The 110,031-nt window shown below is 34.5% G+C and overlaps 4 protein-coding genes and 1 long non-coding RNA gene across 6 annotated transcripts; 3 read left to right on the forward strand and 2 right to left on the reverse strand.

The window, feature by feature from the left end:
- The first annotated feature begins 29,281 nt into the window (after window positions 1-29,281).
- Window positions 29,282-51,222, forward strand: LOC133322257 (uncharacterized). 2 transcript variants are annotated; one of them, XM_061531271.1, is made up of 3 exons: window positions 29,282-29,533; window positions 29,592-29,804; window positions 51,107-51,222. In XM_061531271.1, the coding sequence occupies exons 1-3, from the start codon at window positions 29,291-29,293 to the stop codon at window positions 51,200-51,202; spliced, it is 552 nt and encodes a 183-aa protein (XP_061387255.1). In that variant the 5' UTR covers window positions 29,282-29,290; the 3' UTR covers window positions 51,203-51,222. The 2 variants fall into 2 exon arrangements, with proteins under 2 accessions (XP_061387255.1, XP_061387256.1); XM_061531272.1 differs by having other exon boundaries at window positions 29,592-29,795.
- On the forward strand, window positions 34,173-35,130 carry LOC133322255 (pleckstrin homology domain-containing family F member 1 homolog). Its single transcript, XM_061531270.1, has one exon. The coding sequence runs from the start codon at window positions 34,186-34,188 to the stop codon at window positions 35,080-35,082; it is 897 nt and encodes a 298-aa protein (XP_061387254.1). The 5' UTR covers window positions 34,173-34,185; the 3' UTR covers window positions 35,083-35,130.
- A 4,900-nt stretch (window positions 51,223-56,122) lies between the features above and the next one.
- On the reverse strand, window positions 56,123-57,254 carry LOC133322259 (small ribosomal subunit protein uS2). The gene is made up of 2 exons (XM_061531275.1): window positions 57,036-57,254; window positions 56,123-56,818 (listed from the first exon to the last, which is right to left on the reverse strand). The coding sequence occupies exons 1-2, from the start codon at window positions 57,252-57,254 to the stop codon at window positions 56,210-56,212; spliced, it is 828 nt and encodes a 275-aa protein (XP_061387259.1). The 3' UTR covers window positions 56,123-56,209.
- On the forward strand, window positions 57,138-57,628 carry LOC133322260 (uncharacterized). The gene is made up of 2 exons (XR_009754048.1): window positions 57,138-57,269; window positions 57,586-57,628. It is a non-coding gene; the product is annotated as an uncharacterized LOC133322260 (long non-coding RNA).
- A 16,053-nt stretch (window positions 57,629-73,681) lies between these two features.
- LOC133322253 (glutamate receptor ionotropic, NMDA 2B) lies at window positions 73,682-101,637 on the reverse strand. The gene is made up of 8 exons (XM_061531268.1): window positions 100,910-101,637; window positions 97,500-97,650; window positions 96,532-97,412; window positions 96,250-96,402; window positions 94,781-94,932; window positions 94,187-94,694; window positions 94,009-94,113; window positions 73,682-73,747 (listed from the first exon to the last, which is right to left on the reverse strand). The coding sequence occupies exons 1-8, from the start codon at window positions 101,620-101,622 to the stop codon at window positions 73,705-73,707; spliced, it is 2,706 nt and encodes a 901-aa protein (XP_061387252.1). The 5' UTR covers window positions 101,623-101,637; the 3' UTR covers window positions 73,682-73,704.
- Between the last annotated feature and the right edge of the window lie 8,394 nt (window positions 101,638-110,031).

Below are 110,031 nucleotides of genomic sequence, written 5' to 3' on the forward strand. Positions count from 1 at the left end.
TGAAGATGGAAACCTGGGGACAGATACAGACCGTGTGTTGAGGATCTGGAAGGACGATTTTGAAAAGCTTCAGTTATCAAATAGTGGCGGTGAAGAAGATACCCCAGAAACAATAAGAGATGGCGGTATAGAGTGTATACCACCTAGCCAAGATGAGGTCAGAATAACAATCAATCGGCTGAAGAACAATAAAGCAGCAGGTGTCGATGTATTACCAGCCGAACTATTCAAGACCGGTGGTCAGATGCTGTTAAGGAGCATGTACCGGCTGATGAGTACAATTTGGCTAGAGGAATGCATGCCCAATGATTGGAACCTCAGCAACCTGTGTCCCATGTACAAAAAAGGAGGCAAGACAGATATGTGCCAATTGAGGAATAAGTCTCCTTCCCATCGCATATAAGTGCTATCCAGTGTACTGTGTGAATGACTGAAGCCAATGGTCAATGACATTATTGGTCAATACCAATTCGGCTTCAGACCTGGCAAATCCACCATTGACCAGATTCTCACTGTATACCAGATCCTGGAAAAGACACACGAAAAACACATTGACACATTCCACCTATTCGTCGGCTATAAAGACGCATTCGATAGTCCTATCCGTTCAGAGGTTTAAAAGCATGTGTTCGGCATTCCTGTAAAATTAATACGGCTATGCTGGATATCCTTAACTGGCACATGACAGCATTTAAAGTCGGAAAGGACCTATCGGAGCCCTTCATTACCGAACGAGGATTCAGACAAGGTGACAGTTTGCTGTGTGGTCTTTTTAACATCTTGCTCGTAAAGGTCATACGAGAGGCAAAGGTAAAGAGAAGTGCCACTTTGTACACCAAACAACACATATTACTCGTATACGCCGATGACATCGATATAATAGGTCGAACATTGCGAACGGTAAAGGCCACCTTTGAACAATTTGAGAAAGAGTCAGTCAAAGTGGGTTTGCCAGTAAATGACGAGAAGACCAAGCTGATCTATGCGCAAGACGTCCAAATGTGTAACTTGAAAACTACAGCATATATGTAGTCATAGATTTAATATACCTTGGTACCGCCATAAATAAAACTAATGACATCAGTTTTTTTAATTCGGAGAAAGATAGTGTTGGCCAACAGATGCTACTATGGTCAGAGTAAGCAATTCAAAAACAAGGCCAGTTCTCGCCGGACCAAACTCACACTCTACAAGAAGCTGATATTACTCGTGCTGTTGTACGGATCTGAAGCATGGATTTGCGCAAACAGATGATGCAGCTCTTGGAGTGTTTGAGAGAAAAATTCTCCGAAATATTTATTGGCCGATCTGCGTTGACGGTGAATATCGCCGTCGAATGAACCATAAGTTGTACCATCTATTCTCGGACATCGGCATTGTCAGTGGTATCAAGCTGCAACGACTACGGTGGCTAGGACATGTTGTTCGAATGGGTGAGAATGCCCCACCTCATAAGGCATATAAAAGCGAGCAGAAGGGGAAGGCCACGAATTCGATGGAATGATCATTTAGAGGATGACATATCTTTCAAATTGGACAAATTGCGCACAAGATCGGCTTATGGAACAAATGTTCTGTCTCGAGCCAACTAAGTAAAGTAAGTAAGTGCTTCAGATTGTTTCGATCCGCCTCTTCTTGTGACACCAGTCATTTCAATAAATGGGAATCCAAAATATAAAATTACCACCAAAATTACTGAAAAATGTGCCCAATTTACCCTTGGGGACCTCTTTAAGGAGTTAGTTTTTGGTAGGAAGATTTGCTACCCAATTAGAACCATTTTTTCCCAAATGCATTTTGTCTGAAAATATTTTATGCCGATAAATCACAATGGGGTGGTACCTTTTATATGGGAGCTATATCTCATCTCATTTGCAAAGTCAAAGATCCTTTCAATGGATGTGTAAAAATTATCAATCGTAAATATTGAAAATCCTATGATTTCAACAGACGGACAGGACATGACAAAATGGGGTGGTACCTTTTATATGGGAACTATATCTAATCTCATTTGCAATGTCAAAGATCCTTTCAATGGATGTGTAAAAATTCTCAATCTTAAATATTAAAAATCCTATGATTTCAACAGACGGACATGATGAAATCGAAATTGTATTTTATTCTGATGGATAATATATATGTATATACCTTATGGTCTCTAACGAAATTTCATGTACTCTTGTAATAATCTTCGCTGATACACGATGGGTTTTTTTAAGCTCATTGCTAAGAAACCAAATTGCCAGCATTTGTTCACACTCTTCATTTTTCAAAACGAACCTATTTAGACAGATGACCAGCTCTTGAGTAGAGGTATTTCTTTAATTTAAGTAAAGTATCCTTGCACTCTTAATTGTCACGTACTTTGACTATAGTCGTATCCTATTTAAATATTCATATTGAATACCACTCAAATGTTGCCAGAACATAATATTATTTGTATTCATAATAGACTCCCGTTGTCAAGGATACAAAAAGATATTAATCTCACTTGAAGCATTTTTAATTTCTGCTAAATACTCTCTTTACAAACAAAACCAGGTTTACCCCAAAGGCAATTATTTGTAATTTTGGTTAAAAGGATTCCTAATTATATTTGAATATTTAAAAATTAACTCGTAAGTCACAAAAAACTAGCAAAATTGTAAATTGAAAAAAAAGAATAAAATTTAATTTAATCCCCGTCTAGCGGATTTAAGTTTTACGTCCCACGTTTGTGTGGACCAAAAAGAAATACAACTTTAAATTAGCCTGTTGAATAAGAAATCTGTAAGCAATTTTATATTCCAAATAAGTTTCTCAAGTTTAAAGGCACCTCCATTAAGGCTATTATCACAAACGCCTTACAACAATGTGCCATGAATAAAAACTTTTATTGATTTGTCTCCTTCAAGGATTTGGAATTTAAATTGAAACTTTATGGAAGATATTCCACATAAAAATACATTTCTTCAAACACAAATGTATTTAAAGTGTCTGGAAATCCGTTAAGGAAACGGGTCCACACACACACACACTTTTAAATACAAACAAGCTTATTTGAATACCCTTGTCAAATATGTACATTCCTTTAAGGGTTCAAAGTGGCTGCAAGAATGTTCTTGCTTAAATAACTTTGAGAAAAAAGGGTGAAATACTTTTGTGGTCATCTCACCATCGCCATCATCATCTTTGTTATGTTTGTTTTCTTGTTCCCTGTTAGATTTATGACATTCTTGGAGATTTTTATTGACATTTTTGTGAAAAGCTATTTTTTTCTGGGTGGTAGGAGAAAGGCGTTGAACCATAAAAATGTTAATTTGTAAACAAAAATGCCATTTTAAAAAAGAAGAGAGAATATTTAAAAGAATATTTTTCCATATAAGACGTGGATTTTTTAAAGAATATTTTTTCCATGACTACATAAGGCATAGATTTTTTAAACCATATTTTATCGATGACTATCCTAGGGATTGTGTCCACTCTCGGAAAACCAACCTACTATGAAAAAGCAAAGAAAAAGAAAACCAAACCCCCCTAATGTTGACGACTCCGCAAACGCATAAAGGACCGCGATCTGCGAATCTGCACTTGGAATGTGCGCACGTTGTACAGAACAGGCGCAGTGTTCGCTTTGGCGGATGTACTCAAGAAGTACAAAGGGAAAAGGGACTGGCGTAAGTAAATCAGATGATTACGCCCTGTATTATAGCTGCCATGAAACGAGACATGAATTTGGCTGCGGATTTATGGTTAATAGGAGGATAAAATATCTCGTCTCCAGATTCACTCCAGTAGATGAGCGAATTGCTATAATCCGTATAAAGGCGAAGTTCTTCTACATCAGTCGTATTTGCGCCATGTTCCGACCTAAGACAAAAATGAACAGGCCAAAGACATATTTTACGAGCGCCTAGAAATAGCATATGATCGTTGCCCTGGCCATGACATAACATTTCTGCTAGGAGACTTTAATGCAAAAATCGGAAGGGAAATATCTTTGGCCCCTCCGTCGGAAAATTCAGCCTTCATGAAGAAACATCAGACAACGACATGAGGTTGATTGACTTCGCGGCAGCAAAAAACATGGTAGTGAGCAGCGCCAGATTAAAGCATCTCGATATACACAAGGCCACTTGGATTTCTCCCCATCAACCAACGAGAAATCAATTCGATCATGTTGTGATAGACGGAAGGCATTCATCCAGTGTTCAAGACGTCCGATCGATCCGGGGATCGAATATCGATTCGGACCATTACCTTGTGGCAGCCAAGGTACGCACCTGCTTTTCAACGTCAAACGGAAATTTGACGTCGAAAAGCTGCAAACACAACAGATAGCAGAAGTCTACTCCGCTTAACTTACCCAACTGCTTGACGAAAGCACCGCTTATAGAAGCACAATGGCAGAGAATTGCCGACTCCCCACAAACTGCAGCAAAAGCAACACTTGGGTACCAAAGATCACCATCAAGAAATCCGTGGTACGATCAGGAGTGTCGTAATGCTACTGATATGAAAAACGCAGCATATAGGTCAACCCTGCGGACAGTAGCAACACGTAATGCGATGGAGAACTATTGAGAGAAAAGGAGAGAGGAGAAAGGTATTTTCAGAAAAAAAAGAAAGAGCAAGAAAAAACGTGAGCAAATCGAGATGTACAGGAGTCAGAATGAAAACACCAAACCGAAGGTTTTGGTGCAGGTACGTCTTCCTGTAGAGATAAAAAAGGAAACCTGGTGGCAGGTACAGACAGCGTGCTGAGGATCTGGACGGCTCGTTTTAAAAAACTTCTGATATTAAATAGTAGCGGTGAAGAGCTTAAGTCAGAATAGCAATCAATCGGCTAAAGAATAATAAAGCAGCAGGTGTCGATGGGTTACAAGCCGAACTATTCAAGACTGGTGGTCAGATGCTGGTAAGGAGCATGCACCAGCTGATTTGTAGAATTTGGCTAGAGGAATGCATGCCCAATGTTTGGAACCTCAGCATCCTGTGTCCCGTGCACAAAAAAGGAGACAAGGCGTATTCCTCTATAGTTGGCACATCTATAGAAGAATACGTCTCCTTCCCATCGCATATAAAGTGCTATCCAGCGTGCTGTGTGAACGACTGAAGCCAATGGTCAATAACATTATTGGACCATACCAATGTGGCTTCAGACCTGGCAAATCCACAATTGACCAGATTTTCACTCTGCGCCAAATCCTGGAAAAAACCCACGACTATAAAGCCGCATTCGACAGCCCTATCCGTTCAGAGGCGTATAAAGCCATGTCTACGTTTTGCATTCCTGCAATATTAATACGGCTATACAGGATAACTTTAACTGGCAAAAGATCACCAGTTAAAGTCGGAAAGGACCTCTCGGAGCCCTTTAATACCGAACGAGGATTCAGACTATCACTTTGATAGTTTGTCGTGTGACCTTTTTAACATCCTGCTGGAAAAGGTCATACGAGAGGCAAAAGTGAACAGAAATGACACTCTGTACACCAAACAACACATGTTACTCGCCTACGCCGATGACAGCGACATAATGGGTCGAACATTGAGAGCGGTAACAGCCACCTTCGAACAAATTGAGGAGTCTGCCAAAGTGGGTCTGGCAGTAAACGGCAAGAAGACCAAGCTGATGGTATCAACGCGCAAGACGTCCAGTAAACTCGGACCAACTGTGGAACTTGAGAACTACAGCTTCGAGGTAGTTAAAAATTTTAAATGACATCAGTTTTGAAATTCGGAGAAGGATAGTGATGGTCAACCGATGCTACTATGGTCTGAGCAAACAACTCAAAAGAAAGGCCAACTCCCGCCAGGTCAAACTCACACTCTACTCTGATGCTACCCGTGCTGTTATACGGATCCGAAGCTCGGCTTATGGAACGAAAGTTCTGTCACAAGCCAGCTAAGTAAGTAAGTATCCTAGGGATTTTTTAAAAATATTTTTTGAATGACTATCCTAGGGATTTTTTAAAGAATATTTTTTTCAATGGCTAAAAAAGGCGTGGATTTTCTAAAGAATATTTTTTTTGTAATGTTTATGGAATGGTTCATATAATTCCTATTTAAAGTTATTCAATTGTTGCCTTACATAACAGAGTTAGCTGAAAGAGGAAATTATATTTCATTACTCTTAACGGTAACCTATGTAAAACACTTTCCATTGTCCTTGTAAGATAAGTAGATTAAAAGATTATCCTTTGGAATGGATGAACAAAAAGACAAGTACAAAAATATAAACCTTTTGCACATGCCAACATATTCGATAAGGAAAAAGGAAATGTTTACTGTAGCAACATCAGCTTGGACATATACTGACAGATATGTATTGTTCAAATATGTGTATGTAAATATTATGACAATCATATATAGTGTTCATATGAACATAATAATTTTGTAACAAATCTACACTAGTATCCTTACAATTTGTTAACTACAGTGAACTCCAGATAAATTAATTTTATAAAAGTTTCTAGTGAGGATATTTTTAATGTTGGTGCGTTACAATTATCGATAGTGAACTGTAACTTTAAACCCAAACTTCTTAAGCCTCAGTATTTATGAATTCCTTTCAACATTCACCTGTTAATGAAAGTTTCATGGAATGTTTCCACAAATAACACATGCAGTGAATATTTTTGATCTTCAGAACTAAGTTAATTAGTGTTGTAGGACTTCATTCAGTATTTCATATTCACAATGACAATCAAACAATAACTTCTATTGTTTAGCACTCACACACACACCATGAACATTAATTTGACATACACATATGTATTCGCGTGAGTTTGGGTGCAAAAATCATCAAATATCATATCTAAGAAATTGATTATATCCATTTGAAGCTCTAGAACGTGACACACAAAGACTTCATTGTGTGTTAGTTGGGAACAATAGCTAATGGAATTGGTTGATGAAAATATGAAAGAAAAATTTTGTGTTATACAAAGTGTATTCAACTTTCAAACGTATGTTTCGAAATAGATATTGTATTTCAATTCAAAGAAATATATATTCTATAATAAAATGAAAAAAGTTTTTCTATAAATATGGATTATGAAATGAAAGGGAAGAAATTGAAAGGGAATTTCATTTTTATTGAAAGGCTTGTAAAAACAATCCTTTTGAATATGAATATAGTAAGGATTGCGTCCAAGGACAATTTAAGGACGACTATTTACAGGTGAGGATTTTCTAAAAAAAATATTTTTACATGGCCTATATATAAGCGTGGATTTTTTTAAGAATATTTTTTAAGGCCTATATAGGCGTGGATTTTTTAAAGAATATTTCTTCATGGCATATACCTAGCCGTGGATTTTTAAAAGTATATTTTTTCATGACCTATATAGGCGTGTATTTTTTAAAGTATACTTTTTCATGGCCTATGCATAGGCGGAAGGGAAAATATCTTTGGCCCCACCGTCGGAAAATTCAGCTTCGATGAAGAAACATCAGACAAAGGCATGAGGTTGATTGACTTCGCAGCAGCAAAAAACATGGTAGTTAGCAGCACCAGATTCAAGCATCTCGACATATACACAAGGCCACTTAAACTTCTCCCAATCGAACAACGAGAAATCAAATCGATCATGTTGTGATAGAAGGAAGGCATTCATCCTGTGTTTTAGACGTCCGATCGATCCGAGGAGCGAATATCGATTCGGACCATTATCTTGTGGCAGCCAAGGTAGCACTCGTGTTAATGTTACAGCAAAGGTGCGATCTAATACAACACAGAAATTTGACGGCGAAAAGCTGCAAACACAACAGATAGCAGAAGCCTACTCCGCTCAACTTACCCAACTGCTTGACGAAAGCACCGCTTATAGAAGCACAGTGGCAGAGAATTGCCCACTCCCCACAAACTGCAGCAAAAGCAACACTTGGGTACCAAAGACCACCATCAAGAAATCCGTGGTACGATCAAGAGTGTCGTAATGCTACTGATATGAAAAACGCAGCGTATAGGGTAATCCTGAGGACAGTAGCAACACGTAATGCGATGGAGAACTATCGGGAGAAAAGGAGAAAGAACAAGAAAAACTTGAGCGTGAGTAAATCGTGATGTACAGGAGTCAGAATGAAGTCCGAAAATTCTACCAACGGGTAAAACACCAAACGGAAGGCTTTGGTGCAGGTACATCCTCCTTTAGAGATGAAGAAAGAAACCTGGTGACAGATACAGACAGCGTGCTGAGAATCTGGAAGGAGCATTTTTAAAAACTTCTGGTATCAAATAGTAGCAGTGAAGTGGATATCTCAGAACCAATAATATATGATGGTATAGAGTATATACCACCTAGCCAAGATGAATAGAAATCAATCGGCTGAAGAATAATAAAGCACCAGGTGTCTATGGGTTACAAGCCGAACTATTTAAGACTGATGGTCAGATGCTGGTAAGGAGCATGCACCAGCTGATTAGTATAATTTGGCTAGAAGAATGCATGCCCAATGATTGGAACCTCAGCATCCTGTGTCCCGTGCACAAAAAAGGAGACAAGACGATATGTGATATTGAGAGGAATAAGTCTCCTTCCCATCGCATATAAAGTGATATCCAGCGTACTGTGTGAACGACTGAAGCCAATGGTCAATGACATTATTGGCAATCAACCATTGACCAGATTTTCAATCTGCGCCAAATCTTGGGAAAAAATCCACGAAAAACACATCGACACATTCCACCTATTCGTCAACTATAAAGCCGCATTCGACAGCCCTATCCGTTCAGAGGTGTATAAAGCCATGTCTGCGTTTGGCATTCCTGCAATATTAATACGGCATTAACTGGCACAAGATCAGCAGTTAGAGTCGGAAACGACCTCTCGGAGCCCTTTAATACCGGACGAGGATTCAGACAAGGTGACAGTTTGTCGTGTGATCGTTTTAACATCCTGGTGGAAAAAGTCATACGAGACGCAAAGGTGAACAGAAACGGCAATCTGTACACCATACAACACTTGTTACTCGCCTACGCCGATGACATCGACATAATGGGTCGCGGTAACAGCCACCTTTGAACAAATCGAGGAGTCTGCTAAAGTGGGTCTGGCAGTAAACGGCGAGAAGACCAAGCTGATGGTATCAACGCGTAAGACGTCCAGTAAAATCGGACCAACTGTGGAACTTAAGAACTACAGCTTCGAGGCAGTCAAAGATTTTATATACCTTGGTACCGCCACAAACAAAACGAATGACATCTGTTTTGAAATTCGGAGAAGGATAATGATGGCCAACAGATGCGACTATGGTCTGAGCAAACAACTCAAAAGCAAGCCCACCTCCCGCCAGACCAAACTCACACTCTACAAGACGCCGTGCCGTTATATGATCTGAAGCATGGGTACTTGCTCAAGAAAATGAGGCAGCTCATGGAGTGTTTGAGAGAAAAATTCTCCGAAAGATCTATGGGCCGATCTGCGTTGATGGTGAATATCGCCGTCGAATGAACCATGAGCTGTGTCAGCTATTTTCGGACATTGGCATTGTTAGACGTATTGAGCTGCAACGTAGTCGCTGGCTAGGTGATGTTGTGATAATGGGCCCAGCCCAGAAGGCATATAAAAGCGAACCAGCTGATGGTTCATGCAGAAGGGGAAGGCCACGAATCAGATGGAAAGACCAAGTGGAAGACAACATTGTCGATAATGGTCTTTCAAATTGGAAAAACTGCGCAAAAGACCGACGCGCCTGGAATTTTTTTAAGCTCGACTTATGGAACGAAAGTTCTGTCACAAACCAGCTAAGTAAGTAATATATAGGCGTAGATTTTTTTTAAAGAATATTTTTCATGGGCTATATATTTTTTCAATGACTATGGCGTGGATTTTTTAAAGAATACTTTTTCCAATGGCAATATAAGGTGCGGATTTTTTAAATAATATTTTTTCAATGGCTATAAAAGTTTTGGAGTTTTTATATTTTTCAATGACTATGTAAGGCGTGGATTTTTTTAAAGAATATTTTTTGCAATGACTATATAAGACGTGGATTTTTTCATGATGGTATTTACCAAACCTTTTTACAGCATTGTACAAATTTTCCTTCCAAACTTATGAAACTTGTTTATGTCTTCTCATTTTATTTACCAAGTTGTAATTTTATTTATTAAGAGACGGACTTAATTCGACATGCTCCAGCTGGTGGCAAATGAAGTACCAAAGTTTCAACGCAAAAATAATGTCCCTATTTTCCACCTAGAATATTATTAGAATTTATTTGTTCCAAAGTGGAGAAAACATAACCTTGCCCGCCATTTTTCTGTTTAACTTTCAAAGTCCACCAATGTAAATAGACATTTTGCAAAAAAATATTTCACAGAAGTAATCAACGTTTTCAACAATTTTTGAAATGTTGTTGATGTATAGATGCGTGTGTGTATGTGTTTTAGGTTCTTTCTACTTCAATCCTGCCTTACAATGAAATGCCTCAATGTCAGTTTTGTGTCCGATGTCTATTTTTAGTTTTAACCAAGAGAACTTTGACGTTAAATAACTATTGATTGTTGGCTAAAGTTGTCAAAGGAAGATGGAAAGAATGGAAGAGCGAAATAGTTAGAATTCACCCGGTTGAATGATTCAAAGTGTGTAACGATGGGGTTTATGTGGTTCACCAAGAAGTACGAATGTAAGTGAGTTGGATTCGAAAAGGGTGGGTAGGTGTTAAGTTTTAACTTTTTGCAAGATTATTTTTATTACTCTGAATCAAATCACAACAATCTTTCGTCTTTTTTTTCTTTACTTTTGTTTTGTTGCATGAGAAATCTGAAGAATTGCGGCTTAGGAAAATGTTAACATGCAAACAGTAGATTGTGAACGTCTGCGACATAATGTCGTATACGTTATGCATTAAATGGATGTCGTTTTACATTAATCATACTGACAGGTATACCAGTGTAACAGTCGGTGGAAAATGGCCTACTACTACTTCGAAGACAAAGTTGGAAGACATATTGGTTACATTAAGATTATTGAATTTTTAAAGTATGGACATAAATATTTAATATAGGTAGCGTGGCTATCTTATAGAATATTTTTTCAAGGAATAATTTGAAACGTGGATTTTTTAAAGAATATTTTTTAAGGACTATCCTGGATTTTATAAGGACTACCCTGGATTTAATAAAGGATACTTTTTCAAAGACTATCCTAAGGAGTAGATTTTTTAAAGAATATTTCATTCAAGGACTAGCCTAAGGCGTGGATTTTTTAAAAAATACTTTTCAAGGACTAGCCTAAGGCATGGATTTTTTAAATAATACTTTTCAAGGACTAGCATAAGGCGTGGATTTTTTAAAGAACACTTTCCAAGGATTAGCCTAAGGCGTGGATTTTTTAAAGAATACTTTTCAAGGACTAGCCTAAGGCCTGGATTTTTTAAATAACACTTTCCAAGGACTAGCCTAAGGCCTGGATTTTTTAAATAACACTTTCCAAGGACTAGCCTAAGGCCTGGATTTTTTAAATAACACATTCCAAGGACTAGCCTAAGGCCTGGATTTTTTAAATAACACTTTCCAAAGACTAGCCTAAGGCCTGGATTTTTTAAATAACACTTTCCAAGGACTAGCCTAAGGCCTGGATTTTTTAAATAACACTTTCCAAGGACTAGCCTAAAGAGTGGATTTTTTAAAGAATACTTTTCAAGGACTTTATATATTCCTACATTTGATTCGATACTCAATTAATATTTTTCGAACCCTTAAAGGATCTCCTTCATACTTTTATAAAATAAGTCCCAATTACTAATATAGTTTAATATGCAATATTGCTGATCTAACAAAATATTTGCTCATGAGCCATATATGTAAATAGTGCTAAAAATTAATTCTTGGAAGCCATCATCAGATTTTTGTAAAATAAAACTGGCAATGTCGTGGAAAAACCACACCACACACATACATACATTTCAACAACACAATTTTTCCCATATATGGCAAAATTTATTCATGTGTAACGAGTATAACAACAACAAAAAACCATGTCGAAAATTTTGTTGCAATGACATTGAAACAAATTCCATAAAAATTTATATTTGCATATTTTTTTTTGCAAGGTCATTAACATGGTTTTTGTTGTTGTTCTGGTCGTTCTTTAAACGACGTCATAGTCTTTTGTAAAATATGCATCAAGCTATAAATTTGTTTAGCATTTCAAATCTATTTTTGGATAATTTTATATTAGGAAAAATAACATGGCTTGGATAAATTTAAACACATATTGATTGGCTGGCGGGCAGGACGGCTGGCTTGCGTTGTTAGTACATTTTGGCGTATTAGTGCGTATCACAATCATACGCCATCGTGGCATTTTAGAGGAGGTGCGATGAAGATGAGAGAGATTTTCTACACACTCAGCTAACCACGGCAGATAAATTCAAGGACGCAAAGAATTAATGCTTATTTAATTAAATTTTAATTTGAGGCATTGAATTATACTAGCTTGCCATATTGTCGGGCAAATAGTGAAGTACTGAATCTACAAAAGCAAGCAATTTAATAAATTTATTCCTTTTCTTGGTTGGAATTGTTTCGGCTTAAGGTTAAATAAAATTCAGTATTTTGTTTTCTGCTTTTTTATTTTTTATTCTCCAATATTTCGACTGTCTTCGACAGTCATCTTCAGGGAAATACTAAAAGATACAATTATTTAATAAGGTTTTCACAGAATAATATAACACAAATATTACGTTATGAGAGAAGCTACAGGTTTGTTACACCGTCTATGCTAAACTAAACTTTAATTCGTCTGTGCTTATGAACTAAATTTCTATACATATGTGCACAGTGGTCCGTGTCAGTCTTGTAATTCATTCTCTTCTCTTGCGGTACATTTATTATATTAAGCATTTCTAAAGTAAATCGTCGTTTATAATTGTTTTCCTGTGTCAAAATATCAACGTCTTTGAAATTTGGCGTATGCCCCGTCATTGTGCAATGTGCTGCAAGAGCCGTCTTTTGTTCTAATGGCTTGTCTGCATTTTGATCCGACTTATGTCCAGAAAGTCTTGTCTTTAGTTTGGTTTTTGTTGTACCAACATACACCTTTTGGCATAAGTTGGTTTTGTCCCCGTTACATTTTATCTTATATACTACATTGCACTTGTCTTCTTTTTTTATTTTCGATTTTGTCTTGCTGAATAGGCTATTGATACTATTTTTAGATTTTAGGGCTAGTTGATAATTGTGTTTGTCATAGATATTTGAATTGCTCAATCTCTCGGAAAGTCCTGGTATATATGTCATTGGCTTGTACGATTTTTCTTCTTTTTCAATTTTGGTTTTATTTTTCGATTTACAGGATTTTAGTAGTTCGTCAATTGTTTTTAATGGGAAATCATTTTTTATTAATATGTATCGTATCTTTTCTTCATTTGCTTGGTGAAATTGTTCGTCGCTTATGTTTAATACTCTGTTTATAAAGTTTGTGGCCGTATTTATTTTTATGCGTCTGGGGTGTTTTGAATAGAAATTTATTAATCGTCCAGATGCGGTGGGTTTTTGGTACCAATCTATTGTTAATTTTTGGCCTTGTCGAATTATCATTGCGTCAAGATATGGTAATTTTTGGTTTTCTTCTATTTCGTGTGTAAATTGTACATGTTTATCAAATGAGTTGAGGATGTTTAAAGTGTTGTCTATTTCCGTTCTTTTTACAATGCAGAATATATCGTCCACATATTTGGTAAGCACTTTTGGTTTGTGTGTCAATTTCTCCATTGTAGCGTCCAATAACTCCTCCATTACTATGTCTGCAATAATCGGTGACGCTGGAGATCCCATCGGTAGTCCTTTTCTCTGTTCATACACCTTGTCATCATAAATGAAATATCTTGAATCTTTTATACAAAGAGTTAGTATTTCTATGAAAAGGTCCTTTTGTATATTTGTATATTCTTTTATTATGTCCCATTTTTCGGTAATAGTCTTCAATGCTAAATTTATAGGTATGCTGGGGAATAGTGAGATAACGTCAAATGATAGTAAAATCTCGTCTTCTTCTATTGATAAATCATTAATTCTTCTTCTCATCTCCATGGCGTCTTTAATGTTGTAACATGAATTCTTGGTCAAGTTCTTTAAAATGTGTACAATGTATTTTGAAAGTTCATACGTTGGGGAATTAATAGATGAACATATGGGCCTGAGGGGTATTCCTTCTTTGTGTATTTTTGGCAAGCCGTATATTCTTGGCGCAATTGATGTGTAAGTCGTCATTTTATACTTTTCCTGCAAATTTATGATATTCATGTTGTACAATTTCTCCGTCAATTTGTTGTTTTTGTTTTGTAGGTTAGATGTTGGGTCCCGTTTTAATCTTCTATATATGCACATATCCCGTAAAATATTTTTCATTTTTGTTTCGTAGTCATTTTTGTACATAGCAACCGTCTTTCCCCCTTTATCCGCGTTTAATATCAAAATGTCTTTATGTTGATTCAAAAATTGTTTTGTTTTACCCACTGTGTCAATAATAATCTTATCTCTTATACTTAGTTTCGTATGTTGTAAGTGGTCGTCAATGAGAGAGACTAGTTTTATTCTCGCGTTTTCTTGTTCTTCTTTGTTGTTCAATGTTTGCACGCACTCCTCGCTCTCTGCTATTACATTCAGTAAAGGGAATGTTGCTTTTATTGTTGGGAGTGCATATTTTGTTACAACATTATGTTACAACATTAACACTAGAACGCCGAAGGCGGTCATTTTGACCGCTTTCCAATTTCAAGTACAAAAGCAACTGTGCATTTAATGACACTTTTTTTTAAAATTTGGTGAATTTTTTATAATAAACGTAATTCTATGAGGTACCAAAAGTCACCATATTTTAAAAAAAATGTGTCATTAAATGCACAGTTGCTTTTGTACTTGAAATTGGAAAGCGGTCAAAATGACCGCCTTCGGCGTTCTAGTGTTAAAGACGCCATGGAGATGAGAAGAAGAATTAATGATTTATCAATAGAAGAAGACGATATTTTACTATCATTTGACGTTATCTCACTATTCCCAAGCATACCTATAAATTTAGCATTGAAGACTATTACCGAAAAATGGGACATAATAAAAGAATATACAAATATACAAAAGGACCTTTTCATAGAAATACTAACTCTTTGTATAAAAGATTCAAGATATTTCATTTATGATGACAAGGTGTATGAACAGAGAAAAGGACTACCGATGGGATCTCCAGCGTCACCGATTATTGCAGACATAGTAATGGAGGAGTTATTGGACGCTACAATGGAGAAATTTACACACAAACCAAAAGTGCTTACCAAATATGTGGACGATATATTCTGCATTGTAAAAAGAACGGAAATAGACAACACTTTAAACATCCTCAACTCATTTGATAAACATGTACAATTTACACACGAAATAGAAGAAAACCAAAAATTACCATATCTTGACGCAATGATAATTCGACAAGGCCAAAAATTAACAATAGATTGGTACCAAAAACCCACCGCATCTGGACGATTAATAAATTTCTATTCAAAACACCCCAGACGCATAAAAATAAATACGGCCACAAACTTTATAAACAGAGTATTAAACATAAGCGACGAACAATTTCACCAAGCAAATGAAGAAAAGATACGATACATATTAATAAAAAATGATTTCCCATTAAAAACAATTGACGAACTACTAAAATCCTGTAAATCGAAAAATAAAACCAAAATTGAAAAAGAAGAAAAATCGTACAAGCCAATGACATATATACCAGGACTTTCCGAGAGATTGAGCAATTCAAATATCTATGACAAACACAATTATCAACTAGCCCTAAAATCTAAAAATAGTATCAATAGCCTATTCAGCAAGACAAAATCGAAAATAAAAAAGAAGACAAGTGCAATGTAGTATATAAGATAAAATGTAACGGGGACAAAACCAACTTATGCCAAAAGGTGTATGTTGGTACAACAAAAACCAAACTAAAGACAAGACTTTCTGGACATAAGTCGGATCAAAATGCAGACAAGCCATTAGAACAAAAGACGGCTCTTGCAGCACATTGCACAATGACGGGGCATACGCCAAATTTCAAAGACGTTGATATTTTGACACAGGAAAACAATTATAAACGACGATTTACTTTAGAAATGCTTAATATAATAAATGTACCGCAAGAGAAGAGAATGAATTACAAGACTGACACGGACCACTGTGCACATATGTATAGAAATTTAGTTCATAAGCACAGACGAATTAAAGTTTAGTTTAGCATAGACGGTGTAACAAACCTGTAGCTTCTCTCATAACGTAATATTTGTGTTATATTATTCTGTGAAAACCTTATTAAATAATTGTATCTTTTAGTATTTCCCTGAAGATGACTGTCGAAGACAGTCGAAATATTGGAGAATAAAAAATAAAAAAGCAGAAAACAAAATACTGAATTTTATTTAACCTTAAGCCGAAACAATTCCAACCAAGAAAAATAATACATCACAGGTTAACAAAAACAACAAAAACAATAAATTTATTCCTTTAAAAAATATTATTTTAAAAGTCCACGCCTTGTAGTAGTCCTTGAAAAAATATTATTTTAAAAGTCCACGTCTTGTAGTAGTCCTTGAAAAAATATTATTTTAAAAGTCCACGTCTTGTAGTAGTCCTTGAAAAAGTATTATTTTAAAAATCCAAGCCTTGTAGTAGTCCTTGAAAAAGTATTCTTTTAAAAACCCACGCCTTGCCTAGTAGCCCTTGAAAAAGTATTCTTTTAAAAATCCACGCCTTGTAGTAGTCCTTGAAAAAATATTCTTTTAAAAGTCCACGCCTTGTAGTAGTCCTTGAAAAAGTATTCTTTTAAAAATACACGCCTTGCCTAGTAGTCCTTGAAAAAATATTCTTTTAAAAGTCCACGCCTTGTAGTAGTCCTTGAAAAATATTCTTTTAAAAGTCCACGCCTTGTAGTAGTCCTTGAAAAAATATTTTTTTTAAAAATTCACGCTTGTGATGATCTTGGAAAAAACTATTCTTTACAAAATCCGCCCAATGATTTAGCCATCCTATTCAATGTCAGTGACTGGGTAATTGAACTCCAAACAACCGTAGATTGTCCATGTGTGTGTATATGTTCGTCCTGCAGTTTCACTATATTAAATGATTAAACAAACATAGAAAGTAAACATGCCTGCCTGCCAGTGTCAGTACCTGCCACACTGGAGATAGGCATCGAACGGAAATTGCACACCATAGACCAGAAAATGAATGTCCTATTGCCTGGAATGCAAGCATGTGATTTGTGGCTTTTATGATCATTGAGAGAAATACTATTCCAATTACATGTCACACATACACACAAATACACATATTACATCTGCTACTCGTATGGCTGATTGCATGTTTACTATTTCAAACAGAAACGCACACACACATACGCACATGATTGCTTGGCCAATAGACAACTCCCTTTGGAAACACGCACTAAAAGCAAACACTTTAATATACCAGCAGACAATGAATGGTCAACATGGACGGGTACGTTTTCATTTGGACAAGAAATTCTATTACGCCACGGTTCCATTTGGTTGGTGGTGAAAAAAAACTTGCCTAAGTGATTTGTTTGTTGCTGCATCAACACCCCGCCAGTGAGTGGTCAACCAACCATCAGTTGTAATTTTTATATTTTTAATGGAAATTAATTTTCAATTTAATTGAAAAACAAATAACATAAAGATGTTTAGAAAGCATTTTCCAACTCTTTGTTTATTGAATTCATTAATTTTTTCTAAAGAATATGGATTTTTTAAAGAAAAATTTTTTAAGGCGTGGATTTCTTAAATAATATTTTTCCAGGACTACTACAAGGCGTGTATTTCTTAAAGAATATTTTTTAAGGACTATCACAAGGCGTGGATTTCTTAAGGAATATTTTTTTAAGGACTATCGCAAGGCGTGGATTTCTTAAAAAATATTTTTTAAGGACTATCACAAGGCGTGGATTTCTTAAAGAATATTTTTTTAAGGACTATCGTGGATTTCTTAAAGAATATTTTTTTAAGGACTATCACAAGGCGTGGATATTTTTTTAAGGACTATCACAAGGCGTGGATTTCTTAAAGAATATTTTTTTAAGGACTATTACAAGGTGTGGATTTCTTAAAGAATATTTTTTAAGGACTATCACAAGGCGTGGATTTCTTAAAGAATATTTTTTTAAGGACTATCACAAGGCGTGGATTTCTTAAAGGATATTTTTTAAGGACTATCACAAGGCGTGGATTTCTTAAAGAATATTTTTTAAGGACTATCACAAGGCGTGGATTTCTTAAAGAATATTTTTTTAAGGACTATCAAAAGGCGTGGATTTCTTAAAGAATATTTTTTAAGGACTATCACAAGGCGTGGATTTCTTAAAGAATATTTTTTTAAGGACTATCACAAGGCGTGGATTTCTTAAAGGATATTTTTTAAGGACTATCAAAAGGCGTGGATTTCTTAAAGGATATTTTTTTAAGGACTAACACAAGTCGTGGATTTCTTAAAGGATATTTTTTAAGGACTATCACAAGGCGTGGATTTCTTAAAGGATATTTTTTAAGGACTATCACAAGGCGTGGATTTCTTAAAGGATATTTTTTTAAGGACTATCACAAGGCGTGGATTTCTTAAAGGATATTTTTTAAGGACTATCACAAGGCGTGGATTTCTTACAGGATATTTTTTTAAGTACTATCACAAGGCGTGGATTTCTTAAAGGATATTTTTTTAAGGACTATCACAAGGCGTGGATTTCTTAAAGAATATTTTTTTAAGGACTATCACAAGGCGTGGATTGCTTAAAGAATATTTTTTTAAGGACTATCACAAGGCGTGGATTTCTTAAAGAATATTTTTTTAAGGACTATCACAAGGCGTGGATTTCTTAAAGAATATTTTTTTAAGGACTATCACAAGGCGTGGATTTCTTAAAGAATATTTTTTAAGGACTATCACAAGGCGTGGATTTCTTAAAGAATATTTTTTTAAGGACTATCACAAGGCGTGGATTTCTTAAAGAATATTTTTTTAAGGACTATCACAAGGCGTGGATTTCTTAAAGAATATTTTTTTAAGGACTATCACAAGGCGTGGATTTCTTAAAGAATATTTTTTAAGGACTATCACAAGGCGTGGATTTCTTAAAGAATATTTTTTTAAGGACTATCACAAGGCGTGGATTTCTTATAGAATATTTTTTTAAGGACTATCACAAGGCGTGGATTTCTTAAAGAATATTTTTTTAAGGACTATCACAAGGCGTGGATTTCTTAAAGAATATTTTTTTAAGGACTATCACAAGGCGTGGATTTCTTAAAGAATATTTTTTTAAGGACTATCACAAGGCGTGGATTTCTTAAAGAATATTTTTTTAAGGACTATCACAAGGCGTGGATTTCTTAAAGAATATTTTTTTAAGGACTATCACAAGGCGTGGATTTCTTAAAGAATATTTTTTAAGGACTATCACAAGGCGTGGATTTCTTAAAGAATATTTTTTAAGGACTATCACAAGGCGTGGATTTCTTAAATAATATTTTTTTAAGGACTATCACAAGGCGTGGATTTCTTAAAGAATATTTTTTAAGGACTACCACAAGGCATGGATTTCTTAAAGGTTATTTTTTAAGGACTATCACAAGGCATGGATTTCTTAAAGGATATTTTTTTAAGGACTATCACAAGGCGTGGATTTCTTAAAGGATATCTTTTTAAGGACTATCACAAGGCGTGGATTTCTTAAAGGATATTTTTTAAGGACTATCACAAGGCGTGGATTTCTTAAAGGATATTTTTTAAGGACTATCACAAGGCGTGGATTTCTTAAAGAATATTTTGAAACTTTAAAATGCGTTAAAATGCCATTGTGTGTGTTTGTGTTTAGTTCGCATCCTGAAAAAGTAGAAGAAGACTAATGCTTCAAACATTTGTCAATTACACATTTAACACCAGCCAGTCAGTCATTCAGTCATCAAAGTCAAACATCATCCCATATCATGAATGGATGGGGCACACACATTGCCGCTGTTCATCCTGTTCTGTTTCTGTTGTCTGGTAACAAAGATTGGAATGAACATTCTCCATGCCCCCGTCCCCTCAATCCTGAACCGCCATCAATCAAAGAGGCAAAGAAAAAAAAGGAATGTTATTAGAATTATTGGGTACGTTGTTAAGTTACAAATCATAATGCCAATGGCAAAGGAAGTTTTTCAGTTTTTTTCCAGTGCAGATGATTCCATTGTAAAATGTTCCTACAACTATAAGTTACATGCAGTACGCACTGGATATATAATATTTGAGTTTTATTTATGAGCAAAAAAAAGGATGTTCTAAATTTTGTTATACAATGTTCTCAATTGACAACTTCTTGAATATGTTGTCCTTTTTTATGATGCCATGTTATTTTTTCACTGGTTACATTTATCCAACATTGACTGTACGAGAGATTCTGTTTTTTTTTTTTTTTGTTGTATATTAGTTCATTATTGTAAATTCATACAAAAGAATCCCATTACATGGTATAGCTATAGTTCGATATGGCTTTTTAGAATTGGATAGGGTTTTCTATTTCTTCGATGTGGAAAATAAGAACTACAACCATTTATAAGAAATGAAATTACCGTTGATAAGGGTATGGCTGAGGAAAGGACATCATCCTTTGACAGCAACACGTTTAGAAATTGTTCAACTTCAAAGTGAGCGATAACACAAGATTTATGGGTTTCATTGGAAACAGCTAAATTATTGGAATCTATAGAAAATTGTTTCGAGCTCCGTATAGGATGTGGATTTTTTAACGAATATTTTTTCCATCTCGTGGCGTGGATTTTTAAAGAATATTTTTTCGATGACTATAGAAGGCGTAGATGAGCGAATTGCTATAATCCGTATAAAAGCGAAGTTCTTCTACATCAGTCTCATTTGCGCCCATGCTCCGACCGAAGATAAAGATGAACAGATGAGGTTGATTGACTCCGCGGCCGCCAAAAAACATGGTAGTTAGCAGCGCCAGATTAAAGTATCTCGATATACAAAAGGCCACTTGGATTTCTCCCGATCAATCAATGAGAAATCAAATCGATCATGTTGTGATAGACGGAAAGCATTCATCCAGTGTTTTAGATGTCCGATCGATCCGGGGAGCGAATATCGATTCGGACCATTACCTGGTGGCAGCCAAGGTTCGCCCTCGTCTTAATGTTACAGCAAAGGTGCGATCTAATGTAACACGGAAATCTGACGTCGAAAAGCTGCAAACACAACAGATAGCTGAAGCCTACTCCGCTCAACTTACCCAACTGCTTGACGAAAGCACCCATTGTCCCGATAATAATATAGAAGCACAGTGGCAGTGCCCACTCCCTACAAACTGCAGCAAAAGCAACACCTGTACCGTGGTACGATCCTGAGTGTCGTAATGCTACTGCTATGAAAAACGCAGTGTATAGGGCAACCCTGCCGACTGTAGTAACAAGTAATGCGATGGAGAACTATCGGGAAAAGGGTTGAGGAAAAACGTATTTTTAGAAAAAAAAGAACAAGAATCGAGATGTACAGGAGTCAGAATGAAGTCCGAAAATTCTACCAACGGGTAAAACACCAAACCGATGGCTTTGGTGCAGGCACATCCTGTAGAGATAAAGAAGGAAACCTGGTGACAGGTACAGACAGCGTGCTGAGGATCTGGACGGAGCATTTTAAAAAAACTGTTGTTATTAAATAGTAGCGGTGAAGAGGATACCCCAGAACCAATAATAGATGACGGTGTAGAGTGCATACCATCTAGCCAATATGAAGTCAGAATAACAATCAATCGGCTGAAGAATAATAAAGCAGCAGGTGCCGATGGGTTACAAGCCGAACTATTCAAGAATGGTGTTCAGATGCTGGTAAGGAGCATGCAACAGCTGATTAGTACAATTTAGCTAGACGAATGCATGCCCAATAATTGGAACCTCTCAACGTACTGTGTGAACGACTGAAGCCAATGGTCAATGATATTATTGGACCATACCAATGCGGCTTCAGACCTGGCCACCATTGACCAGATTCACTCTGCGCCAAATTCTGGAAAAAAAACACGACAAACACATCGACACATTCCACCTATTCGTCGACTATAAAGCCTCATTCGACAGCCTTATCCGTTCAGAGGTGTATAAAGCCATGTCTGTGTTTGGCATTCCTGCAAAATTAATTCGGCTATGCAGGATAACTTTAATTGCGACTACGTTGGCTAGGTCATTTTGTGAGAATGGATGAAGATGCCCCAGTCCAGAATGCATATAAAAGCGAACCAGCAGATGGTTCACGCAGAAGGGGAAGGCCACGAATACGATGGAAAGATCAAGTCGAAGACAACATTGCCGAAAAGGCGTGGATTTTTTAAACAATTTTTTCTGAAACTTTAAAAAAACATTTAGACAAATATGTCACCCTTTAACGTCACTTATCTATGAGAACTCAAAAAACATTTGTTATATAAAACGCTTTAAAAGTCAACATACTTGAGTGAAAACAGTTTAAGTGACGGGCCTTGCAATGACACCTTCCGACACGCATGGAAGGCAAGCTAATGATAATAATTTAAATTTTGGTTAATAGGGGGAATTGGAGTACATACATAACATACTAGAATTGGATTAAATTAATACGATTAATACAAACACATTGTAAATTGTTGTAAATATCGTTATACAATTTCCATCAATTACTGCCATGTTAAATGGTTTTTACAAATTCAGAGTATGAGACGTTTAAAATATATAATAGATATGTATGTATGAACGTACACAAACACACGCTTTTTGAAAAAGAAAAAATATTAAAATCCATGGCAACAATTTTTTCGTTTTTTTTTCTTACGTTATCTGCTGCTGTTGCCTTTTGTCATTGCTTTGCAGGAATACATTTTCAAGGACAATGAACGGATGATACTAATTAGAAGAATGAATGTTCATTGAATGTAATAACTGTGCATCCTTTTCATATTTAGATTTGCGTTGGAGTTTGTTGTGTTATAGCAGAAGCGGCAGCACAAACAGCAGTGTCGAAGGTAATCATGGTAACGCAGCTAAATAAGGAAGAGGTTTATATGAATGGAACTAAGTCGATTATAGTAGCTATAGTTCTTTTCAAATAACATTACAAAAACAAAACAAAGGCATATAATGAGTGATATTTATGTAATAATAATACATAATTAGGAAAATGGGATATAACCGTCATAATTATAAATACATTTAACCAAGAATATATATATAAATAATTAAACACACGACGCATTAATGGTAATTTAAGAAAAACATAAAATATATATATTTAAAACATATGTATATATAAAAAACATTTAACACTGTTTATTTAAAAAATATTCACATTTAAAAAATCCACGCCACGCCTTGAATTTAGATTTTAGAAAAAATTGTTATGACGTTTTTACGGTGACTATCTTAAACGCCGCGGATTGAATTGAACAATGAACGTGTATTATTTTGAAGTAATATTTGTATTTGAAGCCTTAAGGGATCAGAAAATGTATTCCCTAAGTCAAACCATCTCGAGCTCATCATTGCTTATTTAAAATTTTACATAGTGTCTTCACAGTGAAGAAATCAATATTCGGTCCCGATCAATTTTAGTCGAGTTATTTGTTCTAGCTCCGACTCCGGACAAACAACTATTTTCAAAATTTTTCGCCAAGAAGTTTTACTGCAAATAAACAAAAGAGAAAATGTTTAAGGTTGGGGAAAAAGAAATCCATTACTTTGTTGTTGTATGATTTGTCGGCATTTTAAAGGTAACTTCATAATGCCCCCTTCTCTCATAAAAGACATGATCTCTATATATATATATATATATATATATTTAAAAAAGATTTCCAGGCGCATCGGTCTTTTGCGCAGTTTTCCCAGTTTGAAAGATCATATTCGGCAATGTTGTCTTCCACTTGATCTTTCCATCCTATTCGTGGCCTTCCCCTTCGCTTTTATATGCCTTTTGAGCTGGTGCATCTTTATCCGTTTTCACAGCATGGAGTCGCTGCAAATCAATACGTCTAACAATGCTTATGTCCGAGAATAGATGGTACAGCTCATGATTCATTCGACGGCGATATTCACCGTCAACGCAGATCGGCCCATAGATCTTTCACAGAAATTTTCTCTCAAACACTCCAAGAGCTGCCTCATCTGCTTGTGTAAGTACCAATGCTTCAGATCCATATAGTAGCATGGGTAGTATCAGCATCTTGTATAATGTGAGATTGGTCTGGCGGGAGGTGGCCTTGCTTTTGAGTCCCTTACTCAGACCATAGTAGCATCGGTTGACCAACACTATCCTTCTCCGAATTTCAAAACGGATGTCATTAGTTTTATTTATGGCGGTACCAAGGTATATAAAATCCTTAACAACGTAAAAACTGTAGTTCTCAACATCCTCAGTTGGTCGGAGTCTACTGGACGTCTTGCGCGTTGATACCACCAGATTGGTCTTCTCGCCGTTTACTGCCAGACCCACTTTGGCAGACTCCTTCTCAATTTGTTCAAAGGTGGCTGTTACTGCTCGCAATGTTCGACCCATTATATCGATGTCGTCGGCGTAGGCGAGTAACATGTGCTGTTTGGAGTACAGAGTTCCATTTCTATTCACCTTTGCCTTTCGTATGACCTTTTCCAGCAGGATGTAAAAAGTCACACGTCAAATTGGCACCTTGTCTGAATCCTCGTTCGGTACTAAATGGCTCCGAGAGGAACTTTCCATGGCTTTAAACGGAATCTACGAAACCTAAATTGCACATAATTAGCTGTTACAGTATCGGAACCATAAATAGCATTCACAATTTTAGCCGCTTGGATTGCATTTTCGCCTTTGTCAAAGAAAAGCTATAACATGTAACGAATTTTCTTTTTGTTCACTTCCATTTTTAACACACTGTAACTCACAACTGAATGCACCAAAAAAAAAAACAGCAAAACCAACGAGCATAAATCTGAAATTGTTTGATCGATACTATACAGAAATCTATCAGTATAGCCATCTGCTGAAAAAATAATGGATTTATTTTTCACCAACTTAATATTTGGGACCAATATTAACAAGTGACATTACATAAAAAACTCCACCATTGATATTTAAAACATTTTTTAAGTTCACGCTTTGTTAGTGTTTTAGAAAATCTCCCTCTGGAAATTCTTGAAATTCGGATTGAACATTTTAATACTGTCTAATAATCAGAAATAACTACACTGTGCGACACGAAAATTTTTCAATGGTTCTAATGTACCAAATATGTTTAGTTGGAGTCCCTGGACCACGAAAATACCTTTGGTTTTTCTGGGTCACTTCGAAAATTTATTTTATAACGGTAAATATAGAGAAAAACGTGGTTTCATGGATTTTCAATTTAAAACTCGAATAACTTATTTACTTTTTAACAGATTTATATTATTATTTTTTTCTTTCGAAAAGCGGTTGAAATGTGAAAAAATACGTATAAAATGACAAAATTTACTTTTCTTCGGGCTGTACGATGAAATTATGGCATCAAGCCATATAAGTTTTATTGTATTACGGGGAAGAAAATTAAATTAGCTTTCGAAGATGATAAAAATCAGAAAAATCGGTTAAAAAATGTATGACTTATACAAATTTTTGTATTGATTGTATGCATATTCTCTAAAGGAACTATGGGTCTATCTCGTTTCCTTTTGCCTGTTGCAAACATAACGGTTTATAACAGGAAAAGATACAGACCCATATTTCCTTTAGAGAATATGCATAGAATCAATACAAAAATGTGTATGTCATCCATTTTTTAACCGATTTTTCTGATTTTTATCATCTTCGAAAGCTAATTTAATTTTCTTCCCCGTAATACAATAAAACTTATATGGCTTGATGCCATAATTTCATCGTACAGCCCGAAGAAAAGTAAATTTTGTCATTTTATACGTATTTTTTCACATTTCAACCGCTGTAACTCAGCCAATCCTCAACCGATTTACCAAGTATATATCTTGTTTGAAAGGAAAAATTGTACTCTTCGAAAGAAAAAAAAGAATAATATAAATCTGTTAAAAAGTAAATAAGTTATTCGAGTTTTAAATTGAAAATCCATGAAACCACGTTTTTCTCTATATTTACCGTTATAAAATAAATTTTCGAAGTGACCCAGAAAAAACAAAGGTATTTTCGTGGTCCAGAGACTCCAAATAAACAGAATTGGTACATTAGAACCCCTGAAAAAAAAATTTTGTTATTTTGTAGCACAGTGCTATCAGGGTCACGTTCAAGGAGAGCCTTTATTATATCCTAAATTTTGAAATATAAGGCCGTTTCGAAAGTTGCCTTGAAAAATCTACGATTATTCTGCAAATTCATTGGCATAAACGCAATTATACCTCAAATCTAAAGTAAACATAAAACAATAATTACTGTTCAAAAATCATAATTGTTTCAACTTACCTTAAATTAATCCACCAGAAGCATGTGTCTCCAGGATAATGCACATATATTACACATCAGATATGTATTACAGCTTTTCCTTAATTAATTTACCAGCAAACGTAGTAGTAGCAGTAGTTGAATACAAATTGTAAACAATTCTCGAAATGATATTCAAACAATATCTGTTTCTGTTCTGGCAAACGACAACAACAATAGCAGTCCATGAAGATGAAATCTTTTTTGGAATACAAATTTGCTTTAAAGCCCACTAATGTAATATTTCAACACTTCTTTCACTCCACCCATCTATCACACCATTGTAAGTCCACAAAAAATGGGGTAGGTTTTTTACTTTTGTTAACATCTAGCACGGGAATCCAGGAAAAACAACAAACCGTCTTTCACTTAATGTAGCTTTAAATGATTCCATTTAACGTTCAATGGACAACAAATTTGGAAGTTTGCATTTCCAAAATCTCAGGCACACACACGTACGTACGTAGACATTGACGAATCAACTTTTTGATTAACCGAACTGTTGGGCGAAAGACCTGTTGCGATTGACTTCCAAACCCAAGGTAGATATACAAGGTAGCCGCATCGGCGAATTTCTACAACAAACATCGGTTGTTGTATTTTGATATGTCAAAAATATTTTGCCAAAACAAACAGATTGACAAGATTTTTTTACACAAATTCTTGTAGAAAATGTTAATAAAAGTATTGCCAAAAAAGCTATTAGAAATTCGGAGATTTTCATTTATAATTTTGTTTTTTAATTTTTTGGTTCAACATTACAACAACATTTTTGACATTTATTTGTCCAACAGCTGGCCCGATGCGGCTACCTTATTAAATATACCTTGTCCAAACCGTTACTGATTTTAAATACAGCTGATTGAAATGTTGTAACAGCATACCAAGGTAGATATACAAGGTAGCCGCATCGGCGAATTTCTGCAACAAACATCGGTTGTTGTATTTTGATATGTCAAAAATATTTTGCCAAAACAAACAGATTGGCAAGATTTTTTTACACAAATTCTTGTAGAAACTGTTAATAAAAGTATTGCCAAAAAAGCTATTAGAAATTCGGAGATTTTCATTTATAATTTTGTTTTTTAATTTTTTGGTTCAACATTACAACAACATTTTTGACATTTATTTGTCCAACAGCTGGCCCGATGCGGCTACCTTATTAAATATACCTTGCAGCATACCATACCATGCCACACCACCTCACACTTTGGTTGGGTATGTTGACAATGCAACACGTTGTTGAAGGACTCGTTCATTGTCAGGAAAAGCTTTTTTCATTTTGTGCAGGATATACCAGGACCTTTTTACACGAAGAGGTAAGGAGTGTTGTATGTTGGTAAACAAAACTGACTGAAAAGCTTATCTGGCGCCATTATATAAATATGAAATCAGCTGTGACTAGGGTTGCCATGATTGTTACATTGAAATCAATTTTGTTTATCTTTAAAAAAATATTCTTCAAAAAATCCACGTGTTAGGAAGTCGTTGAAAAATATTCTTTAAAAAATCCACGTGTTAGGAAGTCGTTGAAAAATATTCTTTAAAAAATCCACGTGTTAGGAAGTCGTTGAAAAATATTCTTTAAAAATCCACGTGTTAGGAAGTCGTTGAAAAATATTCTTTAAAAAATCCACTTCTTAGGATAGTCGTTGAAAAATATTCTTTAAAAAATGCACGCCTTAGGATAGTCGTTGAAAAATATTCTATAAAAAATCCACGCCTTAGGATAGTCGTTGAAAAATATTCTTTAAAAAAATCCACGCCTTAGGATATTCCCTGAAAAATATTCTTTAAAAAATCCACGCCTTATTTAAAAAAATCCACCCCTTTCCAATCCAAAAATCCAATGCTTGTGATGAGTTTAAAGTATCAAACGACGACACTACGTTACGTTAACCACTAATTGCATCCAGTATTATCGATAATCAACACCAACTACTCAACCAAGTACCCCACTATCGATTACCATCTTCATCAATACCTTTATTTGTATGTGTGTTTAGAAATTTGTAAATCGCCATCGCATTTTAAACTGATATTTCGTGTTCGCGGCATCTTGTCATTGTTTGCTCGTATTTGTTTTACTTTGTCATTGCAAGTATAATAAATCATTGGAATTATTTTTTTATATAAACAAAAAATATCACAATCAATAATTATGGCCTATTTCAATGTAAAAATGCCTGAGGTGAAATATGATTGGGACGCCATTGAGGTAGGAAACGAGGAATTGGATCATTCGGAAAACTTTTTTGGTATGTAACAAAAAAAAGGAAAATTAATTTGCGCCAAAACAACCGTTAATTTTTCAATATTTCCCTTGTTTCTAGCTTATAAACATTATGAACACGAGAGACTGGAGGACATGGCACTATTGCAGGAAGAAATGGGTAAGAAAATTTTGGGTAAAGAATAAGTTTAGAATACATTTTTTATGGAAATTCGCCTTTCCCCACAGCCAAAACAGAATTGACAGACATTGAGGAACAGTGTGTCATTTACAAAATTGAAAAACATGACAATACCATCACAGGTGAGGAGGAACAGCTGGAGGACAAAGAAAACATCAACTGCTCCCTGAACTCCAGCCATAATGAAGAGACGGAGAGAGAGGAGTTGGTAACATCGCCGGAAGATGAAGCAACTCAAAACCACAACCACGACTATACTGACAATGAACAGCCGGAGTCTCATTTAGATAAGACTGTGCAACAAACACATTTGGCACCCAAATTGAATTTGGTATGCCAGTGGTCGACACAAAAACCAGCCACCAAAAAATGCCATACAACAGCTGGCTCTTCCAAGGGTGCAGTTTCCAAAAATATGCCACCCCCACCGCAGGCGTATTTGGTGAAAGATCTCTACCAGAAGAAACGTGAAGAAGCTGAACGCCGACGAGAGGAAGAGGAACGCAAACGACGTGAATTCCATTCAAGACCCGTGCCAAATTTCAATGCCCATCATCAACTAATGGAAAAACGGAAACCAGCACATGCCTTTACAGTGGCGGTGACTCCAAAAGTTCTGAAAAAATCCAAAGAGGCCGAAGAGAAACGAAGACAAAGGGTAAGATCACACACATTCCAAAATAAAATCTGTTTTCATTTCGTTTCCTCCTTTACAGCTGGAAGAATGGAAACAAAAAAATCAACCTCCCAAATTTGAATCACGACCACCAACTGTCCTCAAAGAGAAACCTTTTGTCCCGGAAAAGAAACCATTGGTCATCCAGCAGTGTCCATTTAAATTGCACACCGAAAAACGTTTAGCCGAACGTAAACATTACGATGAGGCAAAACATAAAGCGCTCGAGGAAAAACGAAAACAGGTAGAAATTGTAAGCACCACGTTCACATTTAACACAGCATACTTTATTCGTTTCAATATCCATGTCCATATATGTGGGAGTGTGTGCGTGTTGTAAATGTGTGTGTGCTTATCAACATTTTTTGTAGTTTTTATCCCTGTTTTCCTAATACCTACTCCTTGAACATTACTAACATGTGCATGTCAAATACTAACAAAATATGATCCTGTTGTGAATCGTGGGTTATTTATGTGGACATGTGTTTTTAAGATTTTTTTAATAACCGTCAGGGAATTTTTGGTGATTAGATGAGAATATACCATTACTATCTTTAAAGAAAATATTCTGCGATTAACAAAAAATATCAATTTTGAAACGTACAAATAACAGATTCCTGTTGAAATGCTACTTTGTGTCTATGTGTATATAAAATTTGTTATTTTGTTTGCATCACATCGAAATATTCAGTGGAGGGGACTGCATATAATAATAATGCTTATATGTTGATCGGAATATAAATCTATGTTCATATAAAATCGGTTCCACATTAATGAAGGGCAAAAAAGAAATGCAGAAAATGTAAATCCACATTTCTTCGTATTTACATAGCTGGAAATATTCCCGTCCCATTTTCGTTTTTGAAATGTGATGTTTTTTTCATAACGAAAATGCTGTAAATTGATTTCGTATAATTGTAGGGTGAAAAACATTTTCTTTTGACCAGAGGAAGGGTTTGTTTTCTCTTGAATAAAAAAGCCATGCCTTTATTGGTCCTTTAGTAAATCCATGCCTTTATGGGTCCTTGAAAAAAATATTCATTAATAAAACCATGCCTGCAATGGTCCTGGAAAAAGTATTCTTTAAAAAAACGACTGTCCACGCCGTGTTCGTCCTTGAAAAAATATTCTTTAAAAAATCCACGGCTTGAAAATATTCTTTAAAAAAATCCACGGCTTGAAAATATTCTTTAAAAAATCCACGGCTTGAAAACACTCTTTAAAAAATCCACGGCTTGAAAAAAATATTCTTTAAAAAATCCACGCCTTGTGTTGGTCCCCTTGAAAAAAATATTCTTTAAAAAATCCACGCCATGTGTTGGTCCCCTTGAAAAAAATATTCTTCAAAAAAAATCACGCCTTGTGTTGGTCCCCTTGAAAAAAATATTCTTTAAAAAATCCACGCCATGTGTTAATCCCCTTGAAAAAAATATTCTTCAAAAAAATTCACGATTGTGTTGGTCCCCTTGAAAAAAATATTCTTTAAAAAATCCACGCCTTGTGTGCGTCTTTAAAAAAATATTTTTTAAAAAACTTTGATATCCTCAAAGGTGTTGGAAATAGTTAATAAATTTTTGTTTATTTTTTTCCATTTTAAATATTTTTGCAAACTGCTGCTTTCTTTTTTCCCCCACTGTGTTTTTATTTTGACAGCTGTGTGCTGCTATTCGCAACCTGACATTTGCTACCTTGCTTTCTTGCCTCCCTCAATATATTTCTTCTTGCTCTGTGTTCCTCTTTTTCGTATATAATTTTTTAGTTTTGTGTTGCTTTTCTGTCCGTTGGTGTCTTGAATATTTCGATACTCTCCGATATATTTTTTGTTTGTTGTTTATTTGTGTTTTTTGGTTTTATCTTGTCTTCGACTTTCTTTTCTATCCACTGTCGTCGATTCTACTCCAGTGTAATATGCATAAAAATATAGTTAATAACTGTTTTGTACTATAAATCAATCAGTCAAATTATAAAAAGTACTGCTGTTTGCTGCATATTTATTGTGATTCACTCACTAGTTGCTGTTGTTATTGCTGCTTTTGCACACACAAGACGTTGATGATTTTCTAGAAGAACAATAGACCGTTCATTCAATTTTCCTGTGTTTGTGTGTGTATTTTTTGTTGTTGTTGCTTTTGTTTGACAAATATCGCGTACGTTGGTGTGTGAGAGCAAAGGAGAGTAGATTGATGGTGCAATGTTTACTCTTCCATTTTGAAAATGTAGTGTTGTAAAGCGTATTAACACGTATAACTAAATGAGAGCGTAAGAGAACATTGACGTTAGGACAAGTATGTTTCATTTTTTTATTTAATTTATTTTTTTTCATTATTTTCTTTTTAATTGAACCAAATTATATAAAATTCATATACAATTACAAATAATTCCCCTTACGACTTGGATATTCTAAAACGAATTCCTATAAATATATTTTATTGGATATTTTAAAAATAAATTTGATCCAAACGAAATTCTCCACAACCTTCAAATAATATTAAAAAAAATTGAATGTTAAATGATGCGCGACTTGCAGAACAGTTCAGCAGTCATTCCACCAGTAAAACTTAGTTCCATTATGAATACCTGTGAAATTTAAAAATGGAGTGGGGAAAACGAATTTGCAGTTAAGGGTCTTATTCAGAAAATAAACAAAATGAGGTTAAAATCATGGCAAATAATACAAGGTAGTCTCATGCAGTCATAACTTTCCATTTTTTTCATAAATTTGCCTTTGACAGCATTCAGCTTTCAAAATTACAATGAAAAATATCAAAATCATTTATAAATAATTTAAAGTTCCTTGCCTCTAAAATTTATACAGCCTTATTCTGGATATACGCAAGAGAGAGATCTCGCATGTGAAAAATTATCGCTTTCACATTCTCGCCTTATTCTGAATGAATAGGAAGAAACAAATATGCGAGATGCGTATTCGAATTTTCGAAATTTGTGGTTGAAAAAAGATTCGTGTTGTCATTTTGTAATTTAAGTTGTTGTTGTAGCAGCCCTATTGCTTTTATACAATGGGCTCAGGTGACAGACGTTGACCGAGTAAGACTCGGGTCGTTCGGATCGTAGACCCCTCGTATGGGCACACCCAATTTACGGTATTTTGGAGGGTCCTTAAGCGCGTTTAAAACCGAATTCGCTGAAATTTGGTACATTGGGTTATTTTTGTCTCCACTACAAATTATAAATATAGGTCCACTTTTTCTGGTAGCCACCTTATAACGGTATCCCTTATTTACGGTATTTTGGGGGGTTTTTAGTGCGTTTTTTAACCAAATTCGCTGAAATTTTGTACAATGGGTTCTTATTGGGTACAACATTTCTCCACTAAAAACTTGGCTTAAAAATCCTTATTGCGAAAAATTTCGCACAAAATGCCATCACATTCTCCCACTCCCTGCAAATCCAGAATAACTAATTTTCCCACAAAGCGTATTTTGTCGCTTTCGAACTTGATTCAGAAAAAGGCGAAAACGGAAATGCTAATGTTGTTCAGAATAAGTTGAAGGGGATAAATTCACGTGCAATTGACATCCAGAATAAGGCTAAATATTTTTTCTGGAGAGACAGATCCTCACACAAAATGTCTTTATTTCGACACCAAATTGCATCAAACTCGGCAACATCGTTATCAATAGGATTTCCAATTCCATTTTATTTGTTGTTTCTGATTTAAAAATATGCATACAACCATTTATAATATTCAAATAAGTATACTTATTTGTAGATATTTTTCATAAAAAACATTTAATATTTTTATTTTTGTAGTCAGCTCCCTTTAAGTTTATTAGCGAAAATTTTCGCACAAAATTTCCCCATCAATTTACGCCGATAACACACTGTTATTTGTTTACGCTTTACGACGATTTTTGTGGTTATTTTTACGTTTACCAACACTTGATGCATTTAAAACACAAAAAATGTACGAATCACACACACACCCAGAAAACAAACAATAACAACAAGAAGAAATACACAATAGCAGCAATTTGACAATCAACAGAGACTCGGCTCGTCGACCGACTCTCCCCGTTTTATTTGTGCCTTTCTGTCTGTCTGTCCTCTGTGTGCTTCTTATGGTTGAGTTAGCGAGCAAACGAATGATTGAGTGACTGGCCGACTGTATGGCTATTTTGTTGTGTTGCACAAAACGTCTTACGAAGTCCGTCGAATTTTTAAAAACTCTCGAGTGAGGATTGTAACGCAAAACAATCTATACGTGAATGTGTAGTTTAATATTTTTTTATAGAATAATTAATTTTTATTATTGAAAAAAGTAACGGAACAAAAGAAACCAAGGAGGAGAGAAGTAAAGACAACACAAAAATGCAAACGTCAAATGCAAAGAAAATCAACTGAACAACAAAGTAAAAAGAAGAAATACGTGTGAAAATACTCTCGAACAAAACTAATAATCACTTCCGTTCGTCGCGTAGTTGTGTCGGTCGTCGTCGCTGTTCCAAACGACAAAAGAAAGACAAATAACAAAAGAAACGTAAAAAATACTCTTGGAATTTTTTCAAATAGCAAATTTAATTAAATAAATTTTTGATATTTTAAAATAGAGTATAAAATAATAATTAACTTGCCGTAACATCACAGTTAAACAAACACTCACACACACACCCAAAATGGTTGATCGTTTAGTAAATTCCGAAGCCAACACCAGGCGTATTGCCACTGTGGAAAATTGTTTTGGCGGTGCAGGTGTGCCACTGGCCGTCCCCGGTCGTGTCTTGGTGGGGGAGGGTGTCTTAACCAAAATGTGCCGCAAACGACCAAAATCTCGCCAGTTTTTCCTGTTCAACGATATTCTGGTCTATGGCAACATTGTTATTGGCAAAAAGAAATACAACAAACAACACATAATGCCTTTGGAAGAGGTTTCATTGGAGAACATTGACGATTGCATACAATATCGTAATGCCTGGCTGATACGTACCACCACCAAATCGTTTATTGTGTGTGCGGCCACCGAAACCGAAAAGAAGGAATGGATGGCGCATATCAACAAGTGTGTGGAGGATTTGCTTAAGAAATCGGGCAAGAAGCCAGTGGAAAAGCATGCTGCCGTATGGGTACCCGATGCGGAGGCCGTCATCTGCATGCACTGTAAGAAGACGCAATTCACCATGATTGTGAGACGCCATCATTGTCGTAATTGTGGTGCCGTCGTCTGTGGACCATGTTCATCCAAGAAATTCCTACTGCCCCAGCAAAGTTCCAAACCCCAAAGGGTATGCACCAGTTGTTATGAACGTTTGAGCAATGCCGTTAAGCAGGAATCGGCCAAGATATCATCGTCGAATTCGTTGAACTCATCGTCGGCAACAACGGGAACGGCCAATAACAAAGATGCAGCAGCTGCACACAACAATGCCAATAATGAATCATCTGGTGATGATGATTCGGAAGATGAGACAAATGGTAGCGGTAATGAACAACATGATGAGCCTAAATTCTATGGAGATAGCAGTATTTTGTCGGCAACAGAGACCAATAACCATTTAAACTCTAGTCATAATTGATATTTAAAGAAAACAAGGGAAAGAGCTGGCGGTGGAGGAGGAGGAGGTGGAGTGGGAAGAGGATTGGGCAGTGGAACAGTAAACAGATCAGCAGCAGCGAGAGGAGGAGAAGCGGCAACGGCACCACAACCATTATCATCTGGAGGAAATGGTGATGATAGCAGTTGGGTGTGGGTGGTGAGAAAAACAAAATGATGAGCATAGCATATTTGGAGCAGCAAACCCCAGCAGGATTATTATAAAGAGGATACGAATTTCAAAGGAAATCACCCCAAGTCGAACACAGAATATTAAATACAAACGTTTAACGTTGCCGTTGTTAATATTACTATTTCTAAAAATCAACAAAATGTTTTTTACATTTTGTATCTTCAATTTTTAACGATGATATACCTATACCTATATAAATATGTATAAAAAACTCAACCCAAAAACTTCGTTCTGTAACAACGAAATTTAAATTTTTGGATATAACACTCCAATACTACCTACAACTATATACAATTTGGAAATTATTGTTATTTTCTTCTTTATAAAGAAAAATAATGGTGAGTCTCACAAAAATTCTAACATTTGTATTTTTTTTTTTACTAATTGTTGTTTGAATATTTTTTAAGATTTTCAAAATTCATATCTTTTGGTTGGTGGTGGTGGCTGACATTGAATGGTACCAATTTGCCTATATAATGTCGCTTAATCTTATCTAAAGCGTTTCGCATACATGTGGTTTAAAACGAATTGGCCTGCTCTTACGCAGTTTTTTTCTTCTCATGTTTTTACCCTCCTTTCATCCTCATATCTTTGTTGTATTTAGCAATAAACAAGTTTATTTTAATTTTTTTTGTTATCGCGCTTGAAATATATTTTTTTATTATTATTTTTCTGTTTCCTCTCTCTTTCTCTCGTTTTAAATAAATTTTCTCCAGCAGCTAATCTTCTTACGGTTAAATTAAAAAGACCTACAATAAGATGATATGAGCTGTCGCCGTCGTCATACAGCTTGTCGTCGTACTTCGCTTAAACAAAATCCACGATATGTTTGTGTTTTTTTATTTAATTTTTTTTCTCAAAACTCATACAATGATATAAGTACTACAACTACAGTTCGTTGGTTGGTTCATTAAAAAGGGTATATAATTATTATTGTTATATTACTCTGAATCATACAAATAAGTAGAATCTACATATGTATATATTTACATTTTATTTACACGAAAAAAATGGCGTTCTGTTCTGAATTTGCTTAATTATTTTTAGACCTCGGATTTTGCATATTTGCATATTTTTTAATAATGAAGATATCGAAATTCTGATTGGACACAAATTCGTTTCAAAGGATTTAGAATTATTTGAAGGGTTCATATTTTTTAATTTTTTGCATATTTGCATATTTTGCATATGCACGAGATATGCAAAAAATATGCAAAATATGCAAAATATGCAAAAAATATGCAAAATATGCAAAATATATGCAAAATATGCAAAATATGCAAAATATATGCAAAATATGCAAAAAATATGCAAAATATGCTAGGTCGATATGCAATAAATATGCAAAATATATGCATAAAATATGCAAAATATATGCTAAAATATGCAAAAAATGCAAAAAATATGCAAAATATGCAAAAATATGCAAAATATGCAAACATATGCAAAATATGCAAAAATATGCAAACATATGCAAAATATGCTAGGTCGATATGCAATAAATATGCAAAATATATGCATAAAATATGCAAAATATATGCTAAATATGCAAAAATATGCAAAATATGCAAAAAATATGCACGGTATGCTAGGTCGATATGCGATAAATATGCAAAATATATGCAAAAAAATATGCACGGTATGCTAGGTCGATATGCTATAAATATGCAAACATATGCAAAATATGCAAAAATATGCAAAATATGCGAACATATGCAAAATATGCAAAATATATGCAAAATATGCAAACATATGCAAAATATGCAAAAATATGCAAAATATATGCAAAATATGCAAAATATGCAAAAATATGCAAACATATGCAAAATATGCTAGGTCGATATGCAATAAATATGCAAAATATATGCAAAATATGCAAAATATGCAAAATATATGCAAAATATGCTAACATATGCAAAATATATGCAAAATATGCAAACATATGCAAAATATGCAAAATATATGCAAAATATGCAAAATATATGCAAAATATGCAAACATATGCAAAATATGCAAAAATATGCAAAAATATGCAAAATATGCAAAATATATGCAAACATATGCAAAATATATGCAAAATATGCTAACATATGCATAATATGCAAAATATGCAAACATATGCAAAATATGCAAAATATATGCAAAATATGCAAAATATATGCAAAATATGCAAACATATGCAAAATATGCAAAAATATGCAAAATATGCAAAATATATGCAAAATATGCAAACATATGCAAAATATGCAAAATATATGCAAACATATGCAAAATATATGCAAAATATGCAAACATATGCAAAATATGCAAAAATATGCAAAATATATGCAAAATATGCAAAAAATATGCACGGTATGCTAGGTCGATATGCGAGAAATATGCAAAAAATATGAAAAATATAGGCAAAAATATGTGCAACTATAAGCAACATATTTCACATATACAATCATTTTAATCAACAAAAAAAATGTTCATGGTAGTTTTCGAATTTGTGTGCTTTCTTTATTTTTAACCTATAGAAATCTAATTGTGTATGTATGCGTTTCATGGTTCAACTGTTAGATTTTTGGGGCATTATGAAAAATTTGCTAAATATATGTATAAAACATGCAAACATATATAACCGTTATATGGCGATATACTAAAACGTGGACCGATATATCCCATTTCCAATACCAAACATCCTAGGAGTAATAATAATATATGTGCAAAATTTCAAAGTTCTATCTTTAATATTGCGACCTAGCATACCGTGCATATTTTTTGCATAATTTGCATATTTTTGCATACTTTGCATATTTTTGCATATTTTAGCATATTTTGCATATCGGCAATGCATATTTGGTATATTTTTTGCATATATTTATCGCATATCGACCTAGCATACCGTGCATATTTTTTGCATATTTTGCATATTTTTGCATATTTTGCATATTTTTGCATATTTTGCATATTTTGCATATTTTTGCATATTTTGCATATGTTTGCATATTTTGCATATATTTTGCATATTTTTGCATATTTTGCATATTTTTGCATATTTTGCATATATTTTGCATATTTTTGCATATTTTGCATATTTTTGCATATTTTGCATATATTTTGCATATATTTTGCATATATTTTGCATATCTTTTGCATATTTTGCAGATGTTTGCATATTTTGCATATATTTTGCATATTTTGCATATGTTTGCATATTTTGCATATATTTTGCATATTTTGCATATTTTTGCATACTTTGCATATTTTGCATATCGGCAATGCATATTTGGTATATTTTTTGCATATATATATCGCATATCGACCTAGCATACCGTGCATATTTTTTGCATATTTTGCATATTTTTGCATATTTTGCATATTTTTGCATATTTTGCATATGTTTGCATATTTTGCATATATTTTGCATATTTTGCATATTTTTGCATATTTTGCATATATTTTGCATATTTTTGCATATTTTGCATATTTTTGCATATTTTGCATATATTTTGCATATCTTTTGCATATTTTGCATATGTTTGCATATTTTTGCATATTTTGCATATGTTTGCATATTTTGCATATATTTTGCATATTTTGCATATTTTTGCATACTTTGCATATTTTAGCATATTTTGCATATCGACAATGCATATTTTGTATATTTTTTGCATATATTTATCGCATATCGACCTAGCATACCGTGCATATTTTTTGCATATTTTGCATATTTTTTGCATATTTTGCATATTTTTTGCATATTTTGCATATTTTTTGCATAGTTTGCATATTTTTTGCATATATTTTGCATATTTTTTGCATATATTTTGCATATTTTTTGCATATTTTTTGCATATTTTTGACATGACCCCAAATATCGATCAAATAAAGCATGAAACGCCTAAATACAAAATTTGAGTCCAATCGGATAAAGCATAAAAAATATGCAAAAATCCGAGGTCTAATTATTTTATATATACCAAATATTTGTCTTAATTTAATTTTGCAAATAAGTCAAGGGTTTTCTATATTTTGGAGAATTTATAAAAAAGGAAACGATTAATTTAAAACAAGTAGGAAAGGCATTAAGTTTGGACGGGCCGAACTTGGGATACCCTCCATCATAGGTGTACCGGTGGTTACTTGAAAATAAAATATAGGGAACATAGCTATACCAACAATTGTACCAAACGGATATATTTCCAAGAATCAAAATTTCCATAAGCGTGGATTTTTGAAGAATATTTTTCCAAGGACCAACATCTCCATAAGCGTGGATTTTTAAAGAATACCAAATTTCAGCGAATTCGGTTGAAAAATGCGCTCAAGAACCCTAAAATACCGAAAATTGAGGGTAACCTTATATAGAGGCTATCCGAATTTTTTGTGCAGAGATTTGCTATCCAATAAGAATTCTATCAAAGCCCCCAAAATACTAAAATTGGTATATACTACGCCTAAAACCAATATTTCGATAAGGCACAAAGAGCCGCCTCGATAACAGGAGCCACGGGGAGCACGCCACAGCATTAAATGTCAGCCCGCGCGTAGTGCCTTAAGGCTGCATGAACAAAATCTTTGGGGAAGTTGTATCTTTGTGCATGGTTGTACGTTGACGGTGTAGATGCCGTTATTCCTAGTACAGACGACTGGAACCGGAGTAACCCTCCTCTGGACGGCCTGGCTTTCTATACAGATCCAAGGTGGAAGAAGGTACAGGGGCTGGCGTTTACTGTGAAAGCCTAGGACCTGAGTTTACCTACAAGCTGGATAGCAACTGTAGTGTTTTCCAAGCTGAAATATTCGCGATTTGGAATGCAGTGGAATTGATAAAAAGTCTGGATGCAGAGATCGTAGAACCGCCAAAGCCATCAAATCTGAGGCCGTCCTCAAGTGTAGAACAGTTTTGAAAGAACTTACTTACAGCTATCGGCTGTGTTGGGTACCAGGACACCGTGACATCATGGATAATGAAAAAGCAGACGAATTAGCTAGACGAGGATCTCAATCTACAGATCTTTATCGGAACTTTGAGGCGTTCTTCGACGAAAGAGCCTATGTAATTTGGCACAATGTGTCAAGATCTATTTGGCCGTCTACCAAAAGGACACACTCATAGATCCCTCCATATCTTTTTCGTGGATGGTCACAATGGACCTGACGGTCTCAGAGTGCTGCCGTGTCCAAATGTATATATCCTCATTAGCCATAAGGCCTGAGGGTATAAAAATACCGAAACCAAAGAATATATTTCAGTAGGCAAAGAATACTTCAGGTGACCAGAGCTACAGTAATCATTGAAATAAACCTTGTCCAAAAAATAACAAAAAAATTAATTTTTTATTGAAAATTAAATTTTTTTCATTTTTACGACATTCATAATAATTTCAACATCATTAACGATTATATTATATATATCTAGATTCTCTTATATATCATACTTTTACAAATTGTAATACATGAAAGGGAAATTATATATTTTTTTGCATTGTTTTATTTTTTTTTTCTCTTTTTTGTTTTTATTTGTGTTACTTGAAGTACTATCTATAAATATCAATTCCGTTTATCTTTAATTTCATTGCTAAACGATGGCTGGGTTGGCTGACTGGCGGTTTGTCTGGAAGCTCCAATGCCACTATATCCACCTACTGCTAAAAAGTCAAAGACATTATTGTCGTCGTCATTGTCGACGATGATGGGACAACAACAACACCGCAATAATGATGGCAATTTTAAACATCATCATTATGATGAAGCATCATCATCATATAATTTACCGTATATAATTTGTTGTTATTTTTATCTTATATTGTATAGATATAGGTCTTGTTTTCATTCGCTTTTTTTCTTCTTTTCAACATTTCATATTATTAGTTTTGTGCACAAGACAACAACAGCAGCAGTTTTGTTGTTATTCACCTATGGGCGATGATCATGTAACACACTCACTCGCTGGTGAATGTGCGCGCCGGTTACACACAGTCATCATATTTTTTTATTTTTTTGTTATTTTATATAAATATGTTATGGTTAGGCGCCTAAAAATAATACACTTTCATTTACTATATACCTTTTTAAGCAATAACATAAATGATGACGTTTTTCTTTTTGTGTCCTTCATTTGTTTACGTTTTGATTTCGAATATTTTTGGTAGTTTATGTTTTTTTCTTAACACTAATATAAAAGAAGATAATGTACAATTTCGAAATAATTCAACTTAAATTTACCATTTTTGAAATATCAATCATAGCAGTTTAGCTTAAAGAGAGATTATACGCCCATTTTTAATACTTGTCTCTGACCTGTATCATTATTACAATACGACACAAGTAGTGATATAGAATTATGTCAGGGAAACCTGAATTGTTCGCCCATCTCGAAAACCAACCAACCCCTCATAATTCTAGATTGCAAACTCATGGAACACTGATCATAAGGCATCAAAGAATGTGAACAAGTCTATATATTTTATAATCTTCAAGAAAATGTACAGACTTATTCTGGATATTCGCTAGGGAGAGATCTTGCTTGTGAAAAATTTTTCGCTTTCACAATCTCGGCTTATTCTAAATGAATAGGGAGAAGGAAAAAATGCGAAATGCGGTTTCGAAAATGGTGGTTGAAAAAAGATTCCTATTGTCATATTGTAATTTAAGTTGTAATGTGTGTTGCTCCAATATTGTAATTTATGCATCGTTATCAATAGGATTTCCAATGGCTCTTTTTTAGTTAGAAATATGCATACAATCATTTATAATATTCAAAATCGTCATAGAATAAGTATTGTGTAGATATTTTCCATAAAAATATGTATTACCTATATTTTATTTTTATTTTTTCGCTTTCGAACATGATTCAGAATAAGAGGAAAGCGAAAATGCGAAAAAAATCGCTGCGAATTTTGGTTCAGAATAACCTTAAAGGGAAAGAGCTAACAAATTCACGGTGAATTGATGTCCAGAATAAGGCTGTGCCAAATATTACCCTTTGTAATCTTCCCCTATATTAGGAGGCAGGAAAGAAATTTAAAAGATAGGTTCAGCCAAATCCCAATTTCCATTACTACCTACATCATAAAATCCAATGGAAATCTGATTACTCAATTTCAGGATTCCCGCTCTGTTGGTTCGCTCTAAATCCAAATTGTATCAAATTTAGTACACATTAGTAGACATTTCCAAAACTTCCTACACCCCAACAGTGATCCTAACTCCAAAATGTCAAGATTTCAGCTCCATCGGTTCACCTAAATCCGACGGTAATGTTAATTTCAAATTTCAGGATCACAGGTCCATTTGTACCTTCAAATTAAAATTGTACCAAATATAATACTTTTCGTATACATGAGTACACGCTTTCAAAAGCACCTCCTTATATCGACCATATTTCTCAACCTTAATTCGCATTTCAGATTTCAAGTTTTTAGCTCTATACATTCACTTGCTACGAAATTGTACAACATTTAGTACATTTTAGTACTATTCAGATACTTATAGTTCGAATGTCCAAAAGGAAACACCCCTTTCTTATATCTATTCTACACTTCATCAGTGACCCTCATTTCAAATTTAAGTTCTTGTTCTACCGGTTCGCAAAATATAAATGGTACCACATTTAGTATTTTTTTAGTACTTTTCGTACCATTCTATTCCAAAACCATTCTAGTACGAATTTCCACAATCCAATTCTTACTCACAACCTGCAAGAATTTTTGTATCGGTCATATCGGTCGTTGAACTAAATATTGTAATTACAATTCAAATATGATTTTTTAAGGACATACCAATATATATACTGTTTAAAAGACGTACCCGTAAAAATCACCATAGTTCGTGGAAAACATTTTAAAAAAAGTTTATTTATTATCAAAAGAATAATCAGTAAGTTTTTAAATTTCAAATTCAGCACAAAATCTAATCTCATTTAGTAAACCTTATAGAAAAAAGTTTACCTACCCCTCCTAATATACCAACAACATTCAAATTATCTACATCTGATATTACTTAATTTCTGGACAGCAGCAAAAAAGTAGATCAATGTCTATGAACGAAAATAAAAACAAAATCAGGGTCTCTCCACAACATAATACCATTTTGATGATAATACACGTCGTGTGACGATGACAAAGAAATCTTAAAAATGCGTCAAACCAGGGCGAACCAAACCAAATCAGGTGAAGCAAAAAATACGAAACTATGCACTGATAAGAAGGCAAATATTTACTGGACACAAAATACATACAAAAATTTCTGTGTATGGACAATGGTGTTTACACGTGTTTTCCTTTATATACACATATAGCCAGTCAGACAGCCAGCAAGCCATTATCGCAATGCTAATGTCATCGAGAAGTCAGTCAGTCGATCAATACAAATTAGAATAAATCCAACAAAAATGCGATTTATCGCTGCTCAAGCTAATTGTATAGCTTGATTATGATAAACACACAGTTGTAATTTTTGTAGTGTCGGATTTGCTGTGCATTTTGTCCTAATCCACCATACCACCATGACCATAAATTTATTAGGAACGCCGCGGTTTTTTATCTAGTCATTGTGTTGTGCTTGAAAATGTGGTGTTTACGATGACGATTGTCATTGTCAAAGTAAATAGTGTTTGTTGTCGCGGAAAACAACAACAACACATCTGCAATTCTTTCTAAGCTCCTTAGTATAATCCATATGTGCAAAAAAATTAAAGCGGATTTTACTTTTGTCAAGTAATATTTTAATATGTATGTAAATTTAAACACACAATGTGTTTGTATGTACAAATAAATTAATAAATCCACTCAAGATATGCTCAAACATATAGTTTGGATAAGAATACTAATTTTTGCAAATGAAATTTATTTTTGTGGGAAATAAATAGGCTTGTAGTTTTATATATATGGTTTATGGTTTGTGACTAAAAGCCAATTATAGTTTAAGTTTGTATTCTAAAATAGCGTTTTGGAAAATAGCGATTTATAATTAAGCTAATGTGATGAGAAATTTTACAACTATCTATTGTCTCGGTAGGGTGGAGTATTAACAAATGACTGTTTTTGCAAAAGTAAAGTTTGTATGAGCCCGAAACAAAACAGCAATCGAGCGAGTGGGTCGGTCGGTCATCGAACTTGTTTCAAAAAAAAAAAAAAAAAAAAAAAAAACAACAAAATTATACAGCCTTATTCTGGACATCAATTCACCGTGAATTTTTTCGCTCTATAAATTTATTCTAAATCGCAGTGAATTTTTCGAAAGCGAAAAAATCCGCTTTGGGGAAAAATTATTTAGAGTGGAAGAATGTGCAATTTTTTTCGCTAATAAATTTAAAGGGAGCTGACTACAAAAAATATATATATATATAATATTTTCATGGAAAATATCAACACAGTTATTCTATGACGATTTTGAATATTATAAATGGTTGTATGCATATATTTTAACATAAAAACAACACATAAAATGCCATTGGAAATTCTATTGATAACGATTCACGCTCAATCATCTATTGCCACGGAATGTATAAATGCAATAAAGAATATTTAAGCGGAGTTTGTTGCAATTTGGAGGCGAAATAAAGACATTTTGTGTGAGGATCTGTCTGTCCAGAAAAAATATTCAAAATTATGGAAAAAACACATAGTCAAATTTGCCAGATAAGCCGCTTAACAGTGAAGAACTCAAATAAAAATTATGAAAGAACAATAAATTTTACTGCTGATCTTGTGTCAGTTTAATTTATCCTGTAAAGCCGAATGAATTTTACAGGAATGCCAAACGCAGACATGGCTCTAAACACCTCTGAAGAATAGGGCTGTCGAGTGCGGCTTTATTGTCGACGAATAGGTGGAATGTGTCGATGCGTTTTTCGTGGATTTTTTCCATGATTTGGACTTGCCAGGTCTTAAGCCGCATTCGTATGGTCCAATAATGTCCTTGATCATTGGCTTCAGTCGTTCATACAGCACGCTGGATAGCACTTTATTTATCCTCCCTTTTTTGCGCGGTACACAGGATTCTGAGGTTCCAATCATTGGGCATACATTACTCTAATCAAATTGTGCAGCTAGTGCATGCTCCTTACCAGCAACTGACCAACAGTCTTGAATAGTTCGGCTTGTAACCCATCGGCACCTGCTGCTTTATTATTCTTCAACCGATTGATTTCTATTATGAACTCATCTTGGCTAGGTGGTATACACTCTATATCGCCATTTCTTACTGGTTCTGGGGTATCCTCTTCGCCGCTACTATTTGTTACCAAAAGTTTTTCAAAATGCTCCTTCCAGATCTTCAGCACACTGTCTGTACCTGTCACCAGGTTTCCTTCTTCATGACTACAGGAGGATGTGCCTGCACCAAAGCCTTCGGTTTGGTGTTTTACTCGTTGGTAACATTCCCGGACTTCATTCGGACTCCTGTACATCTCGATTTGCTCACGCTCACATTTTTCTTGTTATTTCTTCTTTTTTCTGAAAATATGTTTCTCCTCTCTCCTTTTCTCCCAATAATTCTCCATCGTTCTACGTGTTGCTACCGTCTGCAGCGCCATTTTCGAAAATTCGAATATGCGTCTTGCATTTTTGTTTCTCCCTATTTATTCAGAACAAGGCGAGAATGTGAAAGCGAATAATTTGTCACAAGCGATTTCTCTCTTTAGAGAATATCCAGAATAAGGCTGCTTATGTGCTTATTTCAGATGTTGAGTTTTGACAACGTTTCATTTTCGTCAAGCCTTCATCAATTTTAGAAAAAATAAACAGTCGATCGAACACCTTCATGTGACAATATTCAATTTTATTGTCGAAAAGTATGTAACTATAGAAGAATGGTGTAGTACTCCGTTCCATTTCTTGTTTTCCTTTTTTCCAATTTCATTATTGTCTCTATATTTGGTATTTGTTCCAAAAATTCTAGAGATTTCTGTTAAGGTCATTGTGTGCCTCTATCTTTGTAATTCCATAATTCTACTCGTCTCAAAAGAACGTTCCTCCTACATGAATCAATAAACCCTTTATGTTGTTTTTACTCATTTTACTCTTCCGCATAATTACAACAACGCTTACATATATTTACAACACGTGAATGAATCACCTAAAATTATCTTGAAGAGCCGGCTGGCTGGGTTCGTTCATACACCCACAATAAAAGCAATCAAAGGCATTCATATTATTATGATGTTACTAAGCTCACATATGCTCGCTCTGGCTTATTTTTGTGATTGATATGATGACGACGATGATGTTGTTGGGCTTTTTTAGAACCAAGCTTTTCATCAGACGACATAAGAATTCAAGATTTAATTTTTTGTAAAATATATTCATGACAACAACAACTAAAATCGAAATGATTTATAATAATAACAATAATAATATTGCCTTATCAACAAAAAAACAACTAAAAAATATTACTCAGTAATTCATTCAGGGTGTGAGTCATATTATAATGTGCCCAGAGACCGCCCAAAGGTTGTTGTTGATGTTTATGCTGCTGCTGCCTGCTATAGAGTAGTCGATCGTCTGTTGCTCGTGTGCAAATTTTGTTGGCTTTGTTTTATTTTTAAGCTGTATCGGAAATATTTGCGGCAAATACTCTAAACCTTGAATGCAGTTTGGTTGGTTGGTGTTGGGGGAGACATGTTGTGCTGCTGCTGTTGCATACAAGTCCGTATTACTTGATACTGACTGCCTGCCTTTTGGCATGTATTAATTTTCTGTGTGTATGTGATTAAGATTTTGTTGCTGTTGCTAGCACATTTCTTTTCACTATTTATAAATTCACAGGTTTTCTCCATATTTCTTTCTTTCATTACTTCTCTTTTCATTTCTATTAAATTCACATCGTCATCATTTCACCTAACGTTTTTTTAACTTGGATTTGCAATATATTGCAGTGACTATGTTCACTTGCTGCCTGCCATATGGCTGTCTACTTTTGTGTTTGCCTATCACACATCAGCAACATGCATAAGGATACACTGAAGAAAAAATAATAGAAGAAGAATTTGAATCTCCATTTATAAGGATTGGAAATTCAGAAAAAATTATATTCTTGCAAGTTTTGGGTCAGATCAAAAATACAGCAGAACACTGAATTTATGACATTTATACCCTCATGCGACAAAAATGTTCCTCGTCGAAATATTATTTCATATTTCTTTGGTACAAATAAGTTTCACACAATTAGGAGTCGATTTTCAAACGTCTGTCTGTCTTTCTGGCCGGTTGGTGCAGACGATAACGCTCTAAGGGAGTAACCGATTTCATCCAAACTTTGTTTACCCTCAGCCGGTTTGATGTTATAATAACATGCAAACGGACTATCCGATTTTAACGAATCTTTGTACAACCTATTATTTTTTCCAATCCTAGGCCAAGTTTGAAGATGGTACCCTATGGTCCACTCCATCTGGTACCTCCCCCACAAATGATCGAAATTTTCAATATTTATAAATCCAATATCAGGCGATAGGAATGTCCGATATGAACCAAACTTTGCACAACCTATTGTCTTTACCAACCCTAGATCAAGTCCGAAGATGGGATCCATTGCTCCACTCCTTCTGGTGCCTCCCACACAAATGGTCTACATTTTTGAGATTTATGAATCCAATATATTGCAAATGGAATGTCCGATTTGAACCCAACTTTGCACAACCTTTTACCTTTACCAAGCCTATAGCAAGTCCTAAGGTGGGACCCGTCTGCCCTCTCCTCTGATACATCCTACAAAAAGGGTCAATATTATATATTTGATCAACATAAAATCCGATAAAACGTCTAGAACAACTTTAAAGTGAAGAGCGAACAAATCCACTGTGAATTGTGATATCAATTCAATACGACTGAATCCAGGGTGAGATAAAAAAAACTGCAACAAAGTCAAACGCCATAATGTTTACATTTTTTAATTTTATTGAATGAAAGCATAAAATGTCGGAAAATTGCATAAAAGTTTAGAATAAGTTTAGATTTGTTCGAATTGGTCTGCGGTATTTTGGCCCATTCCCGGCGAAGCAAGAAAGGTAGTGCCTACCTTGCTTTCCAAAATACTCCAGACACAATTGTCCAACGGATTGGTATCCGGACATTTTGGTGGCCATTGTGCGCTGACAATTTTAACATGGGTGGCGCTTGCTGAATGCGATGGTGTTGAGTCCTGTTGGGATGTCCAAGGTCTGCGGCCATAATGTTTGCGTGCCCTAGGCTTTAATATACACGTCAGAATATTTTCGCGATAATATTCGGCATTTATTCTGATGCCACGGTCGATTAATACGAGCGGAGAGCGACCATCGGCTGTTATGGAGGCCCACACCATCACTATGACCGGCGCTTGAGTTCTGGTGGCCAACCGAAGGTGTACATTTTCAGCCGGCCCTTTTTGCCAAGTAAACACGATAATTTTATTTGTTTACAAACTGCTGGACAACGAACGTTTTTCAAGCGAAGCATCTCTCTAGCTCTTTTGAGTCCATTTTCTTTCTGTTGCGGTGTAAGTTCTTGCACTTCAATTGCTTTACTCCGAGCTCATTTTTCAATATTTCCCCAATGGAATATTTCGATATGTTCAGCTCACGGGCCATTTTTCGGACACTGCGATGAGGGAGTTGATGTTGCTGTTTTCTTCCGTCCACTTCCTTGGCGTCGGGCTACGCTACCAGTAACACGGTAACGAGCGATGCGATTTAAATGCTACAGTGCTCTAACGAAATCACACTATCTCGCTTGAATTTCATCACGAATAACTTTTTTTGTGGAAAATTCCCTCCAAAATGTTTTTGTACGCTTGTAAACAATATAATAAGCTGTCACTGTAATAATTTTAACAGCTGTCGGACGAGTGGCTTAGAAATGACAGCAGTCTGAAGTTGGTTGCAGTTTTTTCATCTCACCCTGTATATAGGAGGAGAGGAGGATTTAAAAATTTTGGGCTAGGCCGTTTTCAGTTGTTTTTTGAAGAAAACATTATTCTCCAGTCATATATCATACAGTCTTCTTCTGACCTTCGCGAAGATCTTTTTCCTTCGACAAATTAGACACACCCCTAGTTTCAGAATAAGTTGTTTATAACATTCCACTTCGTTTTTTTCGGCGTGTACCACCTATATAATGTATCTCTCTTTGGCATATTGCATATAATACTTTATAATTATTTTTATTTGTTTCCAGTATCTGTGTCTCTCTGTTTGTGTGACACCAAAAGCTTCTTGTGTGCACCTCTTCGTGTTTGACCAATTGCTTTTACTTCTTTGCCACCTTGTGCTGGTGTCTTGCATTTTTTGTTTTGTTCATATTTGTGTTGGAATTTTTTCACGTTTATAGATTGAGAGAAAAAAATGTTTGAAAAGTGTGTCCCTTTTCAGTTTACGTTGTTGTTCTCATTAGCTTATATTGAATACCTTACCAACCTACCTACCCATATGTTTGTCTTTGAATGGAAATTAGTTATGTGTTGTATTTAATTAATATCTTTGTTGTATTTTTTCTATGTGGGAGTATATAAGAATAGAAATATGTGTGTGCGACACACATTTCTTATGTTGTTGACATTTTAAATTGTCTGTCTGTCTAAAATTTTATATGTTGTAGAATTTGCTGCTTGCGGAAATACAACATGGAAAATATTATTTATGTATAATTTTTCAGATTTTTATAACTTTAAAAGAAAAACAAACATTAAAACTATTTTTGAATAGGCTTCCGAATGGAAGTCGAGATATTTGGAAATATTAATTGTAGACATCGTATTCACGAGTTTATATTCGATACGAGTCAGTGACCCATATTGAAATTTGATGGAGAATAATTTTTCTTTTGATTCCAAATCTCAAAAATTAGGTTTTGATGGAAATATTGTTCAAAAATTAACCTAAAAAGAACAGTTTCTTATTTTTTATATCCAAATGTAAATATATTTTTATATGTTATATAATAGAACTAGAGACTTTTCTTGGTAGGTGACTCATATTGAAATTTGACGGAGAATAATTTTTCCTTTGACTACAAACCTCAAAAATTAGGTTTTAGTGGAAATATTGTTAAAATTCAAATTAACCTAAAAATATTTTTATATTTAAATATATTTTCAAATTTTAACTGATTTGTATATGTTATGTAGTAGAACTAGAGAAATCTCTTGGTCGGTCGGTGACCCATAGTGAAATTTGACGGAGAATAATTTTTCCTTTGAATCTTACACTCTAATATTATGTTTTGGGGGAAAATATTGCTAAATATTTAAATTAACCTTAAACAACAATTTATTTTTTTAATATATCCCAATTTAAACAGATTTTTATATGTTACATAGTAGAACTAGAGAAATCTCTTGGTATTGAAATTTGACGCACAATAATTTTTCCTTTGACTCCAACTCTCTTATATTACGTTTTGGGGGAAATATTATTAGAAATAAAAATTAACCTAAAAAACAATCTCTTATTTTAATATCCAAATTTAAACTGATTTTTATATGTTATATAGTAGAGCTAGAGAAATCTCTTGGTCGGTGACTTATAATGAAATTTGACGGAGAATATTTTTTCTCTTGACACCAACATCCTAAAATTAAGTTTTGAGAGTCATATCAACGCTTTAATGACAATTTTATTTTCCCAACTATGACTAATGGTGTCACCTTGTGTAAAATTCTTAAAATACATTTATAATCTCCATAAGTCATTATTGTTATCTATCTTAAATTTGCATCCTCCGCAACACAACAAAAATAAAAAACTAATCTTTATCTCATATATTTTTTATTATTAACCAGCAACAATGTAAATCAATTGTGAAATGTAACTAATTTGTATGTCCTTTCTATTTTTTTATATTTTCAGGAGGAAGAAGAACGCAAAAGGCGTGAAGAGGAGCGCATACGTGAACTAAGAAAAGCTGCTACATTTAAAGCACGACCAAATCCCTTTAGACACTAAGATATTATTCGTTTATTATTATTTTATTTTTATTAATTTTGATACATTTGAAATGCAACACACACACACTCTAAAAATGTTAAAATCTTAAACTAGATATTATTATATAAAAAAAGAAAGTTGAATTCTTTCGTCGTCATTAACCGTGTAAAAAGCATTAGCAAGAAACGACCACACACACAAAATGATAAAGTATTTTGCAATTAATATTATTATAATTTCCCCCGAACACCCTCCCCTCCTTAACTTTTAAACAAATCACAAATTAACTACTTTTCTCTATCTCCTAATTACAAATAATGTGTATTTGTCCTTTTTTAGATAACCTTTACTATTACGATAATTCTTAACAATACAAAACAAATATGCGCTCTTGTTTTTCTTTTTTTATACCCCCACCCTACCCACACACAACATACATACACACTCTCCTCTTCTTTTTACTAAAAAAACTGAAACATCTTATTATTATTATTTTATATATTATTAATTTATGTGTATAACAGTTAATTATTTAATGTTTTTATAACAATATTACTATTATAATAAACATTTTTTTGCAAACACAAATACAACTATTATACATATTGAATAATAATTGTGTATATAGTTTTTGTTCGATTTTATTTTGAATCTGTGTAATATACTTGATGTTTGTCCCTGTTAAGAACATTTTGAAATTGTCTATTTTTCTTTCACTTTCGTTTTTTGTTTACACCCGATAAAAAACACTAGAGTTTGTCTGTAGAAAGATTTGTTGACAATATAAACTGTAACATAAAAGGAGATACATATTTTTATGTTAGATCTTAATTTTTATGTAGAGATAGGCAAGAGTAATTCTAAATTCTCAGAAATGTTTAATTGTAATGGCTTGGACTTCTAATTTTCTGGAATAGGGTCTGATTTGTAACTGGGACCAACTTTAAAAATTTCTACCTCTAGATTTCTGTTTATCCTTGGAGAAACCAAATTACAGTCACTTCGATGGAATAACCTGAAAGCCAAATACTGCAAATGGAAATATGGCCTTAAAAATATCTTGGGGGCTACATAAGATATTAATTTATATGGAGAAATTTGTATTTACTGAGAACCTGATAACCAAATTACAGCAACATAGTTTGAAAAATATGACTATGACCTTCAATGAACATGTATGTGCCAGAGCCACACTTTTAACATCTCCTGCCTGGAGATTTTGTGTCCTCATAGAAACAAAAATTCAGTTGATACCATAAAAATACCGCAGATTGCGCAGTATCCTTATATGGGGTGTACTCGAAAATGTGGAAAATTTTTGCTAATACTTTGACGGACTTCAACTCTCAAAAATTAGATTTTGGGTGGAAATATTGTTAAAAATTTAAATTAACATAAAAAAGAACAATTTCTTTTTGTTATATTTTCTAATTTAAACTTATTTTCATATATTATATAGTAGAGCTAGAGAAATTTCTTGGACGGAGACCTATATTGAAATTTGATGTACAATATTTTTTCTATTGACATCAACACCTTAAAATTAAACGTTGTTGGAAATATTGTTAAATATTCAAATTAACGTAAAAAGAACAATTTCTTATTTTTATATCCAAATTCAAACTGATTTTTATATGTTATATAATTTTTGGGCAGTTTGAAGAGGAATTTCAAATTCCCAAATTTTGTATAATCGACAGAAATTATATGAAATGAACATCCTCAAAAAAATCACTTTTGCTCCAAAACAATCTTTATTTTCAGTTTTTAATAACATTCTTAACTGTGTTACAATATAATAATTTTTGTAATTTTTAAAGACAATTTTCCTGATCTAGAACCTTTTACATTCGACTCTTAAAAAAGTGGCACTAATTTCAGATTTGTGTAGTTTTGATGAAGCCCACACTCTTTTTTCGTGATATACTTGCCGATGCATTTGTATTTTTGAGATCAATTTATTTCATTATTCAACATTTTAATTCTTCTGTTTTTTTTTATTTTCTTGGAATTTATATATAGACCTTGCAGGTAAGACTGTTGCACATTATACATACAATCAGCATTATTTTATAAAATAAAAACAAAAAACATTTTAAAAATATGGACAAGGAAACCCAAAATTCTAAAATTTTAAATGATTTACAAAAAAATTATATTAATCGAATTTATATACAATTATATTATATGGAAATTATATTATTGAATTAATATATTGTAAATAAAAAATATTTGAAATAACCACCAATTTTTCTTAAATTGGCATTTTGAATCTACTACTAATAAAAAATTCGGTCAAAAATCGGATACCAAAAGCGGAACCGCGCCGCGGACCACTTAAGCTAACTACAGTGAACTCTCGATAATGTGAACTGACATTAAAGTATTGAAAAAATCGGGGAATTCGCGGTAATTAGGTGGTCGAATCGAAAATTTGAACAAATTCGAAAATCTGAACTACCCAGACATTAATTAGTTCACATTATCGAGATTTCACTGTATATGAAATTAGACTCCCAACTACCCTTCTTTTTTAATGAAACGTAAAAATAACATTTTCATGTTAAACTATTGGAGAAGACTTGCTATTTTGAAAATGATTCTATAATCTCCCTTAAATCCCGAACGATTTTCCACTTTTTAGAAATTAATTTTTTATTTAATTTTACATTTTTTTTACATGCAAGAACATGATTTTTTTGAGTTAATTATCGAGAACTTTTTGACACATATTGGGCGGTATCTTAGTCATAACTTGACGAATGTTTTTTTATGTGGTCAATATTTGAAGGTTTATCTGCATAAACACGGTCTTTCGCTTAGCCACATAAAAAGGTTTAATAGCGTCATAGAAATTACGCGGCCAGGAAATGTCTCTTGCAATAAGCCATATTCGCTTGAGTAGTGTGAGGTGTGGCACCGTCTTATTGAAATCACATTTTGTCGCATTCTTCAATTTCAGACAAAACCAGTAGAAAGTAGTGAAGTCGGACGGGAACATGTGTATTTAAAATCGGACGAAAATATATATGGGAGTTATATCGAAAACTGAACCTATTTCAAAAAAGACACATTTGGTTATACTAACTTTAGTATGTATTGCAACATCTTGGGCCTATCGGCCTAACCTCAGGTCTTCAGAGAAAAGTTTACTTAAAATGTTTACGTTTAACACGTTAAGTTATGCTAAAATTATTACTTTTCACTAAATTATGTGGCAGTCGGGTCTTTGGTGCACCATTTACTTAAAATCGGACGAAAATATATATGGGAGTTATATCGGAATCTATTTAAAAAAGTTGACACACGTTTTATTATACTAATTTTAGTACGTTTTACAACATTTTGGGCCAATCGGCATATCATCGGGTCTTTGGAGAACCATTTACATAAAATCGCACGAAAATATATACGGGAGCTATATCTAAATCACAACCAATTTTTCTCAATTTCAATAGAGTTCGTTCTTAGCCCAAAAAAATGAGCTATGCCAAATTTCATCCAATTTAGATAATAAATGCGACCTCCACTTTGTTCATAATTTACCATAGACAGACGGACGGTCATGCATAAATCGACTCAGAAAGTGATTCTAGGCATATTCTCAAAAGGTACAATGTGTCTATCTCGTTTCTTTTTGCCTGTCCCGAACATATGCACAATGATATAATACCCAGTACCAAGGTGTGTTCAATCAAGCCTGCGGACCAAAGATTGGCACTTTCTGGATGTAAATGGCCTCTCCTCAATTACTTGAAAGTCCCCAGAACCCACAAATACAACAATTTTGTTGAATAACATATCCAATGAGTGAGAAAAGTGATTCATGGCTAAAGAACATTTTGATCGAAATTGCAGTTCCACCGCCTATAATCTGTCTGAAACATACTTTAACTTCACAATGTCAATCTAATATAACTTTCCTTTCTTTGAATAAATTAATTTCCATTAAATTAAATCCAATACAAGAATTTGTCGAATTTCCTCAATTTTCCACGTTCGCATTTCTAAAACGTCTACTTTATTGATGCACACACAAACTGCAAAATTTCCCCCAACCCATAGTGAAAATTCCATGCTAATATATCCATTCATTACTGAGTTATAACCATTTGAAGTTGGCCTTGTGTCAAAATATAGCGGCTACACGATTCTGTTTGCCTATTACCACAAATGGGAAAAGTGAAGAAATTGCATTTGTCAAAATACAGATGATTGTATCTGTGGTGCCACATCGTTTGCTTTGTGTGATTGATGTTAATTTACAAATTATGAGCATACTTTTAGGCGTTACATTTAAAACTCGCTGCTTTAATATTTTAAATGTATATCTATTGAAATGGTGCGCCTGAAAGTATGCAAAATATTATCCTGACGACCAATTAACACAAAGCGAACGATGTGGCAACATAAATGCATTCGATCTTTTGTCAAATGCAATTCCTTAATTTTGTCCATTTGAGGTAATAGGCAAACAGAATCGTGTAGCTGCTATATTTTGATACAAGGATTACTTTAAATGGCTATGACTCTGTAATTAATTGTGGGACTTGCTTGAAATTTTCAGTACTGTTTCATTTATTTATTCTAATTTAATACGATGTTTAAAAAACCCTACTATTCCTAATCCCTGAAAAAACTATTTCCCTAATTTATAATACAATACTATAAAAAGGCCTATTCTCCTTTGAAATTATATTCGAAGAGAGTTATTGCAGACGTACTGTGGCTAATGATTTTCGTATTTTTTCTAGTGATACATATTTCAATGTCCGTTCTAGTTGTTATATTTAATATTCCTCTTCCTATTTGAAAAACCTTTACTGCAGTCAAAATCCATTTTAAACGCATTAACAAAAACACGTGTTAGGAACCTTACTGCCGCCATCTTTAAATCTTCCCCATTCCATCCCCCCAACCAAAAATAAAATTCACGTGTTGTATTTAGTTTTGTAGAAATAAAAAAATGTCACATCTTTTATTTCGGTCAAATCATCATATTCAATCCTTCTAAAATGCTTTCATTTAGAAGTTGGCATCATTTCCCCAGGAGGACTTGACGGTATCGTCATTCCAGTCTTCAGCGCCGGCAACAACGGCGGGTGCTACAGCATCGGTAACAACCTCTTCAGCCCAGTTGGAAGCTTCTTCGACAGGGTGGTCAAGAACTTCATCAACCTTGGCGGCGGGCAACAATTCCTTGCTGGCGATTTCTTCCTTTTCGGCTTCCTCGGGATCACGGTAGAAGAACAAATCGACAACGACGGGCCATTCAACGCTGCGGGAGATGGTACCGCGGAGACGGAGAACTTCACGTGACAAGAACCACAACATCAAACCGATGGAGTGGGCAGACTTGTTATTGCATGGAATGGCAATATCGATATAACGGAGAGGAGAATCGGTATTGACGAAGGCAATAACGGGGATGTTGGCATAAGAAGCTTCCATGATGGGTTGGTGATCGGTGTTGGGGTCGGTGACGACCAACAAACGGGGTTCACGGAAAGCTGGTTGGATTTGATTGGTGAAGGCACCAGGAGTGAAACGGCCAGCAATTGGGGTGGTGTCGGTGTATTTGGCGAACTTCAATACAGCACGTTGACCAATGGGGCGAGAAGAGATGACGAAAACCTGCAATGCAACAAAGAAATGCATTAGAAGATGTTACTTCAAAAGAAAAATATATCTATATAATAAGGTGTTGTTAACAAATTTTAATCAGTTGTGAAGTTGGCATCATTGAATTTCAGCCCCGAAAGATTGTGAATTAAACATCATGTAAAATTTGTGTTTCAATATTTTGGATGTTTGCTTTTGACATCTTTTTGGATAGTGGTGGTATACTTACATCAGCGGGATGCTCAATAGCGGCGATGGCACGAGCAGCCAAGACCAATTTTTCCCAGGTCTTGCCCAAGTTGATGATGTGAACACCATCGGAGCGGCGCTTGTAAACATATTGTTCCATTTGGAAGTTGACGTTTTCCGAGCCCAAATGGGTGGTGGCTACCAACATTTTGGTAACATCTTCCTCTTTGAGGGACAAAATATCTAAGCCTCCCGACATTTTAACGTATTAAGAGTTACGGGAACCTGGAAAAGAAATAAAAAAAATATATTAGAAAATTTTACTCCAAAAAAACATAACCTCAAATTAGCAGCAGCAATTTAACACGTGTCGCACCATTTTGTGTGAGTTGTGTTAAGGTCTCTATTGAGGGTGTTGGCATTATTGGGGAAGCACGTGAACACATATTACTTTATGTTTGTAATATATAAGGAACTTATTGGGATATTTACATTTTCCACTTCTTTTCGTTTTCATTGTTGTTTCTTTCAACAATTTCATGTTATGGAGAAAACCGCTGCCGCCATTTTATGTATAACTTTACTAAGAGACAACTACTTACGTTGTGGATGCCACTGGGAGCGATAATTAAATGGACGAGTCTGCATTTCGTTTTTCGTCATCAAGCCAAAAGGGCGTTGTTACACCGTTAAACACATGGTTGTATTGGTAGCGCAGTGTTGTGTTTACATGAACATTGCCTTTCTCATACTGGCAGCGTATGACGTAAAATCGTTAGAAAAACTAAGGCGTAAATTAATAATTTGAAAAATAATATATAAAAATATATAATTATATATAAATAATAATATATAAAAATATAAAAAAAGGAAAAATAAAAGTAAAAGAGAGCATTATATATGTTTCTATTATATAAAAACGATGCCTTTATTGTGTGTGCTTTATTTTCCCATTGCTAAAAGAACCGCAATGTGTGAAATATGGTTTCAAAATATTCAGAAAAAAATTCTAAAATTATTTATTTATTTCAGTTTGATTATCGTGAATTTTTGTTATACTACAACAATACAAGTATTTAATGAAATATAAACTTAATTATATCACACAAATCTTACGGTTATAAGAAAAGCAGCCGATTTGTATCAACGTCTATGCTAAACTAAGTTTCTCTTCGTCTGTGCTTATGAACTATGTTTCTGTAAATATGTGCACAGTGAACCGTGTCAGTCTTATAATTTACTCTCTTATTGTTAGGTACATTTATTATTTTTTTGTTATTTGAATTTTGCCTTGTAAGGGCAGTGATTTTTAAGTGACAGTTTATACTCTTTCGAGTTGAGCTTAATGATCTAAGTTTTGCAATGAAAAGGAAAGCCAAGAGAAGAACCTACGTACCCACCATTATGCTACGCGTTTCGCCGTTGGTTAAGCGGGTCATCAGGCAAAGGTCGTATGTTGATAACTTATGTTTATTTAGTCCTGATGCGAACCTTGCATATGCGTATTAAAGTCAAATTTCGACAATTGTCTTCATTCTAGAAACAGTCCTTTTCAAAGCAGATCTTTTTGTTGTTGCGATGGATAATTAATCCAAACACCTACAATTGTTCCTCCAGGCTTTCCTTTTCATTGCGAAACTTAGATCATTTATTATGTTTAACATTTCTAGGGTGAATCGTCGTATATAATTATTTTCTTGTGTCAATATGTCTACGTTTTTAAAATTCGGCGTATGTCCAGTTTATTGCTCTAAAGGTTTGTCTGAGTTTTGATCTGACTTATGTGCAGAAAGTCTCGTCTTAAGTTTAGTTTTTTTTTTGTACCAATATATACCTTTTGGCATACGTTGGATTTGTCTCCATTACATTTTATATTAGTTCCGTTCCAGAACCTAAAAGAATCTACTAATTTTACAAGTTTTTACTCCAAAACCAAATTTAAGAGAGCACAAAACAAAATGGCGTCCTCTTTGTTAACTTTTTACTCGAGAAATTTGTCCGAGTAAAAATGAATGCCTACTTCTGATTCTGATTGGCTGTTATGTTGATTTTAAGGTATTGTCATCTAATTTTGGCATATTTACTAGATGTGCGTTCCCGAACTTTTCAAATTATTTTGTACTCTGAGAGCGATTTTGAAATGTTCCCCTTTACTAGATTTGCTATTAAAAAATTACTGAAGCAGACGACTTGTCTTCCTTTTTAATTTTTGATTTGGTTTTGCTGAACAGGCAATTGACGTATTCTAAGATTTTAAGGCTAATTGATAATTATTCTTGTCATAAATATTCAAATTACGCAATCTCTCAGACAGTCCACGTATATAATTCAATGTTTTGTATGATTTTCCCACTGTTTTCTTCGTTTCATTCTTGTGCTTGGATGTTTTTAGTAGTTCGTCAATAGTTCTCTGTGTGAAATCATTTTTCCTCAGTATATTGCGTATCCTTTGTTCTTTTGGTGGAATTGTTCGTCGCTTATATTAAGTACTCTGTTGATGAAGTTTCCGGCAGTATTTATTTTTATTCGTCTAGGATGGTTAAGGTAAACGTTTATCAATCGTCCAGATGCGGTGGGCTTCTAGTGTCAATCTATTGCTAGTTTTTTTCTTGTCGGATTATTATGGCGTCAAGATAAGGCAATTTTTGGGTTTCATGCGTATATTGCACATGTTTGTCAAAGGAGTATTATCAATCTCTGTTCTGTATGTATTGTCCATCTCTGTTCTTTTCACTATGCAAAGTATATCGTCCACATATTCTGTAACTAATTTTAGTTTATTTGTCAAATAACTCCTCCATTAATATATCTGCAATAATCGGTGACGCTGCAGAGCCCATTGGAAGACTTTTTCGCTGATCGTACACCTTGTCCTCATATATGAAATATTTTGAGTCTTTATACAAAGAGTAAATATTTCGATGTGCATTCCTTAATTATGTTCCATTTTACCGTGATTGTTCGCAATGCTAAATTCATAGGTATATTAGGAAATAGTGAAATGACGCCAAAGGATAGTAGAACTTCGTCTTTGTCAATCTTTATATCTTTATAATTTTTCTTTTGATTTCCATGGTTCCAACCATGATGCAATAATAAGGTGACGTATCAAAACAAAAACATTTGTCTGTCAAATTTTTCCATATAATATTTCACATGATTGGCAACATTGCACGTCAAATTCAAGTAGAAATTACGCACTTTGGCAGTTAATCAAGTCATCAGCTGCGCTAAATGGACTACCTCTTATAAGCATATGTAGTCCTTCCTCCTTTCAAAATAAAACACAGTTCACGACAATACATATTTTTTTAAATTTTTTGTATACATTTATTGCATTGTTTTTTCTTAAATTTTTGCTCAGTATCTACCACAACAATTCATTATTTGTTTTTGTTTTAAATTAGTTTTTTTTTTTAATTTTATTAAATTTAGTTACCATCAATTATAATTTATTTTATTTTCTTTAGTTTAGTTTGCTTTTAATTTGGTTGGGTTCTTTTGGTTTTGTTTTTAATAAAAGAGACATTTTGTTTATCAATTCTTTTGGATTTGAATTTCTTAGTTTGTCAATTGGAACAATGATTTACATTAATTGTTTAATGATGGTTGTTTGTCAATTATTAGTTGTTTTTTTATTTTAATATTTTTTATATTATTAAATTGTATAGCTATAATTTAAATTTGGGGTTTTTGTTTGCATGATTTTTTTGTTGGGTTGTTTTACTCAATTAGTCGTTTAATTTAATATTTTGTTTAATTTAATGTTTATGAGGTTTTATTGTTAAACTTAAGGTTTTTTAATTGTTTTGTTTCTTTTTTAGTTAATATATGAAAAACTTATTTTCTTTTTTTGTTTAAAAAAATGTCATGTTGTGGATCATGAGATTTGTATTTTGTTTTGTGTATTTGGTTTCTTTTTTCACTTTTTGTTGTTGTTGCTTTGTACAGAACACATATACATTATATATATCCGAATATAATAATAAAAATAAATTTGTTTTTTTATGTCATGTTTTGTATGTATGTACGAGACAATATTGCCTATTAGGTGTCCGACATGATCTTAAATTTTAAATTAACTTAACATTTTTATATATTTCACATTTATTTATTATTTCTGCGGGAAATTTTTCTTGTTGTTATTTTTTTGTTTTCTATATTTATTAAAATTTTATGTTTTCTTGTTGTTTTTTGGTTTCTTTAAATTACTAACTACTTATATCATGTAATGTTAACTTGTTTTGCTTTTTTAAATGTTTTTTTTTGTGGTTTTGTTGGTTTCATTCTTTCTTTCATTACGAAAAAATAACAAATTTTGTAAGAGAAGAAGAAGAAATTAATTTAATAGTTTAATATTAAACATCAAATAAATTAATTTAATATTTTAATATTACATTTAGTATTTTAATATTAAAAATAAATTAACACTAGAACGCCGAAGGCGGTCATTTTGACCGCTTTCCAATTTCAAGTAAAAAAGCAACTGTGCATTTAATGACACTTTTTTAAAATATGGTGACTTTTTGTACCTCATAGAATTACGTTTATTATAAAAAATTCACCAAATTTTGAAAAAAAGTGTCATAAAGTTGCTTGAAATTGCACTGTCATAAAGTTGCGATGCACTGTTGGCGACGGCGTATGACATTATTTGGCGTAACAATAGCTTTACGCCTACGCTGAATTTGTATCAAAGTGGGTTTGTTTTTGCTTTGTTTTTTTTTTAATTTTTTATTAAACTTAACTAGAATTTTAAATAATGTATAAAAGGCATTCTTATTTGTATATTTAATAAAAATTACACTAGTTTACAAAACATTTTGGAAATATAAATTTTCGGTCAAGTGCGTTCAAATTAACGAAATCCACTCGATGTCAAATTTATATTCCATAGCGTATAGGTGAAAATAAAATAATCCACTGGATTTGTGAACAGGGTTAACGTATACGCTAGTTAATTAACATCGAGTAGATTTAGTAGTCTGAGCACGCTTTTCAGATTTTGTGGTATTTGTAGAGAAAAAATCGATCCTCAATTTCTGAGTTTCTTTGTTTTACTATAGGAAAAAACCCAAAGCTTTGTTTTTAAAGGTTCATGAAAATTAATTTTTAAATTGTTTGTAAACTAGTGTAATTTTTCTTTAAAATTTCTTTGTATGTGGTTTTGCTAACTAAGAAAAATTTTATGCAAATTAAATAAATTTTAAATCATTTAATTTGTTAATTTTTCATTTATCAAAATAAAATGTTTTTTTAACTAAACATCTCTAAATAAATATAAAAATATTTAATTTTTCTTTATCTCTCCATTTTTTCATTAATAAATTTGTTCAATATTGTTTTACTTTGTTACAAAATAAGGTAATGTAAAAATGTTAACCTCTGTGTATGTGTTTTTTTGTAAATTTTCATTTACAAATTTTGTTCAAAATACTATTTGTATTTTCGCTTTTTATAAATTTGGAATAATTTTCTTTCATAGTGAGCTTTTATTATTTATATCTCAACAAATACATTAAATAATAAATCTACATACATTAAAAAATACATTTTCTTACATTTCTTATTTTTACATTCCACTTTACTTATGAAAAATCATTTTCTTTTTACAAACATGAAGGAATTTTATTTAACATTGTTTTTTTTTTTTTGCAAATTATCTAAATCGAACTGAAAAACTTATTACCACAAAAATTGTTTAAAACGTTTCATGGCTGTTTCAAATTTTTTATATCATTTTAAATTTATTTACACAATAATTTAACAAAAATATTTTAACTTTATTTAAATTAGCTAACTTAAATCTCTCTGTTTTATTTTCCAATTTTTTACTTGAAAAAATTAAGCGTTTTGCTTTACAAAATATTGTGTTTTTTGTTGTTGTTGTTTTTAGTTTGTAATCCTTGTTTTGCGTTTTTGTTTTCCCCTTTTTTCATGTTTTTTCTTATAATTTCCCCCATATACTTAAAAAATACAACCCTGCTTAATGTAAACAATTTATACTATTTAATGGAAAAGAAAATAAACGATAGTAAGGATAGAAAACTCACTTTCACATTAATTTATATAGAATTAAGAACGAATTTTAAAAATTTAGGAGTTGCCTTTCAACTTGTAGAATTGTAGGGTCACATAACCTCAAATATGGTTAGTTACGAGTCTCTTTTGAAATCACTTCCCACTTCTATTCTTCTTACTTCCCTCTCCTAAGAACTCACAAGAGTTGCTTAAAAATTAACGAGTATAACGGATGTCCAGCGCAGCTGATGGCTCGATTAACTGTCAAAGTGCGTAATTTTACATGGATTCAATGTGCAATGTTGCCAACCATGTGAAATATTATAAGGAAAAAATTGACAGATGGTCGAGATAAAAACGAAGGTTTGTACAATAATGCTGTCAAAACAAAAACAGAGCTGTCAAATTTTTCTCTATAATAAAATCAGCACATCGAATTCAAGTGAAATTAATTTCAGTTTACATCAGCTGCGCTAAATGGACTTAATTGTGCCATGATTTAAAATAAATCGATATATGAGTTGATGCATTTTTTTTTATTATAAATCATTTTAAAATTTATCATGATTTAGCAAATAAATCTAAATAACTATTTAGATTTATTTGCTTTTAAATCCAATCAGCTGATGGATTGCTGACATATGAATACACTGTTGTATACATTAATGTTCATTTAAACAACAAAACTTATGTACATATCAGAAAAGTTGGTACTCAATATCGAATGTTTTTTCGTACAAAACTAGTGTTAAAGTACATTTACATATACGATTTTAAACCGACTCGATAAACGAAATCCAGAAATACAGGATAATTGTTTACACATGCCGATCAGCTGATGTTTGTTAGTATACATACACAATTATTAATTTGCGCCAAAATATTAGTTTGTAATTTGAAAACACAGCATTGCAAATCCTTCAGAAAGTAAAAAACCACCTAAAACACAATAATTTTGTAAATAATTAAATTTGTATGATAAATCATGGTAAATTCGGCTGATTATTATGTTATATTTAAATTTAGACTACTAAATTAACTACATTTCAAATGACAATTCCATAGCGTACATGTCACCTTAATCATGTTCACAAATCCAGTGGATTATATTTGACGTATACACTATGGAATTGACATTTGAGAACGGGTGCATTTCGAAACTCTAAACTCACTTTTAAATGCCATTAGTACTTAGATCAGAACAGAAACATTTGATCATGATCATGACAATCAGCTGATGTTTGTTTGTATACATACTAAACTATTAATATTTATTTGAAATTTGAAAATGAAAAGTTAGAGCGCGTTTAGACTACTAAAACCACTAGATTACATACATCAATTCTATTACGCAAACGTCACGTTAATCCTGTTCCCAAATTCAATGGATTATATTTGAGCTATGCGCTGTGGAATTGACACTTGAGATCAAGTGGATGTCATAAATCTAAACGTACTATTAATAAAAAAGCAGAATAACAAGTGTCATCAAGGTGCGTCTTAAATGGACTCGATCTATCAATCTAGATATTAAATCCAGCTTTTTAAGGTGTGTTTAGACTATATCTTTTATCTTGATAATGTGCATTATCTCAATTTAATAGTTAAATTGAGGTAACAATTTAAAAAAAATAAATTAAAATAAATATTACTATAATTTAAAAAAATTGCCCCAGAAATTACGAAATGTGCATGTATTCGTAAACAAATAACAGCTGACTGTCAAAATTATATCATTGTAATACTAGTATACACATTGATTAACTAATAGAGAATATTTAGAAGGGTAGATTTAGTAATATTTCACATGGTTGGCAACATTTCATATCGAATTCAAATAGAAACTTCGCAATGTGACAGTAAATCGAATCGCCAGCTGCTCTATTTATTGTACCATGAATGTTACCATGCCACAATAAGTAGGTACTCCATTTAGCGCAGCTGATGTCTCGATTAACTGTCAAAGTGCATAATTTGATGTTGCCATTTACGTAAAGCAACTGGCAACTCCTGTAAAACAACAAATAAAGGCGAAGAAATAAAATAAAATCGAACAAAATCTCAGCTTAATTTGTTTAGTTGTTTATACTTAATTTTAAGTTTCTTCTTCTTGCCATTAAAACAAAGTTCCTTTGTCTTTTAACAATTACAACAAATCCAAATATTTAATATAGTATATAATACATAGTACATAACTTCACACATACACAAATATATAGACACAAACACGCATACACACACTCACAATACAATTGGGAAATATAAGTATGTATTGCTATAGGAAAAAACATAAATGACAAGCTAGAAAAGCGGGATAGCAGGAGTTAGAGAGAGAGAGAGAGAGCGGGAGCGAGAGACATAGCTAATTCAGCACATCACTAAAACCGCACATCAAAATCTAATGAAACCATTTGCACAGCGATTAATTTTGGATTTAATCACTTTTACTATGGAAACGGGTGGGTTGTACGAGTATTAAATAGGATTAAGAAAGTTCTGGTTTCTTCTTGTGTTTTGAGTTTTTTTAGTATGCACAACAAGTTTTGGAAAATAAAACATTTGTTTTTTGGGCAGTATTTGTTTTACACGCTTGGGTTTTCCGTGTGTGATAGTGTTATAGAACAGTGAGAGTAATCTAAGGATGGCTTATAGGAGATTTTGTTTTAAATACATAGTTTAATTTTTTGTTAATTTGTTTTTAGCCAATTAAGTAGAGAGATTTATAGCGTGAGATTTTTAGAGATAGAGACGGATAGCTATAAATTTGTTTTGCTTATTGTAAAAAGCTGTAAAGCATATTAGTTAATGTTTTGAAAATAGTAAAATACATTTGTATGTATGTACTTCAGAGGTGTTATAGTTTAGAATGTGGAATTTGAAGGGGAATTGTAATAATGAATTAAAAATATATAAACATATTAAATTTATTGAATTTCTTTAAAAAAAAATTAATTCCAGAGGTCTTCTGAATTTCTCAGTCCACAGGGTCACAAAAATGCATATAATTATGGCTATTATATATATTTCCGGCCTAGGGGATACTATAATAGGAAAAGGTATTTTATAGACAGTAGACCTTGTAGGTCTTCCAATTAAGAAAATAACTTTATGAATAAAAGACCTCATGAAAGTCTTATAAAGTCGTCTCTTGGGGGTCTTCAATGAATATAACACCTAATAAGGGTAGATAGAAGACATGGTGACGGTATTCTATAGGCAGAAACGCTTTTATGGACAGAGGACATCCCGAAGGGCTGGTATATATAGAAGATCCCTGAGGGCCTTCTGTGACTAGTACGATCTTCAATGAATAGAACACCTTCAGTAGTCGTCTCTTTAGGGTCTTCAATGAATGTAACACCTAATGAGGGTAAACAGATGGTCTGGTGAAGGTCTTCTATAGGCAGAAGACCTCATGAAGGTCTTCTATAGGAAAAATATCTCATTAAAGGCGTCTATAGGTAGAAGATCTCATTAACGTCTTCTGTATGCAGATCTTCTGAAGATTCGAATATCCCTGAGGGCCTTCTGTGATTTGTACGGTCTACATATATGGACATCGTTGGATAGAATACCTCCTAATGATCTATTGTGAATAGAAAATCTCTCGAAAATATAAAACTTCTAGGGTTCTTCTTCTATAGATAAAATATCTCCTGACGATCTACCCTGATACACAAAGAATAATTAAGTTATTATAAAACACTGTTAAACATTGGCCTTTCGAGCCGGATCACTGACCGATCGTCGAGGAATAGATGTTGAATAATTTACTTAAAAGGTCATGTCAAAAATATTAAATAAATAAAATGCTGAGTCAGAAGGGTACTGCGGCAAGAAAGAAGGAGGTGACGGCGAGCCATTTTGTCGATGAAGCTTCGATTCTGAGCATAGCGCCTGCAGATAAAAGGGAGGAGCCTATGGAGTCCCTTACCCTAGAAGATGAGCCAGACAGAGCCTTGGCACCGACCGAACTTCAGTTCAGGATACCACTGAGAATATGCGGGAGTTACAGTGCCCATATGACTATATAGAGAATCTAGTAAGGGACGCACCCGATGATGTGAAAGACGATCTGTTGGTTCGTGATCGGTGGATGGAGATATTGGAGAAGAAATCCAATATGGCAGGAGGGTTTAGGCCAGCCTAAGAACAAATTGGCAGCATTCAATCGGCGTTGGTGGGGGCGCGACGAAATCTTAGGTCAGCGAAGTTTATGTCCGATATTGTTTACGAGAAAAGTCGTGACGTGGCGAAGTTACGGACAAGAAATAAGGATTTAGAAATTGCTCTAAAAATATCGGAAGACGATAATGGTTGTCTTAAAGAAAAGAGGGTGAAAATAAATTAGAAAAACAATTTCACGATCTTTAAAGTTAATTGGTTGCGACTGACGAAAAAGCCCAGGCATCAGAAAAATCATGGAAAGAAGAGAAAATGAAACCTTTGAAAGAACTGACTCTTTCGGGGAAGACCCGTCGATAACCAGAGGCCGAACAAATTGGGGACAAATTGGCCAGACTAATGATCACCAATGGCTGTATGGAGCGGTAAGTAATTCCCATTTGCTCCCATTTTATACGATACAGACATTAGCTGCAGTCGAGTTGGCTTTTCAATGGCAACTATAGTGTGGTTGATGCAAAGATACCTGTTATGGAACAGTGTACGGCTGTGAAGTTGAATCCGGTGAACAAGAAGCATGTCCATAATATCTGTTATGGAACAGGGTCCGGCTGTGAAGTTGAATCCTGAGAACAAGAACCATGTCCATAAGAACCATGCCCATAAGCAGGTATTAACCTGCTGGGAAGTGTGAGCAGTCCGTGGGTAGCTGTTTTGCGGGTAGGAAGAATATGTCGGTGGACAATGGCGGCGAATCAGCTACCAAAGATTTTTGGATCACATGCCTGTATTTATGGATTTTCCGGCCATGATGATTAAATCTGTTGATATAAATCGTGGAAATGCGACCGGGACGTTGGATCCAACAGCCACGTTTAATAAGCAGCCAACGTTAGGACCGGAAACAAAAATTACGTTAAGTCTAAGAGGGAAAAATTTGGTGCCAAGAATGATGGCGAAGCAGAAGGGGAAGGTTTACCCAATAAAATGAAGAAGGAACAAGCTGAAGATTGAATTCACTGCTATGATCAGGCTTGCAAATGGCACAGCCTGGATGATTTTGCTGCTGGCTAAAGATGAGGACAATCCACTTGGAAATCGCATTACCGAGAAGATGTTTATGTCAATGGTTGAGGCACTGATGATAAAGTAGAGGTGCCGATAAAAGAACCTGGTCGAAGAGATGGTGGTTGTACCTAGATGCAATCACCAAGCTGTGTTTATTGTTTTATGATAAAATTGCTTATATTTTATAATTTCTATATTTTGGAATAGATAATATTTTTATATTAATTTTCTGGCCAGCAAGAAGTTCATAAAGCGAACATGATCTTCAAATAATAAATATAGTGAATGTCTTGCTGTGGGTCGCATGTGCGAAAGGCACAAAGACAAAATGGAGTTGCTGAAATAAAAGAACCTAGGGTCCTATGCAGAGATGGTGGTTGGAGAGCACCTTCTATAGGAGAGCTGCAATCACCAAGCTGTTTTTTATTGTTTTATGATTAAATTGCTTATATTTTATAATTTCTATATTTTGGAATAGATAATATTTTTATATTAATTTTCTGGCCCACAAGAAGTTCACATAGCGAACACGGTGGTCTTATATGAAAGGAATGATCTCCTATAGATTGAACAAAAATTCTGAAGGTCTTTAGATTTGAATCCATGTAATACAATGAATTAATTATTTTGTTCAAAATTTTAAAATTTTAAACTCCACATTCTATCCCACAACACCTCGCTACAAGTCCAATACTTATTAGTTTAGGTTTGGTAGCACCGTAAAATCTATGTGAAAAGATAACAATTGTTTGTCCTTTCGTTGCGATTCGGATTTTTTGTTGTTGTGTATTCTATTTTTTTTATAGTTAGAATTTTGTTTACTTAATTTGTTTTTGTTATTATTTTATGTTTTGTTTTTGTATTTTTATCAAAAATGATCACAATATTTATAATTTAAAAATTTAATAACAACAGTTTTTGTTTATGACTTTTTTTTCTAGTGTTTAGATGTTTAACAATTTAAAAAAAAATAATTTCAAAATTAACAAGTTTTGGATTAGTTGATGATTTCGGATGTGGATGCTTGCCTAGTTTTTAGATTTGAGCATTGTTTTTGTTTTCTGTGGGTTTGAGCTTGGAATTTTTGTAAATTTCCAGTTTTTTTATTTTAGAATCTGTACAAGTTGTAATTTATGAGTTTAATTTTTTTTTTGGTTTTTAAATTAAGGACAGTTTTTGGTATTAATTTTTGTTTTCTAGTAGTAGATTTTCAGCAAGCTTCCATTTCCTTTTTTGGTTTCGGGTTTATTCTGTTTGGCTTTAAAGTTTTTTATAACTCTTTTTTTGTTGTTGTTAAATTTGTTGTTTGTTTGTTTCTTAATACGAAAAAAGGTGGTTTGCTTTGCTTCATTTGGTTTGTTTTTGTTCTTCATAATAATAAAAAAATTGTATTTGAAATTTTATATCATGTTTTTTTGTTGGTTTGCTATCAAAAAACTTTAAAGCTCGGTTTTTTACTGATCTCTTTCTTTCATTTTGTGTTTAGTTAAATATTTCGTTTCCTCCGTTCTTTCTTCTTTTTTTGTTCCATTAGACCTATTTTGATTTTTCGGTGTTTTATAGTTTTTTTTTGGCATTCAAAATTCACCACCTGGTAATTCTTAGAATTTGGGTTTCAAAAGTGTTTTGTTGTTGTTGTTTTTTCTTGGTTAGTTACTTATCTATTCTCACAATTATTTATTCATTTATTTATTTTTTGTTTAATAACTATATACACATTTATTATTTATATTATTTATATTCTTAATATGCTATTAAATATTTACTTCGTTTGCTTTGAATATTTCAAAGTGGTTTGTTCACATTTGGCAAGGTGGGTGAATGGTGTTGGAAAAAGGGAGAGGGGTTATAGAAATGTATTTAAAAGAATTTTTTTTAGAACCTGTGACTTTTTGTTGCCACAAATTTCAAAATCTTCAAAATAATTTACTAGAAGGCAAATCCGTCTAAAATATACTCTCAGCCTATGTCATATTTAGTATAAATTTATCCGGAATTTTGTACGCTATTTTGGATTTAAAAAAATATATAGAAAATTGTCTAAATTATATTGGCGACTCATTTCACATTTTGTGAGACTTTAGATTTTTCAGAATTCAACCAAAAGTTTCATAGAATACCCTCTGAAGTTCTTCTCTTCATAGACAACTCTCAGAATATCCTCAGGAGGTAGGTCTTGTACCCATAGAAGATCCTCTGAAGGTATTTTACACAACGACTTGGGTTTTATAAATGTAACACAAGAACTCGAGCCGGACGACGTCAAGTTTCTGTTGAGAACTCTCTCCTTCCTTAATTGTTGGGTGTGGTTTATGGTCCGCAAGTTTCATAGTACAACACTTTTTTCGACATAAATTAGGTCTAGACTGATGTGTGTCAAGTTTCCTGAAAATCGGTCCAGATTTAGATATAGCTACCATATATATTTTCGTCCGATTTAATGTAAATGGTGCACCAAAGTCAATATATATCTTTCGATTTGCACGGCATAGCGTAATGAATTAGGTCTAGAATGATGTGTGTTAAGTGTCGTGAAAATCGGTTCAGATTTAGATATAGCTCCTATATGTCTTTTCTTCCGATTTTTTGTAAATTGTGCACTAAAGACCCAAAGTTTGTCCGATTGTCACACAATTTTGTACAATGAACTGTAGTTAAAAATAAGTTAGTCTCTGGCAAGTCTTATTGAAATCGGTTCACATTATATATATATATATATATACTATATCTATAGCAACTATACAAATATAACAACAGGTAGCGTAGATTCAAGACCTCATTGAGGGTTTCCAAAAGGTGTGAACCTGACGTTATATTTTGATTTATGTTTGATAGCAATATTACGATTTGCAATCAATCACATTATAAGACATTTTATGGATTTCCAAAATGTTGACCATTATGAAAAATTTCTCAGACAGACAGAGAGAGAGAGAGAGAGAGAGATAGAGAGAGGTTATATCTACGGATTTAATCCAGATTTGATAAAGATTAATAATATGATGTACAAAGTTTCTACCAATTCGACTACTTAGTATGCATTTCATGACGCACCACAAGTGAAGTGAACCTATAAGCTCCATTATGGGATTATAATATAGGTTCAGTACAAATATTTCCATGAGAAATCCGAACTTCATACACTTTATAAAAATTTTTGATTTCAAATTGTAGACCCTTTGTGGGATAGATACCAGAAGGAGTGAACCGATGGATTCCATCTTCGGACTTGATTCTGGTTTGATAACCATATTGTGGTGTCAAAGTTTGGATAAATTCGAAAACTTAGTAAATGTTTACAAGTTTCATTATATTGATCTATTGTGGATGATGTACCTGAAGGAGAGACCCAATAGACCTCATCTTCGGATGTAGGTTTGACATTAATTCAATTGCTTCATAAGAAATTTACTAAAAGAAAAAGTCAACCCTTTGAAGGTATCAGAAGTGGTGGGCCGATGGGCCACAGTCAGGGTCAGGATCGATCTAGTTTTAACAAATATATTACAATGCAAAAAATTTGTATCGATTCGATTTCTCAATTTACTTCATGTGAAATATTTCACATTTTTTAAGTTGGTCCTAAGTTGGTGAGGAGAGAAGGGTGTAAAAATATGGCACTGTGTATCAAGATTTGCGGTGGAATATACGATTAAAACTGGTAGACAAACGTGTCATCAAGACAGGCGGACTCGACATAGTCTAATTTTGTACTTTGTTTTAATTCGAATCTATACTTAGTCAAAAATGTCACAATGAAATTTCAAGTGAACATCCCAACACCTCTTAAAGATATAGCCGATTTATTGTGCTAGCATCAAGTGACAGCAAGAGGGCTTTTCAAACTTTAAACGCATTTTTCTCCAGTTTTTTTGCAAATGGCGGGCACGATAACAGAAAAACTAATAATCCGATCGATTCAAAATTTTGGGACGTTTCTCTGTGAGTGTATAGCTATCGTATGAACTAGGATAAATCCAATAGGTCAAGATCTTCCTTCTTTTTTAACTTGGTTTGTGGTAAAAAATAGGCGATATTCCTTCAAAGGATTTGATTCAATTACACTTGGGATCGAAAACCGATTTGCGATAAATCACATTTTTCATAGTATTAAAGTGTATGCACTCTCAATAGTCTTAAGGCTAAAAAAACTACTCCATACTTTTCGACTGCCTTAAATTTTCGATTAGGCTCTGTTTCCAGGAGCTCCGACTGTCGTGTGCAAATCCAACAATTTCGAGTCACCTAATCATCACTGAAAACAGTGATGATTAGGAACGAAAAGCAGAATTAAGATATTAATGAGATGCCACTTCATGTGGAAACAAGTAAAAACGTCGTTAAGATCGACTGAACCGAACTTTACATGATCCCACCGATAATCCCAAATTCCAGAAGCTGAGAAAGGAACTTCAACATACCGAAAATTAGAGATTAGAAATTAGGAGCCTATGTCGAATTATGGACCTCTGCTGAACCTTTTCTTGGAACATATTTTTTATTCACCCGGTAGTGTGAAATGAGGCTAAAGGCTTCAAAATATCGAAAATGCTCTGCAAAGACGTTTTTCACCCTCGGAAATTGTCTGAAGAGATGTCTTCACTCTCCAGAGAACCGGAATGATAACAAAATAAGGTTTAAAGTTCCAAAATACCGAAAATTAGGCTATGAAAAATATGGCCCTATATTAATAATTTTCTGCATAGATGTGAGTCACTCTCCATGAACTCGAAGTATTTATTTACAGTCACATAGGCTGAAAAGTGTAGTTCGTATCTCCAACATACCGCAAATTGGGCGATACAGTATGTATGTTTTTATATTTATATCTAAAAAGCATAAAATAATTTAATTTTTTCGGAAGGGGTTTGAATATCTAGTCGCAAATCCCAGGCACCACATCCCCGAAGGAAAGAGAAAACTATTTAACAATATATTACGTACAAAGTAACACATTTCCCCTTTTTGCCATCCATCTTCCAAATCATCATGCCACTGTGAATTCTTTTTAGTTTCCATCTTTTTATCAATTTGTTTTTGTTGTTTGTGTTTTGTTATTACTTAAATTTAGTACATTCATTGTTAACTTAGAAATATGGCACACAAAATGTTGCTTGATTTATGATGTGAAGGTTGTTTGTTGTTGTTGCTGTTGTTTTACACGATGTCGTTCATATATAGGGCATCCTTAGGAAGGAATTTCGTTTGTTTTTTTTTTCATCTTCTTCTCCTCTCTCAATTCAGTAGTTCAGCATTCAATAAAGAATTTTATGATTTCTTAATAAAAAATGTTGAGTTTTTTCCACATATATATTTTTTTAGTTGGTTGTTGTTGTTGCTACTGGAAAAATACCTTGTTGTAGTTGGGGTGTTGTTGTATACAACATGTCTTGTGCATAAGATGATGGAGGAGTGGAGAGTATGGAGAGAGAGAGCGTGATTGCGATTCTGGGTTTTTGGTATTTCTGTTTTTGGTCTTTTGAGTTGTTGACTCCTTAGAGAACTGTTTCCATTTCCGCTATTTCCGTTTTATATGACCTAAAGTAAGCAGGAAGGATATTTCCAAAAAAATATAAAAAAAAAATAAAATGGAAAACAAAAAATTAAATTATTAATAATTTCATTTATTTTATGTTGTCATCTAATTGTTTTCTACAATACATTACAAAATATTCAATAAAAATTACTTTAAGACAATTATGGGTTAGTTTTGGTTGTGTGTGTATATTATATATATGTATGTGTATCGTTGTGTGTGTAATTGAATTGAATTTTATCTTGATATTATTATTTGCTATTTTCTGTATGGTTGGCCACATATCCTTTGGAAGACACACAGACACAATACATTGTTAAGTCATCCATGTGATTGATGATGATATCTGAGATGTTCGTTGGCTATTTTGAATGTTTTTCTTCTAGATTCCAATTTTGCTGTTTTTTTTGGTGGGTTTGAGTATAAAGCTGGAATGTGTGGTTAGTAATGGTGGTGGTGATGTTCATCATGGTTGTGCTGAGGTATGGGTAATTGAGTATGTGGGTGTGTGTGCTACATTTATGCCATGTATTCATTAAAGCCTAAAATTGTCCATTTGCCACAATCAAACATTTTTATTGTAATCATGATGTATTTTTATTGGAAAAACTTTTCCTATTAATTACAAAAGCAATAACAACTAACAACATAAAAATCCTGCAAATCAATCAAGCCTTTTTTCCCCATTCGTTCAACTCATCAAATGAAATACCATCACAGCTAAATTATTTTTCTTGTATTTTCTTTATTTCCATCACACATACATAAAAAGAGAGAGTAATTTGTTGCTGGGGGGTTTTTTGTAGTTCTTAATTTTCATTTCATCTCTCCCCCATGGACCCGAATGATTTATGTCAATGTCCTCTTTAAAACAAAAACCGTTCTGTACTTATGTGTCACAATAGAAACAAATTATTTTTCGAAAAGTTTTTGACAAATGTCGACACAAAGTGTTTCTTTCTTTATTGTCCTTTTTGGATAGCGCCTTAAGCTTTACACATTTTCTTTAATGAAATGACCATTTTGGGAACAATTTTGTTGTATTAATGACATGAAAAGTTGGAAAAATCGTAGGTGGTCTAATTTGCAAAGCAGAATTGATTATATATACTTGAATTAGAAATAAAAACTCTGAAGGTGAAAATATATTATCGTAATTAGGAAAAAAGTAAAAGTAACAGAACATAATTTAAAAAAAGTGTCATAATTGTTTCTGAGGGAAATATGAAGGATATTTTTGGCCAATTTTTGTAAATAAGACAAAGAGAGTCTTTATAGAGGAGCTGCAAGGATTTATAAGCGAGGTGAGGTTAGAATTTATAAATGAATTGAAGGTAGACTTTATAGATGAGGTGATTTTCTTTATAAGCTGAGGGGTTTCCGAACCGCACCAGTAATTCATAAAAAAATCTGAAGCTATACTCGTCGGCGTGTATGAACTGAGGAGGTTTTTGTAGGACAGCTGAATAGAAACGAGCTGATGGGTGAATTTATATATGAGTCTTTATAGTAGAGTTTTTATAGTAGAGTAGTAGGGATGGGGGTCTTTATAGACGAGCAAAAGCACAAGACCGAAAGCGGGGCCAAGGGTAGTTTTTATTGAAGAGCCCCCATTGAAAGGGATTATTTAAGAACGAGTTAAAATCTGGAAGATTAGAGTGAAAGGAGATTCATCATAGCAAACTGAAATTGAAGAGCGGGACGCATATATATATATATATATACATATATATATATGGAAATTTTTATATATGGAATTTTTGACGGAATCCTCGAAAAATGTCCCGCGTGAAAGGAAGCATTTCAGGACGATTTAAGACTGGACAAGGCTTTTATAGAAGAGCTGAAGGGCAGAACAAAAACTTACGATCAGGAATATATATGTATATATATTGGTGGGACTCTCGAAGTAATCATTGATTGGAATTAGTAAGGAAGTATTTGAGGACGAGTTAAAGCTAGACAAAGAAGAGAGTTTTCATATCGGACCGAAGCTGAAGATCAGGGTATTTGCGAAGGTACAATTTTAGAGGTAAAACGCCACAAAACACTGCATGATTTCCGCAATCGTAAAGCCAGATTTTTCAATCGAATTGGCTTTAATTTGGCATTTTTGTGTTTTCAGAATACGAGGGCATAGTAGTAGAAAAATATCATAAATATGTTCCCTACAGAAAGGTGCAGCTCCAATTTAGGTGTTTTGAATATAACAGTGGCATTTTCCAACCCGAAATGGAAGTAATATGGCTTTTCAGGTTATCAACGAATAAACGTCCCTTTACAGAAATATTTCGGTATAGGTTAATATTATTTTTAAATTATATAGCCTTAAAAAAAGACTTCTTAGTTGAGAAACGTCAGACACCCACAAAAACCACGAACGATTTTCGGTTTTAGTCGTATTTTTTATATCCTCAACCTTATGACTAATGAGGGTATATACATTTTGTTTCGGTGAAAATGTGCTTCTTGGAAATATTGGTTTTAGACCCCATGTTTCTTTGGACCAAATCCGTTTCAGAAAATTTGGAGACGATTTACACATTTCCGTCCGTCCGTTGTACGTCTGTCTGTCTGTTTGGCTGGTGCGTACGATAATTCTCGTAGGGAATAATCGATTTCATCCAAACTTTGCACATTTTTATATTTCTTCCAAACTTAGTTGAAGTTCGAAGATGGGGAATATCGGTCCACTCCTTCTGGTACCTCCCCCACAAAACGGTCAAAATTGTGCTAAAAATTAATTTCATAATAACATGCAAATGTACTAATTGATTTTAATAAATCATTGTACAACTTATTATCTTTACCAAGCCTAGATCATGTAGGAAGATAGGACCCATTGGTCCACTAATTCTGGTACCTTCCCCACAAAGGGTAAAAATATTTTTAAAACCAATATCAGAAGATTGGAATGTCCAATTTGAACCATACTTTGCACAACCCATTACCATTACCAAGCCTAAGTCAAGTTTGAAGATGGGACCCATTGGTCCACTTCTTCTGGTACCTCCCCCACAAATTGTCAAAATTTTCAATATTTGTATGTTCAATATCAGGCGATTGGAATGCCGGATTTGAACCCATTTTTGCACAACCTATTCTATTAACCAAACCTAGATCAACTTTGAAGATGGGACCACTTCCGATTTGGACCAAACTTTGCACAACGTAGTATCATTACCAAGCCTAGATCAAGTCCGAAAATGGGATCCATTGGTGCACTCCTTCTGGTACTTCGCACAAGAATAGTTTAAATTGTTTATGAATCCAGTATTAGGCGAACGAAATGGCCGATCTGAACCAAGCTTTGCATAACCTGTTACCTTTACCGAGTCTAGATCAAGTCCGAAGATGGGACCCATTAGTCCTCCCATGCGACCCATTAGTATCTCCCACACAAATGGTCAACATCCTAGGCAAACCATAGGGTGAGGGTATATATCTGTCGGCAACGCCGACTGACACTTTTTTACTTGTTTTAATCGAAATGGCTACAATTTTCCATTTTTGTGTTCTCCGAATATGGGTGACCTCTATTATAGCTTTGTGTGGGCCCAAGAGTTTTGTAACGCTGTGAAATATTGGACTTAGACCTATTGGACCTTTTAGTATACCAGTCGTGTGTGTTCGTCCGTCTGTCCATTACAATTTCTAAATACGATACATGTCATAGTTATGGACCAATCGTTACGAAATTCGCATTTGGACTCGTTCTGGTCAAAGAAGACCACATCGGATTATATTTAGGGCATACAATCGACCAAACTTTTTTTGTCTGGTTTTCAGGTCGCTCGGGTCAAATAAACCAAGTCTGTTGTGTCCAAAGTGACAAAATGACACAACAAAAAACATGATCTGGAAAGGTTACCAGTGTAAGAATGTGAAGAATGAAGAATGCGAACCTGCAAAAAAATACCTCAGCTCAAAACTAACGTCTCTAGATAAAACTGGACTGACGATTTTTTTCTATATAAATATCTTGGAAAGAATACCGAATTGTTTTTATTAATAAAAATTATCTCAGCAAGGCTATCGATTTTTGTTCTCATTAGACACAAAAATACTATGTTAACAAATTTTCTAAATTTTCTAAATCTAAAGAAAAAACCATAGAAAGTCTGGCCAAATTTTTTTAAGGGAAAACATCAGAGGTCTGATAACATTTTTGGCACCTTCGTTTTACCTTCTTAGGGAAAAAAACTTTAGCTGGGCTGACGATTTTTTTCTTTTGAGAGAAAAATCTAATTCTTATGTTTTACAGGAAAAAACACCAGCACAATGCTAACGATTTTTTTTCAATAGGAAAAAATATCTCAGCAGGGCTTCTAATTTTTGTATTTTTTTAATCACCATAAAATCCGAGGATTCCCATAATCCCAGTTTGTAGTGATAGGGTAGGGATATATGACTACATTAGCCACGTATTTCTTGTCTAAGTTTTTATCATTTTCTACCAACTAATTTTTCGCGTGAGTCGTTAATGTTGCAACTGCGTTATCAGATTTCCTTTTATAGTTAATATAAAAACAAAAACAAATTTCGACGAACGGATTTGACTCTTTCTTATCTAAGTCCTGTTAGTGCTATACACGCAGGAAACCAGTATTATATTTTAATTAAGACTGGATGCTAAAATTCACCAACAAACGCACACGCACACTCACATACACTCTCGCACAATAAAAGTCATTTTAATTAACTCTGAGGTATTATCCGAAATAAAAATCTGTGAAAACAAAACCATAGGCGGCAGAGTAAGGCATTTTGATAAGCTCCGGAGAAAAAAAACACAAAACGCCACTATGAAATTTGTATGCACGTACGGATGAAGAAATATGGTAGTGTTGAGAAGACTGGCACACACACAAACACACTGACAATAGACTTAATTTGCCAGAGGGATATTCGAAAAAACCAAGTTTCCAAAAGCAAAACAATAAAAATGAATGTTTAATGTAGACAATCATACAACATACACACACATATGTAAGATGTACGTGTGTGAGTACGTCGTCGTGTGAGTATTCCTTAAGTGAAAAAATTTGCATTCATTTTTCATAAGAACACACAAATTGACAATTGTTTTCTTGTTGTTGCTGCTGTTGTTTTAATTATTCCCCCATCCTAGTGTGTGTTTTTTTTGTTTTACTTCATTTTGTTCAAATCAAAAAACAATTAAAAACAATTTCCACGAATGAGGAAAAATAAATGGCATTCAAGTGCAAGATATGAGTGTATGTGTGAGAAGAAAAACAAAAACAATCAGAACACCACCCCCTATTCGTCTTCTTCTTCATTTCTTTTGTCCAAAGCCAAACAAGTTTTTATTTTCATTGTTTGTTCTATTCGGAGGGATATAAAACAAAAGCCTTTAATTCTAATGTTGGAATACTTCTTCTCTCCCCCCACAATAACAATAAATACAATGAAGCTCACGCTGGCAGTGACGAGAGGAGAAGAGGCAGTGGAAAAAAAAACATGTAATAACAGGAAGCATTGAAATAAAGAAAGCTTACTGAACTTAAATACAACACCAGCAGCAGCATCAGTAACTAACATACTTAACATCCTTCCGTGCAGCATTAGAATGTTGGTGAATGAACATCATAATACACACACATATATAAACTCACACACACACATGTACATTTATAAAATTCTAACACTCGGCTTTCCGTTTTACTTTCGTTAGATATTCATGTGTGCAGGCAAACACGAATCTTTTCCTATGGAAATACAAATCAAGAAAATAACCTCAGGCTGACGTTTTTTTTTCTATGGAAAAAACTTCAGCCAGGCTGACGTTTTTTTTTTCTATGGAAAAAACCTCAGCCAGGCTGACGTTTTTTTTTTCTATGGAAAAAACCTCAGCCAGGCTGATGAATTTTTTCTATGGAAAAAACACCTCAGCCTGGGGCTGACGAATTTTTTTCTATGGAAAAAACACCTCAGCCTGGGGCTGACGAATTTTTTTCTATGGAAAAAACACCTCAGCCTGGGGCTGACGAATTTTTTTCTATGGAAAAAAATTCGTCAGCCTGGGGCTGACGTGTTTTTTTCTAGAAAAAAATTCGTCAGCACCTGGGGCTGACGAATTTTTTTCTATGGAAAAGACACCTCCGCCTGGGGCTGACGAATTTTTTTCTATGGAAAAAACACCTCATCCTGGGGCTGATGAATTATTTTCTATGGAAAAACCGCTCAGCCTGGGCCTGATGAATTTTTTTCTATGGAAAAAACACCTCAGCCTAGGCCTGACGAATTTTTTTCTATGGAAAAAAACACCTCAGCCTGGGGCTGATGAATTTTTTTCTATGGAAAAAAACACCTCAGTCTCGGGCTGATGAATTTTTTTTCTATGGAAAACACACCTCAGCCAGAGGCTGACGAATTTTTTTCTATGAAAAAACACCTCAGCCAGAGGCGGACGAATTTTTTTCTACGGAAAAAAACATCTCAGCCAGAGGCTGACGAATTTTTTTCTATGGAAAAAAACACCTCAGGCAGAGGTTGACGATTTTTTTTCTATGGAAAAAAACACCTCAGCCTAGGGCTGACGAATTTTTTCTATGGAAAAAACATCTCAGCCTAGGGCTGACGAATTTTATTCTATAGAAAAAGAATACCTCAGCCTGTGGCTGAGGTATTTTTCTTCTATAGTAAAGGAATGCCTCAACCTTTGGCTGATGAATTTTTTTCCATAGAAAAAAATTCGTCAGCCCAGCTGAGGTGTTTTTTCCATAGAAAAAAATTCGTCAGCCCAGCTGAGGTGTTTTTTTCCATAGAAAAAAATTCGTCAGCCCAGCTGAGGTGTTTTTTTCCATAGAAAATAATTCGTCAACCCCGCTGAGGTATTTTTTCACAAAAAAAAATCTTCAGCATCGCTGAGGTATTTTATCCATAGAAAAAATTCGTCTGCCTCAGTTGAAGTTTTTTTCCATACAAAAAATTCGTCAGCCCCAGCTGAAGTGTTTTTGCCATAGAAAAAAATTTTCCATAGAAAAAATTCGTCAGCCCAGCTGAGTTGTTTTTTTCCATAGAAAAATTTGTCGGATCCGCTGAGTTGGTTTTTCCATAGAAAAAATTCGTCAGCTCAGCTGAGGTGTTTTTTTCCATAGAAAAAAAATCGCCGACGAACCGCTGGGTTCTATTAATTTTTTTATCTATAGAAACCACTGTAATATTAAATTATATACTGTAGTTGTAATTTAATTGCAGTATTATGTATATGTGTTGGTATGTAACATCACGACAAATGTGCAATAACGACAGAAATTCCCACACTTTCATACATGTTCACATACTCACACACACATGCACAAATGTACCCATAATAACCCCATTTACATATTGTTTGCACATAAGCAATTAATGTTTATATTCACACAGTGGCTCTACACATACATACACACACTCATATATGAACATATGAGTATGTGTGTATATATGTATTTATCTGTGGTATGAGAAATCACTTGTTCTAAAAGAAAAATAATGAAAAAAAAAATTACACATACACACAGTAATTGTGATGGAAGAATCAAAATTGACAATGTTAGAGTGGCGAGAGTAACAGACTACCAGGCATCTCTGCCTGCTCAGGATCTGGCTCTGGCTGCTGGTATGTGAACCGGAAGGAAGAAACATATTTTAAAACATTACAACAGACATTCTTCCCATTTGGGCCTTTGTAGTAGCAGCAGCACTAGTTCGAGTCTTGCATAGGCATTTAATAACAACAGCAACAACAAAAGAAAGGAGAAAGAATAAAATAGACAAGAATTAGAAACACTGCAAAACAATCCGAAACAAACACACACACACATGCACTCTCACATATGTTGTTTCTATAGAAAAATATACACCATGTTGTTGTACATTTGTATAACAAAAAAACTTGTAGTATTTAGTCTAGTAAATTGTTTGTAGTATGATGACGTTATGTTGTTGTATTTGTATGTGTGCATGTGTTGTTATTGTTCTCAAGAAACCACTGCTGCCTCCCTACTGGATACAAAAATTAATTTTAGATTCATAGATATGCAAAGAAAAAGAACAAGATGAACACAATACACTGCGAGCTGAATATGTTCATATGTCTGTCTGTATGGATGTAAGTTTGTATGCTTGTTCAACTTGTAGTTGTTTGTGTGTGTGTGTGTGTGCGCATAAATATTTGTCCAATCCCGAAAGTAATGGGTGTACTTTAGGCTATATATTTTTTGTTGCATTAAATTTGCTTTAAAATTTGTTGAATAAATTCAAAAGTTTAGATATTTATTCAAACTACATATTTTTTGTAAAAAACATGAAAGTGGTGTCTTTCTTTTATTCAGTGACTGCAAATCTTGTCGTTTAAGGGATTATGAGAAATATATTAAAATATAATTCCGTTGGAAAATTCAGCCTCCATGAAGAAACATCAGACAACGGCATGAGGTAGGATTGTTTTTTTATAGAAAAAGAAAACCTCAGCCTGGGGGCTGTTGAAGTTTTTTCTATAGAAAAAGAATGGTAGTTAGCAGCACCAGCTTCAAGCATCTCGATATACACAAAAGGTCACCTGGATTTCTCCCGATCAAAGAATGAGAAATCAAATCGGTAATGTTGTGATAGACGGGGGGCATTCATCCAGTGTTTTAGACATTCGATAGATACGAGGGGCGAATATCGATTCGGATAATTATCTTGTGGCAGCCAAGGTTCGCACCCGTCTTAATGAAGCAGAAAAGATGTGATCTCACACAACACGGACACTTGACGTCGAAAAAACGGCAAACACAACATACAGAAAAAACCTACTCCGCTCAACTCACCCACCTGTTTTACGAAAGCACTGATTGTCCCACTCTCTACAAACAGCAGCAAAAGCAACACTGGGGTAGCAAAGACCATAATCAAGAAACCCGTGGTACGATCAGGAGTGTCGTAATGCTAATGAAATGAAAAACGCAATGTATAGGGCAACCCTGCAGACAGTAGCAACACGTAGTGCGAGAGAAAATTATCGGGAGAAAAGGACAGAGGAGAAACGTATTTTTAAGAAAAATAAAAATGTGAGCGGGTGTAAATCGAGACAGACAACGTGTTCATGATCTGGAAGGATCATTTTGAAAGGCTTCTGTTACCACCTAGCCAAGATGAGGTCAGAATAGCAATCAATCGGCTGAAGAATAATAAAGCAACAGGTATCGATTGGTTACCAGCCGAACTATTCAAGACTGGCGGTCAGGAGCATGCACCAGCTGATTAGACAATTTGGCTAGAGGATTGCATGTCCAATGCTTGGAACTTCAGCATTCTGTGTCCCGTGCACAAAAAAGGAGACAAGACGATATGTACCAACTATAGAGGAATAAGTCTCCTTCCCATCGCATATAAAGTGCTATCCAGCGTACTGTGTGAACGACTAAAGTCAATGGTCAATGACATTATTGGACCATACCAATGTGGCTTCAAACTTGGCAAATCCACCATTGACCAGATTTTCACTCTGCGCCAAATCCTGGAAAAGACCCATGAACAACATCTCGATTCATACCGCCTATTCGTCGACTATAAAGCCGCATTCGACAGCCCCATCCATTCAGAGGTGTTTAAAGCTATGTCAGCATTTGGAATTCCTGCAAAATTAATACGGGTATGATAACTTTAACTGGCACAAGGTCAGCAGTTAAAGTCGGAAAGACCTATCGGAGCCCTTTAATACCAAACGAGGATTCAGACAAGGTGACATTTTGTCGTGTAATCTTTTTAATATCCTGCTGGAAAATGTCATACGAGAGGCAAAGGTGAACAGAAATGGCACTCTGTACACCAAACAACACATGTTACTCGCCTACGCCGATGACATCGATATATTGGGTCGAACATTGCGAGCGGTAACAGCCACCTTTGAACAAATTGCATTGCATCCACCTTTGAACAAATTGAAAAGGAGTCTGCCAAAGTGGGTCTGGCGGTAAACGGCAGAAGACCAAGCAGATGGTATCAACGCGCAAGACGTCCAGTAGACTCGGACCAACTGTGGAACTTGAGAACTACAGCTTCAAGGTAGTGAACGATTTTATATACCTCGGCACCGCCGTCTATTCTCGGACATCGACATAGTCAGTCGTATCGAGCTGCAGCCACTACGTTGACTAGGTCATGTTGTGAGAATGATGGCTAACGCAGAAGGGGAAGGCCACGAATTAGATGGGAAGATCAAGTGGAAGGGTACAAAGGTGGGTGGTACATTTCGAACCATGATCATTCAAATTGGAACAGCTGCACGCCAGACCGACGCGCCTGGAAATCTTTGTTAAGCTCGGCTTATGGAACAAATGTTCTGTCACAACCCAGCTAAGTAAGTAATTTATGATTTATATTTGGCTGTTTTTCTAGTAGCTCTAGAGACTACAATTATAAGCCAAACATGACATATTTTACGCGGGAAAGGTAATCTGGCCAACTAAAGAGAATGGATGTTTGTACATATGTGTTAAGACTTCTGTGTGTAGAATAACAAAAGTTGAAGCTTTATTGTGTAAATATTCAGTCCAGGAAAATAAGATTCGAAAAAGTTTCCATGATGGGAAAGGCCTCTGAATATAGATCCGCAGAATGTTAAAAAGGTCGACACAACTGATAAATTTTTGAAAGTTTTTTTTCGTAATACAAAATTAAATGTTCTCAAACCGAAAAACAATAAACAACAAAGTAGCAACCACTTCTCAATTTGCATAATTTTGCCCAATGTCCTTGATAGAGATCCTGACGCGACACTATGATGTTTGTCTAGACTATATCTTTCACCCAAAGAATAAGTCACAAGGAGTTACATCCAAATATATCGGTGGCCAATTGTGATTACGTCTTCGAGAGTATTTGGTGGTTTCGTTGATTATGTGAAACGAAATTGGGCATAGCGTACTAAATTTTGTCTGCAATGGTGTGTTTTAAGTTTCGTAAAAGTCGGCTCAGATTTAGATATAGCTTCCATATATATTTTCGTCCGATTTTATGTTAATGGAACACAAAAGCCCCTATATGCCATTCGATTTGCACGAAATTTGGCATATCTTAGTGTTTTGAGTCGAGAGTAATGTGTGCTAAGATTCGTGAAAATCGGTTCAGCTTTAGATATACCTCACATATATATTTACGTCCGATTTTATGTAAATGTAAATTTGGCATAGCGTACTGAATTAAGTCTAGAATGATGTGTGTTAAGTTTCGTGACAGTCGGTTAAGATTTATATATAGCTCCCGTATATATGTTCGTCTGATTTTTAGTAAATGGTGCACCAATCAGTCACATTAAGGCAGATTTGTGCGAAATTTTGCACAGCGTACTGAAGTTGGTATAGCCTAAAGTGTGCTAAGTTTTATTGAAATCGGTTTAGATTTAGATATAGCTCCCATATATATTATAGCTTTGTTCAGCCTCAGGGGTTTGTAACGTCCCGAAATATTGGTCCTAGACCCACCTTTAAGTATACCGATCGTCATATCTCGACTAGCTGAATCGATCTAGACATGTGTGTCCGTCCGTCCGTCTGTCCCTTATAATTTGTAAACACGATACAGGCCATAGTTATGGACCAATCTTCACGAATTTTCGTATGTAGGATGGGTTCTGGCCAATGAAGACCCCTTTTGTTTTTGATAAAGATCGGATAATATTTAGGGGATGAAATGGACAAAAAACTATAATTTTGAGTGATTTTCTGGTCGCTTCAGAGGCCGCAATTAAGGCCCAAACATCGCGAATTTTTACATTGAAGGGGATCTGGACAATTAATTAGAAGGGCTGTACTGAATATTAGTAATATTCGGAAAATATGTCAGTGTAAGGAAGAGGTGCTGTTGACGTCTAATCGGACAAGAGGTTGCAAATGTCACGAAATATTGTCCAGGCTCGGAATAAACATCCGCAGAAAATTAGAGTTACGTGGTAGCTGTGTAGGGTATCGTATGGTCCGCCCCGTCCGACTATACTGCTCCGCTCACTGGTTAGTAAATAGGGTAGACTATACGATAGACTAACGTGTGTCAGGTTTTGGTGAAAATGATGAAGATTTAGATATATCTCCCATAAAGTTTGTTCTATTGACACAATGAAAACGGTCCAAAAACGACTCTAAATATTTTTAAATAAAATTTGTAGATGTTGCCGAAGACATATGTACGGATTGATTTAAGTCGGTTCATATATATATATGTATATGGGCAATATTGCCAATTTTTTAATATTTCATTTCCAAAAAATCAGCTTTTTTGTTTTTGTGGCACATCAATGATTTTTGGTACACATATAGAGAAAAATGTTCTGACTCCGAAACCGTTCGCGATCAAATTTTTGGTTGATGCTCGCAAAAGTTATCGAGGTTTTAATTTTGGGCATGAGAAAAAAATCTTAAAATTACGCCGTTTATTATATTGACCAAAAACGTTGATATATGTCTTCCTCCGTAAAGTAAGAATATGAATGTATTATAATAATCGCGATAAAGTTGCACATTTTCGCAAAATATGAGAAAAATTATAAAAATATAGGATATTACGTCAATATTTTCATTATATTAATGACATACACACACCTAAAAATTTATATAAAAATATCTACATAATCTAAACACCATGATGAATCAAATGATATCAAAATCACACAAGTCCGTGTAGCGGTTTGTAAATCAGAGCGACAACAAATCAAGATATTGAGGAAAAATATTTGTTTTTGGTTCGAAAAAATAATGTCATCATATTTATTTTTTAATTTTATACGAGAAAATTCAGAAAAAAAATTTGGGGTTATTCTGCTATTTTACCCAAAATAATGTCATCATATTTATTTTTTAATTTTATACGAGAAAATTCAGAAAAAAAAATTTGGGGTTATTCTGCTATTTTACCCAAATTTCGCCGAAAAATTGACATATTTAAAAATAATCACATTTGGTGTATAAGTATACACCTTGTGGATTGTAGCAAGTCCCTTCCGATAAATCTTGGGGTTCTATAAATAGGAATAAATCTTATAATAAAATAATAATATGAAATATACATTTTAAATTGCGTCTAAATCGCGTAATTCTCAAAATCATTTGATGCGCATGCGGTTTCCAGGAAATACTGAAGTTTATCTTCCAATCCATATATATTTTGCGAAATTTCATTTGACGGCTAAGATGTGCCACACGTTGCATTGAAGTACCCAAAAAATCGTAAAACGCGAATAATTTCCGAAAACTCCATATGCCATTAACGCGCATCCGATTTCGGTGTGCACCTTAAAAATATACATCGATCTATACCATTTCAATGTGGTCCATTAAGAACCATGGATGTGCCAGTTCACACTATTTTTGAGATAAATTGGGTACATCTCTCTTTCGGCTGAAGTTTTTAAAGTTCTCTTTTCGAAAAAGATCAAAATCCGTATGAGGTAATTTATTGAAGCGGAAATGATACACAGAAAACGCAAATAAACCCGCGATATTTTCAAAAACATTTTTTGCCAAATTTCGTGTTTTTGGAAGGCCAGTTCCCGCCGTTCTAGTAGATGGATTTTCACGAAGAAGATTTTATATCATCCGAAACGTAAAAAACCTTATTGATCGCGGGTACCCATATTATTCAGTTGACAGATCTAAAAATTTCGCCCGAAAAATAGGTTTTTTAGACATTTGATCGCACAAAATTCGCACCTTCGGATGAATATTACTCTGAAGCTGTGCATACTACATACACAAAATACATATCAAATTACGCAGATTCGCGACTACATAAGCTTATAATCGATTTTTAGAAATTCCTGTTTGCGTATTAAAGCTAGAAGTAAAATTAAAAAAACACTCAAAATCGAGCTTCAAAATGTCAGCATCATTTAAAGGTAGATGCAGTGAAAATTTTGAAAAATGATACATAAGGGGCGTAGTCCCCATTTTGTTGGCTTTTAGTTTTATTTTGACACGAAGACCGTGCAATGAGTGTCTTAGTCAGAAATCGATAGAGAACATAAAAAAACTGGTTCGCCTCATCCTGTTTTTACACATTTTTTTACATTAAAGTAGACACAGCTTCCATCAAAATAAACACAGGAGGTCAATATCATGAACAGTTTGCAACGACAGATCAATTAACCCAAAACTATTCACTTTTTTTCATATACTTAAGTAGTTCCCGAGTTATAAAGGGGTGAACCTCCGCTTCAGCTATGTTAAAAAATTGGCAATATTGCCCATATATATACAGATCTTATGTCAAATTTAGTTGAATTTAATCTCAAAAGCCTCTCTAAAATGCGATGTCTATTAGGATGCAACTTCTAAATATACCCAAACTGGTAAAGGGTATCATATAGTCGTCCCCGTCCGACTTTCGCATGTGTTTGGTTTGAGTTATGTCGGTTCACATATAAATTAAGATCACATATTTAAGTTCGCCAAAGTTCATGTCAATGATCCTTCAAAAATGCGTAGTCTGTTAGGATGCATCTGTTGAATATATCAAAATTTGTGAAGGGTATCATATAGTTCTCCCATTCAATTCAAGCTATCTATCTAATTTGTCAAGTCAACATGTCTAACTCAAGAAGTGATTATGCTGTTTATTAAGACCAAGTTATATACATACATTGTCGCATGTAATAAAATCATTTCAAACTACTCTCCGTAATTTATACAATTTTGCTTCAGACATCCTACAAAACTAAAAGTTTCATCATTTTCTTCCAAAAACTAATTAAGAAATGTTTCTCTAAAACCAAAAGTAAACATTTTCTTCCACATCCAGACATACTAAAACAGCAAACAAACAACAACAAATTGAAATAAATTTCAATAACACTTCCTTCATATCCTTTGCGAGAGTATGTATATGAAACGGAACATGGAACAGGTAAATATTTACTCATTAAATATATACTGTGAATGTATGTATATACCCATATGTAATATAAAATAAGGTTATTTATTTATTCTTGGTAATCTATTTTATAAAATTGAAAATTGTTTTATTTATAGGCTGCAAAATATCGAAACGATGATGGATTCAAAATTAATTCGTATTCATTGGAAATAGTGAGGTTTATAAATGTATTGATTCAATGATATTTAAAAAATCCACGCCTAAAACTGTGCTAGACTGCAAAATATCGGAACGATGATGGAATGAAAATTAATCCGTATTCATTGGAAATAGTGAGGTTTATAAATCTATTGACTCAATGATACATTTTAAATAAAAACTCAAAAGTCCAGCCAGGATGTTATCTTATCGCATATAAATACAATTGGAGAATTATTTGGAAATTAGATTTTCCAGAAATCGGTTTATTTTTTCATTCCACAGCCTCATTTTCGATTGATGGATGGTTGGAATCACAAGGCCAACTTTCCAAAAATATATCATAATGATATCTATGAAAATATACCCTTCACAGCCTTTGCCTATTTCTCTAAGGAAGTCTCCTTCTACAAGGAAGTCTCCCTCTTCTTGGCTAGGGCAGAAAGTTTCCTTTCTAACTCCTGTAGCCAATTTCGAACTTGATTTAAATAACAACATTACCTTTAAACAATTCAAAAAAAAAAAAAAAAAAAAAAAAAAATTAACAATCACCTTGAACATATCATATTCATTATGTGAATTATGTCCTTCTCATTTTTCCAACCACAACATCAAATTCCCATCCACGATATATTTTCCACTTGAGCCTTATAATTGTTACTATAAACGGAAAATGGTCATTATATGGTGGATGGAATGCATGGATGGTGTCGTCGCCATAATCTAATGTAGTAGAAATATGATAATGATATTACCGACGACGATGACGGTGACCATGGTGTTGGTGGTAGCGTTGACGATGACAATGGTGTTGACAATGTTAACGGATGCTGCTGCTGTTGAATATTCATGGTCTCCATTATGGGTGGTGTTGGTGATGATGACAGGGTGCTGCTGTTGTTGTTGTTGATGGCAACAATTATTTTGCATTAAATTCTCTACTCTAGTTTTTATCTTGATTGTGGATATAAGATTACATGAAATTACCCAACCACCCCAGGATATGAGCCCAAAAAACGGAACTTAAATTAATTTTAAGGCTTGGTCGAATGAAACTAACCAAAATATCAGCATAAAAAAGGGAAATTTACGATATAAGTTGGCATATAAATTTGTACGAACATACATATATACGAATAAAGATATATATGTATGTATGTGTGTGCGGAAGAATGAGAAATACATTCAAAAAATATTTACTACTATTCAAGGGATTTAAGAGACCTTGGTTAATTTATGTGAGTGTGTATAGTAGGGAGGAACGATGCAAACATAAAACCAGTAAGGAAAGTAGTAAAGTCGGACTGGGCCGACTATATGATACCCTTTACCACTTTATGTATATTGTACATATGTATCCTAAGAATTTCATGTCAATGTTCCCTCGAAGAAACATACACCATTCTGCAACCTATGCTAAATTTAATTTCAATCGGAAATCGATTTATAGCATATTTGATACACGCGACTCAGTATGCCGCACTGTTAAAAGTATAATCTCAATCAGACAACCGTTCGAAATATATATAGTACGGTGTGCAAAATTTCGTGTCAATCGGACAAACATTAGGAGTTAGCACCATTTACCTAAAATCGGACTAAAATAAATGGGACTCATATCTATATCTGAGCCGATATTCTTGAAACTTAACACACATCATTATAGACCTACTTTAGTACACCATGCCAAATTTCGTGAAAATCGGAGAATATATAGGGACGTTGGTGCACTATTTACATAAAATCGGACTAAAATATATATGTGGGACCTATATCTAAGTCTAAACCGATTTTCACGAAACTTAACATATGTAATTCTAGACTCAATTCAGTGCGCTATACCAAATTTCGTGCAAATCTAAAGATATATAGGGACTTTGGTGCACCATTTAAATACACAACTACGACGGAGTACTAACTTTCTAAGGAAGTTTATTCCGAGCCTGGGATATATTTGGTGACATATGCACACTCTTGCCCGATTTGAGGTCAAGAGCACACCTTCCATACACTAACATATTTTCCGAATATTACTAATATCAGTACAGCCCTTCCTACTACTTGTCCAGATTGAATTCAGCGTGGGTTGTATGGTAGGCCACAGTTTTGCCTATAGATCGATTCGAAAATTTGCAAAAAAATTAAGTTTTCGGTCCACTTCATCCCAAAATTATTATCTGATCATCACCGAAAATTATAAGCCCTGTTATAACTGGAACCCATGGAAAATTTCAAATTGATCAGCGTTATATATCCGCACTCTAGTGTGGTAATGGGTTACTAAATAATATCGGAATACGTAAGCACCTCTAAATATTTGAGGGTAATTCCCACATCCGAGAACATACGACAATATAATTGGTATCAATTTAAAGGTCAGCCACTCCTCTTGGATATACTATCTACTCTTCAGGTCTATGTTCTTTAGGATTAAATATATACGCCATAGAATCCAAATTTTGTAATTTTTCACACAAAAGTCAGGGTCCATTTGACCCGCTAAATATTGACCGATCTTTATCAAAAAGGCATGCTTATTCTTTGGTCCGATCCCCTTCTCCATGTAATTTTCATAATTGCGGCCTCTGGAGCGACCAGAAAAACCGAAAAAATAGTATTTGGTCCTAAATATTAACCGATATTTACCAGAAACAATAGGGGTCTTCATTAGCCAGAACCCATTCTACATGCAAAATTTCGTGAAGATTGGTCCATAACTGTGGCCTGTATCGTGTTTACAAATTATAATGGACTGACGGACGGAAGGACACACATGTCTAGATCGACTTAGCTAGTTGAGATATGACGATCGGTATACTTAAAGGTGGGTCTAGGACCAATATTTCGCGGCGTTACAAACTCATGGGGCTGCACAAAGCTATAATACCCTGACAACATAGTTGTATAGGGTATAAAAATCCACGCCTTAAGCATTGCTTTGAAAAAAATATTTTCAAAAAATCAACGCCTATGGCCAGTCTTTGAAAAAATATTCTTAAAAATCCTTGCCTAGAATTATGCTTTATTTTTTTTTATCGGTTAGACCCTATTACCCACCACAAACCGCCATTTAATATGACTTTTAGCATTTGAAGCCTTTACGACGTCATCATCATCACCATCATCATTGTTCTTGTTGTCATTTTGTTTTGTTTTTTCTCTTCATCTCCCTCTCTCTCTTTTCATAATAAAGATACCACATAAACTGTAGGTTTTATATTAACCGTTATCTTTATGATAATTAACTGTTTGCTTTTGCTGTTGTTGTTCTTGTTCGCCACTTCGTTTAAGCTGCAATGGCAATTATGGGCAACAGAGATGAGAAAAAGAAAGAACGGAAATAGTTTATAGCCTCTTCACAGCCCTGACCGGACGACGATTTCTGTCGTCGACAGCTAAGCCTGAAGAACGTCGTCTATGCGTGCTGAGTTGTTTGTTGTCATCGTCGTCGCAACAAATTCAAGCTCAAAAATTAATTAAATTAATTTTTAAAGAGCTTTTCTCCTCTTTCTTCTTGTTTTCCTTTTCTCTGTCCATTTTCTTGGTAATTGACCCAGTTCCATAAAGTGGTCTTAAAATGCACATACACACATACATATATATTTAAAAAATGACTAAAAATAAGGACATCTTTGTAAGGAATCGGAAACTAAGGAGAAGCAAAAAAAATCGAATGCCATGTTGTTTACCAAATGTAATTGTTTGCATATCCTTATAACGAAAGGATTAGTCGGTGTTTGTGGGAGATTTATTCATGGTAATCAAGGTCATATTGAAAGGGAAATTATTAAAGACATATTTTTTCTTTTGTTTTCTATTGTCACAAAAACACAAAAGAAAACAAAAGATAATTTCGATAATGGGAAAATTCGTTGTTCTTGACCTAAAAGAGAGTAATTTCTAGCAAAAATAGCAAAAATCTCTGTTAGTCTGGGAAAAAAATGTCTTTAAAAAATCCACGCCTAAAACTGTGCTAGGTTAGGAGAAGAAATGTTTAAAAAATCCACGCCTAAAACTGTGCTAGGTTAGGAGAAGAAATGTTTAAAAAATCCACGCCTAAAACTGTGCTAGGTTAGGAGAAGAAATGTTTAAAAAATCCACGCCTAAAACTGTGCTAGGTTAGGAGAAGAAATGTTTAAAAAATCCACGCCTAAAACTGTGCTAGGTTAGGAGAAGAAATGTTTAAAAAATCCACGCCTAAAACTGTGCTAGGTTAGGAGAAGAAATGTTTAAAAAATCCACGCCTAAAACTGTGCTAGGTTAGGAGAAGAAATGTTTAAAAAATCCACGCCTAAAACTGTGCTAGGTTAGGAGAAGAAATGTTTAAAAAATCCACACCTAAAACTGTGCTAGTCTGGGAGAAAAAAATATACGCCTAAAGTTAGGAGAAAAAATGTTTAAAAAATCTTTTAGTTTATGGCAATTTTTATTGGATCTGAAAATCTTTCAAAATTATGGCAAATATTTGAACAATTCTAGGCTTTGTTTGTCAAGTGTGATGTTTTTTGTGTTAATAACTTAAATGTGTTGAAATTTTACCACTCTTTTGTTTTTGGTTTTGTTCGAATTAAAAATCCTCCGTATATATATGAACGACGTAGAGGAAACGGAAATTGGAAAACAATTAAAAATTACACAAAATGCTGTTGTTGTTCTTTTTGTTTCAACTGTTAATTAAAAACGAATTAAAAAGATTGCGGTTATACAATCTAAATAATTATTATAATTGAAAACGAGAGAAAAACGTTAAAACATGCTAAAGGAGGGAGGCAGGGAGGGGTGTTGGACGTGAAGAGTGCTGGATATTTATTTACAACAATTTAAAGAGCATGGAGAGAAAAAAATGCTGGGAGGTGGGTTAGAAGTAGAAGCTATGGCTACGTGGAATATTTTTATTGTTGTTGTTGTGGTTGGCATTCTAAATAACTCCAAGAGGATATTTTATATGGTTGGCGGAATTGGTTTTTGGATCCGTTAATTAACTGGGTGGTGTACTTAATTATTGTTGGTATTGTTAAGAGAGGTTGTGGTGGTACTGGTGGTGTGGGAATGTGGATTAACTGGTTGGTTCTTTGGTTGGTTGACTGGTTATTTGGTTGGCATGCTGTTTGACTATGGTTTTTGGTGGAGCTACAAAATTTATTTGTATGTATTTGTGTGTTGCTGTTGTGACTGTGTGGGGGTAGGGTTGGAAAAACGACAAACTTACCACCTGTATAAATCTTGGGCACTGGCTGCTAAACTCAAATTCCCCATCAAGGGGGGTCGTTCTTTCAGATGATGATGGTTCAGTAAATCCGATGAGGAGGCAAGTCTGCAAAAGGAGGAACAAAATACAAATTAGGGGGACATTAAAAAAAATCATTTAATTTCACATTTTTCCCTACCTTAATTGTGGCGGCTTAATACCATGCTTGTCCATCACCTTTTCCAGTTGACGCACCCGCAGCCTTGTCATATCCAATTCATGTTTCACCTTCCATAGATGCGTATCACATATTGGATCATTACAACGATGTTTTTTAAGGATTTCCGTTGCCTCATAGACGGCACCACGAAATGTCAACGATTTACCCATTGACAGTGAAATTAAAGCACAACAATGCCCACCATCCTTTTTCGCTATCCTCTTTCGTATATACTTAAAGTAGACATGTTCGAGCAGCAGCAATAAAGCTGCCAACAAAATACCCGCCATCAATAACAAAAATGCTGACAAGAATTGTTCCAAGGCCAGGGGATCAGATGATTTATGCTCTTGTTTACCCGGTCGACATGTCCCCGTCATCCAATAGCGTCGCAAACGTTCCAGATCACCGTTCGCTCGAAATTCCAATAAACGTTTATTGAACATTTGGACGTATTTTGAGTTGCGACTGAAGGCCAGACCATAGCCTAGGGGGTGGAGGGAGAGAAGCACAGAAAAAAGAGGAGGAGAAATTAAAAAGGGTATTGAAAAAGAGGTATGGGTTTTAGTTTACCTGTCATGGCATACCAGCTGCCCACAGTCATTAGGCGACAATCCTCATCCTGTGCCACCAAATAGTCCAGGACTGTGCCATCATAGATGAAAGCATCCAGGTTGCCATTCAATACAGCAGCCACGCCATCGGCTACGCTGGATTTGTTGTATCTGGAATTAAAGAAAAATAATTACAAAATATTCTTAAAAAACGACTTAAAAAAATCCATGCCTAAAGCTGTGATAGTCTTGGAGAAACCCGACTTAAAAAAAATCCACGCCTAAAGCTTTGCTATGGCTTCTGGAAATATTCTTTAAAAAAATCCACGCCTAAAGCTTTGCTATGGCTTCTGGAAATATTCTTTAAAAAAATCCACGCCTAAAGCTTTGCTATCGAGTCCAGGAAAAACCCGACTTAAAAAAATCCACGCCTAAAGCTTTGCTAGTCCAGGAGAAACCCGACTTAAAAAATCCACGCATAAAGCTATGCTAGTCTAGGAGAAAACCGACTTAAAAAATCCACGCCTAAAGCTATGCTAGTCTAGGAGAAAACCGACTTAAAAAATTCACGCCTAGAGCTATGCTAGGCTAGAATAAAAAATGTTTAAAAAATCCACGCATAAAGCTATGCTAATCTGGGAGAAAAAAATGTTTAAAAAACACGTCTAAAGCTATGCTAGTCTGTGAAAAGAAATGTTTAAAAAATCCACGCCTAAAGCTATGCTAATCTGGGAGAAAAAACGTTAAAAAACACGTCTAAAGCTATGCTAGTCTGTGAAAAGAAATGTTTAAAAATCCACGCATAAAGCTATGCTAGGCTAGAATAAAAAATGTTTAAAAAATCTACGCCTAAAGCTATGCTGGGCTAGAATAAAAAATGTTTAAAAAATCCACGCCTAAAGCTATGCTGGGCTAGAATAAAAAATGTTTAAAAAATCCACGCCTAAAGCTATGCTAGGCTAGAATAAAAAATGTTAAAAAAATCCACGCCTAAAGCTATGCTAGGCTAGAATAAAAAATGTGTAAAAAATCCATGCCTAAAGCTATGCTCGGCTAGAATAAAAAATGTTTAAAAAATCCACGCCTAAAGCTATGCTAGGCTAGAATAAAAAATGTTAAAAAAATCCACGCCTAAAGCTATGCTAGGCTAGAATAAAAAATGTGTAAAAAATCCACGCCTAAAGCTATGCTCGGCTAGAATAAAAAATGTTTAAAAAATCCACGCCTAAAGCTATGCTGGGCTAGAATAAAAAAATGTTTAAAAAATCCACGCCCAAAGCTATGCTAGTCGAAGAGAAAATTGCTTAAATTTTTCCAAGGATTTTTTAGTTAAGGATTTAAATCTTTTTCAAATTTTCTTTTTTCCCTTTCCTGCCAAACTTATTTATGTTCTATACTCCACTTAACTAAACCCTGTTTTTTTGCTTTCTAAAACAGAAAATAAATATTTTTTCTGGAGGTGAAAAAACCCCCGAATGACAAACTTACTGTCTCATGTAGTAGTGCATTTCCTTGTAGTATTTATTGATGGTGGAATCTGTGTGGCTGTATGGTATTGTGCCATATTTAAAGGATGGCTTGTGTGAATATGGATGAACCAAACGGCTGTCGTTTAGGCCAGTGAATTCATGGAACTCCTCTCTATATGGAAAAAAATTAAAAGGAAGAAAAACAAATACATATTCAATAAAGCCTTTTCAACAATTCTACAGATAATAGTATACATATGTATGTGTGTGTGTGTGTTCGGCGAACCAAAAAATACTTTACCTCGTTATCATGAAGGCAGCCAAGTTGGCAGTATAGATGGCCAAAAATACCACCGCAAACAGAGCCCATACATTTGTCATAAATCTTGAGGTAAAACCACGCGGCGAATCCACGTGTACGGCAGCCTGGAACAGCACCGCCCACACCAACCAATACGTTCGGAACAGCGAAAATCTATAGGGTGTAACGTTGGTATTTTGCAAATACAATTTCATATCATAGCCACTTGGTGAGAGCCATTCGAAGAGGAAGATCATGAATGTGGCCGCTTGTATCGCGACAATGCCCACCAGCATCCATGAGGCCGTATCAAAAGGTTCTAAAAAAGCTGTTGGCGATATAATACCCGTACGTTTCGCCACCACTATAGCAATTCCCGTCTCCATAAAGGGCTCACTGAAGTCTACCACCGCCTCACGTTCCGTATTGATCATGAGTGATGTTAGGACCATATCGGTTTTGCGATTAACCAAATCAGCAATGACACCATTCCATTTACCATTCTCGAGGGTACCCCATTTACCATCTTCGACCCGTACAAGTTCGTATGTAAAACCCAATTCTTCGGCAAATTTCTCCAATAGATCGATACAGAACCCGCTGCAGCACTGATAGAATGATTCGTTACGATGCGCTTGACCGACATCGATATCGGCCATTTCATGATCAGCGGCCACACGGCAGAGAACGCCACGATCCATTAGACATTTACCGCTAACGGGGTCGGCGGGTGATAAATTGATATAGGGTGCTTCTTCAAGAAATGTGATTTTTAAATGGAATTTTTCGGGTACACCCTGTGGTGGAGCATGTGAATTACCCGGCCAGGCGATATCACGTATATCTAGTTTCTGGGCTTCCCATGATTTCCAGACGCCGATCTGTAAGAAGAAAATATACAAAAAGGGACAATTGAAGAAGGTCTTATATCTGGGAATTTATAATGGAGTTTTCGGTTTCTTACTAACCTCTTCCCATACTAAATTTTTATTATTTGCACTTGGTCTTAAATTCATAATTTTCAATTCTGCCGATTTTAGATCACCATCAGCTGTGAATTCAATGTTGGGTTTATTTAAATCGCCTTCTATGGAGACATTACGTAGATATTTGAAAAATCTGAAAATAAAAATTAAATAAACGATTTTTTAGGTGGTGCATATTTAAAATCATGTTACATAAATGCCTAGCTGTATTGGGAGCGGATTATAAAAAGACAATAACATATACAAATAATATATTAATCAATAACATTTTAGGACTACGTTTTTTGGTACCAAGTTTTAAAAATTTTTCATATTTTTGTGATTTTACCGGATACCACTTTGCGTGTTTATTGCCCAATATAATTTTTACGATTTTTTAAAAAGTATACTATTTTTGGTGCCAGACACTTCCATTCGAAGCATAACTTTCACCCATTATTTGATAACAGATTATACGCATTCTCAGAACTATTAGTTTTTGTTCGGAAATTTTCGTTGATGGTTATAAAAGACCAATAAAATGCATTGAAATACTTGGATCCGAGACAATTAAGCATACTACAACTAAGTCCAAAGTTTTGAACAAGTCACTCTTGGGCATTGGATTTTTACACTTTACATGTACACTTCCCCTCAGAAGTTACCTCCTACTCTGCTTCTCACGTGAATTTAAGTTTTCAAACATCTGAATAACTTAAATTCACGTGAGAAGCAGAACAGGAGATAACTTCTGAGGGGAAGTGTATGTGTAAAGTTTAAAAAAGTAAAGTTTTCGAACTTTTGCGGTGGAGTTGGGATGATAGATGCTAAGCAACGGCTCTGATTGGCTTTAACATGGCAAAGCCCAGGCTTATATGGGTCCCTATTTCATCTCATCAATGACCTCCCTGCGGTGTCATCTGGGGTAGCTACTTTCATCATCCGTTAAAATAGTGAGCGAGTGAGTGCCGCGAGTTGATCCATGAGACCTATAAAAAAATGGTTTGAGACGTCGGGTTAGTTGCCCACACTTGGAAAACACAAATTACTATGAAAAAAGCTATGAAAAAGAAAACCATACCCCCTAATGTTGACGATCCCCGCAAACGTATAAAGAACCACGATCTGTGAATATGCCCTTGAAATGTGCGCACATTATACAGAACAGGCGCAGTTTTCGCTTTGGCGGAATTACTGAAGAAGTACAACGCTGATATTATTGCCTTACTGGAAATGCGATGGAAAGGGACTGGCGTAAGTAAATCATGATTACTCCAGTAGATGAGCGAAAGCTATAATCCGCATAGGTTGATTAACTTCGCGGCAGCAAAAAGTTGTTCAAGCATCTCGATATACACAAGGCCACATGGATTTCTCCCGATCGAACAACGAGAAATCAAATCGATCAAGTTGTGATAGACAGGAGGCATTTAATCAGTGTTTTAGACGTTCGATCGATCCGAGGGGCGAATATCGATTCGGACCATTACCTTGTAGCAGCCAAGGTTCGCACTCGTCTTAATGTAGCAGCAATGTGCGGTCTAATATAACACGGAAACTCAAAGCCGAAAAGCTGCAAACACAATAGATAGCAGAGATCTACTCCGCTTAACTTGCTTGACGAAAGCACTTCTAGTCCTGATAATAGTATAGAAACACAATGGCGAAGAATTGCTCACTCCCCACAAACTGCTGCAAAAGCAACAATTAGGTACCCAAGACCACCATCAAGAAATCCGTGGTACGATCAGGAGTGTCGAAATGCTACTGATGTGAAAAACGTATAGGACGACCCTGCAGACAGTAGAAACACGTAATGAGATGGAAAATTATCGGGAGTAAAGGAGAGAGGAGAAACGTATTTTCAGAAAAAAGAAGAACAAGAAAAACGTGAGTGTGAGCATATCGAGAGTCAGAATGAAGTCCGAAAATTTTACTAACGAGTAAAACACCAAATCGAAGGCTTTGGTGCAAGCACATCTTCCTGTGAAGATGAAGAAGGAAACCTAGTGACAGATACAGACAGCGTGTTGAGGATTTGAAAGGAGCATTTTGCAAAATTCTGGTATCAAATACGGTGAAGAAGATACCCCAGAAGCAATAAGATGTAAAGGTATAGAGTGTATACCACCTAGTCAAGATGAGGTCAGAATAGCAATCAATCGGCTCAAGAACAATAAAGCAGCAGAAGCCGATGAATTACCAGCCGAATTATTCCAGACTGGTGGTCAGATGCTGGTCAGGAGCATGCACCAACTGATTAGTAAAATTTGGCTACAGGAACGCATGCCCAAAGATTGGAACCTCAGCATAAAAAAGGAGACAAGACGTTATGTTCCAACTATAGAGGAATAAGTTTCCTTCCCTTCGCATATAAAGTGCTATCCAGTGGAAGGTCACGAATTAGATTGAAAGATGAAGTGGACGAGAACATTTCGGAATATTGTCTTTCAAATTGAAAGAGTTGCGCACCAGACAGAAGCGCTTGGCTTATGGAACAACCGGAGTTGAAAATTGAATAAAATTGAATATTTTAATTTATGCTATCATAATTTTTATGTACATATATTTCAATACAAAATATATTTCTCAGAATGTCCAGATTTTAGACATTTTATACAAAAACGTGACTTTTTCGACATTTAAATTTGTTTCAAAAATTTTAATTCTGGAGCTTTCTATTAATTTATTTTTTATTTAACTTGCATTCAAAACCTATTTTTTAAAACTTTAATACATTTTTTACGTTTTATACAAGCATGTGACGTTTTTGACACCGACATGTTTTTGAAGATTGCAAGTCTATAATTATTTCTCAAATTATCTAAAATATATTTTCCAATACAATTTTTTAATTTTTGTAGTTTACAATGTTTTATACAAAAAATGTGACATTTTTGACATAGGACTTTTTTTTGTGTTGGAAGTCAAAATCTAATTTTTAAGTCCAAATTTTATGTACCTATGTACTTTTCTAAACTATTATACAAAACTTTAATACATTTTAGACGTTTCATACAAGCTTGTGACATTTTAGACACTGAAATTGTTTTGAAGATTGCGAGTCTACAATTATTTTACAAATTATCTAATATTTATTTTCCAACCAAATTTTACATTTTTGGGGTTTACAACGTTTTATACCAAAAATGTGACATTTTTGACATATAAGTTTTTTGAGTGTTAAAAGTAAAAAATCTAATTTTTATGTGCACCTTTTATTTATAATCGAAAAGGGATATTTTAAGATTTTCGACATATTTTCGGCATTTTTGAGGTTATGGTACCTTTTCTTTAGTAAAATATGACGTTTTTTACATTTACTACATAATCTCATGACATGTACATCCCATGGTGTTGGATTTGAGCGCAATTTTTATATTTAAATTAAATTTACAATTTGCAATACTTACAATTCTCCATTATCCCACCGGCCACGACCATCATCTTCACACGACAGAGCCTGAGTATTCAACTTCTTCCCCTGATTAGCTGGATCCGAGACATACGCCTCCACACCATAACCATAAATTTTAATGGCATTCGATATTTCATTCATTAACGCTGCACTGCTCGTATCAAAATGCACACCCAACATACCCACCGGAAACTGGGCATGCGCATCCTTCTTCTCAATCACCGATTGACTCACCACCCACACATAATTCTCTCCCGTTAACTTCAGCTCTTCAGCAGCTCTAAGAATAGTGATTGCTTCACTTTGCGTGGCATAGAGGAGCATAACTCTTGCCTCGCTATTAACAAGTTCCATCAAGTCACTAGTACGCGTTACAACGATTGCATTGAGTATCGTAAATTTGAAATGATCTTGCATTTCGGCAACTCGCTCCCGTACCGCTTGCACGAAGTCATCATGGCCGGCAATCTGCGAGGTGACAACCGAAAACTGATGCCATTTGTAACGTTCTAATATGCTCAACATAGCGGCACTTTGATGTTCTATACTTGGAGCTAACTGAAGTTGAAGTGTTGACTGCGAGGCACGGCGTTCCAGGCCCGAATTGTCGGCATTCCATGAGATGACGGGTATACCCAAATAGCCGGCTAGCTGTAGGAAATATTGTGCCGATGCGGTACTATGGCCGAATTGTTCGTTATTCATCATATATAAAATGGCAGAGACATTGAACTGGAGGAATTCTTTGCATAGCGTGCTTAGAATTGCTGGGAAGGGCACGAAACAGGATATCCGGAAATGAGAAGAGAAAGAGAGAAAAGAAAATTGAAAAATTAGTTTAATTTAATTTTCTTTCTGCGTCTATTTTTTTTGCAGTTGTTGCTGCTATATTTTACAAAAACCGGAAAAAGGAGAAAATGAAATAGGAAAACAAAACGAAAGATTAATTTGTTAAGAAGCTGGTAAGTAGTGGTCCAAATGGCAGTTATTGTCGTCCTTTTTTTCGGCTGCTATAATTAATAGAGTTTTCTTGTACTAATACGTGTTCATTTATTTTAATTACATTTCAATATGCGTCCTACACTTGAACGCCTTTGGTGGGGTGAAAACCCCCAAACACAACAACAATTACCACAATCCATGGACCCATGAATAAAGGCTATGGAGGAGTTAGGGGAAAAATAGGAAGTAGGAACCGCAGTAGTAGCATAGAAAATAAATAAAGGCAATTTGTTAAATGAACAGTAAATTATTTTAATATTCCTATGGCCACGTCTTTCCCCCCACCCCTGGCTCAAGAATTTCCATTTCCTGCCACTCAAACCCCCCACCACCCTCATTCAATCGGCAATTAGATACTTAAGATGAGTTTATTCCGCACATCTATTGCAATGGCTGGCTGTTTGCCCCAACCTGCCAGAAGATGAGAAATGTTGTAATTAAATTAGACTCTGAATGACAGCTCTAGGCATTGCCGGATAATCAAATAGCTAGCCATCCAGCAAGGCAGTCGGGTAGTCGGGTAGACCTCTACCCAGCACCAAAGCTAAGACGCTCCTTGGAATTGTATTGCACTCGATGATTTCGATTTCATTCATTTGTTGTCCATTGATTGCTACGATTTTCTTAATTATCTCTGTATCCATTTCCAACACTGGGAGAGGTCCTCTCTAAATGTTCCGATATCGTTTACACACAATTAAGTTGTTGGTTATCACATTTAAGGGTTTGAACGGGATGACGATTTTAATTTGATTGCTATGGAATCAAATGAGAAAGCAGGTGACAACAAAGTGTCAAAGAGGAAAGTGATAGCTTTAGAAAGGGGGAAACGAAGAGGAAAGAGAAACGTGAAAATAATACGATGCAGGATTATTCAGGATACCAAGGGTTTTTTGAAGAATATTTTTTCAAGGACCATACAAGGCGTGGATTTTTTAGAGTATTTTTCCAGTGACTATTAGAGGCGTGGATTTTTTAAAGAATATTTTTTCAAGGACTATTAGAGGCGTGCCTTTTTTAAAGAATATTTCTTTTAAGGACTATAGAGGCGTGGATTTTTTAAAGAATATTTATTTTAAGGACTATAGAGGACGTGGGAAAGGAAAAAATCCACGCCACTATAGAGGCGTTGATTTTTTAAAGAATATTTTCAAGGACGTGTATTTGTTAAAGAATATTTTCAAGGGCGTGGATTTTTTAAAGAAAAAATTGCCAAAGACGTTTCAAGACGTGGATTTTTTAAGTAAAACAATTTCAAGGACCACACATGGCGTGAGGATGATAGATACCATACCCCTGGTCATGACATTAAAATTCTGCTAGGAGATTTTAATGCAAAAATCGAAAGGGAACATATCTTTGGCCTCACCGTCCGAAAATGCAGCCTCCATGCAGAAACATCCCACAACGGCATGAGATTGATTGGCTTCGCGGCGGCATAAAACAGATGCAAGCATCGCGATATACAATCATGTTGCGATAGACGGAAGGCATTCATTCAGTGTATAAGACGTTCGATCGATCAGAGGAGCGAATATCGATTCGGACCACTACCTTGTAGCAGCCAAAGTTCGCACTCGTCTTAATGTTGCAGCAAAAGTGCGACCTAACACAACACGGAAACTCGACGTCGAAAAGCTGTAAACACAACAGGTAGCCGAGGCCTACTCCGCTCAACTTACCCACCAGCTTGACGAAAGCACTTCTTGTCCCGATAATAGTATAGAAGCACAATGGCAAAGAAGTGCCCACTCCCTACAAACTGCAGCAAAAGCAACATTTGGGGACCAAAAAAACCACAAAGAAACCTATGGTACGATCAGGAGTGTCGTAATGCTACTGATGTGAAGAACGCAGCGTATAGGGCAACCCTGCAGACAGTAGCAACACGTAATGTGATGGAGAGTTATCGGGAGAAAAGGAGAGAAGAGAAAAGTATTTTCAGAAAAAGGAGAAAGAACAAAAAAGACGCGAGCGTGAGCAAATCGAGATGAACAGGAGTCAGAATGAAGTCCGGAAATATTACCAATGAGTAAAACACCAAACCGAAGGCTATGGTGCAGTCACATCTTCCTGTATATATGAAGAAGGAAACCTGGTGACAGTTCAGACAGCGTGTTGAGGATTTGGAAGGAGCATTTTGAAGAACTTCTGGTATCAAATAGTAGAGGTGAAGAGGATACCCCAGAACCAATAATAGATGACGGTATTGAGTGTATACCACCTAAGCAACATGAAGTAAGAGTAGCAATTAATCGGCCGAAGAACAATAAAGCAGCAGGAGCCGATGGGTTACCAGCCGAATTATTCAAGACTGGTGGTCAGATGCTGGTCAGGAGCATGCACCAGCTGATTAGTACAATTTGGCTAGAGGAATGCATGGCCAATGATTGGAACCTCAGCTTTCTGTGTCCCGTGCACAAAAAAGGAGTAGACCTGGAGAAGACCCACGAAAAAAAAACTGATACATACCACCTACTCTTCGACTATAAAACCGCATTCGACAGCACTATCCGTCCTGTGGTATTTAAAGCCATGTCCAGTAGACTCGGACCAACTGTGGAACTTGAGAACTACAGCTTCGAGGTAGTTAAAGATTTTATATACTTTGGTACCGCCATAAATAAAACGAATCACATGAGTTTTGAAAATTAGAGAAGGATTGTGATGGCCAACAGATGCTACTATGGTCTAAGTACGCAGTTTAGAAACAAGACCACCACCGACTACTCGTGCTGATATATGGATCTGAAGCATGGGTACTTGCGCAAGCAGATGAGGCAGCTCTTGGGGCGTTTGGAAGAAAATATCTCGGAAGATCTACGGGCCGACCTGCGTCATGAACATAGTCAGAGTCAGTCGCATTGAGCTGCAGCGACTACGGTGGCTAGGCTATGTTGTGCGAATGAATGAGAATGCCCCAGGTCAAAAGGCATATAAAAGCGAGCCTACTGATGGTCCCTGTAGAAAGGGAAGACCACGAATACGATGGAAAGACCAAAGAGAAAACAACATCTTGGAACGTAGTTTTTTTGAATTGGTGAAGATGCGCACAAGACCGACGTGCTTGAAAATCTTTTTTAAGCTCGGTTTATAAAACGACCGTTCTGTAACAAGACAGCTAAGTGAGTAAGTAAGTATACATGGCGTGGATTTTTTTTAAGAATATTTGTTCAAGGGCCATACAAGGCGTAAATTAAAAAAAAAAAAAAAACAAAAAAGTTGTTTAAAGAACATTCAGCCTGTATTTTTTTAAACAATTGTTTTTCGAGGACTACCGATTTCATCCTTCTTAAACCCCACTCCTACCTTTTGTATATGAAACAAAATAAATAATTCTTGGACCACACACATTCTCCCGAACCACCAATGCTGCATGGTAATTTTCGAAATATTGAATAACAATGGAACCACAAATTGGGCAACCACATTGCAAAAACTGACTGGCAAAAGCCACAAGTTTAAAAAGATGAAAAAGTCTCTCCGAAGACCTATCCTGCCATACCAAACATATCCTACCGAAAAAAAACCCCTGAACATCTGCATAGGAAAATAAAGAAAATGGCTAACAAATCCCCAGTGCCAATAACAAAAATCTTGAATATTATCTCAACTTGAGGTTGACCAGGTCGTTAGGTTTGCTTTTGAATGGTTGTTTCCATTTCGTATGTCATGGATGAGAGCACCAACCATTGGCTGTATGTGGAGGACATGTCCAAAGCCTGTTACGAAGTTTTTCTTCAGTCTTTTCCATCTTCTGTGTCCTTAGTGTGACCTCAGGAACCACAAAATTGTGTCTGCTAATGTTATTCGTGTCATTTCACTTATACGTGCACTCAGTAACCAAATGTCCATGTGTGTGAGTGTGAGTATGCCAGTGTGTCCTTAACTGAGTGGCACAATTGTCAGCACAGAAACTATCATCCGACAAAAACAAAAAAAGGAATGGCAAACCAAAAAAAGAACTAAAACGAAAAACCATTCCTAACTGGACACTGTATAGAAATTTCGAAATGCAGTTAACTGTTACAGTTTCTCGGAGATTGCCACTGTGATACTTAAAGTTCAACTTGTCTGCTTCCACCTCCTCATGCTCCGGCGAAAACTCTCACAGATAATGGAAATTAGCCCAATTACAGTCTTTCTCCGGGAGGGGGAAAAGTTGGGGAAACGTGTTACATGGCCATTTGGGTGTATGTGAGAGGTTTGAGTTATTTCTGCAAACTTTGCACTAAACCACCATGATGAAGGCGAGTGATGTCCAATGGAGACCATCATAAATGAAGACGCATGTGGGAATAAGCATTGCGATTAAAACATGTTCGGACATTGGTTGTACTCCTTGGACAGAGGTAAGGTAAATTTAAATGACCAATTTAAAACGACAATGTTAAAGGAAGTTTTTAAGGAATACGAATGGTTAGCTATGGAACATTTTACAAGGACTTTCAAAGTAGATTTTTTAAAGAATACAAGGAGTGGTTTTTGTAGGAAAATTTTTTCAGGGATTATTATTATTATTAAGGCGTGGATTTTTTAAAGAATATTTTTTCAAAGGAATTATTAAGGCGTGGATTTTTTAAAGAATATTTTTTCAAGGGATTATTAAGGCGTGGCTTTTTAAAGAATATTTTTTCAAGGGATTATTAAGGCGTGGATTTTTTAAAGAATATTTTTTCAAGGGATTATTAAGGCGTGGATTTTTTAAAGAATATTTTTTCCAAGGTTTATTATGGCTTGGATTTTTTTAAAGAATATTTTTCCAAGGTTTATTATGGCGTGGATTTTTTAAGGAATATTTTTTTCAAGGTTTATTAAGGCGTGGATTTTTTTAAGAATATTTTTTCAAAGGACCATTAAGGCGTGGATTTTTTAAAGAATATTTTTTCAAGGGACCATTAAGGCGTGGATTTTTTAAAGAACATTTTTTCAAAGGGCCATTACGGAGTGGATTTTTTAAAGAATAGTTTTTCAAGCGCCATTAAGGCGTGGATTTTTTAAAGAATAGTTTTTCAAGCTGATTATTAAGGCGTGGATTTTTTAAAGAATATTTTTTCAAGGGATTATTAAGGCGTGGATTTTTTAAAGAATATTTTTTCAAGGGATTATTAAGGCGTGGATTTTTTAAAGAATATTTTTTCAAGGGATTATTAAGGCGTGGATTTTTTAAGGAATATTTTTTCAAGGGATTATTAAGGCGTGGATTTTTTAAAGAATATTTTTTCAAGGGATTATTAAGGCGTGGATTTTTTAAAGAATATTTTTTCAAGGGATTATTAAGGCGTGGATTTTTTAAAGAATATTTTTTAAGGGATTATTAAGGCGTGGATTTTTTAAAGAATATTTTTTCAAGGGATTATTAAGGCGTGGATTTTTTAAAGAATATTTTTTTAAGGGATTATTAAGGCGTGGATTTTTTAAAGAATATTTTATTAAATATTTTTTAAAAAATATTATTAAGGCGTGGATTTTTTAATGAATATTTTTTGAAACAATTATTAAGGCGTGGATTTTTTAAAGAATAGTTGTTCCCACAATTATTAAGGCGTGGATTTTTTAAAGAATAGTTGTTCCCACAATTATTAAGGCGTGGATTTTTTAAAGAATATTTTTTCAAGAGCCACATAAGGCTTGGATTTGTTAAAGAATATTTTTGAGGCCCCTATTAAGGCGTGGATTTTTTAAAGAAAAAATGTTCAGAGACCATTCAAGGCGTGGATTTCTTTAAAGAAAAAAATTTCAGGGACCATTAAAGGCGTAGATTTCTTTAAAGAAAATATTTTCAGGGACCATTCAAGGCGTAGATTTCTTTAAAGAAAATATTTTCAGGGACCATTCAAGGCGTGGATTTCTTTAAAGAAAATATTTTCAGGGACCATTCAAGGCGTGGATTTCTTTAAAGAAAAAATTTTCAGGGACCATTCAAGGGGTGAATTTGTTTAAGAAAAAATGTTCAGGGACCATTCAAGGGGTGAATTTTTTTAAGAAAAAACGTTCAGGGACCATTCAAGGCGTGGATTTTTTGAAAGAAAACATTTTCAGGGACCATTCAAGAGGTGAATTTTGTTAAGAAAAAATGTTCAGGGACCACTCAAGGCGTGGATTATTTTAAAGAAAACATTTTCAGGGACCATTCAAGGCGTGAATTTCTTTAAAGAAAAAATTTTCAGGGACCATTCAAGGCGTGGATTTTTTAAAGAAAAAATTTTCAGGGTCCAAAAAAGGCGTGGATTTTTTAAAGAAAAAATTTTCTGGGTCCAAAAAAGGCGTGGATTTTTTAAAGAAAAAATTGTCAGAGACCATTCAAGGCGTGGATTTTTTAAAGAAAAAATTGTCAGAGACCATTCAAGGCGTGGATTTTTTAAAGAAAAAATTGTCAGAGACCATTCATGGCGTGGATTTTTTAAAGAAAAAATTGTCAGAGACCATTCATGGCGTGGATTTTTTAAAGAAAAAATTTTCAGGGACCTAAGGCTTGGATTTGTAACACTTCACGGAACTGTGGTACAGGGTGTTATGTCTTAGTGCATATGTTGGTAATAGGCAAAATGAATCGAGATAGACATACGGCACTTTTTGAGAATATGCATAGAATCACATTTTACGTCGATTTATGCATTTCCTTCCGTCTGTCTGTCCATGTTAAATTGTAAACAAAGTACAGGTTGCATTTTGGTTCGACGTGGATGAAATTTGGCACAGCTCGTTTATTTGTTCCAAGGACGAACCCTATTGAAATTCTGAAAAATCGGTTCAGATTTAGATATAGCTTCCATATATATTTTCGTCCGATTTTAGGGAAATAGAGCACCAAAGTACCTATATATCTTTCGATTTGCACGAAATTTGGCATATCGTTCTGAACTAAGTCTAGAACGAAGTGTTTTAAATTTCGTGAAAATCGGTTCAGATTTAGATATAGCTCCCATATATAGTTTCGTCCGATTTAAGGTAAATAGTGCACCAAAGTCCCTTTATATCCTTCGATTTACACGAAATTTGGCATAGCGTACTGAATTGAGTCAAGAGTGATGTATGTTAATTTTTCTGAAAATCAGTTCAGATTTAGATATAATCCCCATATATATTTTCGTCCGATTTAGGTAAATAGTGTGACAAAGTCCCTTTATATCCTTCGATTTGCACGAAATTTGGCATAGCGTACTGAATTAAGTCTACAACGAAGTGTTTTAAATTTCGTGAAAATCGGTTCACATTTAGATATAGCTCCCATATATATTTTCGTCCGATTTAAGGTAAATGATGCACCAAAGTACCTAAATATCTTTCGATTTGCACGAAATTTGACATTGCGTACCAAAATAAGTCTAGAATGATGTGTGTTAAGATTCGTGAAAATCGGTTCAGTTTTAGATATAGCTTCCATATATATATATATATATATTCGTCCGATTTGGGGTAAATGATGCACCAAAGTACCTATATATATATATATATTTCGATTTGCACGAAATTCGGCATAGCGTACTAAATTAAGTCTAGAGTGATATGTGTTAAGGTTCGTAAAAATCGGTTCAGATATAGATATAGCTCCCATATGTGTTAAGGTTCGTAAAAATCGGTTCAGATATAGATATAGCTCCCATATATATTTTCGCCCGATTTTAGGTAAATAGTGCATCAAAGCCCCTTTATATCCTTCGATTTGCACGAAATTTAGCATAGCGTACTGAATTGAGACTAGAATGATGTGTGGTAAGTTTCGGGAACAACGGTTCAGATTTTACATAAACGGTGCATCAAACTCCTTGAATGACGTTATTCGTTTTTGTTGAAATTGGTGCAGATGCAGCCATAGTTTCTATATGTATTTGAGATTAAATTTTTAACAGTGCGGCGTACCGAATAGCAATTTTGCTTTAAGTTTTTTTTGCAGTTGTGTGTTGTTTTTGTTAAAGGGTCTTTGAACTGTTGTGCACACAATTTATCACCCAACTTCCTTACATTATCATATTTATTGTTGTAATTCATATTTTATGAGCAATATTTGCTCTGTACACAAACAAGACTATCAACATCGTCATCATCATCAGCTGATAATGACTTCCAGGTTGTTTCGAGACACAAAGGCAATTCAAAGGAACAACCAAACAA

The sequence above is a fragment of the Musca vetustissima genome, unplaced genomic scaffold, assembly GCF_032173495.1.
Source record: "Musca vetustissima isolate MV318-11 ecotype Yass unplaced genomic scaffold, APGP_CSIRO_Mvet_v1 utg8248, whole genome shotgun sequence".
Taxonomy (NCBI): Eukaryota; Metazoa; Arthropoda; class Insecta; order Diptera; family Muscidae; genus Musca; species Musca vetustissima.

Excerpts from the sequence above, each read along its gene's own strand:
- LOC133322257 (XM_061531271.1), top strand. The coding sequence starts at position 29,291 with ATGCCACCCCCACCGCAGGCGTATTTGGTGAAAGATCTCTACCAGAAG. Across the intron at positions 29,534-29,591 it reads AAGAGAAACGAAGACAAAGG|CTGGAAGAATGGAAACAAAA; the intron begins GTAAGATCACAC and ends CCTCCTTTACAG. Across the intron at positions 29,805-51,106 it reads AACGAAAACAGGTAGAAATT|GAGGAAGAAGAACGCAAAAG; the intron begins GTAAGCACCACG and ends TTATATTTTCAG.
- LOC133322255 (XM_061531270.1), top strand. The coding sequence starts at position 34,186 with ATGGTTGATCGTTTAGTAAATTCCGAAGCCAACACCAGGCGTATTGCC.
- LOC133322259 (XM_061531275.1), bottom strand. The coding sequence starts at position 57,254 with ATGTCGGGAGGCTTAGATATTTTGTCCCTCAAAGAGGAAGATGTTACC. Across the intron at positions 56,819-57,035 it reads CTATTGAGCATCCCGCTGAT|GTTTTCGTCATCTCTTCTCG; the intron begins GTAAGTATACCA and ends GTTGCATTGCAG.
- LOC133322253 (XM_061531268.1), bottom strand. The coding sequence starts at position 101,622 with ATGATGAATAACGAACAATTCGGCCATAGTACCGCATCGGCACAATAT. Across the intron at positions 97,413-97,499 it reads AAAATTTAGTATGGGAAGAG|ATCGGCGTCTGGAAATCATG; the intron begins GTTAGTAAGAAA and ends TTCTTCTTACAG. Across the intron at positions 96,403-96,531 it reads GCTGCCTTCATGATAACGAG|AGAGGAGTTCCATGAATTCA; the intron begins GTAAAGTATTTT and ends TTTTCCATATAG.